The sequence below is a fragment of the Brassica napus genome, chromosome A5 (genome assembly GCF_020379485.1).
Source record: "Brassica napus cultivar Da-Ae chromosome A5, Da-Ae, whole genome shotgun sequence".
NCBI lineage: Eukaryota > Viridiplantae > Streptophyta > Magnoliopsida > Brassicales > Brassicaceae > Brassica > Brassica napus.
Window position 1 is genome coordinate 20223948 of NC_063438.1, and position 141513 is coordinate 20365460.

The window sequence follows — 141513 nt, forward strand, 5'->3', positions numbered from 1 at the left end:
ATTCCTTATATATTATATGTTATCCCTATTTAATCTCACTTAGTTATCATCAAAATAAATATTATTAATTGGATTTTGGACGTTAAACTTAAAAAAGATAATTTAACTGATACAACCCATTTAGAAAAGAAAGTTATAAATCCAATTAACTTTTGTTACCGAAAAAAAATTAACCAAATTAACTTTAAACCCATTTTTTTACAAAATCCCAAATTATAGACCATTTTATACATAAATACATATAAATGTAACATTATTTAAATTGTATGGATTTCTAATAATAAATATCTGTCACAAACTGATTTTTTTTTTAAAAAAATTGATAATTGTTTGATAGAAAATTAAAAAAGGAAAAAAAAATAATACTTTCACTATTTTGATAGATTGATAATTAATATATTTATAAATAAACTTAACAATATTTGTTAAAAGAAATTTCTTATACAAGTAAAATGTATATTAATATATCAAAAATTTATAAAACAAAAAACAAATTATATTTTTCTCAGTGGGTTAATAACGGTCTTTTTGATTTTCAGATACTTTTACTATATTCATTTTATTATATTCTATCCCACTATATATGAGTTACTAGATCTTACGGTTCGACCACAAGTCTGATTCGGATATGAAAATTCAATGAAAATATTGTACCGGACTGAAATAATAATAATAGAACAGCTTTTAAATATTTTAGATATCTAATAATAAATATAAATTCATTTAATATTTGAGTTTACGGTCACCAATATTTTAGATATGTAACGAATGTGTTGTGTTATATATATCAGAACGTTTCAATGTTTGTAACATAGTGATTTATATAAACAAGGAGAAACGAGTGATTGATTTAAACACATAATAGCAAATACGTACCAAAGATAATTGGGCAATAATATTAAACAAGAGAACATATTCATTGAGGTATTTCGTCGAACACCTTAAAGACTATCTTAACAAAGACTAAACCTTTAGAAAATTCACCATAGATCAAAAGTACACATTAACGAACTAGACAAAGCTAGATAAGTCTTCAAGCTCTTTCACCACGGATTCTCCTAGCGAGCTGGATATCCTTGGGCATGATCGTCACTCTTTTGGCGTGAATCGCGCAGAGATTGGTGTCTTCGAACAAACCAACAAGGTAAGCCTCAGCAGCCTCTTGCAAAGCCGCGACGGCGCTGCTCTGGAACCTCAGATCCGTCTTGAAGTCCTGAGCGATCTCACGGACCAGACGCTGGAAGGGAAGCTTGCGGATGAGAAGCTCGGTGCTCTTCTGGTACTTCCTGATCTCACGAAGGGCGACGGTTCCGGGACGGAATCTGTGCGGCTTCTTCACTCCTCCCGTGGCCGGAGCCGACTTCCTCGCCGCTTTCGTCGCCAGCTGCTTCCTCGGAGCCTTTCCTCCGGTGGATTTTCTAGCGGTTTGCTTGGTACGAGCCATTTGGGTTTATTACTCTTTTTGCTGTTTGGTTTCTGAGAGAATGTGAATTGATGTGCGTAAAGTGAGGATGGGATGTGTTTTTTTATACTGAAGCGAGAGATGATGTGTTTGTTTTTGATCCGTTGGATCTTTTGGGTTATTGACGGTTGAGATTGTTTGCATCTATCTATCCGCGTCAATTGTTATGTAACCAATCAGAATAACTTGTGTATCCTTTGATATCCGCGTCATTTATTAATTAACCAATCAGAATGACTTTTAGATTGTTCCGACCTTTTTCGACAAAAAAAAAAAACAGCATATATTTTTCCATGGTAAAGGCTGTCGCATGAGACTTTTAGCTTGTAGGCTGCAGTGTTGTTGGGCCTCTCAGACGAGTTAAGTTTTGATTTATAAAACTATTAATGTTATTTTAAATATTTTAAAATATCAGATTGGTATTAAAAAAAATATAAAACTGTGATTATATTTTTATATTATTGAAACTGCGATTCATGTTATGTTATTATTGTGTTATTTATCCAAATGCGAACCATGTTCATACACCCATCTTATTACTTGCCCATTTCAATAAACCAATCATGTAAGATTGAGTCATTGAAACGATAGGATAGATGTTCAAAAAAATATATATATATATGATAATATGTTTCACACGATCGACATGATCTAAATATTTGGAATGTGCACTTGTGTAATTTATATATATCTGATACAATCTTCAGTTTCTTGAGTTTGAGACAGACCATTTCTTAACGTGCACACTTGCTTTTTGTGCCTACAAATGACGAAACGATTGCACTAAAAGACATGCATGAAAACTAACCATATATGTGAACCAAAAGCAATAGTAGAAATTAGTGTACCTCTTTTTCCCAGTCACATCTCATAACAATAAAAATCAGTCTCAGTGTTTGAATCCCGGTTCCTCCGAATATCATACCAGCCCAAATGCCCTATCAACACAATAACAATATAAGCAAGATATAGAGAGCTTTAAGAGCACCATTAACCAAAGGTGCTTAAGGGGTGCTTAGATTGTTTTTAATTAAAAAGAAAAGGAAAGAGAAGAATAAGAAGAAAGAGGAGTGCTTAACTAGGCATCACAAGTATATGTTGCTTGCACTATTCGCAGTCCCCACTGACACGTGGCAGCATGCGATTGGTTCTTTTTTTTTAATCAGAGAAAAAACTAAAAAAAAAAAAAATTAGGGTTAATGATGCTATTACAGTAGCTCAATTACCGTAGTTTGTTGGAGGAGTTTTACGAAAAGATAAAATGATAAAAAAACATGAATGAGAAAATGTAAAAGTTCTTAAATCACAGATTTTTGGAACCTATCAAGAAACTAAAGAGCGGGTGTCACCTTGTTAATCTATCAACATATTCTAAAAAGCAAATAAATAGTTATAATTTTATAATATTAATATTTTTTTCTTTTAGAACTCATCACACATTTTACCGATAATGATGCTCTTAAGAGCATCCACAACCATTGGGACTTCATTAAGTATCTAAAAAATAAATTATTAATATTTGATTACAATTACTTTAAGCAATTAATTTTTATTTACCTTTTTAAATTTGAGCTAATATAAAAGTGACACATGAGTTTGTGGGATTTTTTAAGGTCCTTGAAACACATAAGTTTAGAACCTTTTCTGACACTTTTCCTAACTTTTTGCATTTTTAATTATTTTTAACTTTGGAAACTTGTGTTAAAAACCCTCCATTGGAGGTGTTCTTGCAATAATTTGCTAATTTCATATAAAAAAGGAAGATAATATGGGTTACCTTGACACCATACTTGAAAATCCAGCCCATGACAAATCCAAGTGGAAGTCCGATGAAATAATAGCATCCCAAATTTATATATGCCACGAATGATTGCCAACCCGAACCAACAGCAACACCTAATTAAAAGTCACCACACAAGTGTTGAGCGGTTTATTTTGTCATAGCAAAAGAAATTAGATTGTTTTTGTGACGTACCAGAAAGAACCGGTTGGATACTGTTGAGAAGAATAGTAAAGGCTAGAAGAATAGAAAGGTCATTAACTGCTTTTATGATAGTGTCACTTGAAGAGAAGATCCAGCCGATTTGATCATGAAGAAATACTACAAGCATCGAAAATACTATTCCGATGATTAACGACTCTGTCACTGATATGATCATTGCAAATCTTGCTCCTCTTCCATTGCCTGCTCCTAACTCATTCGCCACTCTCACGCTACAAAACCAAGTTAAGTATAAACTTACAAAGGAGTACTACTTATAAGCCATGAACTAGTCTGACTAGAGACATGAACATAACTAGAGTATCTATACGGTGATAGTAAATATAAGAGATTGATTACCCGGTCCCGGCAAAGAAAGCAAGTGGTATCATCATCTCCAAACCATTTATTGACATGCTGCCGATGAAAATTGAAGTTATCATAACTTGATCAGAAATTCACATATAATATATACCAGTCTTCAAAACATCTTTAAAAAAAATAAAAAAATTATTTTTCTTTAAAAATAATAAAAAAAATCTTCCAAAAATTTCATAAAATTAATTTTGAATTAAAATTAAATATTTGTTTTTCTTTAAAAAATCAAAAAAAAATCCAAAATTTTCATTTTTAAAAAAAAAAACCAAATTTTTAAAAATTATAATAAAATGCAAAAAATTAAAGTTAGAATTATCAACTTTTTATGTGTGTATAATTAATTTCAACTTTTAGCAAATGTATTAAAAAATTAAAAATTTTGGAAGATTTTTTATTTTTTTGAAAAGAAAAAATAAAATTTTATTTTCTATTTTAATTTCAAAATTAATTTTATAAAAAATTTCTTTATTTTATCAATTTTTTGGAATTTTAAAGATCTTTTTAAGTTTTTAGAAAATTTTGGAAGAGTTTTTATTTTTTAAAAAGAAAAATAAAATTTTATTTTAATTTTAATTTCTAAATTAATTTTACAAAAATCTTCTTTATTTTTTATTTTTTTGGAATTTTAAAGATCTTATTAAGTTTTTAGAGAATTTTTTATATTCAATATGTACCAAATAAAAGTTAACATGTTAGTAAATACATTGAAAGTGCCAGTAGCCCAGTGGTAAAATATCTTCCCATTTGACCAACCAGCCTGGGTTCAAATCCAGGTGTTTACATATTTTTAATTTCAAATCGTGTAAAACGACGTCGTTTCATCTCATTTGAAAACGACGTCGTTTCACTTAACGTCAACAATAAACGACGTCAAATATTTCTGTTAAATTTGTTGACGGCGTGCTAAATTGGCAAGTCAGCGAAAACATTGTTAATTAATTCTAAAGTCAATGAAAGTTTGGTATTTTTTTGGCCAGCCCCAAAGTTTAGGTTTGTTTTGGCAATTCGTGTAAAGTTGAGGTTTTTTTTGGCCGAATTCCCGTTAATAATTGTTGGTAGTTAATTATGCAGCTCATGTTCCACGTTTCAAATCCATGAAAAAGAACGACTACATTTTGGACTACTTCCATATACTAGAAAAGTTTACATAGAGCTTCCATAGAGCTGACAAACACACTGTCAAAATCTTAAAACATGGCATTAAGCCAATGGAAGAATATTATGAGAAATTTTGACGTTTAGGAAACGCTTGGAGTTCAATGGTCATGAAGAAGCATGCAATCATGATTCTAGCTAGGATTTGTTGGCTCAATCAGTCGTAGAATTCCTTCTCCCCCCTGCATAGCTAAGTGTATGACTCTATTGGTCATAGTTTCCTGCTGTTGCGGTGAAACCTCGGTAACTAGACGTAGTCTCGAGGCACCCCAAATGAGTTATTACCAACAACCAGATCCGTTGGAAGTCAGTCTGAAAAGGTACTTTAAATGGATTTCCAACGGATTTTACTGTCACTTCCATATGGTTGAAAATTGTTCTTCAGTCGAAAAGCATTAGAAATTTCTAACCTTTTCTAAAAGAATGAGTATGTCATAATTTCCAAGGATTTAAATTATCAGAAATTATAACTTTTTATCACCGCTAAATGTTATCAAAAGTTTCCTACGATTCAACCCATCAAAAAATTCCGAGACAGTTTTCATCAAAACATTTTAACAGATAACCCATCAAAAAATTTCGAAAGATTTAGTCATCAAAACATTATAACAGAATAAACCCGCACAATTTTAAAAAACATTTTAAAAAGCAAAAAATATTTTTTTGAAAAAATACATTTTATATTAGTATTATACATATAATACAAAATTACATTTTTTACAAATCGTATTTTCAAAATATTTTGGTTAAATGCATAATAGGTATCATTTAATAAAAATGGATTTTATATTATAAAAAAAAAGAATTTTAGGAAAATGTTTTAAGAAAATAATTTCAAGGGTACAATACTAAATACCGTTTAAAACAAATGTCATAAAATAACATATTAAAGACCATATTCTATTTTTTTTTTAAATATTAAATTTAAAATATTTTTATGATTTTCAAAAAAAAAAGTTTTTATCAAAACACATAATAAAAACATTTTAAAAATTGGTTTCTAAAAACAAATTGATGAGAAAGGCATTTACAATTTTGTTTATTATAAATTACATAATAAAAACAGATATTCAATAAGAAATCTAATCAATCTAACACAAAATATCTAGAACTATCCTCAATCAAACACAAAACTAACAAAGTTAACACAAAACATGTAGATCTGACCATAAAAGATATCACCAACCACAAATCCATAGTTTTAGTTATTCAAACCTAAAACTAAAAAAAATCTACAAAATAATGGATAATAAACCTTAGATTCACGTCAACTTACATATTTGGAAAATTATTTGGTGTATTTTTAGTCCTATTTGGAAATATGGAGGAGCTTGTGAAAAAGTGAAAAAGTGAAAATATGAATAGAAGATATGTTTGTCAAGTGAAGACGTATATATATATATATTTAACGGGAAAATGGTTGGATTTCGTTTTGCTGTGTAACTTTTTATGTTTGCGGATAAATATCTGGTTCAAAATGGTCGGATAACCTATTGAAATTTTCTGACGGTTTAGTCAATCTGAAGTTTCTAACGATTTTCTCATGGAATTTCTTTGGTTTAAGGATCAGGGATGTAAAAAAAATTGTGATACAATTAACCTAAAGTGGTATAATTTACTAATTCTATATGAAATTATGTAAAGTAAAAGTTTCTTAGATTACATAAATTTGACAGCATTATAACTATTTCGAAAATATATGTTACTAGGTTATCATACACTAATACTTACACTTATTCTAATTTTACATCATACATAAAACCTGATGATTTACTAGATTGATTTCTTAAACAATATTTCATCAGAATTTTTTAAATATTTCATCAGAATTTTTTAACATTTTTCTGAAAATTCTTTTTTTTTAAAAGGACTATTATACCCGCCAGAAATTTCTGACAGTTTTTCTCACAAACAAAAATATCCATCAAACATTTATACCAAATTTTGATAGATTTAGTTTTTTTTGGATAATCCTTTGAAAGCCGTCAAGAAATTTCCGACAATATTCTTACAAATAAATATCTGTCAAGAATTTTTGAGGAATTTTGACGGATTTAGTTTTTATATAATCTGTTGGAATTTCATAAAAAAGTGATTGATTTTTTACAAACAAATACTTGACGAAATGTCTGACATAATTCTGATGTCAGTTCTGTTTGCTATTTTTTTGGAAGCAAACAAATACGCGCAAAATTTTTTGATGAAATTCCGACGGATTTTTTCTTCCGGATAATTAATTAAAATTTTGTCAAGTTTTTTAACTTAAATTGGTTGGAAAGTGTATAAAAACTACTTGTTTTCTTGTAGTGATTACTGGTAAAATCTCAAATGCAATATGTTATATAAAAGACCTTAGAAAAGTTATGAGAGATAACCAAATGACTAAGCATATAATTTGAAGTAATCATTTTTTTTTGTAAAAATGAGAATACTGATTATGCTTATAACTTTTATCTATATACGAAAATACATAAATTAAATGTTGATATTTATTCATTAAATATTGCAAAAATAAAAGAGTTCTTTACTTCATATTTGGTTGCCAAAAAATTAATTAACTTATTTTTTTAATGAAAATAAAAATTAAAAGAAAAAGGCTAAAGATTATCTGCCCGAGTTTATTAATGGGGATGCTCTAATAGGGGTGGGCGTTCGGGTACCCGTTCGGGTTCGGATCGGGTATTTCGGATTTTCGGGTATTTCGGTATAGAGGTGTAGAACCCGTTCGGGTATTTCTGTACTTCGGGTCGGGTTCGGGTATTTTTAGTTCGGATTCGGTTTTTCCGGATCGGGTTCGGATATTTAGATTTTGAAAAAAAAATTAAAATTTTTATTTCTCAAGTTTCTTGTATTTAAAAATATAACTTTCAGTTAACTAATTTTTTATTTTTAATAGATTGAATGGTTAATAGATTTGGACATAAAATTTTAAAACTAAAAAGATATTAATTTAGTTATTTTTTTAAAAAAAATTGGATGTAACTTTTTGTTAATTTTTGAAATAAAAAACTTGACATGCATTGTAAGTGAGTAGCAAATCATTTTTTCGTAATTATATGTATATCATATGAACTTAAAGTATGTGTAGTATCAATATAAATATTTTATATAAAATAAGAGATGTAAACTAAAAATATAAGGTTAATTATACATATGTTCGGTTATCTTCGGATATCCATTCGGGTTCGGGTATTATCCGTTCGGGTTCGGGTATCCAATCTCTCCTTATTCAATATCCGTTCGGATATTTTGCTACTTCGGTTCGGATTTCGATTCGGATTTTTCGGATCGGGTTCGGGTGCCACTTCGGATATCGGGTAAAGTGCCCACCCCTATGCTCTAATATTATGTGAGATTTACCGGCGGCCTCGGCATCGGTGTTTTCCAGAGCAACCAGGAGTGTGTTTGTTGGCAGCACGGGGAGTGCCACCAGGGTTATAACATGCATAATTTGTAGGATTTTTTTGAAGGCATTTGTAAACAGGATTGTCTTCTATCGTCTGACCCTCTGATTGCTTCACAATAACAGCGGCACAAATCACCAACATTAATATCACGCATGCCTTCATTTTTTGTTCTTAAGGGAAATACGATGGATACTTCTTCTTTTTGCTTTTCTTTTTGCGTGAATTAGATGTAAAGTAGGTCTATATATAGAAAGAAAATTAGGGCTACACTAATTTTAGCTGATCCTTGTTTAGAGACTAGATGCTAAAATAGGATTCTTTGGGAGACTTTTCCAAGGTTATGTTGGGTTTTTATTTCGTTTTTTATATAAATAAGGTATTTACAATATCACAAACTTGAAAAAATGAGATTGGTCAAATTTCAAACCATCATATAAAAAATAGAGTATGTTAAACTCTCTGATTCGGTTTGATTTCAAATTAAAATTTTCATTATTATGTTTTGTAGCTCACCAAACTCTCTGATTGGATCAGATATTGACGATAATACCCTTTCACCAACCCCTCAAAACTGTCTTCTTCCCTTCTCCGGCGATTCTTTATAGTGGACAGCTGCGTCATACTCTGCCTCATTCTCACCCACCGGCTTGAAAAAACAAGAAAGCTAAAAAATTTACAAGATAATAGTTTTAAGAACTTGTGATCATGTCCACACGAGAAGAGACGGTCACTGATCAGAAACATAGCAGTGCTGACGTAATTTTCCGATCAAAGTTACCGGACATTCACATCTCTAACCATCTCTCTCTCCATGACTACATCTTCCAAAACATCTCCGAGTACGCCGCAAAGCCTTGCTTGATCAACGGTCCCACCGGCGAGGTTTACACATACGCCGACGTGCATGCCACGTCACGCAAACTCTCCGCCGGTCTTCGCAAGCTCGGCGTGGGCCAGCACGACGTCGTGATGATCCTCCTCCCGAACTCGCCGGAGTTCGTTTTCACCTTCCTCGCCGCCTCCTTTCTCGGCGCAGTCACCACCGCCGCCAACCCTTTCTTCACCCCGGCGGAGATCTCTAAACAGGCCAAAGCCTCCGCCGCGAAACTCATCGTCACGCAGTCCCGCTACGTCGACAAAGTCAGAGACCTCGGCCTCTTGATCATCTGCACAGACTCCTCCTCCCTCATCCCCGAAGGCTGCCTCAGCTTCTCCGAGTTGACTCACTCCGGAGAAGTAGACAACGGACCCCGAGTCAACTCGGTGGAGATTTCCCCTGAAGACGTCGTGGCGCTACCTTACTCCTCGGGCACGACGGGTCTCCCCAAAGGAGTGATGCTAAGTCACAAGGGCCTCGTCACGAGCGTGGCGCAGCAAGTGGACGGAGAGAATCCGAACCTCTACTTCAACAGAGAGGACGTGATACTCTGTGTCTTGCCCATGTTCCACATCTACGCCCTAAACTCCATCATGCTATGTAGTCTCAGAGTCGGTGCCACTATTTTGATCATGCCCAAATTCGAGATCACTCTCTTGCTAGAGCAGATCCAGAGGTGTAAAGTTACAGTGGCTATGGTCGTGCCACCGATCGTTTTGGCCATGGTGAAGTCTTCGGAGACGGAGAAGTATGATCTGAGCTCGGTGAGGATGATTAAGTCAGGTGCGGCTCCTCTTGGTAAGGAGCTTGAAGATGCCATCAGTGCTAAGTTTCCTAACGCAAGGCTTGGTCAGGTTTGTTCCATTCTTTTTGGCATTGCATGTTAATAAAAAAATTTCTTGTCAGATGATTACTTAGCTTTACTGGTATGTCTTACCATGATTGATAATATGTTTGGTTCGTACTGGTTATCACATGTAGCTATGTAGAAGCAACCACGTGATTCTACATATGTCGGCCCTTATGATGAGGTTGCGTGTGGTATTTGGACCCTTTTAATTCAATAATTACGATATTAAATTTTACATTTGGACCATCTGAAACTTTTTTTAAATACTACTCCCTCCATTTCAAAATAGATGATGTTTTAGTGAGTTTTTGATATTTTAAAATAGATGATGTTTTCATATATCAATCCACTTTTTCACTTTATCAAAAACTATATAACCAATGATATTTTGTAGTATATTTTGTGATTAGTTAAATAATTTTTAATTTATATTTTAATGATATTTTTAAGATAAAAGATAAGTTTTTTAATAGTTGTGTACAATCTTAAAACTTCATGTATTTTGAAATAGATAGAATAGTTTTCATCGTAGGATTCCCTATAAATAATTTTTTATTTTTTATTGGATCATAAACCCTCGTTTTTATGACCTTTTGCTCCTTCCCCTCCCCCTCCACTTTCTAATTCATAAAATTTTAATAGTTGTGCACAATCTTAAAACTTTATGTATTTTGAAATAGATGAAATAGTTTCATCGTAGGATTCCCTATAAATATTTTTTTTATTGGATCATGAACCCTCGTTTTTATGACCTTTTGCTCCTCCCCTCCCCCCTTTCTAATTCATAAAATTTTCTAAGCTTTAAAATATTGAATTTAAACTTTCGAAAAAGCTTTTCAAATTGACTTGAGATGATCTTTCGTATACGTTTATGAATGATTTTTTAAACACTTTTTTGTTGTTGGCGCGCGGTTTTAGAAATTTAGAAAGTAAAATCTTAACTTCTAAGGTTAATATTAAATACACCTCCTTAAAGAGTCAGCATTAGTGGAATAATTTAGCGGATAAAGTCGATATAATTCGCATGATGGTTACACGCAGGGCTATGGAATGACAGAGGCAGGTCCGGTGCTAGCAATGTCACTAGGGTTCGCGAAAGAGCCGTTTCCGGTGAAATCAGGAGCATGCGGTACAGTCGTCAGAAACGCCGAGTTGAAGATCGCTGATCCAGACACTGGAAGTTCCCTTCCTAGGAACAGTCCCGGAGAGATATGCATCCGCGGCCACCAAATCATGAAAGGCTACCTCAATGACCCGGTGGCCACAGCAGCAACGATAGACAAAGAAGGTTGGCTTCACACCGGAGATATTGGATTTGTCGACGATGACGACGAGCTTTTCATTGTCGATCGCTTGAAAGAGCTTATCAAGTACAAGGGATTCCAGGTGGCTCCGGCGGAGCTCGAGTCTCTCCTCATTTCTCACTCGGACATCAATGATGTTGCAGTGGTCGCGTATGTCGATTTTGAGTATAGTCTTTTACGTTATGATTATGTTTTTTCTACTTTGCTCAGTTTTTGAAAGTGTTATTGGATTTGCAGCATGAAAGAAGACGATGCTGGTGAGGTTCCTGTTGCTTTTGTGGTGAGATCCAAAGAGTCAAATTTATCGGAAGATGAAATTAAGCAATTTGTGTCAAAACAGGTAATGATTATTTGGTTATGTGAAGATAAATCCAGTTTTGATGATTTAGGGATCCCAACGTTAATTGTTTGTGTAATGCAGGTTGTGTTTTACAAGAGAATCAACAAAGTTTTCTTCACTGACTCCATTCCTAAAGCTCCATCCGGGAAGATATTGAGAAAAGATCTAAGAGCAAGACTAGCTAATGGATTGACGTAAAGTGCTAAATGATCAGAAACAAATAAATATGCATCTATATTATTAAAATTGAAATACCTTTTAGTATTGTTTTGATACATGAATAGTAGTATAAATGATAACTAGATTTTTCACCCGCACGTCCGTGCGGGTAGATTTTTATTTTATACCATCGCAAAACTTTCAAAGATACAGTTTACATTTTAGAGTTATATATTGTGTAAATCTATAATGTTATTGGTTATGTTTCTTATTTGATATTATTAATGTATAATGATTTGTTTTATACATTTTACTTTATTATTAATTTTTATTATATATTAATATATTTTCGAATTTGCTAAAATAAATTCATAGTATGAAATAAATAAATTTAGAATCTCATTTATTTTTTTTCTAATTTTTACCGACTGAATACAATACATTTTAAAAGTTTTATTTAGTTGTACTATAGAGCTGATATTTTTTTAGCATAATTTATTTTTCTATGTTATTTATTTTAGTATATTGTGAGATTTTATAAGTAAATAGATTATAATAATACTATATTATTAATTATGAAATGAATCGCTGCATTAATTTAAAAATATTTTAAAAGTTTTATGAGATTTTGTTAGATTTTTTCCAACATATTTTGTTATAAGTAAAAATAAAATTTAAATTTACAGTTAAAATTTATTTATTAATATCTATATAATTTATAAGATTTTTTTATAAATGTTATATATTAAATAGATTAACTTAAATAATCAAATAGATGTATAGACCTAGTATGAATTGTTTATGGTATTTATTTTAATAAATAAGATATAGAATATAATTATAAAATTTGAAAAATAGCATACATTTTTATTTTATTTTGTTTTATAATAAAATCTTATTTAAATTAATGTATAATAGTATATATTATTAATTACGAAATTAATCAATAGTATTAATTTAAATAAAATATTTTAAATTTTTAGAAAGATTTTATTAGATTTTTTCTCAATATTTTGTTATAACTAAAAATAAAATTTAAATTTACAGTTAAAATTGATTTATTATTAATATCTTTATATATTTAATAGATTAATGTAAATAATTAAATGAATATAATTAATGAGATGGACTTAATAAAGCTAGTATGACTTTCTTATGGTAGATAAAAATGGTACTTCTCTTTTAATAGAGAAGATTGTTTGGAAACATGTATAACAATATAAAAAGAAGTATTGTGTCATTTTAGTAATCTATATATCTAATCTATTAAAACATGAGTACAAATAATAAATCACTTTTAGACTTACAGTTTATTTACAATCTTATACCACTAAAGTAATTAAAAAATTTACCATTAATATTCTTTTCTTTTTGTGCATATCAATGCATTTTCTTAAATAGATAATCACCTAAAAACACAGCAACAACAATAATTTAAGAAAATCTAGGCAAGTATATAGTTTAAAAATTATATTCTAAGTGATAATGTCCCAACTTACTGCAAACTAATATAAGTTTAACTTTCATTAACATAAATAAATAGCTTGAAGATTATTCCATAGCCCATAGGATCCATTTATATGTTCTAATTGTACTTTTATAGAGGTGTAATTCATTATAAATTTTACTTCTATTAAAAAGACTAAATAAACTATACAAATTAAAGAAAATTTAACATAAAAATAAAATCATATTAGAACACAAAAATCGTATAGAATATTACCTATTAACTACAAATCTCAAACAATTGTGGTTAAAAACCAGCTATTTTCTCTTAATCAGGGTTGAAAACACTTCCAATAATCTAGCTAACTAATAAAATATTTTCTATAAATGAAATCATCTTCCATTAATTTATGAGATTAAATTATTTCCTTATTGATTGACATCCTTGATATTTCTATATAACTGGAATATAATATATATCTTCTCTCTCCAAAATATATGAAAATAAATCTATATAAAATATTTTCTTTGAATTTAATAATCGTGATCTGCCTTGTAAAGGTTGTTATATGGCTTCTCTATTCTGAAAATGTGATCGTAAATCTATAGAAAGTATACTTTTTGAATTCATTATATGTGATCTGCCTTACAAAGTTAGACTAAATATTTACTATACCCTAAGGTTTCATGTAACGTACATATATAGGAACATAAGTATTGGTAAATGAAAATAAAAACAACCCAATTTTTTATATAATTTAGTAAATAAAATATAAACTAGCCTATTAATATATCATTAGTAAAATATTATTATATAAATATAACTCTAGTCATTTTACCATTTAGGGATTTGCTTATATGATTCAATGTAGGTGATTCATTTGACAGTTTAAAATACAAAATACAACGAGTCAATGTAGAAAAAAAGTATTTGTGAACAATCATAATAACATAGAAATATATATTAAATTTTTTTAAAAATATATTATACCATTTAGCAACAACAAAAAATATATATAATAAAGTGGAAACAAATACCCGCACGATTGCGCATGTCAAATCTCTAGTTTTATTAAAACTAAAATAATTTTTGATACTGTTTGGAAACATGGATAGCAGTATAAATGAGAACTGTTTGGAAACATAGATAACAGTATAAAAAAAAATATAGCGTTTTTTAGTAATTTCATTAATATAATTACATTAATTGTTTTTCCATATTTCACTTAGTTTAATAATTCCTGTAATTATATTACCTTAACAATACATCACATCATGAATTATATTATCATAATAATAATATTGCAGATTTTTATTTATTAGTTAATCAACATTAACTTTGTGCCAATTATAAAATCAAAATTGTAAAATAACTGACTTTTGCATAAAACGTTCGGTTTAGTTTGTTTTACTAAAATTTATTTATTTTAGTTTCAAATGGTGAAAATTATGTAGCCAAAACATAATTCAAAGACATGTTTTATGAATAAAATAATAACTTAAATCAAAATAATAAAAATGTATTACATTTATTGTCCTATAATTATTTTACTAAAGAAAAAACTTTTCTATTTCACTTAATTTACCCAAACACATAGAAAAAAAATCCTTTTTATATAGTAGTTAATCAACAATAATTTTGTGCCAATTATAAAATCAAAAATGTAAATTACTGGTTTTTTATATGGTTAAATGTTTGGGATAGTTTGTAAAATACTCTATAAATAGTTTAGAATTTGAAAAATACACCTTCTTTTTTATTTTTTGAAAACTACACTTTGTTAAAAGTGAGAAGAAAATTTTATCCATATTAAATACTAGATAAGGTCCGTGCATTGCAATGGGTTTTGTTTGATGTTTTAGTAAAAACATAAAAAATAATAAATCATTTTATTATAGATTGAGGATTTTTTTTTGTTTGCATAAGCTGTGAGATATTTATTTTATAATTACAAACTCATTTTTACACAGAAATTCCTATTAGTATTTATATTTATAATCATGGTGCATAGGTAAATTGTTATCAACTTTGTATTCAAGTCTAGAGAAAACACCCATACCTACAAATTTAAACCAAACTCAACCAAAGTAAAAATTAAAATGAAAAAAATTGAAAGCTAAATAAGGTCAATCTAGTTAGTTACAATATTATACGGGAAATTACCATAAATACTACATTCTTAATACCACTTTTATTCTCACTTTAAAAAAGAAAAAAAAAACACTAACAATCCTAAGGTTAACTAATCTACACTAAGGGTTTAGAATTGAGAGGGTGGGGTAGGTTTTAGGAATATAGAATTTAATATTCTAATAAATATATAAATAAATAATTATTTTTAAAAATTTTTTTTTTTATGTAAACTAAAAATAGTTAACTCATATAAGTTAACATAAATATATACTCCATTTGTTTCAAAATACATGAAGTTTTAAGATTGTGCACAACTATTAAGAAATTTATTTTTTATCTTAAAAATATCATTAAAATATAAATTAATAGTTATTCAACCAATCACAAAACAGACTACAAATATCATTGGTTACACAGTTTTTGATAAAGTGAAAAAATGCATTGATATATGAAAACATCATCTATTTTGAAACATCAAAAACTCCCTAAAACATCATCTATTTTGAAACGAAGGGAGTATATGTTAACTAATATCGAGCTTCATAAACATCATTATTCATTTAAGGATTTTCAATCATATGGCCAAGATTAACCAAGCAACCATGATCATAGCTGAAACTAACAGAAATAATAAAAATTAGTATATTAAATTTTCTTCAACAAATAGAGTTAACTAATAAAATAAACATCCCATTTTTTTTATTGGAATTTAGTTTAGAAGATGCTGATTGAAAAATTACACCTTGATATCTCTTGATAAAAGACATTCATGATAATAACAATATTATCACATTTCACAGCACGATATATATATCTTCAAATAGTTCTACTTCTCCAGCTCATAATTTTGCGTGTATTTCAATTTCACTATATAGAATAGAGTTTTTGTAGAAAAAAAAACTGAAATTGCTTAATGGAATTGGACTAATAATAATTCATAGAGAAAAAGTGCTACAGTTATTTATAGAAAACAGTTAAGTTAGAGTAACTATTTGAACATCAGCTTTTTCATATCATTGATATACCAATTACACCTCTGTAACAAAAAAAGTTATATATATATATAAATATATATATATGCATGAATATTATCATCTAATTAATAGTTTCTTGTATCTTAAAGTTGAGCAAAATCTTTGTAGTTGAAAACAAATTTGTTTCATATAGTATTTGAGGTAATGATTGTTTCACATATATGCAGTTGTTGTTCTCTCAATCACTCTTATCTGAAATTTATGATCGGAGACTTTATAGTTCATACTGCAATCTTGCACATTATAAATAGAAGATGTCGATAATAATTCCTTCACATAGTTCATCTCCAAGCTTTTCAAGAAGATAATGATAGCAAATTAAATAAAAATTTCCGTTAGAAAATAGTAAATATTTTTTTTTTCAAACATAATCTTATTCTAAGAAGTGTCTAGTTAATCTTTTGCCTAAACCCTGATGGCAATCAAAATCATAACAATTGTTGTTGATTGTAAAATTATTATCTAACTTGCATAACCATAATAAACCGTTTATACTGCATGGATCAATCGTTGTTGACGTAACATAATAAATTGATGATGACATTGACTTACTATGATTGAATAACCAATTTTATATCGTCAATAGGAACTAACACACATAATTGTGCCAATAACTTACGCACAACAACATCATATTTTATGATAATTATAAAGTTATATAAAAAAAACAAACCTAATGTTTTTCTTGTATGAGAGAGTTTCTGATTTTAATCAATTATGTTTGGTGACAAAATATAGGAGAGTTTAATCTTATATATAGATGTGAATAATTGTAATCCTTTCAGTTACAAAAGAAAAAGAATAATTGTAATCATTTTTGGATTATGATTTTAAACATAAAATTTACTATTTAAATAAGAAAGTTTATTATTATATGGAAATATTTGAAATACTTGTTTTACATATTTTGTTTAGATTTGAAGAAAAAAAGAAAACTACAACTAAACAGTCTTTAACAATTTTATTTTGTAGAAGATTTTATAAAAGGACAATTACTATCAAACAATTTTTACAATTATATTTTCTGTATGATTTTATAAAACGAAAAATAGTATTAAGTAAATTATTATACATATTTTTTTAAGAATTGTAAAAAGGAAAAAAAAATAGAAAAAGGAAATTATGGTCAACTAAAAACTATCAAACAATCTTTTGCTATTATCTTTGTTTAGGATTTTAAAAAGGAAAATTATAATTAAATAGTTCTTGTGTTATTATCTTATTATACTTATATTATTAATTATGATATATTATGCAATTATGTTTGGTGACAAAATATAGGAGAGTTTAATCTTATATATAGATGTGAATAATTGTAATCCTTTCAGTTACAAAAAAAAAATTGTAATCCTTTTTGGATTATGATTTCTTAAACAGAAAATTTACTATTTAAATAATAGAGTCTATTATTATATGAAAATATTTGAAATACTTATTTTACTTTTTTTTTAGATTAAAAAAAAAAAGAAAACTACAATTAAACACTCTTTAACAATTTTCTTTTGTAGAATATTTTATAAACGGATAATTACTATCAAACAAATTTTAACAATTATATTTTTTAATTTATTATATATATTTTTAGGAATTATAAAAGGGAATTTTTTTATAAAAATGAATTATTGTCAATTAAAAAGACTATCAAATAATCTTTTGCTGTTATCTTTAATACGAAAATTAGTATTAAGTAAATTATTATACATATTTTTTGTTTAGGAATTGTAAAAAGGAAAACAATTAGAAAAAGGAAATTATTTTCAACTAAAAACCATCAAATAATCTTTTGCTATTATTATATTTGTTTAGTATTTAAAAAAAGAAAAATTACCATTAAATAATTCTTTTGAGTTATTATCTTATTATATTTATATTATTAATTGATAGATTTTAACACATGTCATCATCTTAAATTTTTAATTATCATGTGTTATCGTCATGTTAATTAGCAACTTTGAAGAAACAAGTTTTATATTATAAGATTTCAATAGTTACAATATAGAATAGAAATTAGTAATAATATTATTACTAAACTTCAAATAGTACATTGGCTCCTCTCTCTCTCTCTCTCTCTCTCTCTCCTCTCTCTCTCTCCTCTCTCTCTCTCCCCTCTCTCTCTCTCTCTCTCTCTCTCTCTCTCTCTCTCTCTCTCTCTCTCTCTCGTTCGCTCTCTCTCTCTCTCCTCTCTCTCTCTCTCTCCTCTCTCTCTCCTCTCTCTCTCTCTCTCTCGCCCTCTCTCTCACTCTCTCTCCCTCTCTCTCTCTCTCCTCTCTCTCTCCCTCTCTCTCTCTCCTCTTCCTCTCATCTCTCTCTCTCTCTCTCTCTCTCCTCTCCTGCCAGTGTTAGTCATGGGATATTAGAGTGTGTGCAATTCAAATAAAATAAAAAAATCACATGACTCTTGATTCTGTGTGTAGAATGATATTTTGTTGGTCTGCGATAATGAGCTTCAAACAATATCAGGTGTGAATAAAAATGTAGCTACAAAATGTCGCCTTTTTTATTTTTTTCTTCCAAAAATATAAAAACTTAAGATATTTATTATAAAGATTTTATTTAAAAAAACATATCTTATAATTTCTGAAGCTGTTAATTTAAATATTAAATAGATTATGATAATATTAAATATTCAGATTGGCTACTTTAGTAAATTCATATATACAAAAGTGTATTTTTCAATAAACATAATTAATGATGTAGTTTTCAAATTAAAATCTTATATAAGTGTATTTCTCCAAATTTTCCCTAAATGTTTGGTTTATTTGTTTTATTAAAACTTTTATTTTTATTTTAGTTTCAATCGGTGAAAAATTACGTAGCGAAAAATATAATTCAAACACATCTTTTGTGAATAAAATAATATCTTAAATCAAAATGATAATAATATATTGCATTTATTGTCACTTAATTGTTCACTACATGTAATTATTTTACTAAATAAAAAAAAACTCTTTTTATTTCATTTAATTTCGCCAAACACATAGAAATAGTCTTTTAATTACTTTGTAAAAGCAGTTAGGCATGAACATTGGATATCCATTTAGATATATATTGTTCTTTTCGTATATCGTTTTTATTTTGAAATTAGGCCCCGATTGAATATTATAAATTTATGTGTGAGATTTTGAGTTGGGTCCTTCTGGGTCTGGATGAGTTTTATGATGTATATAAACATAGAAATATCTAAGTAATAAATGTATTTGAAAAATGTTTAGATATTTGTACCAAAAATAACCATATTATCCGATTTGTTCTAGGTATTTTCAATACAATTAGTTATATTACGACTCATCTAAATATATAACACTAATTATAAAAAATAAATATCAATGTATAAAAATGTAAGAACCAATACCCGCGTATGTGCGCATGTCAATCTCTAGTGTAATGTTATAATGAACAGTTCGTTGGTAAAGGAATGAAAGAAACTCAGAGGACAATATCCCATCTAATCTATTAAAACAAGAGTACAAAATTAAACTTACCCTTAAACTTGCACAATATTTAAAATAACATGCCACTGAAGTATTAAATAACCATAAATTTAAGCTATTAATGTGTTTTCCTAATTTAATTACTCTTTACCTAAATAATCATTCTAATTATTAAAAACATCCCTCCACATATCTCTCTTACTAAAAGCAACGATTCTATTGTTACAAAAATATTCCTGTTTATTGAAAATCATAAACGTGTAATTTGAAGAAACAAACAAAATTATAAGCAAATTTGAATGAACCCTAAAATGATATCAATTGGTCAAATAAAATCTAAACTTAACTTATTAATGGAATATTCCTTCCCTATATACTATCACAAAAAACGAAACTAAGGAAATCTTGTAGTTAGTTCGAATTTCCATCAACAACAATATTCCATATTAGTATCTTAGGAACTAAGTCGTATATGGAAATAAAAATATATTATTTTTTATATAGTTTAAACGATTGTAAAGTATTGTGACAAAATCTAAATATCTAAGTTTAACTATGGGTCTAACCGGTTATTATTAGAGAAACATTAGGAATGAGTAGGGAAAAATGCTGAAGAATAAAATTATAGAAATGAAAAGAAAATTTATTCTTCATCAATGGGGAGGAACAAATGTGTTCTATATTCCTCTCGAATAAAATGAATAAGAAGGAATGAAAAGGAAAAAACTATTCCTTATAAATGATAAAATTAAAAAGGAATATCAAGGAATACATTATTCATTTTTATTATTTGGTCACCAGTTAGACCCTATGTACAATATGATATACTTTCGAAGCCAGTTATTTTGCCTGCTAATGCCGGCATAATCATTTTATTCTTATTCATAAACACATGCATTACAAATTCAAAGATAATTATGATAAAAATTGTTTATACTCTCAAAATTTTAAACTCAATATAAAATTATTAAATAACAAAATTATTTATCAAAAATATATGTTTGTTATTACAAATACTTATTAGTTTATGTCTTATTAATACAAAACAAATAGTATGATATGTTATTATTTATTCTCTTTAAAATTTCAAATTAAAAATCAATTTATTTATATAAAAAAGGTTTTTTTTATCTATAAAAAAATATGCTTATTATTGTGTTGAAATTTTAAAAACACTTATATATTAGAGATGTTATAGAAAATTCATAAATCTTTCAAAATACGTTTTTATATTAGTATACTCTTATTCCAAAGTCTTGAAAAACATGTTTTTGATATTATTATGTTTAAATTTTTATAGCCTTCGCACAAGCTAACAATATATATTTATTCTATTAAAACTGAAGTAATAACTAATACTTGCCTACTTTATAGTGATTTTTTACATTTCCTTCATTCTTTTAACTAATTTAACCCCTTATTTTATTGTATTTACCAAATAATCCGACTTCATTTATTACCCTATTATATTCCCTTTTTACTCTTCCTAATTACTTTATTAATTATATTTAGGATAATAATTTGACAATATTTATTTTACGTGCTAACCAAAATAATTTCACAAGTTTGAATGAAATTAATTAATTCATAACAAGAATTCAAAATGTTAATAACTTTTTTAATTTGTTTATAGAATCAGTTAGACATGGGCATCCAAGTACCCATATCGGATTTTTGGATTTAAAAGTAAACTTTGTTTGGATATTATAAATTTTCGGACGGGATTAGTACTCGGATCCTTCTGGATCCGGATAGGTTTGCATGAAACTAAAAATATCCAAACAACGTATGTGTTTAAAAATGTCATTAAACAAATTATAAAAAAAGTAAAAATTAACATCCGCACGGGCGTGCGGATCAAGCTCTAGTTATTATTAAAAGAGAAGCATTTAAAAAAAACCTTGATTTATGTATTATTAACAAGTTTGCTATTATGATTATGTGTCAATACCACAAGTCTTCTCACACCACATTTTAAACAACTTTTTATTTACTAGAAAAATTACAACATATGCCATCAACCTTTTATTCATTATATCATTTATCATTTATTATATCATTTATCAAAATATATTAGTTTAAATGTATTTCCATATCAGATTTTTAATTGGTAATACATATAGAAACTAACTAATATATCGTGTATAAAATTTTTCATTCTTTAAATGTCAATCACATACATGGTCATGTGTGTAAGTTTTGTTTCAAAAATACAATAATTTTGTATGTACAAAGTTACACAAATTATATAAGTTTTATTTTTTTTGCATTTTACTCACAGTTTTTCTATAAAAAGTTTTGTATATATATCTCATCCCGAGCATGGTTCAGGTCATTAGATTGCTCTATTTGCCTTATATGTATGATGAATAAATGATTTTTGTATATATATCTCATTTGATTGAAGTAGTTTTTTTTCTTTTCGTAAAATTGGTGGAAAAATGTTGCATTCCGATAGTATGATATGACTATATAGTAGCAACATCTGCCAAAAAAAAAAGAAACAAATAGCTTTCACCAAAAGAGAATCACATATTAAACTATTGAAAAAGGAAAAGACCCCAGGTTTCAATTTGTAGATAGATTTAACAGAAATCGGAATAATTTTGCGTAGAACAGAAAGGATAGAAACTACTACTGATCATGAGATTTTATATAGCTAAAAAATATTGAATAAAGAATTGCACAAAATAAGTCAAGGTAAAATTTATAGATCACTAGATTTAACTTGTGAATTTCTTACAAAACATTCACTTCAATCCTCAATTTTTTTAATTATTAGTTTGGGGGTATTCCCAGCCTGTGAATCCAGATTTATATTGAAAAGACTTCCACAAAGGAAAATGTAACCCACGTATAAATCTTTTTATTCAAATGGATCTTAAACAACTAGTTCATATCTGCGTGGCCAAATTTTAAATAGTTAATATACATAATATTATGGGCTCTAAATAGCAACGAGACATATTTATTCAAGATTTACCTTATGGTCCTATAAATTTCCCGATCAGCCGGGTTAATTGGGCATTGATGAACTTTAAAGTCGGATTATTATCTTTTGGCTAAAATTCAGTTTGAAAAAAGAAAAGGGTATAGACAACTGAAACTTGAATTACTGGTTTATTTAGTTAGTTTTTTTTTTGTCATCAACAACAGACTCATACTGACTCTGTGAACCACTCCGGTAGATGTTGATCCATATGAACGACAAACGACGGTTGTTTCCTCACACTGCGTGCTAGGCTATCCGCTCTTGAATTTTGCGTTTTTGGTACATAGATGATCTCCGAACGTGTGAAACCTTCTTTCAGGGATTTAATATCTTCCATATAACTTGCAAATGTTGGTCATTCCTCTGGTTCCGAAACCATCTTTACCAACTGACAACAATCCATGAGTGCATAAATAAATACATGATGAACTCTCTATTGATCCATAACACACACAATACACTAATACTTTATGAGATTTATAAAACAACTTTTTTTTATTGTTTTAAAAACTTCTCAACACTAAAGTTCTCAATGTTTTTTTTAGATCTCTTATGGAATAACTCTTCATGAGACTTCTATTTATATATATGAAAGTCGATTCTTTTTAACATGTGGAATATGGAAAGACAAACCTAATCTAAATAGAAAACTCCATTTTCATGTTCTAGATTTACTTATTGTGAACATCGCCAGCTTGGAATTATCCCACATGGAGATCTCGCCTGATGATGCATTGGCGATTCCTCACTCCTCCGGGACCACTAGACATCCAAAGGGAGTGATGGTAACTCATAAAGAATTAGTTGCAAGCATTGCTCAAAAAGTCATCATCTGTTTTCTCCCAATGTTTCACACTTACGCGTTCAACTCGTTGGTACTCTCAGCGATGAGGACTGGTGCGGCGATCTTGATCATGCCGAGAGATTCGAGTTGAAACTGGTTATGGAGCTGATTCGGAAGTACAAAGTCACGGTTGTTCCGGTGGCTCATCCGGTAGTTTTAGCGTTCGCTAAGTCTCCGGAAACTGAGAGATACGACCTAAGTTCCGTGAGGATAATAATTTCGAATGCCGTAATAGGTCAGGTAAGTTTAATTAGTTAGTTTCCTCACTTTCAAAATTATTTTGTCATATTCTTCAATTTTAGTGCAATTAAAAGACATAGAAGCGTATAGTTCGATGATGAGTAATTTACTAGAGAATGACTTGAGTAGATTACAAATGATTCACGTGGTACGTGCTTATGAGTTAGACTGTTTTTGTCGTCATATAATAATATCCAACGAAGCAAGAAATGCTAGTAGACAACTGTTAGAGATTGTCAATCAAGAGAATCACTGATAGTGTTGCAAAAAAAACGATAATCATTGATAAGATTAATAATGATCTTAACATTATTCTAAATCTATATATATATAAAAATGTTTGCATCCTTCCTGTTGCGCCACGTCACAAAGTCGTTGATTGTGAGTACGACACCTGTCCAACTTTTTTTTACTTTTCGTTTGGTTTTTTGGGTTTCACGAGTGGGCTTCTGCTGTTCGTTAAATGAGCCCAAGTCTTAAATCCCTGCTTTTTCTTCTACCAACTAAACCAGAGACGAGCCAGCACACACTCTATAACATCCTCACCTGTGATACGCATCACTTGATTAAATCTAGAAACTTTGTTTCTCGCAAAAACTCCAAAGGTTTACATCTAAGCCTGCGATGTTGGTTATTCTGGAAAAATTGGTTAAGTTGATACTGTTCTCTGTTTTATCAGACTGAGAAAAAGCTATAGAACTGATCCAAACAGAGAAAAAGCTGTCACTGTATGTTGATGAAATGTAAATAAAATCCCAATTTATCAAGTAAAACAAAGAAGAAGAAAGTGAAAGAAGCAAACTACATCTGTTAACGGGCATGAGAAAAAACGAAACGAGGGAGGAAAACGAAGTAGGAGAGCAAGACAAAGCAGAATTAAATGAAAAGGGAGATTAGGTGGTGAAGAAAAAGATGCGGTGAGGTGGTGAAACAAAGAAGAATAGGTTTTGTCGGCTGAGAGTGTAACATCGAAGATATATTTTTTCTTTTTCTCTTTAGGCCAGTTAAACATTCGTTTTTTTTTTTGGTCGACTTTCTTATCATTAAGAAGCCCAGATGGGCAAATATACAAGCTTACATACAAAGGTCCATTCCAGTACAACAACCCCAATATTAATTAAGCCCATAAACCCAAACTAGGGGTTAAACATTCGTTTTATGGTACAAAATCGAATTAAAGTCAATGAATAACCCAATAACTAAAATTCATTAACACAAAAAATATGGATATCAGACAAAGAAAACCCCTTACTATACGCCTAAAAATATGACCATCAGTTTAAAAATAATTACATCAAATGACCTATCATTTTCAAATAAAAAAACCTATAATACATTATATTTTATTTAAAATAACATAACTAATAAATTTAGTTATACAACTATAACTATAATAAATTTAATATGCAACCTAGATGTATAGTATAATAATATTTTAAACATATTATTATAAAAAGTCAACAATTTAAATACATTATATTTATAAAATAATAAATATTTCTATTTAGTCGTAAAAAATATTTCTACAAGATCTAGCTAATTGTTAATAGAAATACAATCAATCTATCTATAACAATTAAATACAATTTGGCCTCTTCTTAGAGCGTCAATTCAACATTGCCTATCGCTCATGTTGACACATAAGCATTTTAAACATTAATCATCTAACATTATTTTGTTTTTTAACATGGTTTAATAGTTTTTGATTTTACTGATTTAATAGATAAAATGAAATGAAGTGTGAAACCATTTGTAATTTGTTCTAGCGTCTGCTATGATTAATTGACGTTATATTAATTTGTTTGGTTTGGTATTAAAAACCGGATTTAGCTTTTAAATAACATTACAATTCAAATTCTTTCTGTATATAAACAAATGAGTTAATATATATTGTATTTGTATATCAATTTTGATAAATATATGTATATAAATTTAAATAAAAAAATATTTTAAATTATATCCGGTTTAGTATGGTTACATACACTATCAATAATTAAAAATAATTTTTTTGTTAGCCACTTTATAATGGGTTAATTTGTGAACTAGCCATATATGGCATGTAAATTAAGTAACTAGCTTTGATTTTGACGTAATGTAATGTCAGGTATTTGACACACAATTTATCCGGTTCTGCCCTTTCCCATAACAGGTTACCAGTTTATAAGTGACATATTACATGACGTCGTTGGTTTTGTGGTGTTATGAGAATCACATGTTATAAAATCAATGGTGTATACTTACTATTCTATATACGCAAAATGGAATAGAGGTGATTATACAAATTTTGTAATGTTTATATAGTAACATTGAATTACTTACTGTTTTGTCAGAGCGAACCTAAACAATCAATACTAAACCCAAACCATTAATCACTAAACCCAAAACCGTTGATCATTAAATCCATGATGAAAATATAAGCCCCAATCTAAATATCAAAACATGGAAATAATACAATATTTTATTTTATTCTACATAGTTCGTATTGAATAGACAAACTGTTAAAGTAGGTGAAAGTATGTGATGGAGACGACGTCACCAGGTGTGAGAAAGTACGACTTAATCAATGGAATAAATGACCAAGAATTATTAACAGATTTGGCATATGGAAGAATTCCAAGACGCCATGTAATAAAGTGTGCTTACTAAAGATAGTTTTACTCTATTAAGGAAAACGTATGGTGTAAAAGTTAAACTCATAGCAGTTCATGTTCCATGTTACATGGGGCATATAGAATAGAAATCTGAAAAAGTAGTTACCAATGTGCACGAATTAACGAGAGATGGCGTAATCTAAACAATCCATACTAAACCCAAAACCACTGATCACTAAACCCAAAACTACTAATCATTAAACCCAAAATAAAAATATAAACCCCAATCCAAATATTAAAACATGGAAATAATACAATATTTTATTCTATTCTACATGATTCAAATAGAATATACAAACTGTTAAAATATGTGAAGGTATGTGATGGAGACAACGTCACGAAGTGTGAGAGAGTACTACTTAATCGAATAAATGACCAAGACTTATTAACAGATTTGGCATATGAAAGAATTCTAAAAGGTCACGTAATGAGGTGTAATTAGTAAAGATAATTTTATTTGTTAAGGAAAACGAGTGTTGTCAAAGTAAAACCCGTAGCAGTTCATGTTCCATGCTACATGGAGTACATAGAATAGAAACTTAGAAAAGTAGTTACCAATATGTACGAATTAACGAGAGATGATGTCACTTTATAGGAAAGCAGATGACGTAGCTGATGGAATAAAAGGCCAAGAGTGTTTCACGTGTAACTTGATAGTAAATAATTAAAAAAAATCCGATAGGTTGCACCGGTTAACTTCAAGGGCATAAATGCATTATTACATAAAATATAATGTGTATATTGAAAAACTAGGGTATTTGGCTATAGATCTAATTATGCTTTTTTTCTTGGTCATACATTCCGATTTCCCCTTTATAATTGGGCTAGCATTCCATTTTTGGCGAACTGGTCTTTTGGTGGACTTCGAAGTGAAGAATCGTTCTAATAATTATTTCTTCGTTAAATCAGTGTTTGGTCATGAGATAGCCAACTAATAAATATCTTATGACATTTATTTTTGCTTAGAACAAATTCAAAATAGTTTATATCATCTTTAATAATTTTAATATATGTAAATAAGCTAAAAATATGAAAATTTATTATGTAAATTTAAAATTTTAAATACTTTTTTAAATATATTAGAAATATGCATCAATGTAAGAAAAATAAAATATAGTTTCATCTATACAATTTCAACAAACCTATTAGAAAAGTTAGTCAACAACAAAAAGAGGAAAGATGAATATTAACAAAAAAACTACGTAAATAATATTAATGATTAATATATAATATAAAGCTAACTATTTTAAATTTAAACAAATATTGAAAAAGTATAATGAAACTAAGCTTCCCGCGCGAAGCGCGGTACGATCCTAGTTATTTATATTAAATTTCAGAACTTTCAATCTTACTGTATGAATGTATGTTGTCTTCTTCATCATAAATCTTCTATGCAAAAGGGTTAGTAATATCATTTTCGGAAAAAATCAACCACTTTCTATACATTTATATAGCAAAACTGAGGGCTAGAAATTTATTTATTTATATAATTTCATAATTATTATGAATTTTAATATTATGGTGATTGTCATCATTGTTTTGATTGACAAATTTTGTTGAAGATTTGTGGCTATGTGCAATAGATAATTAATCAAATGGAGGTTTTTACTATACATAGATAGATACACTAACAATAATTGTGCTTGGTGAAGATTTTATTTTGATCTTTATAGTTGTTTGTTTTGATGTACAGTCTCTGTATAGAGATATTGATGAGCTGTGATTTGTTCAACGTCCTTTCCAAAACTGATTCATCTATAGAGACTTGATTTTTGTCTCCTTTTGTGTTTATTATTTTTGTTGGGTTCACCTAACAATAACACATCACATATCAGCTAGAAATGTTTTTAAACTACAGTCATCATTGGCTGTTCTGTCAATTCCTTTAAGTTTCTGCCTTCCGAACATACTCTTTCCGTAACCCAAAAACTTTGATTTTTCATAAGGTGTCAACGGAGTCCTAAAAGCAACATCCGCTGATTCGTGGTCGGCATCGTTTATGGTTGAGACTAGGACGATATCTGATCGTCTTCGAGTCCCCAAATTTTGTTCATGATTAATGAAAACATCTTTGGTAAATGCTTTCGTAGTTGTTCGTTTTTCATAAATCCAAGAAATTCACCTCTGACTATGAAATATGAATGTCCCCGGCTATCCCTGTTAATCATTACTCTGATCCCAAAGGCCAACACAATAGAATCAAAATCATATGGTATTATCCCATGCTAATGTATACAAAGCGTAAGATTGCTTTGAGCACTCTAGTTTCTTCAAAGTATCTGTGCCGGAGGCACGACCTGGCCAGTTAAGGCCATGAGTGTATCGCCGACAGAAGGGACAAGCCGACCGGTGCTCACCGAAGGCAGACCGGGCGACCCATCGCAATGTTCAACTATGAGCTTTTTAACTGCAACAACTTAAATATACGCTATTGGAGCTAGAATTACCGCGGCTGATGGCACCAGACTTGCCCTCCAATGAATCCTCGTTAAGGGATTTAGATTGTATTTATTCTAATTACCAGACTCGAACAGCCCGGTATTATTATTTATTGTCTCTATCTCTCCGTGTCAGGATTGGATAATTTGCATGCCTGCTGCCTTCATTGGATGTGGTAGCCGTTTCTCAAGCTTCCTCTCCGGAATCGAACCCTAATTCTCCGTCACCCGTTACCACCATGGTAGGCTACTATCCTACTATTGAAAGTTGATAGGGCAGAAGTTTGAATGATGCGTCGCCAACACTAAGGCCATGCGATCCGTCGAGTTATCATTAATCATCAGAGAAACGGGTAGAGCCCGCGTCGACCTTTTATCTATTAAATGCATCTTTGTCAGAACTTGGGGTTTGTTGCATGTATTAGTTATAGAATTACTACGGTTATCCGAGTAGTAGTTACCATCAAACAAACTATAACTGATTTAATGAGTCATTTGTAATTTCACAGTCTGAATTCGTTTATACTTACACATGCATGGTTTAATCTTTAAGACAAGCATATGACTACTGGAAGGATCAACCATTTAGCAGTCATAAATCACGGCAAGAACATGTTGTATTCCCGCAAACACAAGAAAAGTGGGAACAAACGAGGACTTGACCGTCATCTTTTGTCCGGAGACAAACGTGCTTAGCAAGACATAATTTCTTCAAGTCACCGCAATAACCTTTCTGCAGCTGAGATCTCAGTAAATAGGTTATTCACCTTTGCGGACGATGCATAATTTCTTATGTGTTCACGACTTCCCCCACTGAAGGATATGCCGCAAACAACATTTTAAGCAAAGCTTAACAATTCCTTCTAGATGGGTACACAACACATGCCCCTAATCAGTTCAACAAGCATAACTATGCTAGTGAAGAAACTTAGAAGGATAATTGGTCTGTAATTGGGTGCGGGAGCACAAAACATACAAACACTAGCTATCCAATCACCACTCATATGCTGCACGTTCAATTTCCCCACTAACATCAATCTTTCCAACCACTCTCGAGATGTAATCAAAAGAGCAGTTGGAAGAGGGATGAAACCAGGACATGTCCACATAAGCGCAAAATTTTGATGTTAGGAGCAAAATGATCCGCCAGAAAAGTCACCGGAGACAGTCCGGCCATCGGACCTCAACCCAACCATCGTGCTGCACCAAGCACTCGGACTACCCATTCCGACACCCACCCTCAGCGTAGGCACATAAGAATGCTTACCCCTCATTAGTATTGCTATCCATGTTTCCAAACAATACCAAAATGTACTTCAGTTTTAATAATATAGATAACATAACGGTAAAATATTAATCAATAATTGTCCAAGAAATTGGAGAAGCAAAACAACGTTTACCAAAAATATTCTAAGAAATTTATATAGATTTTCTAAGATTTTTATCTAATAAAATTTTGCTGTATATTTTCTCAAGAATATAAATATACGGTTTAAAAATTAAATAAATTAAAGATGCAGTTATAATTTCTATTAGATAACATTTTGTAAATAAAAATAATCATGTATCATGAAATCGCAGATCAAAATCTAGTTAATATATAAGAACAAGTTGTTTCTTGATTTCCAAATCTTCCATAGCAACCATAATTTATGGAGACGATCATTCAATGTAAATAATTCATTGCTGGATGCATTGATGAGGCTCCATAAGTTTGTTTCAAGCTGAAGGCTGAAATAGGGAGATGCTGGGCAGATTAATGGACAATCTCCATATGCATACCCCATGTGTTTAGTCTTGTAGTAGTTCCAATTGCATTTGAAACTATTCTACACAGAAAATGCTTGAGCTTTGGCTAAATTGGTAGTTTCCAACTTTTAGATTTCGAATGAGTGAGCAGGTCGAAGAAGTGTTGTTGGTATCCAATTTTCGTTGTAAACATCAGTGTGTTCCCCATCACGGATATTGTGATAGTTTCCCTTTTGAAGGAGTTCCACTCCCAAAGTATAGAAAACCAACCAAATCGATTGTTCTTATTGTTGCTATATTGCATCCAAGACTGAGCTATTTCTCTAGTACTTTGCCTTAAATATAATCTTGCAGATAAGGTATTAAGATGTTTCAAAAGTCTACAATCATTATTTACTTTACCATAAACTTAATGATTAATTTAGAGAAATTTTCTAAGATAGCATTAAAAAAAATCTTTTTATAAGCATTCAAGGATCAAAATAATCTAAATAAATTTTACTAAAGAAGTAAAAAAATTTATATTTCTAAGTTAACTAATCTAAACTCTCAGTTTAGATTTGAAAGATGGAGTTCTGGAGAGAAGAAGTTTAAAATTAAAAAAAAAAAATTAATACTTAAAATTTAAAATAATAATTTTAAAAATAGTTTCAAAAAGAATTTTTAGATTTCAAAAATAAAAGATTGAAAAAGGTTTTCAAAAAGGTAAAAAAAAATTCAAATTGTAAAACATATTTTTCGAAAATAAAAAATCATATTTCTTTATTTTATTATTTATTTATATATATTCATGTATTTATAACTACCAGAATAAAATAATCGTTTACATATTTAATAAAGTATATTATGATCATTTTTCTTTTTGGGTGCTCTATTGGTAAAAAAAAATCATATTTTATGGGTTTTTTGAGAAATTTGCTTTTTAATATATTTTGTAATACATTATGCATTATATGTTTTAAATTTTTAATTGATAATTGGTTTCTTCAGTAACTTTGGTAGTTAGTAACGCAGCTCATGTTCCACGTTTCGGATCCATGAAAAGACACGACGGTCATGGTTCACATTTTTTTTTTTTTGAAGAAGGGTTTTATGGTTCACATAATTGCAAAACCTTATCATTAGGAGTTTTCTAATCCGTAAAACTGGACTCAACCATTATAAAACCCAATCAAACGTAAAATAACAAAAGTTACAATTCAGGTTCGAGAGTAAAGTCCTTATCTTTGTTTTTGTTTAGAATCTCCACAAAAATGGCGCTCCTACAACAACAAGAAACACTTTCTCTAGCAAAGAATCAAGAACCATCTCAAGATTTCATTTTCCGATCCAAACTTCCTGATATCTCCATCCCTAACCACCTTCCTCTCACCGATTACCTCTTCCAGAAATTCTCCGGCGACGGAGGCGGCGATTCCACCGCCACATGTCTCATCGACGGTGGCACAGGACGTATCTTCACCTACGCCGACGTACAAATCACTTTAAGGAGTATCGCTGCAGGACTCTACCGGCTCGGGATCCGCCATGGTGACACTGTCATGCTCCTTCTCCCAAACTCGCCGGAGTTTGCTCACTCTTTCCTCGCTGCAGCTTACCTCGGGGCCATATCTACGCCCGCGAATCCGTTATTCACCCAACCGGAGATCGCAAAACAGGCACAAGCCTCCGGCGCGAAGATGATCATTACAAAGCCATGTTACGTCGATAAGCTAAAAAACCTTGAAAACGTTTTGATTGTTTGCGTACCCGACGACGTTCCGTTACCTGACGGTTGCGTAAGTTTCACGGAACTGACGCAAGCTGACGAGACAGAGCTTCCTAAACCGGAGATCTCACCGGAGGATACGGTGTTAATGCCGTACTCCTCCGGGACCACGGGACTTCCAAAGGGAGTCATGATTACTCACAAGGGAGTAGTTACGAGTACTGCTCAGAAAGTCGACGGAGAAAACCCTCATCTCAACTTCACCGGAGATGACGTCATCATATGTTTTCTCCCAATGTTCCACACTTACGCGCACAACTCACTGATGCTTTCGGCGATGAGGGCCGGTGCGGCGTTCTTGATTCTGCCTAGGTTCGAGTTGAATAAGGTGATGGAGATGATTCAGAAGTATAAGGTCACAGTGGTTCCGATGGCCCCACCGGTGGTTCTAGCGTTCGTTAAGTCTCCGGATACGGAGACGTACGACCTGAGCTCGGTGAGAATGATGTTTTCAGGCTCAGGTGCATTGGCGAAGGAGCTTGAAGATGCAGTGCGTCTCAAGCTTCCCAATGCCATATTTGGTCAGGTCAGTTTAATTAATGATGCTCTCACTTTTACAATTATTTTAAAATTTGGTCATTAATTTTAGTGCACGGACCCTACAAATTATCGAAGTTCGAGAAATTTGACTGAGTAATGAAATTAAGATTGAGTAATTGTTGAGATTCGAGAATTGAGATTTAGTAATGATTCTTGATTTGAATAGATTTCATATGATACGGGTCATGTGGTAGTTATGAGTAGGTGTGAAGATTTGTTTCCTCAGTCAAATGGATTTTTTTATGTATATACACAGCAACCATGCACATGGTATAAATAATTAAGAAACGATTTAGTAATTCACCAAATCAAGCTTTAGAATTGTCCAGATCATGGTGTCACCGAACTCTGAATATTCATACTTATATTAATTTCTTTTGAAATATAATAAAACTATGTGTACCGATTTTCTTACGAATATAATTACTTTATTTCTTATTAATTTAAAAACCAATATAGTAAATAATTTTTTTATTTTTTTTAAAAAGGTTAAATAAAACATGAATATATATATTGATGATAAATATTTTCATCTGAATATATATGTTTATTATTGTGATAAACTTTTAAAAGCACTTATATATCACAAATATTTTTGATTGATTAATATTTAATTAGAAATTGTTCTATATCTTAATATTTTATAATAAAATATTATTTTCAGATAACAATAATATATATATATATATTACATATATATATATATATATACAAATTATAATATTTTTTAAAACATATGTCATTATTTTGATGATTTTGATCATAGTAGATTATAATCAATTAGCTAATATAACTTATAATCTAATATTATTAATATACAATTCTTTTAATTATATAACAAGAAAAAGTACCTAAAATCACGGAAAACATGACACATAAACAAAATTAATTTTTGATTGATTAATATATATTTATAAATATTAATTTATCTTAAATATGTTTATTTTCAAGATAGCAACAAAATACATATATAAAAATTATCTAATTTTTTTTTAAAAAATATTCTTCTATTTTTATAATTTATAATATTAATTTATAATCAATTAGGTAATAGAAAATATAATCTAATATTATTAATATAAAATTCTTTTTAATTATATAATAAGTCAAATACCTAAAATCATGTTTATTGATGTGATAAAATTGTAAAGCACTTATATATTAGAAATATTTTATAAAATATTTTATACAAATAGTTTTGATTTATTTTTAACAATATAATATTTCCAGATAGCAACAATATATATATATATATATATATAACAATTACCTTTTTTTTAACAAAAATATGTTTTTATTTTTATGATTTTATCATATTAGTTTATAATCAATTAGCCAATATAACTTATCATCTAATATTATTAATATAAAATGTTTAATTATATAATAAGCAAAAATACCTAAAATCATGCAAAACATGACACATAAACAAAAATCACTTTTTGATTGATTAATATTTAATTATAAATTTTTCTATGTATCTTTTATAATAGAAATATTACTTTCCAGATAATAACAAAATATCTATATAAGAATTATCTTATTTAAAAATTTTAATTTTTTTTGATAATTTATCATATTAATTTATAACCAATTAGGTAACAATGTATTATAAAACATAATCAAATATTATTAATATAAATTTTATTTTAATTATATAATAAGTCAAATACTTAAAATAATAGAGAACATGACACATAAGCAAATTCATTTCTTAAATACGTAGATATTTATTTTAGATTATAAGTAGCATACATTTTTAAAAAAGTTAGCGATATATTTAAATATTTTTATAACTATTTCAAATACAATAATTTAATAATTTTATATTTTATACGTTGTAGTTAATCAATTGTTTAAAACCGTCATATGTATTTGTTGCTTCTTATTGTATTTGCTTAGTTATTAAACAAATTAATATATGCATGAAACAACATATTTGAAAGTTATTTTGTATTTAATTTATGTTAAACTCTGATATGTTTTTCAAAGCTTGATTTCCTTAACAATATTTTTTTTACTTTTATTCATTTTAGAAAATATATTATTATTGTATATAGAAAAATCTTAATTTTATACATGTATTATATAGTTTGTTAGGGTTTAGAGTTAATGTTTTGGGGTTTAGGGTTTAGAGTTGATGTTTCATGGTTTAGGGTTTAGAGTTAGGTTTTAAGTTTAGATTAGTTAACCATATTTTTTTTTTGTCAAAGTTAATCAAAAGGTTATAAATGTCTTTTCTCTTCATTAAAGGTGAGAATAAAAGTGGTTAGTGTAAACATGAAAAGTGGTACTTTGAAAATGGTATTTTATATATATATTTTTTATTTCTGAGAATTTATCTTTCTAAAGTAAATATATACATTTTTAAAAGAGTTCCCAAATTATTTTACATAAAATACTGTTATTTGGTATTAGTAGTTTTTTATGTTTTCAATAATGTTTTTTTGGTATTGGTGGAGCCCAATGATGGAGTCCAATGATGCAAAGTTGATTGAAGTTATTCCTCTGAGTAGAAATAAGATAGAAGATAGGAATGGTTGGCATTTCACTAATAATGGAAAATATTCGGTACAATCAGGGTATCAAGTAGAAAGGATTCATCCTGACAAGAAAAAACCACCAGAGTATTATGGTCCCAATGTGGATATACTTAAGACATTTTGTTGGAAAGTGAAGTGTCCTCTAAAGTTACGGCATTTTATATGGCAGTTGATAACATGTTGTATAGCAGTGACAAAGAATTTAAAATCCAGAGGGATACAAGGAGACACAATTTGTGCACGGTGTGGAAATCCAGAGGAAACAGTTAATCTTGTTTTCCTTGAATGTTCTCCGGCACGGCAAGTGTGGGCACTATCTAAGATTCCATCAAATCCAAATATTTTTCCAACTGGTTCTCTTTTTACTAATATGGATCATTTGTTTTGGAGAGTTAACCCAAAAATGGAGGATCATCAGTTTGCATGGATATTATGGTATATTTGTAAGGGCCGGAATAATAAGGTTTTCAGTAATATTGATGTTGAACCGAGAGAGACGCTAAAATTAGCAGAATTATAGTCAAGACTTTGGACTGAAGCTCAGCATATCAATAATCCAAGGGTCGCTCCTGAAGTTCAGTTCAGATTGCCCTTAGTGACCACATGCAGATGGTGTTTTACGGATGGTTCTTGGAAGGATAAATATGGTTTTTCAGGTCAAGGTTGGCTCAGTACCCTTCCAGGGTTTGATGGACTGTTAGGGGCAAGGAATGTAAGGGCAAGTTTATCACCTCTTCATGCGGACATAGAGGCACTGATTTGGGCAATGGAATGTATGAAAAATTTAAGACAGTATCAGGTTACGTTTGCAACGGATTGTTCTCAACTGGTGAAGATGGTTTCGGAACCAGAGGAATTGCCAGCATTTGGAAGTTACATGGAGGATATCAAGCTTTTGAGAAGAAGTTTTACCAATTCAGAAATTATTCATGTATCGAGGACGGACAATAAAATGGCGGATCGCTTGGCACGCAGTGATAGGATACAACCGTCGTTCGTCATACACATGGCTACAGGTTACCACCTTGGTTTACGAAGTCTTTATGAGTCTGTAAATTTTCTTGCTGTCAAAAAAAAAATGTTTTTTTAACGTTTTGTGTTATCTTACTGGGGAAATTACATGTTTACCATATTTATGGTACCACTTTTCATTTTTACCACCATTAAAAAGATATTTTCAAAAATATTTTCTTCATTAAGTGGCAAAAGACTCTTATGCCCTTGTTATTATATATATAATAAATCACTATTTAAATAAAAAAATAAAAAATAAAAAAAGAAAATAAAGTAAACTTTTTTTTTGTGTTTTCGAATTATACTTTTTCAAATTCGAACTTTTTTATAATTTTTTTGGAAAGTTTTTTTTTCAATTTTTTTTTATTTTTTTCAAATTTATTTTAAAAAAAACGAAAATTATGTTTGAAACTATTTTTTTAAAAAAATTTATATATTTTTTAAGTATTTATTTATATATTTATTAGAATCTTAAATTTCAAATTCCAAAAACCTTACCCCACCCCTCAACTCTAAACCCTAAGTCTATATTAGTTAACCCTAATGGTATAATTGTATTTTACCTTTCATTAAAAGTGATGATAAAAATTGTTAGTGTAAACATGAAAAGTAGTACTATGAATGTGTTATTCGTGGCAATTTTCCTATCTTACTTGATTTTTTGCTTCTGTGTTTCCATGATCTTTATTCATATAAAATAATTTTATTCAAAATCAATATAGGAATTTCTCATGATTATAGATTATATTATCTCGAATTGTTCTGGCACCAGTTTTTTATGACTGTTACTTTTATTTTCACTCTCTTTTTTTGAATAATATAACATTTTGTGTCTGTGTGTACTTTTTTGTTACATAGACTTTAAATTTTTATAAGTATAAATAGTATTTCTAAAGTTGAATCTAATGAGTAAAATTTTCTTTAACATTATATCTCTATAATAAGAGAATTCAATAGAATTGCAAAATCAGTGAAAACTAAAAAAAAAAAATTGAATAAGACATGATTTGGAATGAAATTCAAAAATCTTTAAATCAGTAACAAATACTTCTACTAATTAAGCTCTTAAAATCCATAATCCAATAAACAGAATTTCTAAATTTCAGAAATCTTTAAAATTCATCTACCAAGAGTAAATGCTTGGGGTAGAATATTACATTTCCATTGATTATTTATAGCTATCGTAATATTCACTACAATGTTATTCAACTATTTGTACATAAACACTAGTATATTAAAAAATTCTAGAACCATTTTAGTTTATTAAATTTTAAAATATTAGTTTACCAATAATAAATAATGGGGTGCTACAATGGTGGGGAAAGGAATTCAAATGTTTTCATTTCTTAAATTTTGGTAATGACAAAAACAAAAACACATTTCAGAGTTATGGAATGACTGAAATGGGAACAGTGGCTAAGTCGTTGGCATTTGCAAAGAACCCGTTTAAAATCAAGTCTGGTTCGTGTGGGACTGTGATCAGGAACGCCGAGATGAAAGTGGTCGATACCATTACTGGACTCTCCTTACCACACAACAAGCCAGGCGAAATCTGCATCCGAGGCGATCAACTTATGAAGGGTAAAACAAAGTTTAATGATTCCTGTTAGTATTCTTTTTTCTCCCTTGGAAGAATACTTTGATAGAAAATAAATGGTGTGGTCTTCTTAGGTTATTTGAATGATCCGCAAGCTACTGCACAAACCATAGATAAAGACGGGTGGCTACACACAGGAGATATTGGGTTTGTGGATGACGATGATGAGATCTTCATTGTTGATCGTTTGAAGGAACTAATCAAATTCAAAGGCTATCAAGTGGCTCCAGCTGAGCTTGAAGCATTGCTTATTTCTCATCCTTTTATTGAGGATGTTGCTGTTGTCGCGTGAGTTTAAATGCGTGTATCTTTTAATGATATTTCATTTTTCCAAATTGAAGCATACGGAACTCTAAATGTGTGTACCTTCTAATAATTTCATGTTCAGAATGAAGGATGAAATAGCTGGTGAGGTTCCGGTAGTGTTTGTGGTTAGATCAGAAGGGTCACAGCTAACTGAAGATGATGTCACGAGTTATATCAACAAACAGGTAACATTTTGAGATTTCACTTCCGGTCTTCAACATGGGAAACACAAACTGGTGAAAACTTAAGATGTCTTATTAAATATTGGTGTGATGATCTGTATAGGTGGTTCACTACAAGCGCATTAAGATGGTGTTCTTCACTGACTGCATTCCTAAAGCTCCATCCGGGAAAATATTGAGGAAAGATCTAAGGGCAAGATTAGCTAATGGATTGATGAACAAAAGTTAAATAATCTTATCTGATACAAAAACAAAGAATGTGTTCATGAACAAAGGAATAAATAAGGGTTCTTTCAAGTTTTATTTCTTTAAATTTAGTGGAAATATGACCGTTAGAACTATTGAACAAAGGAACAAAATATCATTTACCAAAAGGAACAAGCATCGTGAACAAAAGACTTGACTGTCAATGGCTAGTGTTGATACCAAAAAACATCTTAAACTATTGAATAAGTTATAAGTACATTGCTAGTTTCTTTGTTTATCCAATATTACTCGAGAAAAACAGTCGCATCTCAGTAAAACACATTGTGAATCAAACAAGATTTTAACATGGAAGGACAATCATTCGAACGGAACATGAATGAGATTTACTCACCGCTAATGTTTTTGCGAACTCAGATATAACATAGTGAAGAACAGTATCAGCATTCTTATATATATCCTTCAGTTTACACTATGATTCAACATAACTACATAAGAAAGGGAAACCTGATCAGGAACCGAAAAAAAAAGAGAATAGGATGGGGTTGTTAATCAACGAAATAATTGTCATTCTCATGATAACACTATAGTAACCGTAATTATATATATAGCAATTAAAAAAAATATATATATATATATATATAGAAAATTAGAAATATAGATTTACCAAACTTTATAGTACCCTATGTAGATTAAAACGATTAATAATGGGTGGAAAATCTATTCTTCCCTATGCTTATCACTAAGTAATAGTTAGAATTAGTTATGGCAGATAAATAAGAAAAAGTTAAACGTAGAGTTATTACTAGAAGTTGTAATCAATCTTTAGGTATACATACTATCAATATTTTGCCAGAATACAAACAACGAACTAAGCGAAGGTAGAATATATAAGAAATTTTTGTTTGCGGTTTATAACAAAGATAGATCAATATATATTATTTAGAATCCTATTTCTAAACTAAGCACATGGCTAGAATGAGTATTCTATGCTTAAGTAGGACATATAAAAAATATGATATCACTATTTAAAAAATAAAATTAAACATTTGGATAGTCATACTTATGTTTCTAATAATTTTAATATTTTTTTATTTTAAAATTTAGTTTACTATTTTTCCCATTATAAAAGGGTAAAACATGTCCAAAATGACAAAAAAAAACAGAAATCCTAAAAGGAAAACAAAAGTTCAAAGTATCTCTTTTTCTAATTTTCCCAAATAATTTTTCCATAGCTTTAACCTACATTCACAGGACTGGTCAAAAGAATGCGATAAATAAAATATTTTGATAACAACCCACACTTTTAACTAAGTCAAAAACTTCGCTAGGTTTTATAAACACAACACGTAAAGTAATTTACAAGATTCTCAATTCAGAATAAAAATGATTTACAGTATTTAGCCATAGTATAAGTTATTTTTAGAGTCTCTATTTAGAGTATTTTCAGATATAAATATGTTTTGGAGCAATGTGGAGATTATTGAGCATTTTAGAGCTTATAGATGAGGAAACTCGCAGCTGCTCAAGAAACTAGAAGACAGAGCTGACATTCAGAAAAGTGTCGATCGACACCTCTTCCTTGGTGTCGTTCTACATCCGCGCAAGTAGACGGCCCGACTTGTTTCAAGCCGACTCAAGCCCAAAATTTCCACATATTACAAGATTGCTCCTGGCGGATTGTATACCTAATATTTATAGTTTTTGGTTTTGTCTACCCAAAACACACATCTTACAAACCCCCTTACACATATTCACAGAGCTTTTAGTTTTATTAGTTTTTGGAGAGAAGATCAAAGACTTATTCAGAAATTTGTATTAGAACTCCGATATCTCTTACTTTATTCTATTTATGCAATTTCGTTCAGTTATTATTTATGTATTGTTTAATTATGTCGAAGTAATCATCATGTTGGATTTAGGGTTTTATTAAGGTTTCGATGAAATATTGATACATAGAACTGGTAGGATAATTTATGAGATCCTTCCTAGAATTGATTTAACTCCTTGTGTTCTACAATAGGTAACTAGAACCCTGAACATAGGATAATAGACAACCACACAAGTGAGTTCATTACGTGATAATAATCCTGCTGAGCTAGGTTGTTAGGCGCATGCGAGAGCTGGTTTAATCATCAGGTGAACAAATCGATTAGGCATTAATGCCTGTTTAAATAGGTATCGATCGAAACAATATAGTATCGATCGACAATCGCTCCTTATTCTTACGCGAGAGCTAGAATATTGGATTAAAGATCTGATTAGACTCGCAGCAAGAGCTGGATATTTTACTATTGCATTCGAGTTCTAGATCGGTTCATCACACACCCTTAGCATCTATAACTGATAATTATGATTGCCTGACATCCTAAGTCTAGCTTTCATCCCAATATCTTACAACCGAATATTTACTTACTTATTGCTATTTAAGGCTTTGATAATTACTTGCCTAGCTTAATCTTGATTTTTTATAGTTTGTTGTGTGATCACGCTCCATGTGGATTTGATCTCTTAGTACTACAATTCGATATCTTATTTGAGAGAAAAGATTGCTCTAGGTTAATTTGAGAAATATCAACTACTATGAAAAAATGTTCTCATACTTCACTTTCATCGAATGCTTTTAATATTCTCAAATCAAATAAAAAACCAAAAACACTTTTAAAATTCATCATTTGATCAAATATGTTCTTGACTCAAATTATTTCCATGTCAATTAAAAATAATTAACTCTAAAATCATCTTCACACTTTAGTAATTTTTTTTTCATGTAACTGAGTTTGTTCGAACTGTTTTTTTTTTCAAAGGATTTAACATTTATGTAAATACATGATCAACATCCATATCATGAGAAATACATTGAGTTATACTTAATCTAAAAGTAAACCCTTCATGTCTATACTTCCCCAAAAACAGAATTAAACTACACCTTCTAATTGTTTCAAAGCATTATCAATGCATATAGATTTAGCTTGTAAGTTCTTACTCACCGAATAAACGAAGCACTTCCTCTATGGGCATTGTAGAGAGTATAGAATTAATAGCAAACATAATTTCATACCAAAGAACCATGCCAAGTAACAATTCAAAATTTTCAAATGACATGATTAAAATAGTTCAAATAAAACTGACTTGTGGAGCTTGAAATCTAATTGCGTTGAGACTTTTGATTGAGACTCTTCCTAGGAGTACTGTATAAAGATTTCACTCTAAAAAGAACATTGTCAAATTAAATCTTCAATCTCTTTGTAGAACAAGAAATTAAACAAGTCATATACATATACACTGCAAATTTCCAAAGAATGAAATAGCTTTTACACATGAATAAGCCACATCACTAACAACAAGATTAAGACTATGACAATCACACAATATGTACAATGCTTTTAGATTTATATCAACAAATTATTTTCTGAACACCTTGATGTTTTCCTTTCCATATTGGAACCACCATTATAACATTGATCACCCACATTACCAACATTAATAGTAAGAGACTTTAGAGAATCTAATAATTTTCAAATATTCCTAGTCTGGATGTGTCATCTACTATATGAAAAACTCTAAGAAATACTCTTGTACTTTTTTATTTTATTTTACAGATTCACATATTACTACTAGAGTCATTTGTTCTTGGTGGCTCGCATCCGGTGTACAATCAAGAATGACAAAAAAAATAATTTCCTCTTTAATGACTTATACAAAGGAAATTTGAACATTATGAGCTAAAAGAAAAATAAGCTCATTCAGAATATTATTACCCAAATAATGATGACGAATTTCTAGACTTTGAATGTGTCTATTATGAGTTTGAATTACCAAGTCAAGTTCTGTAATCATCTCAATAGAGCTTAAGAAATTATCATTGTTATCTTGATAAAGTTTTTCATTTTTCCTCTAATTTCGAAATTCCGTTTAGCAAGAAAGTTCACTTCAACAATTATTCTAATTAAAATAAGCCTCCAACGCTCTTTTGCTTTTGTAATTTTTTTGTACTCCTTTATCACTCCTCAAATTTTCTCCATTCTAAATTTTAATACATTCCAAGTTTTCATGTTAGTCATATGATATACTTTTTTTTATCATGGTATTTAATTATCTCACTGAGATGCTTCCATTCTTTTGATTTATCATTAGCTAACGAACTTAAGAAAACATTAGATTTAAAAAAACTTGCCACAAAAACAGCAACATATGTCCTCATGTTTAGAGTAAACCAACCAATTTCTGTCACTAATTTCCCCATTACTCAACTTAGAATCATAAGCATATGAAAACCATCTAGAGCTCTTATATAAGGGAAACACAAGATTCATTTATTTTTTAAACCTCTTTTCAACTAACAAATCTTCCATGTTATTATCAAGATTATTCCAATGCCTAGGATCATATATATCAATGAATGAGCCTTTTTTTGTTCATGAACATTCAAGCCTTCAACATTAGATTCGTCTAACACATTATCATGCCCGCTCAAATGATCATTTGATTCAGTACTATTATCCTCTTACTAGCAGGTTCATGATTTTTATTAGCATTTTCTCATATTACAAATTTATCCATAGAACCTTTCTGAGATTTTATAAACAATTCTGCTAATTTGTTTTCTTTTTCTTTTTTGATATCCCGATAAGTAATTCTCAGTCATAATTTAAGCTAAATATCAAATAACCAGAAAATATTACCTTGTAATATGAATTTCCAAGGAAATGAGTGAACCTGAAATTAGAAAAACGTTTAAATTCAGTTAGACCATTCACTGTACACTAAATCATATACAGTACGTCAATGATTAAAACGAAATATAAGAACGTTTGATGTGGAGAAACACTTATAGAGACAAAATATAAATTGTATCATAACTAAAGTGATTTTTCGCAGTTTTTCAGAAGAAAATTGTGTGAACACAAAAATATAGAATAATAACAATATATAAAGATCATAGATCAATAATCTAAAAATGACATATTGGCTATGGTGAATTGCTAATTTAGAGAAAGGTTTTGTAAGAAACAAGTTTTAAAAAGACCATTAAACCTTACTCAAAAAAATTGTCGCTACTTCAACAAAACTAACTAAAACTCTTTTTATGGTAATTGGTGTCAGGATCTATATCAGTTAAGAAGAATCTGCGTGCAAGGGGAATAGAAGGGGACATATGTTGTGTACGTTGTGGAGCTTCAGACGAGTCGATAAATCATGTATTGTTCTTTGAATGCCCTCCAGCACTTCAGGTTTGGCGTTATCAAAGATCTCATCAAATCCAGCTATTTTTTCCAACTAGTATTTAGTAATTTGGACATGGATCTCAGGGAAACACTCAAATTGGCGGAAACCGAATCAACACTTTAGGCGGAGGCACATGTGATGAACACCCAGAGGGCAGTACAATCTGCAGAGGTTACGACCCTACCGTTAATCCCAGGACGCTGGTGTTTTACATATGGTTCTTGGAAAGAAAATGACATTTTCTCCGGACAATGTTGGTATAGTACTCTAGAAGGTTTTGATGGTTTTATGGGGGCAAGAAATATCAGGGCTAGTCTCTCTCCACTTCACACGGAGGTGGAAGCGCTAATATGGGAACTTACGTCAGCTTCAGGTTACATTTGCAACGGATTATTCTCAATTGGTGAAGATGATTTCGGAACCAGAAGAATGACCAGTTTTTGCAAGTTATTTAGAAGATATCAAGATCCTGAAAGAAAGCTTCCCCAGCTCAATGATCATTCATGTACCACAAACGCAAAATTCAAAGACGGATAGCCTAGCACGCTGTGTCGCTGTGTCAGGAGTCAACTGTCTTACGTCGTTCACATGGATGCGGAGTCACCCGTTTGGTTTACAGAGTCAATATGAGTCTGTTTATGTTGATGACAAAAAAAAATTTAAAACTCTTTTTATTGGCTCCTTTTTTCTTAGGCCCAAAGTGTCCACCCATTGACAAATTCTTGTTTTAGTGTCCACCCATATACTTTAATAAGTTTTAGTGTCTACCCATTGGCAAAACCAATTTCCAAAAAAAAATGAGGTTAGTTTAAAGTATAAGTAAAATATAGAGATACTTCAGTTGTAAATATAAAACAAACAAATAAAATTTTTTATTTGTAATTATATTGTTTGTATATATATTATTAATTTATGATTTAGTGAGATTATGTGTATGTATAGGATTTTATCTAAAAATTGTTATCTTATTATCTTAGCGATTTGTATCATTTCTGAACTGGTTCATTTCAGAAGCGATAAAATTTACTAATTTATTGAGTATTAATTTATAAAGTTTTTACTGTATATATTATCTTTTTACTAGTGCATTATTTTCTTATGGTAACTGTAAAATCAATACAATACTAAAAAGCAAATATAAACCATGGGAGGGTGTCCACGTAGGATAGCCAATTTTAACATCTGTAACGAAACTAAAAAATGACACTTCACTTTCTTATCAAAAGTTTAAAGTAGCGGAATTTAGTGATTATTTTTGTAGATGGGAATGTAAGTCATATTTAATAATTAATATATACCAAAGGTTTATAAATATTTAATGGTCTTAGAAGTATATGACAGATTAAAGATTTATAAATAATATAAATTTTAATATTATATTTAATGTTTTTTACTAAAACATAAATTAAAATAATGAACTGAATTAAAATATGAGACATTGAAGTAAATAAACTCTCAATTATAAACGTCAAACTAAAATATCAAATTTCAAATGTTTACTATATTTTTCATTTTATAAATAATTTTTTAAACGCAAAGTTATCCCGCGCTTTCAAAGCACGGGTCAAAATCTAGTAATACTATTATGTTTTCTATTTGCAAATAGAACAATTTATATAATAAAAGACAACAAATCAAACGAGGGAGAGGGAGAGGGAGAGGGAGAGGGAGAGGGATCGAGGGAGTTAGAGTGAGAAAGAGAGGGAGGGAAGGTGAGAGTGAGAGAGAGAGGGAGGGAAAGATATGTGTTGTAAAGTTATGGTTATATTAAGGGTTTTTAGTAATTAAACCCCTCAACTAAAGATGAATCGTAAAAAAAACTCTCAACTAAAAATCCTGTGAAATAAACCATTAACTTTAATTCCATTATAATATGTTACCCTCCGTTTAAAAAACCGTGATGGAGGGTGACATATCTTAACGGTTTATAAGTTGAGGGTTTATTTTACTCGATTTTTAGTTGAGGGTTTTTTTCACGATTCATCTTTAGTTGAGGGGTTTTATCACTAAAAGTCATTAAATGTTATTAAATTATTTATTATCATTTATACATTTTTTTAAGATTTATAAGCCTTTAAAACTAATTTATAAATTTTAATACATTAATATATTTGTATATTAATTTATACATCTTAAATTAATAATTTTTAACACTACTTACAACTTATTATAACTTTGAAATATTAAATTATTTGATATTTGGAAATAGTGATATAAAAAATTTGTGTGTTTATATCGTCATCGTCAAATATGAAATAATTGAAAGTTTCTAAGTTATATTAAGTCTTAAGTAATGTCGAGATAATTCATCCATGAAGTCAATCTTTCTATTTAGAGTATGACGCACTTTTTCCTATTTTCATGATTTCTGTCATCCGGCTCATACTTCTCCCCCCCTCCAAAATAATGCATGATTATTTTTATTCTCATTGATTTCTGAATAACTACATTATATTTTTATTTTCTTGATCAATAATATATTTGAAACATAAAGTAATACAATAAATCAAGAACAATATAGGAAAATAGGAAAGTATGAGCCCGATGACGAAAATCATGAAAATAAGAAAAAATACGTCATACTCCAAATAGAAATATTGACTTCATGGATGAATTATCCTCAACACTACTTAAGACTTAATATAACTTAGAAACTTTCAATTATTTGATATTTGAAAATGACGATATAAACACACAATTTTTTTTATATCACTATTGCCAAATATCAAATAATTTAATATTTTGAAGTTATAATAAGTTGTAAATCGTGTAGAAAATTATTAATTTAAGATGTATAAATTAATTTTATAATAGATTAATGTATTAAAAATATACATTAGTTTTAAAGGCTTACAAATCAATCTAAAACAATGTATAAATGGATAATAAATAACTTAAAAACCCTTTAATGACTTTTAGTGATAAAACCCCTCAACTATTTTTGAATCGTAAAAAAAACCCTCAACTAAGTTTTCAACATTATAAACCCTCAACTTATAAACCGTTAACATATGTCACCCTCTGTCACGGTTTTTTAGATGGAGGGTAATATATGTTAACGGAACTAAAGTTGAGGGTTTATTTCACATGATTTTTAGTTGAGGGTTTTTTTTACGATTCATCTTTAGTTGAGGGATTTAATTACTAAAAACCCTTATATTATATAGTGAAATTGCATCCTATATACACAAGTTTTTCTCTAATTAAGTCAATATCCTAAATTCCATACCATGGTGCCTTTTATTGATAGACACCAAACTTGTCAAATCATGTGTATTTATCTAATTTCAAATTTTTTATGGTTTTTTTAACTAATTGACTCTATTATATATTTCCTAAATAATATAGAACACAACAAAATTACAATATATGAATAAGAAATAGAACTATACTATATAAATGTAAAATATAGTATAGATTTAAAACTTAGTTTATGTAATATAGATTAAATTTATAGAAATATGTTTTTTAAATTTTCAAAACATATTATGTAGAAAAAATCTATGTTTTTATTATGTAAAATATAAAACTGAATATTTATATTAAACAAATCTAATAGCTATTAAAAATAGAAAGGGAAACGTGATTGTAACCAAAAAAAGAAAAAAAGTAATAAAAAAATAAGCCTAGACAATCCTAGATATAGGGATGAAATGACAATTAATATATAATGTATAAGTTATATTCTAACCATGACTTTCTAATGGTTACTTGGTGAATTAAAGTTTTTTCTTATGGCTATTGTGTGCAAATTCCCACTGGTCATAGGTGTAGATACTTTAGACAACAAATATTTAGTCTATTACTATATATGTTTACCAATTAATTTTTTCTTTAAAAAACTACAGTTTAAAATTCTCTAGATAATTAAAACTGATGTAGAGAATTTTATTTCTAGAGAAAAAAATAGTGTTTTACAAAGTTGCTGTGAAATATGTTTTTTTTTTTTGTAAGCTGGCTTTCATATTAATAAAACAGAAAAAAAAGAAAAAAACATACAAGCCCAAAAGCTTAAGTGTATTGTGGGCTTAACCCAGTGTTTAAAACTTAAAGAACACATATCATAGGAACTAATAGCCCAGTAGATGAGGAAGGCCCAAGTGATGTACTGATCTGATCACGGGGAAGTGGAAGGTCGTGACTTGTGTAGAATTTTGTTTCCTCCGCTCGAGATCATGATCGGAGAAACCATAGTTGTGTCATCGCTGAAGAAGCTCGGGGATTAGTTTGCCGGAAGCTCTGTAGTCGGTTGCGTATCTGCTTGTCAATGGTGGAGATGATCGTTTCCGGAGGCTTGAAGGTCTGTTGGTGAAGCCTTGTATTCCGCTCTGTCCAAATCCAATAGATAGTGGCTTGAATCGCTAGTAGGGTAAGGCGGAGAGAGTCTCGATTTGTAGAGAGAGCCTGGAGCTGAAGAACAATGGACTCCCAGTTGAAGAGGGGTTGAAACCGACATCGAGTAGCAATCTGTCTCCAGATGGTAGTGCTGTAAGGACACTCAAAAAAGAGATGATTCCTACTTTCATGACTAGTGTTGCAAAGCAAGCATATAGGATCAACATTTAACCCCCATCCATTTAACCTGTCTTTTGTAGGACAGCGGTCGAGTAGCACGAGCCACATGAGGAAGCTGTGGCGTGGGATTCCATAGGAAAACCAAACAATCTTTGCCCATGGGACCTGTGGATGATGACCTTTGAGGTGAGTATATATCTCTCCTGTGTTATACTTATGGCTGAGTCTCCCATCAACCTCCCACTCATAGCAATCCTCCATGTCTGATAGAGCCACTGTTGTTAGATGAATCTGCAAAGCTAGTTGATTCTCTGATCTCGCTGGAGGAAGACGCCACCGTCCCCTGCTGTATAGTGAAGCTACTGTTGCCGACTTGGGAATACCTAACCGTGAGGAGCTGGCGTTGAGGAAAGTATATAGATTTCCAAGTGGTGTCCAGTTGTCAAACCAGAAGCTGGTACTATGTCCATTACCGATTTGCCGCTTAAGCAATGGGTACAATAGATTTCTTGCCTTTATCATCTTGTTAACCATCCAAGAGTAGTTACTGCTTGTATTGATTGACCAATAATTGGATATGTCTCCATTTAAAATGACTTCCTTAAACCAACAGACCCAAACGGAGGATGGACGAAAGAAGAGGAGCCAGACAAGCTTCAAGATACAAGCGAGGTTCCAAGTATGAAGGTCTTTGACACCAAGACCTCCTTGCTCTTTGGTAAGTGTTACTGTTGCCCAACTGACTCTAGCGGCATGATGACCCTCACTGGTACCTTTCCACAAGAATAGTCCACAAAGCGAGTTGATCCTATTAATGCAAGATTTTGGCAGAATGAAGCTGGAGCACCAGAAGGTGGAGACACCTGCAACGACAGTTTTGATCAGAAGAAGTCGTCCTGCGAAAGAGAGAGCTTTTGCGGACCAAGAAGAGAAGCGTTGTTTGATCTGCTGTATGAGAGGTTCACAGTTCTGCAAGTTGAGTTTCTTAGTACACAATGGAACACCTAAGTAGCGCATAGGAAGACTTCCGTTAGGCATACCCGTAGATGCTTGGATTGCTGAGATTTCTTGTTCCGTAAGTCCCGAAGCAAAGAAACTTGATTTTTGCAGACTAACCGCCAAACCTGATCTCATCTCAAATTCATGTAATATTTGTAGGACTCGCTGCACAGATTCAATGGATCCATCAATGAATATCAAGAGGTCGTCTGCGAAGGAAAGATGCGTCAACTTCGTCTTATGGCATTGGTGATGGTAAGACAGATTCCCTGATCTCGCTTCCTTATCCAACATCAGTGATAGATAGTTCATAGCAATAACAAAGAGGTAGGGAGAAAGTGGATCTCCCTGCCTAAGCCCTCTTTTACCTTTAAAGAAACCACTGACGGTTCCGTTGTAACCAACCATGAACGATGTTGTGCAGATGCATGCTTTCAGGAGCCGGATAAAGGGGGTAGGGAGGTCTAAACTTTCTAGTGCTGAAAGGAGGAAGTCCCATGAAACAGTATCAAACGCTTTTGCAATGTCAACCTTGATGGTAATCTTCTTTGACCCTCTGTTCTTGTGATAACCATTCACTAGTTCACTTGCTAGAACCGTATTTTCCACTAACAATCTACCCTCTACAAAAGCAGTCTGATTTGGCAAGATTAGTTGATGCAGAATAGGCTTTAGGCGGCGCACCAGTAGCCTAGAGATGACCTTGTAGATAGTGTTTAATAGGGAGATGGGCCTATAGTCAGATATCTTAGAGGCCCCTGTGAATTTTGGCACGAGAGATAGAACTGTTGAGTTTGTCGTTTTTGGCAGGAAGCCACTGTTGAAGAACTCCTGAATCGAGATGACACACTCCCCTCCTAGCAATGACCATGAAGCTTTGAAGAAGCCCGAAGTGAGACCATCAGGCCCTGGCGCTTTGTTTGGGTTGAGAGAGAACATGAGCTTCGTGATTTCATCCGGTGTGGGCATCAGGAGAATGTTGTCCTTCTGCATCTGAGAGCATCTGAATGGTGTTAAGCCTTGAAACCAGTCTAGTGAAGAGAACCAAACACGTGGAAGTCGGTCAGGCCCTAGGACAGCTTTAAAATGTGAAATGGCATGAGCACTCATTTCCAACGGATCCGTGATGAGGGCACCAGATTGTAGTAGGAATGAACGGATAGCATTGTAACTAGCTCTCACTTGACAGACACGATGAAAGTAAGCAGTATTGAGATCGCCTTCCCTTAACCAAGTTATCCTAGATTTTTGTTGGAAAAAACACTCTTCGATCTGTCTGAGAAATTGCCATTTTTGATTCAGGTCATGTTCCTCAGCAAAAGATTGAGTTGTTGGATCCGTGAGAGCATGTACCTGCGCAAGTTGCAACAAACCGTAAGTCTCCTTAACTCTCTGTTGAATATTTGAGTAATTATCTTTATTAAGATTTTTTAAACTCCTTTTGATGTTTTTCAGCTTCCAACACAGAGACGCTAGGTTGACAGACACACTTCCAGCGAGAAACCAAGCATCAGTAACCACCTCCAGGAAGCTCGGGTGTTTGGTTAGGTAGTTCAGGAAACGAAACGGTTGGGTACCAGCTTTGGGAAGGTGGAAGGCTAGGTCAATAAGACAGGGTGAGTGGTCAGAAGGGACAGGGGAAAGGAAGGTTGCAGTTGCATTCGGAAAACTGGTAAGAATTTCACCATTTGTTAGACATCGATCCAATTTTTTAGCCACAGGAGTTGCATCACGATTGTTTGTCCATGTGTTAACAGGTCCATAGAACCGTAGGTCGTTGACACCTAACTGAAGCAAACAATCTCGAAATTGATACATTTGAGAGGAATGGCTGCTGTGGCAAAAGGAGGAGTGCTCGTAGCTATGCAGAATTTGATTAAAGTCACCTCCAATCATCCAGGGTCTTGTGTCTAAGGCCAGAGCAGTATGAACATTGAGGAGCTCAACCCAAAGGTCAGTTCTTTCTTCACTGAGATTTGAAGCATAGATCGCTGAATAGATGAGAGGAGGGCAATTAGGTAGCTCAACTTCACAGGTAATCATCTGTCTAGACTGAGAGATCAGACGAACTTTAGCCGGGTCCTTCCAGATGAGTATTATTCTCCCGTCATCATCAGATAGGTGGTTAGATAGGTAGTGCCAATCTCTACGTATAGTAGACATCAAACGGGGTAGGGAAAGTTCCTTGATATGTGTTTCCAAAAGAGCACCAAAAATAGGTCTATGGCTATAGAGCCAATCCGAAAAAGGCCGATGTTTGTCCGGATCATTTAAACCGCGGACGTTCCAAAAAAAAGAGTTTGACACTCATCAGGAAGAAAAAGAGGGTTCTCCAGAAGACTGGAGAGAAACATCATTAAGGAAATATGTTTCACAATAAATAAATCTACAACTTAAATTCTAAAACCAAAAACGTAAAATTAAAGCTCATTTTCACTAGTTAGGTTAGATAGCAGAAATAGAATCTCTAAACAAATGATCGATGCTCCAACAAACGCTACAAAAACATATAAACCGGTTATAAAAAAAAAAATTCTACAACCAAAAAGGTAAAAGGTAAAGTTAAAGGTCATTCCAATCACTAGTTAAATTAGGTACCAGAATTAGAATTTCAAAACAAATGATCGATGCTCCAACAACCGCTAACACGAAAAAAGATATAAACCGTTTACACAACTCCAAAAATTTAGGATCTCTCGATTAAAGTGACTTTGTTTAAATATTGACAATTGTGATGACAGTGATTTGGCCCAACGGCCAACTACATAGCAATAGACCAATATTCTATATATCGATAAAATCGCATGCAGTGGAAGCAAATCAACAATGGATTTAATCATAATAATACAAATGGTATCTTTCAATTTATTTGTTATTAGTTTACTAATCTGACGTACTATTATAAAAACGCAATCAAAGGAAAATGACAAAGCATAAGCTGCATTTCACTAAGTTTATTTTGGTATCCGAAGAATTAGAATCTCCACGCAAAAAAAAAATCCCCAAACACTTTGAAAACACCTTTTATTTTCTTTGTCAAAGCATCATTTTCTCCAAACGAATGGGTGCTACAACTCAAATGAATGAAAACATATTTAATAGTTTTATTTCAGAAAAAATCAAGTAAATATACATTTTTTTGTTTAACCTAGAGGTATCCTAGGTCCATGGAAAAATCTAGACTAATCTCCAAAAAAGTGGTACATAAGATAAACTCATATTCGCGTGGCTACGAGTTGAAGTGTTGTGGTTAGTAATTTCAAAATCTGTCTACCACTAACTACCACGTTATGGTTAAAAAATAAAGTAAATATTAGAATATAATGATTGCAAGATTACCATTAGAATAAAAATGAATAGGAAATTGAAGGAAAATAAAAAAATTGGTGGTTATCTTCGACGTTTTATGGAGGGATTGCCGTCAAATGCAAATAAGCAGAAATTAATGTTTCCAAAAATCGGAAAAACAAGGTATTTAAAAAGAAAAGAAATGAAAAACATTTTGAGAAAACAATTTAGATTTGGCAATTGATTTATAAAATTAAATAAAAAGCAATTTTAAATGTATATTAAATAAATAGTAAAAACTGAGCTGCTATTACTAGGAACTAGACACAAAATATGGAGAATATATATGTGCTATATTGTAAACTACTCATGCGTGAATATAGATAGTATAAAAATTACCTGAAAAGGAAACGCAAATAGCACTCACCCAAAATTAGTAAGCATCTTAAATTATTGAAATAAAGGCCAGAGGATCAGTAAATTCATAATAGATCTACTAGAATTTTAAGTAAATTTGCATAAAGTAGACACGATAACGACAACAGAGAAAATGTAAACCACTAACCAAGAGATTATATATATACAGTATATGTATATATATATTAAGAATTTGGAATAAATTCTTTTTTGACAAAAGGATTAATTTAAAATAAAATTACATAGAAATAGGCAAGGCGAAGGGTTGCATAGAAATAAGCCATAATAAAAAAAAAACGGCCAATTGGAATGATACCATGACTGGGCTACAGGGTAACACCTTCTCAGCTATGGACTATATTCTGTTCCGTCTAGCGTTCCAAGTGACAGTGCATCTAATCTGGAGGCAGAGAAATGCTCGCCGACATCAAACGAGTTGGATGAGAACAGAGCAGATGTGTCAACAGATTGACCGAACCATCCGTAACCGCATTCTTGCGTTCAAATATGGAGCCGCACACAAGTATGAGGGTCTCTTATGATGTTAGTTTGCCATCTATGATTGAGTTTGGACAGTGACCTTTGCTTTTTTAATGACATTTTACTCTTTTCTGCTATATAGCTTATCTTTTATACATATGTAAATGACCATATTCTTTCATTCTTATAATCAATTTGATATTTCATCAAAAAATAAAACAGCCGATTAGTATCCGAACTAGGGTCATATTGTCTAATCGATAATCTAAACTATTTGTCTGTGCGTCGATATGATACCTAAACTAACAGAAATTTTGAATTTAGTACATATATTTAAAACTATATATATAAAGAAACTATATATATTTAAAACTATATATTTATAAAGAGGTGTTGGGAGTGACATGTGTCCCATTTTATATTTAGGGCCAAAATAAATGAATGCAGTTAATGGTAATTGAACCCAACACCTCTAGCACTGGTAATTACTCTTAGAACCACTAGGCTAAAGTCACTTTTTATAAATATGTGGCCGCGAAAATACTTATTATCGTGTCAGCTGGAAGCCCATGCTTCTTCTGCTTGAAAATATGTGGCCGCGAAAATATGTGGCCGCGAAAATACTTTGTGCCAGTGAAGTAATGGTTAAAAAATTTCTATACATATGCCATTTTAAAATAACACCCAACTTCTATATATAGTCAATACATATGTCCATGTTATATTCTAGACTAAATATTTTCTCTTTTAAAAATATAGAAAACAATTTTTTTAGTCTACAAGCAAATGTTGTAGAGCAAGTATGCATTATACAAAATCCCCTATATATTATTTGAGAAGCATTCCAACATTTTTTTGTAGCCACATGTCATCACTAAAATGATTCTTAGAATCTTTAGAGAAATGGTTGGTCCATCTAAATATATAATAAGCTTTTTATTAAACCACAATAAATACATTATTAATGTGCTTCATTATTTCCTTAAATAAGATTACGGAATTGCCTAATATAGCTAAAATATATATGACAATTAATGATTTTGAATCATAAAGATTTGATAAAAATAAGTGTGTATTATAATTATATTTGTTTAGTTTTAAACTATTAAAATAAATTAAACAATCATAGTAACCATATAATAAAAATTAAAAATAATATTTATATATTATATTTTGAATTTTTTAAAACGAGTATAAATTACTAAAAACTGTTAAAAGTTTCACATTCAAATTTTGTGATTTATGATTTAAAACTTTTGTTATGACATGATACAAATAATTAAAAAATAATATAAGTTGAAAGTCTCATTTAATAAGTATCGAAAATAAAAGATATATATATATATGTATCTTTTTAAATTAAACTATATGCCATATAAAAATATATAAATATCTTAATTTTGAAATTTACTTTGAACTTTTTTTTGATAAAAAATTTAAAAAAATATTGACAACTTAATTTTTTAAAATATTATAAATTACTTAAACCATTAATCCTACAGTGAAAATTTGTTAGCACTAATTTAGACTTTTTGCTATAACAGATACAAATGATAAAAAAAATATGAGCAAAAAGCATCATCTAATAAATATTAATATTAAAATATACCTTATATATGTTACTATCATTTAAATTTAATTATATATCATATCAAATAGAAAAAAATATTTTTTGATTTATAAAATTTATTTATATATTCGCACCAATTTAATTACATAAGTAGTGAATAATGACTTTTTAATTATTCAATATATATTTATTATTTCATAATATGTTATAAACTTATAATATATAAAATAATTTATATATACAATGTTCATCCCGCGCAAGGCGCGGGTCTTAACCTAGTAATATATATTTAAAATCCATACACAAAAACATAAAAGTTGTTATAGGCCTCTTTCTAACACATGCACACTCCACAATGAATAAGAATTAAAAAAAAAAGAGTATTGTCATCAAACTTTATCACAAATCCACATTTGTACATCTATAATTATGAGTTAGACAATTAGTTAATTTGATACAATACCAAAGCAAGAATAATCGAAAGACAACTATACCACCGCATACTAATAAGTAAGACATAACAGATAACCAAATTCTTAATTTTTAAAACAAATTTCAACTCGAGCATTTAGTGAATATCAAATTAACTAATATCCCGCCCGTAGGGCGGGCCGACCCTAGTTTAGAATAAAAAGATTTTAAATACCCACTACCGACAGCATGTCAGTAACATGTTGATGTGGACGAATCCGTGGATGAGTCAGCTTATACTAACTTAAACGATGTCGTTTTGAGTCAGAAAATTAAGAGAATAAAACACACACTTACCACATTTCGAACCCGGGTTCAGCACACTGTGGTATACAAGCATTAACCACTTGTGCTATATATATATTTTGTGAAGCAACCACTTGTGCTATTAAAGAATCAAAGTTCACTTAAAAAACCAAAATAAAATAAACAATCAGACTTTGCTCTTCTTCTATAAGAGCATGATTATCTCTAGAAACCCATAAAGTTTCTTAAGTACACTTTAATGACTATTTGACTATTAAATTTTAGCTAAGGATCTTAGTTAAAAATCACATAATTTTTGTGCTACAATGGTAGTTTCTTAATTTAGGTTTCTTAAAAAAAAATTAACTTTTTTTTAACCATTCGAGTAAATGCTTGACATACAAACAAACACCACAAAACCATAGAACACTTGGAAGAAGTAGACGATCAATCATTATATAAAAAATAATCTGGAAGGTCAAACCACCTAACTATATTGACCCAACAGTTACGTATGTATCAATATCATGTGTGTCGTGTTTTAATCGATCAATGTAGATGGGGAGATTAGGAACCTGATAACTGTTGTTGAAGTTACCGTACACGAAGTGATGATGCTTGTTTTACCAACGCCTTGATCGCCAAGGAACACGAGTGTTAGACCTTCTCCTTCTTCTTCTTGTCCAGGTATGGATATTTCTGGTACAATGAGATACTACTAATCACGAGAGGAAGAGCCACGAGTCAATACGATGAAGGCGGTTTTCTTTCAAACGCAAACTGCAGCAGAGCGGTAACAATTCTTTAGCTCCTCATCTTGATTAAATAATAGTCAGTATGAGGGAGAATCGTTGAGTTGTGTACCAGTGATACGATTAGGCCCACCAATGCATCCATGTTATGAGTTTTGTGATCCCACAACGACATTCCAAAAATCTGTAAACACAATATAATTGAGATGGAATCCAAGGTAGAAGCAATTGTAAGCAATAGAAACTTACCGAAGAGAGAAGACTTTGATGGTGGAGGAGGCTGTTGCTGCTGAACTTTCAGTGAACACTTGATTCCTTTTCCAAAACCTCTCAATTGATTCCTCTTCCTCAAACTAAACCCACCTGTGACAACTCCAAACATGTAAACTTTCATACTCTGGGAACTTAACCCAAAACTATCCAACTTTTAGAGCTAAATCTCAAAACTAGAGTGGTTCAAATGCGAAGAATTTACAGATAATTGAGTCATATGTCACAAGTTTGAAGATACCCATATGGCAAAAGTCTCCAACTTTCTGAGGTAAATCGAATAATTAGAGTTTAAAATCGAAGAATTTACAGAGAATTGAGTCATATGTTACAGTTTGAAGATACTTGCTGAAAAGCCTAGGAAGAACTAATGAAAGATTGAAGCTTTTTTTTAATCCAAACCTGGGATTTTGGATGTTGGATTGAACCTAGAGGTATCCAAGAAAGAAGAAAGAGATTTGGAATCACCTGGAGGTTGGATCGAATCGAAGACCTGCTGCTGGTATTGGCCGAGCTATTGCCATCATCGTCCGGCAGAGACCACAAGAGAAGAGAGAGACGACAAAAAGAAAAAAAAAAGAGAAAGAAAAAAATAAATGCACTTTTAATGATAAGCTGACACGTGTGTTAAAAACCCTCTTAATAATCGGTCTCCACAATCCTATATTAAGGATCGGTAACAGATATTTTATTTCATTTTGATTTAATTAAATGCTTCATTAACTTTAAAAACTCTCTTAAGAAACCCGGATAATCATGGTCTAAATCAAAGTTCTCACTTGCCGACACCAACTTCCTTCTCTTTTCTTCAGATCGTGTTTTTTCTCTTGAAATTGTGTTACTTCTCTTTCCCCCATCAACTTTAAATTTAGTAATTTCATTAAAACACTTCATTTTAGGGCAAAATTATAAAATAAAATATTTATATATATATATATATATATATATATATAATATAGAAAAATTAAATATTTTGATTTATAAAATAAATTTTTATTTGAATACTAAAAATTTGATAAACATATTTTGCTTGATAAATACTTTAAAATATTATATATAATAACAAATATAATTAAGAAAAATATTATATATAAATTGTGTATTGACAGCTGACAAAAAGAGTGTATTGACAAAAATACAAATGATGCATTTTAAAAGGGAAAATCGCATAAAAAACCTTGAAAGTGTCACTTACTAGCACTTTAAACCTTGAAGTTTTTTCACTAACACTTTTAACCTTCAAAGTGACATTTTTATCATAAAAAACCTCAAAAGAAGAAAAATGACCTGCTGAACAGGTTAAAAACAGTTTTTTTTTCAAAAAATAATTATTTAATTAATAAATAAACAAAAAAATAATAAAATCGGAAAATTTAACAAAAAACTCATAAATTAAAAAAAGTGAGAAAAATAAATAAAGATTTAGAAAATTAAATAAAAAATAACTAAAAATTAAAAAATAAATAAGATCAAAATTAAAATACAGAAAAAATAAAATTAAGTCGGTTTAAAGAAGAAAGCCATAAAGAAACTGAGATATATTTTAACTGATAAATCTTTATTAGTTAGTAATTCAGCTCAAAACTGTGGTCATTAACCATTGTCAAGTGAGAGAAAGTTAGAGAGTATTTTTGGGTTCCGGCGGTCGGTCGGCGCGTGAGCGTCCGTGCCGCCGCCGGAGTCTTTTCTTCCTTCAGAATAAATCACCGGTCGTTGTTTCCTCTTCTTCTCCTCCGATTTCTGTCTGTCGGAGCTCTGGTCACCCAACAATCGCGTGGTTGTGGTTCTGGAGTCACGACGCGGTTTGCGGGAAGGAGGGGATAGTTAAGTTGAGTTTTTCGGTTTCCGGGAGACGGAGGCTCTCATAGATCCGTCATCGCCGGACTTTGCATCCGCGGCGGGGAAGCTTCCTTAGTTCCGTCGTCGTCGGCTCTAGTCCCCGGGGGGTGAAGGCTTTCACAGCTTCGCGTCGCCGGATCTCGTCCCCTAGTCCTTTAGGGTTTCGTCCTTTTAGTTTATTTTTTTCTCATCGCTTAGGTTTAGGTTTGTTTGTGTTATGGCCGGAGGGAGTGAGGCTCTCCGGTGGAATCGGTTCAAGTTGCATGCGTTTGTTTCTTTGGGTGGTTGCGGTGAACTGTGTTGGGGGAGCTCTTGCCATGGCGATCGATGCTCTCCGGTTTAAGAGGCCCAAAGATGTTTGAGGTGAGGTTTGGCGGAGCTGCGGTGCTCCGTTTTGGCCGAGAGATCCGAAGGCTGGATCTCCGGCGAAGATGAGAGGTGGTGGAGATGAGTCGTCCGTGTGACACGTGCCCCTCGTCGTCGAGGATGGCAACACGTGTCCTTGCTTTGGAAAAGCTGTTCATTCGACGCGGCTGCTCTCTCTCCTGGTGGAAGATTAGGGTTTCTCAAGTTGGGCCGGAAGGTTATGGGCCCAGTTGGTTTATCGGGTTTAGTTTTAGTATGGGCTTTTATTGTAATGTTTCTGGGCTTGGCCCATATCCTTTAATATATAAAATCATATTGACGGGAAAAAAAAAGTTAGTAATTCAGCTCAGTTTCCACGTTTCGAATCAAAACAAAAATAGAAGATGGCCTACATGTTGAATTATTGCGATTTGACTGGTGCATGCATTTATTGAGATGTCATAGTGGTTGCAAAACCTTATCATTTAGGAGAGTTTTTTTTTTTCTTTTTGAAACACGAGTTTTTAACACGTAAAACCGGACTCGTCCATTATAGTGACAAAAATAAAATTACATTTTGAATCTCCACACAAATGGCGTTCCGACAACAAGAAGCACTTTCTCTTACAAAAAAGACAGATCAAGATTTCATTTTCAGGTCCAAACTTCCCGATATCTCCATTCCAAACCACCTTCCTCTCACCCAGTACGTCTTCCAGAAGTTCTCCGGCGGCGGAGACGGCGACTCCACCACCACATGCCTCATAGACAGTGCCACCGGACGTACCTTCACCTACGCCGACGTGCAGATCACTTTACAGCGGATCGCTGCCGGACTCCACAGGCTAGGGATCCGCCACGGTGACACCGTGATGCTCCTTCTCCCAAACTCGCCGGAGTTTGCTCTATCTTTCCTCGCCGTGGTTCACCTCGGAGCCGTATCGACCTCCGCTAATCCGCTATTTACCCAAACGGAGATCGCAAAACAGGCAAAAGCCTCCGCCGCGAAGATGATCATCACAAAATCATGTTACGTCCATAAACTAACAAACCTTAGACAGCTTGGTGTTGTCATCGTTTGTGTAGACGACAGAAATGATGTCGTTTCGTTAGCTGACGGTTGCGTGAGGTTCACGGACCTGACTCAAGCGGACGAGGCAGAGCTTCCTAAGCCTGAGATCTCGCCGGAGGATACAGTGTCGATTCCGTACTACTCCGGGACCACAGGACTTCCAAAAGGTGTGATGATTAGTCACAAGGGATTAGTTACGAGCATTGCTCAAAAAGTAGACGGAGAAAACCCTAATCTCAACTTCACCAGAGATGACGTCATCATCTGTTTCCTCCCAATGTTTCACACTTTCACGCACAGCTCGTTGATGCTTTCGGCGATGAGGACCGGTGCCGCGTTCTTGATCTTGCCGAGGTTCGAGTTGAATCTGGTGATGAAGATGGTTCAAAAGTATAAGGTCACGGTGGTTCCGATGGCCCCACCGGTGGTTCTAGCGTTCGTTAAGTCTCCGGAGACAGAGAAGTACGACCTGAGCTCGGTGAGAATGATGCTTTCGGGCTCAGCTACGCTCAAGAAGGAGCTTGAAGACGCCGTGCGTCTTAAGCTTCCCAATGCCATATTTGGTCAGGTCAGTTTAGTGACGCTTACTTTCATAATTATTTTCTCATAAACTTTAAGTGCAAGGGACTCTACAAAATTGTTGAAATTCAAGAAATGTGAATATTGAGATTGACTATTGATTCTTGGATGACTAAAATTACTTGGAGACAGAGCTAATTGATTTGAATAGATTACATATGATACGAGTCATGAGGTAATCAAATGAAGTTTAATGTATATTCACAGCAATCTCGTGGTCTATATCATTAAAAAAAATGGTTTAATGATTCACCATATCAAGCTTTAAGACTATTTACGCCACTGTGTAGATCATCATGAGGGCACCGTTTCGAACTATAGAAAAATTTATTTACTAATTTTTAGCACATTTATATATTACTTTTAAACCTGCTGAAGTGTGAAATCTGACTTAATCTAGTAACTAATGCTTCAGGTTGGATTATTAGAATATGTTGTTTCAATTGATTATCTTTGTTATCATAATCTTGTCATCAAGCAATTGGATTTTACAGTAACGTACACTTCAGTAACTTCGCAATACTATTCGTGCCAAGGTTTATAGATGCCCGAAGCAACCAAAAATTAAATAACTAAAGCTTGTAAATTTAAGTTCAAAAAAAAAAACTAAAGCTTGTATATTAAATAAATAATATAAAGAAAATATATTCTTAAAATCTATTTTAGAAAATACATCCAAAACTATCACCGCCAACCACTCTAATTGTCATTAATATTTAATTACTTACATTTTTATTTTTTATTTTTGACTGAACTTACTTAAGAAATCAATGCTTTCATGGTAAATCCATGTGTGTTATTATTATCCTAATTACCCACAGCGCTTTCATGGTATAGTTTCATGTTTTTATAATTTTATTATGCTTTTTATCTTTACATAAAATGATGCCCTTGAATTTTTTTTAAAAATTGATGCCATAAGCGAATGTTTCTATTTTTATTACTGAGGCACGGGCCTGACTAAAACCATGATATTTTGATTAGTTTGTCAAATATAAATTTACTAATACATTACTAAATTTAATGGGGATGCTAATATATGTTAAACTCAAATGCTGTCATTTATTAAATTTTGGTAATACCTAAAAATAAAACACATTTCAGAGTTTGCTAATTCATTGTTTCAAAATGATCCATATTTTAGAGTTTTATAAATTTTCCATTTGTTTCAAAATGATCCATATTTTAGAGTTTTCACACATATTAAAATATATATATATATATAATTTTAATTATAAATGTATTATTTTGTGTGATAATTTTTCAAATAGCTTTTAGCTAATCAAAATTCAGTTATAACAATTATTTAAAAAAAACAATTATCATTATTACTTGATAAAAAATGGTTTGAGATGTAAAAAATATTTTTTTAAAAAATAATGATCATTTTGACGCTAGAATAATATTTTTAATAATATATTTATATTCCTTTTTAAGCCTGCTGAAGTGTGGAACTGACTTAATCTAGTAATTGATGCTTCAAGTTGTATTACTGCATATCATGTTTCCATTAATACTAGAACCATAATATTTTATTAAGCAACTAGTTTGTACAGTAACACTTCAGTAAATTAATAATACTAGAACCATATAATATTTTATTAAGTCTAGAAATATAAATTTACCAGTAAATTAATAAATTTATGGGGAAGTTATTATGGTGAAAGTTCGTTTATTGAATTTTGGTAATGACTAAAAAATAAAAATCTATTTTCAGAGTTATGGAATGACGGAAGCAGGAACAGTAGCTAATTCGTTGGCATTTGCAAAGCACCCGTTTAAAACCAAGTCTGGTTCGTGTGGGACTGTGATCAGAAACGCTGAGATGAAAGTGGTCGATACCATTACCGGAGCCTCCTTACCACGCAACAAATCTGGCGAAATCTGTATTAGAGGCCATCAACTCATGAAAGGTAAGGCTCGTGTTGCGCCGTTTTGGTTTGTTTTTTAGGAGAAATTAGTTTGATGGGGAAAAATGATGTGATCTTATAAGGTTATTTGAATGATCCGGAGGCTACTGCTCGAACCATTGATAAATACGGATGGTTACACACAGGAGATATTGGTTTTGTAGATGATGACGACGAAATTTTCATTGTTGATCGTTTGAAAGAACTCATCAAATTCAAAGGATATCAAGTGGCTCCAGCTGAGCTTGAAGCATTGCTTATTTTTCATCCTTATATCGAAGATGCTGCTGTTGTCCCGTAAGTTTCAAAAACAAATATGAAAACTTTCAACTCGAAATGACTCATTTCTATCGTTTGTAATAATATTTGATATTTCAGAATGAAGGATGAAGTAGCTGATGAGGTTCCGGTAGCGTTTGTGGTTAGATCGAAAGGATCTCAATTAACCGAAGATGATATCAAGAATTATGTCAACAAACAGGTACTACTGTTATGAGATTTCACTTTAATTTGATCTTCAACATGGGCAAACACACAAGGATAAAAACTTAAGATGTATTAATCGACCATGCGATGATCAATATAGGTGGTTCACTACAAGAGAATCAAGATGGTGTTTTTCGTAAAAGCTATACCCAAATCAGCATCTGGAAAGCTTTTGAGAAAGGTTCTCCGAGCTAAATTGTAAACTGAGTATCCTAAACTTATATAGATAAAAGAGAGTTTCAAAATGTGTGTGTGATCTCGAACATTGAAGTCTTAAGGACGTAAAGAGCAACTATTTATCATCTCATTTGGGTTTTGAGACATGCAATGATGTTTTTGTCCAAAAAAAAGAGAAGACATGCAATGACGTAAAGACGAGGGTTTTCTACACGCATCTTTTTTAATTCAAGATGAGCGTGGTTTTTTTTTTCTTTTAGTTTTTTTTTTCTTTCGTTAAAATATAATGTTCTTGTTCATTTACGAATTTTCCTTCTTGTTTGGAATTAATTTATCCAGAGGCGTGCTTACAGAGTATTGAAAAAGGCATTCGCCTCAGACCCCCGGTTAATATGACTATTTTTAGGGCCCCAAAATTTAAAATAATTTCTATTCTAGTGGTTTAGACTTATTTAAGAAAAAAACATTTCTACGAAAATTAATTAACTCATTTTCTGAATTCATGTATTTTTTTACTATATAACATAATATAACATATTTACGTTATAAATTTATGTTTTTTACAGTATTAGACTTGTGTATTTGGTGAAAATAATATATCATATTAAAAAATTGTTTTCATTACGGTTGTAAATAAGTTTATTTTTAGAATTTGCCTTAGGCCCCTAAAACTCTTCGCACGGCACTGAATTTATCGAGCCGTGGTGGACTCGATTTGGACTGATCCGGATCAACCAGACTCCATGATCCAAAAGGTATGGGCAATTGTCAATAATAGCACCTTTTGAAATTTATGTCTCAAAAATAGCACTAGAAAGAAAAGTCACAAAAATGACATTTATTAAAGGGTAAAATATCCCTAATACCTTTGGTTTAAAATTAAATAAACAAACAAAAATAAATTAAAATAAATAAAATAAAAACAAAAAAATAAAAAAAAAAAAAAAAAAATTTATAGCTTCAGATTATATGTTTTCAGATTCGAAATTTTTATAATTTTTTTCGAAACTTTTTTTTGAAATTTTTTTTATTTTTTTTTTCAAATTTTCTTTTTATAATTTAAAAATAACTTTTGAAACTGTTTTAAAATTTTTTATTTTTTTATTTCAGTATTTGTTTTTTATAAAAATTTTAACCCTAATTCCAAAAACCCACCCCCTTAACTCTAAACCCTAAGGTTTGGATTAATTAACCCAAGAGGTATAAGTGTATATTTACCTCTTTAATGAAACCTATTTTTGTGACTTTGAGCCTTGAGTGCTACTTTGGGAACAAAAACTTGGTTTGGTGCTATCCTAGTCTTTTTCTTAAAAGGTATTTGGTTCGCTGTCCTAATTAGATTTAAAAACATTTAGGTTTAGTTACTGTCATGTGACTGTGTTCTAGTTTGTTTATGCTTTCTATTTGTACAAATGTAGGGTTTAATTTTGTAGGGTTTAACTGATGACCAATGAATGAAAATGAATAATACATTTTTTGTTATTCCTTTTTTATTTTACCGTTTATAAGAAATGGTTTTTTTCTTTTTATTCATTTTCATTCTTTTTATTCTAGAAGAATATAAAGCAAATTTTTTCTTCCCTAAAATTGATGAGGAATAATTTTCCTTTTCATTCCTATAATTTTATTTCTCTGTATTTTTTCCATACTTATTCCTAATGTCTCTCTAATGGTCACCAGTTAGACCGGTATAATGTCTTGTAGTCTGATATGTGTTTCAACAAGGATGTAAACACTAAAAATATACTATATATCTATATTAATATTATTTAAATTTAGTTACATACCATACAAAATAGACAAAATAATTGTTTAAGTTTATTTACCACAAATTGATTGGAAATAAATAAAAGTGATTTCTTTAATTTACGTATTTGTGTCAATTTAATTATATGTGTAGCAGTTAATAGTTTTGCAATTATTCAATATATAATTATGAATATGTTTCATATTATTTAAAAACGCTAAGCATATAATAATACGTAAAAATAATTTGTATATAAAATTCATTCCGCACATGAAGCGAATCTTAAACTAGTGTTTGATAAAAAAGGTGGATTTAATAATAGTAAAAACCTATTTAATTGTTGTCAAGAAAAGGACTTGTTTAATTTACTAATCAAACGTACCATTATAAATCTCAATTAAAAGACACAAATGCAAAAGCAGATGTTTCATTTGAGTATTTCACAAAGAAGTTTTATTTTGAATCTGAACTCTGAATAGTCAATCTCCACGCAAATGGTGCTCCAACAACAACAACAAACACTTTCTCTCACAAAAAAAGACATATCAAGAACTTCTCGTGATTTCATCTTCCGGTCCAAACTTCCTGATATCTCCATCCCACATGTCTCATAGACGGTGTCACCGGACACATCTTTACCTATGCCGACGTACAAATCACTTTAAGGAGGATCGCTGCAGGACTCCACCGGCTCGGGATCCGCCACGGTGACGCTGTGATGCTCCTTTTCTTGTTGACAAAAGGAAAAAGCCTCCGCCGCTAAGATGATCATCACGAAGCCATGTTACGTCGACAAACTGAAAAGCCTCCAAAACGTTTTGATCGTCTGCGTAGACGACGACGTTCCGTTAGCTAACGGTTGCGTGAGTTTCACGGAACTGACCCAAGCGGACGAAATAGAGCTTTCTAAACCGGAGATCTCGCCGGAGGACACGTTGTCGATGCCCTACTCTTCCGGGACCACGGGGCTTCCGAAGGGTGTCATGATGATCACTCACAAGGGATTAGTTACCAGCATTGCTCAGAAAGTAGACGGAGAAAGCCCTAACGTCAACTTCACCGGAGATGACGTCATCCTCTGTTTTCTCCCAATGATTCACATTTACGCGCTCGACGCGTTGATGCTCTCGGCGATGAGGACCGGTGCGGCGATTTTGATCGTGCCGAGGTTCGAGTTGAATCTAGTGATGGAGCTGATTCAGGTACAAAAGTCACCGTAGTACCGGTGGCTCCTCCGGTGGTTCTAACGTTCGTTAAGTCCCCGGAGACGGAGAAGTACGACCTGAGCTCCGTGAGGATGATGCTTTCAGGTGCAGCTACGCTCAAGAAGACGCCGTGCGTCTCAAGTTTCCCAATGCCATATTTGGTCAGGTCTATCAATACCTAATTCGCTTGACGTGTCAAGGATTACTTTCTACGAGAGGATTTCTCGTATTTCAATCGTTTCCCCTGAGGAGGGTGTGGTGTGTTGCTAAATAAACCGCAATAAGTGGTTGTAAGCTGAAAGAACGGAAGAGGGGAGAAAGCGCAAGAGTGGGCCGTCGACAAAAGGCGGACGAGGACAAGATTATCCCAATCCCCGAGTTTGATTTCACAAATCTGATAGAGAAGCACAAATTCACGCTGGTGGGTAGTATGTTTCATATCGATGGAAGAAGTGTTGATGCTCTGATTAACCATATGCCAAAAATACATACTTGGGATCAGCACCTGCTCTAGGGGTGTGCAAGGAGTGCACATGCACAGGGTCCCACATTTTTGGTCAATATTTATTTATTTTTTAGGGTTCTAAATTTTTTAGTTTTTATATTTTGGTCAACATTTATTTACTTTTAAGGGCCCTAAATTTTTATTCTTTACATTTTGGTCAACATTTATTTACTCTTTAGGATCCTAAATTTTTTAGTCTTTACAAATTAAGTCAATACTTTTTTATTTTTATGGCTCTAAATTTTTAGCTTTTACATGGATTTAACTTTCAAATTCATGTTCACTAATTTAGAAAAAAAATGGTACAGGGCCCAACAAATTTTTGAGCCGGCCCTGTTTGGGATGACGTAGGAAAAGTTAAAGGAGTAAACTTGGGGAACAATAAGTTTCAATTTGATTTTGTCTCTGAAGATAAACTACAGAAAAATCTTCAGCGAAGACCATGTCACTTTAACAAATGGAGCTTCTCCTTGGAACGCTGGACCCCGACAATCCGAGAGAATTTCCCAAATACCATGTTGTTCTGGAGAGATGTCTCTGGAGTACCAAATCACTATAAGAAGGACGAAACGTATCACAATATTAGAAAAGCTTTGGGACAAGTGGATGTTGTGGATGTAGATGGTGGGAGAGTTCGAGTCTATGTTAATGCGGATGAACCTTTGCAATTCACGAGAAGAGCTGGCTTCGCGAATGGAGATGTCATAAGAGTCACATTAAAATATGAGGATTTGCACGGATACTGCTTCACGTCCAAGAGAATCTCCCATAAGGAAGGAACTTGTCATGAGCTTTCAGAAGGACAGAGGGAGAAAAACAGGTTAGATAGAATTGAACAAAAAGAGAAGGAGGAAAGAGCAATGAGGGAAGCCTTCTCTCTTACAACTCGACATGCACCAGAAAGAGCGCGGTCTCCGGGTTAGTATCAATTTATCATTTTTATCTCATGCCTTTCTTACTGATTTATTTTTATTTTTTGCAGGTTTTTCATTACATGGTTCTCATCTTCCACTACTTGAAAGGTATATCTATGAATCATATTTATTCATTGGGTAACCTCTTTGTTGTTTCAATTTCTTACTTTATTTTGAAGCTTTTCAAGGTTTTAAAGTCATTTGAATGTTTTAGATATGCATATTTTTCAGATATGAGACACACTTGGGAGACTAAAGTCTTCTAACATTTAATGCACTAGAAGACTTCCTGAAAGTTTACTGGTGGAGTTTTCTCATTTGTCCCTCTTTCATAACAGATCTGAGTATTTTGGTAAGTCTCCATATCTGATTTTTCTTTATTTTATAAACTTTTGTTGCCTAAAACTCTTACATTTTGAACTCTTTTTGTTGCTTAAAGCTTTTACCTTATCTTGAAGCTTTTCTATGTTTTAAATTCATTTGAATGTTTTTGAATATGCATATTTTTCAGATATGAACCAAGCTTTGGAAGACTCTGACGAAGTCTTCTCTCATGTCTACTTATTCATAATGGATCTAAGTGTTTTGGTAAGTTTCTATGTATGATTCTTGTTTCACTCGATAACCTCTGGTTGCTTAATTCTCTTACTTTTATCTCAACCTAAAACTCTCCAACCTCTCTCAAATCTCTTAGAACTTGAAAACACCAAACTTATATCAATTTATCATTTTTTTGTCTCAATGTGTTTCTCAATAATTCAACTTTTTTACATATTTTTTATTACATGATTCTCATCTTCTACTCCTTTAAAGGTAGATCTAATTTTTTTGGATATGTATTTTTGTATGTTCTTTAAAGGTAGATCTATCTCATTTTTCACTCATTTTCTATGTTTTAAAGCCATTTGAACATTTTTAGATTTGGTGGTTTTTAACATTTAATGAGCTGGAAAACTTCCTGGAAGTCTTATGACGGAGTCTTTTCTCATGATAAGTGGAGTCCACACTTGTCTTTGTGGAGGAATGATTTATAATAGTTTTTTTATGGTATGTTTGGTGGTTTATAGGTGTACTCTTTTAGTTGTGAATTCTTTTGTAAATTTGAAGAGATATTAATGATTTTTTTTTTGGTAAATATGTTCATGTTTCCAAAAGATCAAACATTACACAAGTTCAAACATTACATCCCAGAAGACTTCTCAAGAAAACTTAGTCAAATTCACAAAAGATCAAATATTACATAAGTTCAAACTTATAACAGTTTCACTAGAAGTCTCGGAAAACTTAAATTTAAAGCGGAAAATTTAAAGCAGAGAATTAAAATTTAAGCGGAAAACTCAAAATTTAAGTGAAAATTAAAATTTCAAATTTCAAGTAAGTTAAAAAGTAAATCTTATTATCTAAGAAAACACATTAAACCATATGACTTGATATTCTTGAAGTTACTTAACACTTTTGAAAGTTAAAAAACATATCTTAAATTTACTTTACAAGTTCACAAAAACTAACATAGAAGACTTTCATGGACGTCTTCACTTATTAGCTAAAAATTTTAATAAATATGAGTGTTGGTAACCTCATAAATATCACCAAATAAGTTATTAAAGTTTAAGGGAAAATGAAATTTTATTAAATATTGACGTAGAGGACTTTCACATAAGTCTTCTAGAAGAAATCGAGAAAGTCTTCTATTTAGGTCATTTTTGCAATTGAAAATTTACAAAGAAAGACTTCTAGGAAAGCCTACTCTACAACACACTTCTTTGGAAGTCTTCCTTTGTAAATATTGACTTATTTTTGTTTTTGAATTTTTTTCTAAAATACCAGAGAATACTTCTCTGTAAGTATTCTAGAATAAACAAGTTAGTTTTGCAATTATTCGAATTGTGTCAGAAATTTGATTTTTTCTAAAAGTCTTACAGGGAAGTCTTCCACCAGAAAAATAAAACTTAATATTTTATTTTTGCTAGAAGATGGAAGTCTTCTCAGGTTAATTTTTGCAATTGAAAAATAAAACACAAATATTTAACTTTAACTTGAATACTTCCATGTAAGTTTTCCAGCATAAGACTTCTGTGTTGACCAAATGTTTGACCAGAATCTCGGAATAAAACTCTGGAATACTTTCGTGTAAATCTTTTCTCGAAATACTTACATGGAAGTATTCTAAATAAAATTAAATATTTAAATTTTATTTTCAATTACAAAAGTAACCTGAGATGACTTACACTGACAGCTTAGAAGATTTCCCCGGAAAAATAAAGAGTGTCTAAACATTCCATGCATCATAAGAATATCACGTCATGAACACCGCATCTCTTTCAATTCTTCTCTTACTCCCGAAAAATTGATATGCGGAGTGTGTCACTGGAAGATAGACACAAATTATGGAAGATATTCTTGCGTAAAGGGTTGCAATTATGGTGTTCATTCTAAATGTGCAACACGAGAAGATGTATGGGATGGAGAAGAACTTGAGGGAAAACCAGAAGATCCATATGAAGACATTAGCTCCTTCATTGAGATAAGTGAGGGAATTATACAACATTTTAGTCATCAAGATCATCATATGAGACTCGATGAGAAGACCGATAGAGCTTTTGACGAGAACAATTATTGTCAAGCATGCACACTTCCCATATGTGATGATATTATTTACAGTTGCATACAATGTGATTTTATCCTCCATAAAGAATGTGCACAACTTCCTCGGAAGAAACACCAAGTGACTCATCCTCATTTCCTTAGTCTACAAGTGGGTCATCAAGGCTGTGCATTGTTCGAATGTAAAGCTTGTCTTCGTTCAAGCAATGGATTTGCGTACTTATGTGATGAAGAGGATTATGAGTATATGTTAGACGTACGTTGTGCTTCTATAGCTGAGCCATTGGATCATCGGTGTCATCAGCATTCCTTGTTTCTTACATTTGAGCCCCGATCTAAACAAATATGTTCGGTTTGCCACAAATCTCGAGGTCATCGTCTAAATTGTGGAGAATGTGGGTTTGTTGCATGTTTTGGATGTGCCACTTTACCCACTAAGTTGAGGTACAAGCATGATGAACATGTTCTTCTTTTTTCTTACGAAGAAGAGGTAAATGGTCAATACTTCTGCGAAGTTTGTGAAAAAGAAGCAAATCCGAAGAATGGAGTTTATATATGCCATGACTGCAACGTTATACTACATCTTAAATGTCTACTTGGAAAAGACGTAAATATTATGCATGGTGTAGTAATCGAGTATCCTGAAGTGGATGTGTCTATTCTTCTCAATGATCGCCTTAGTCGCAACATATGTAAAAGTTGCGATAAACTTTGTAAACACAAAATAGTATACGAAGTATCTGATTTTGAGATATGTTCTCTCAAGTGTCTTGAATTTTGTTGTTCTATATTTTACTATGTTTGCTTAATGTTTATTTTCTCGTTCTCTATGTTTTACTCATAACCAATGTTTAGTTGGGAGGCATATTATAAAAACTTTTGCATTTTATACACTTCTCCAATACTATGTAAGCAATCTAGTAAGCAATATTGAACCATTGTATATTGTCATATTGCACGAAGGGACTCCGAACATACCGATTAATATATATATATATATATATATATATAATAAAATCAGAATTATAAGGATGTCAAATCTCTAGATGGTACCAATTTTCTTACCATTCAGATTTATACAATATTGGCTAGTGTGTATCAAAACACCCATATCTTCCTAATCACTCATTCCAACTTTGTAATTATCGAGGTGATTATATATGCCTTTGTTGTTCAGACTTGGGGTTTCTATATAGTTGATCTATATGCATGCATTTGTACTATCTGTATAGCTTGCTCAAAAAAAACGTCACTCCATAAAAGACTATGTTGCATATATTGTATGAAGTTTACAAGACTAATGAATACTATTTTAAGGAAAATTAAAGCATTTGCTCAAAATAATTACCAAAATAGATGACAAATCTTACTTCAAGTTGTGGGTACAAGCACTATAACTCAGAATACACTATTCCAAGAGTTACAACAGAGCCAATGCCATATTTTGGCATCCACTAGTAAAGAATGTAAAGAAAAGAAAAAAAGAGAGTCAATAAAACGGCTATTGCCCTCGTCCCTTTTGTAATGATCCAACTACTGGTTTAAGTAGTTTAACCTTGTTGAAATCTGCAGGGCAATAACTTTTCTCTACTTCCCAAGCGAGCTGTGACATTCCATTAAACGATGATTTGGCTCCTTTTTCATCTGTTACTTCCATTGGAAATGGAATCCTGACATCGTATACACCTCGTGGAGACCACACTCGAAGGTCGAATCCAAGCCTATCGATCCATATCATCTTTGTCTCTGAAACCTGGCATTAGGCAGTGAAAGTATATAGTTCTGAACATTCCACAAGACAACTAATCTGAAGTGTGAATCTAGTAGTTATGCTCCAGAAACATCTAATCTAATCTAATCAGACGTTCTTTAAGTAGTACTTGCATAGCATGTTGAATAATACACTAACCACAAAGTCCAGATCAACGTATACGTTGCAGAAACGGAAAATGTCTTCCATGTTGTTAGCGTTAATCTGGTTGACAATGTCTTCTGCAACATCTCGAAGTGGATCAGGACTTGCATTTTTATAATCTGCTGACGCCACCCAAATCCCATCCTGGAAAAGTTATCGGAGTTTGGATCACAAGTTGTGATTCACAACAAGACTTTATTATTAATATAAGGGAACTGACTGTCACAAGAAACTAGAAGAGAGCTAGCGATTTCTACCTCCATGAAGTCTTCCATCTGGAGTACACGGTCAACAGCAACAACATATAAACAGTCTTCCTCAACTTCTTCGCCAAACTTTTTCCTCCATGTAGCACTAAGACGCTACACAAAAGTTTTGTGACAAAACACAGGGACAAGTAAAATCACATGCTTAACCAATTAAACCAAGGATTTTATTTTTTATGAGAAATAATATGTTCTCTACATTCATCTGCTAGAGGCTATTAATACTACACACGACTTAAAATCACCAACAGTTTTCTACAAACACCTGCTATAGACAAGGAGAACAAAGCTACACACTCAGTGAAGAGAGACAACAACTAATTAATTTGATTTCAACCAGCCAGAACGAAAGGAAACGAATAATATGTGCAAGTTGTATTGTTTTTAAGTGCAAAGGACAAAAGAGTCAATGAAGAAAGCTTGTGTTAGAAAGACACAACACAAAGGTAGTACCTTTAGAGCAAGATCGTCTCCAGGTCGAGCAATGCTACCTTGAATCGTACACTGAGGAGTCCTCAATCCACATTGCTCCAACTGATAAAAAAAATATCAAAAACAGGAAAAGATCACAAACAATCACTCTCTCTTTACAACCCTAAAAGGATCAAACTTTAAAGCAGAGTGAACCTGAACGTGAAGAGCAGACCTCTTGTCAGGAGACAACGCGCGATTGAGGCAGAGCACAGGAGTGCCGTCTCCGTCTACGGCGAAGCGAACGCCCACGCCGAGCGGCCACCCGTCGCGGGTCAAAGTGGAGAGAGTTCCGACCGAGGAAAGCTCCATGATGCTCCTCGAAACCTCCGCCGGAAAGGGCTTGTGGCTCGACGCGGAGAGCTGGTGATTGGTCGCCGTTAGCGGCGTGGAGACGGAGCATCGGAGGGAGGAGATTGGGTCTCGTTTGACGATGGGTTTACAGAATTTCGGAGATGGGAGAAGGTTGAGAGCGAAGGATTGGGTTTGGAGCTTCATCTCTCTCGATTTTGCTCAGAGATAGAGAAAGAATTGACTCTTGTGTGGAATAATGTTGTAAAGATAAAATCTTCCGAATAAAACAAACCGGAATTGTACCGATAAAAACCAAATCATTTCCAAATATTTATCCCGTCAGTGTGTTTCCAAACTTGGAAGAACCATCTTTTTTACGTTGGGGTTAAATTAAATTTTTTTTTTTGGGGTCAAAATTGGGGTAAAATTAAGGGATAATTTGCTCAAAAACAAAAGAAACTAGTGAAATTAATTAAGTGCCAAAAATAGTGAAAGTAGCAGAAAGCTTAGTGACGTGGTGCGATGAAATTGTCGAGATTATCCCTTTAGCATAGCGATATCTGTTTCAGAAAGTATAGGGCAAGTACAATTAGTATCTTCAGATATCTTGGTAGTACAATAAGATATAGAAAAGATTTTGGATTAGATTTCGAAATTTTCCTCGTTCAGAGAGAATGGATTGTGCTCTGCTGTGGTGAAACATTCTCCCCTCAGGAGTTCATAAGTATTTTTTCTTTTTTTTGCATTTTTTTAATGAATTAAACAACATCATAGAAGGTCAGTTCATAAGTTTCTCTACTTTTTTCTTCAAGAGTTCACGAGTTGTAAACAACCGAAGAAGGTCATGAATTTCTCTGTTTCTTTTTCCATTTTCTTCCTCTACATAATCACTTGAGTGCATCCAATCATTCATAATCACAGTCCTGAACAAGATTATGAGTTCTCTCTACAGGAGTTCATCATCTATCGTTCAAAGATTCCCCGAATCACTTTTCCAACGGTACCGTCTTGGAATTGGCTGACTGTCTGGTCGTGTATATGGTTGGTTATTCGTTTAGCCAGCTAATCAAAATATGGACGTTGTCTACTTCCCCATCCTCAACGTGATTCATTTCTACGTTAGAAGACCTTTGAGCTGTTACAACAAGTTAAAGACTTCTGATACGATATAATAAAGAGCTATACTATGATAATATGAATATTACACGGCTACAATATATCATGGATGTATGTACTAAATCTTAGCTTGTGCAAAGAGGAGTTTAGCCGGTTATAAATGATTCAAATATATTATTCTTGAAAATGATGGTTACTTACATTTTAGGTTAGCCATACACATTAAAAAGTCAAAAAATGGTCAGAATATTGATTTGCTTATCAGAGATGTAAACTAATGTAAAGATCATAGTTAGTTGTTTTATATTATTTTCAGTGACATGGAGTGAATTAGTCTTGTAAAACAGGTTCAATAAAATTGTTGGTTAGCTATCTAAAATAATTTATGGTTCGAAATCATAAAGCTTAACCCTAAACCAAAAATCGTAAACCCTAAACAAAATATACTAAGACCTAGACCCTAAAGTCTAAACCACAAATCCTAAATCAATACCATAAGCCTTAACCAAACAACAACACCTTAGACCATACACCATTGATCAAAAACCCTTGACACTGTAATACTATACACTAAACCGTATAGACAATTTCATTAAGTCTAAGGTCTGGTTGATAGAGAAGAAATATAAGTAAATTATCAGATGTCCAATTTTTTATGTGAACAGTTACCACATTTTTTGGATGGCTAACACAATTAATGAACATGTCAATAATAAGGTCAGCTATAGATTATCATACCCCTACACTATAGTTTTAACCATAAATTGAAATCCCTTAACCCCTACGTCTATGATATATGATTGCTTGTTAGTTTTGTACACGGCTGTGTAACTTGTTTGATAGCTTGTTAACACATTTTTTGGATGGCTAACACAATTAATTAACAAGTTAATAATAATATTAGCTATAAATTATCATATCCCTACACTCTATAGTTATAAACATAAATCAAAATCCCTAAACCCCCTACACCTATGATATAAGATTGCTGGTTAATTTTTAGACAGATGCGTAACTTGTTTGATAGCTTGTTAACACATTTTTTGGATGACTAAAACAATTAATTAACAGGTCAATAATAAGATTAGCTATAAATTATCATACCCCAACACTCTTATCATTTTAACCATAAATCGAAATCCCTAAACCCCTAATTATGCCTCTGATACAAGATTGCTTGTTAATTTTGTAGATGGATGTGTAATTTGTTTGATAGCTTGTTAACAGACAACTTTTTAATGGTTATGAAAAACCTAGCTTGTTATAGTACAATAATTTTTCAAGCTATCCATTAGATAAAGTTTTCGGTTAACAGTTTTACGAGCTGGTAATAAATTTAATTATCCAAACACTGCATATACAATAATTATTGCCTTTAATTACAACTAGAGAACTCACTCCTATTGTTGTTTTGATCAAGACTAACCTTTGTAGCGAGTTGAATGTTGTACGACATACATTAGGTACTTCATTTTCGGGCTAATTCATTTGAGATATTCATGAAACAATCAGAGATGTGGGCGTGTTGAATACGAGTATAAGTATAAGTACAAAAGCATCTTAGACTATAAACAAGCATAACAAAAAGTTATGTCAACCAAAGAATAACATGCGGTTTAAATAAGATTGTGGTCTAACATGTAGTTACCATGTATATACAACACACACACATATATCATACGGAGACGCAGTGACGGAGAGTTTCACCGGAGAAGCAGCAGCAGAGAGCTTCAGAGGCCGAGAGCTTTGCCGGAGACGCAGCGGCGAAGATATTCAGACCCAGCGGCAGAGAGCTTCAACCTCGAGACCAAATAAGCCTATCTCATGATCTTCCTTCTCTTGGTTGTGATGATCTATTTCAGCTTCCATAACTTCAATCTTGATAGCTTCGCCGGGGACACAACAGCTGAGAGATTCACCAGAGACGCAGATACGGAGGGATTGACCTGAAACGCAGAGTCCACGAGATTCACAGGAGACACATCGGCCGAGAGCTTCATAGAAGAAGGATCCATAAGGTTTATCTTGGAGCTGGGCACTGTCTCGAATTTTTTCTACTTATTCAGCTTGGAGGGTAGTATTTATCTAATAGCATAGGGTTTGTGATACAGTGGTACCCTCACCGCGACTCGTTCTTCACGGCCTGCGAAAATTCTCTCCGGAATGGGAAGTTGCGGAGCTTGGTGTTCGTCGTCTTTCATTTGGTGTCTCAAGTTAGAGAATCTAGGGTTTGTTACAGGGTTGAATGTGTTTTAGAGAGGAAAAAGGATGGAGGAGGAGAGATGTTGAGAGATCTTTTGGATTAGGGAAGATATGATGGAAGAAAGAAAAAAACTGTAAAATATCAAATTTTGAAATCGTAAATGGGACAAGGATTGTAATTTTGGACTGACAATCCTGTGAAAAATCCTGTGAAAATCCTCTGAAAAATCATGTCGTATGTTTTAGATAGCATTTGCCTAGGCACACTGGATATGAAGCTATAGGGATATTAATGTCCTCCGAAATTATCAACAGTATAGAAATAGTGGCTTTTTGGCAGTGTGCTAAATAGGACATAATTGGTTGGTAGACGTCCTAATTTCTCTAAAATTAATAAGAATACAAATCGGACCAGACATGATGCCATCTATGCATGGGCATGCTGGGTATCGGTTTGCTTCAGTTCGGGGAGAACATTATGCCAATGGAAGTATTGAAGAGGATGATAAGAAATAAACTAAGTTTGATGAGATCAAATAGAGTAAGAGGAATGGAGAGTAGTTTACAGTTTTGGTTTAGTACAAGATTGTGAAGTTCATCAAAATTCTTTAGAGTTTAGATGGGGGTTATTACAAATTTACAAAGTATGCATTTGATGTAAAAAGATTTTTTGATGAATAAAAATTAACATTCATTCAAAAAAGTAATAATAATAATATGGTTTTGACGTTTTGTTCATCATTATTTTTTTATTAGCATAGCTTTCTGTCAATTTATGTTGCGTAGATGTGTTAAGAAAATCATATGTAACGGTATATGAGTGCGTAGATACTATCGACTCTCTGTATATTATTCTTGAGTGGTGTAGTTGCTTCACACTGCCTTACGCTACCATTCAACAATCAATCAAGTGTTCATTTGTGATCCCCCCACAAACTTAGAAGACAAGGAAACCAAATTAAAATACACAGAGTCAGGCGTAAACTTGTAATCATTGAGCAACATGTGTATGTTTGTTTTCCCCAGGCTGATGTTCACTAGTTTTTCTTACGCAAACCGGTATTGGAGAGAAGAACATGTAATTATTGTGACATAACCAATATGATGTACTAATGGTGTGGTACGGGAAGTTGAACAATGTGTGATTAATAAAAATTGAGCATTTGGTCTTGTACGGGGCCTCTAACGAAAAGCTAAATGCATGCATCATCACAGTTTTGCTTTTATTAAGTAATATAATTACTAAATTAGTCACGTCAAATAAGTAACACGTCTATAATGTGTTCTAAACCTATCTGTAATCTCCTTTATCATTTGCTTATAATTTGTTTGCTAAATAATTACTCTTATGTTGTAGAAAGGGACTTTTAGTATATTCTTAGGATCTTATTTATCATCAACGATAGGGAGATAAACATTTATATCCATTGTATCAGTAACTTTCTTTTTTTGTATATTTTTTGGTATGAATAGTGATAAGGATGTGATTTCAAACTTCATATCAAAGATTTGAGAGTTAAATTTGTTACATTTACTAGTATTTTAGTTAAATTTCTTAATTTTTTGACTCGCATGTTTTTGTTTGGTTGTACCATGGTTTATTTGAACATTTACTTACTGGGTATCGTTAGGTAGTATTCTCTCAGATGTAGGCAAAGATTACTAAAAACAAAAGAGTAAGGAAAAAAAAATATTCCTTATCAAAATTGATATTTTTTAAAAAGTTACACAGTTTATGGAAAATTTTTGCTGTATTTGATTCTTTATCATTCTTTGAATTTAAAAAAAATTATAAAAGAAAAGTATTCCTTATCAAAATTGATATGGAACAAAATGAATAAATATTTATTTTTATTTTTTTATTTTGTTAATTTTCATCTCTTTCTTACTCATTCGTATTATTAAAAATGGTCACCGGATAGCGAGTCTAATGTTTAAAAACAAAACAATCATAATGTCTTGGTCTAATTGATTTAGTACCGGTTTTAAGAAACCACGGGTTAAAGATTATACCAACATTCACGGAAAAAGCGTCGGTGGCTGTGTTGTGTTTTGTTTGCGTAAAACATCGACTTCAACAATGAACAGTGACAATAACACTCTGAAAGGATCTTTTTTGGCAAGCTTTAATTACAAAGAAATCAAAAGGGGAACTGAGATATCATATTTGCGGAAGATACCTTGTCTCTACCTGCCCCCACAACACAACACCACTTTTTGTTGGTCTTTCTTTTTCTTTACTTCCTTCTCTATTTCAACTCATCATCTGATTCTTCTGTTTTCTCTGTTTCATAAGCAAGAGAGAAAGAAGAAATGGGTGTGGATTTGAGGCAAGTGGTTGCTGGTATCCTCACCATTACCATGTTCGTGATGCTCGGACAGATGCTTCATAGAGATTACTTTGATTCTCTTCAGGTACGTTCTTTGCCGACACTTTTTTCAAATCTTTTTGCTCTACTTGAGCTTACTTCAAGTGGGTTATGTTCGGTCTCTCTTCTTCATTGTCAGTTAGTATTTTGTCTCCTTCACTTTTTGTGTTGATAATGATACGTCTACCTAATGTCTTAGAAACAGATATAGTTCAAGGTGAACTGTTAGCTTGTTCATTGAGACTTTCTTGATTTGTGCGTTATAGGGGTTTCTTCCTACCAAAACTTTCCATTTTTAGCTAAAATGTGGATTTCATGGATCATAAAATTAGAGTCAGTAGTGAAGTTTTTTTTTTACATTGATCATTAGGACATGATTAGTTTCATCTCTTTTGGTGTAAACTAATAGTGCAAAAGGTCGAACCTTCTCTTCTGTAGCTAAACTCAAGATCCTTGTCTAATTTTTCTTTCATTGTGTTTACAGGAGAAAGCTCAGGGAGATGCACACGATATTGAATTTGAAGGATCTAGAGTATCTGTGAAAGATAGTCTTGTCGGAGGCGTAGAAGGCAGTAAAGGGCCTTGGATGGATGATACCAATGACCTTAACCCTTGTTGGCCAACTTTACTATCCGGTATGTGTTTGTTTTACTCAGACTCTTGTCGTCTTTCTCAGTTTCATGCTTTTGTATATATGCATTGTACATCTTGGACTTATAAGGGCCTCTAATTGTTGTAGAAGAAGCGGTATCATCAAAAGGGTATGTTACATTCTCACTAACGAATGGTCCTGAGTACCATATCTCTCAGGTATACTTTATAAAAGCTCTAAATTTGTATATTCTCTAGATGTGTTTGTTAATTTATTCCATTTGTTGTTTGTGTGGTTAAATTCTGATCTTCTGTTTAGATCACTGATGCTGTAATGGTGGCAAAGCATCTTGGAGCAACATTAGTGCTTCCTGATATAAGAGGAAGCAAACCTGGTGATGAAAGGTTAAGAGTTGTTTATTTCTATGTTTGTGGCATTTATGGTTTAATAATTAGTTTCTAAGATCAATGTATGGCTTATCAGGAACTTTGAAGACATTTATGATGCTGATAAACTGATCAAAAGCTTGAAAAACGTCATCAAAGTTGTCAAACAATTGCCTGAAGAAGTATCTCTAAGGGACATCGCCATTGTAAAAGTCCCTACCAGAGTTACAGAGGACTACATTAAGGAGAACATTGACCCAATCTTCAAATCAAAAGGAAACATCCGAGTTGCTACGTACTTCCCTTCTGTAAACTTGAGAAAATCCTCGCAAGACGGCGAAACCGATCCTGTGGCTTGTTTGGCAATGTTTGGTTCCTTGGAGTTGCAACCTGAGCTGAATGCAGTAGTTGAATCAATGATTGAGAGGTTAAGGACTCATAGCAGGAAATCAGCTGGCCGTTTCATAGCTGTAGACCTTAGAATCGACATACTTGAGAAGAAACATTGCCACTCAACTGGTGTAGTTGGGTCCAAGACATGTTACAACGCGCAAGAGATTGCTGTATTCTTGAGGAAGCTTGGATTTGCTGGTGACACAACTATCTATCTCACTCAGCCAAGGTGGGACAGTAGCCTCAATATCCTTAAGGATATCTTCCCAAAAACGTTCACAAAGGTGTGTATAGATCAAAACATTCTTTAGTCCAAGGAAAAGTTTTTTACCCTTTTGCTAAATCTTGATGCAGGAGGCAATAATGCCAGCAAGCAAGAAATCAAAGTACCTTGAATCAGAGAGTTCAGAGTATGAAAATGTTATTGACTTCTACATAAGCTCGAGAAGCGATGTGTTTGTTCCAGCCATATCTGGTTTGTTTTATGCAAACATAGTTGGGAAGAGGATAGCTTTAGGTAAGCCACAAGTGCTAGTTCCAGCAGAGATCTCAGAGACATCTGGCCTTGCTACAGATTTCATCTCTCCTTACATCTCAAAGAAGAACCACTTGGCTTACTCATGTTTTTGCTGAACTTCTCACATTTCCAAAGTGGTCTTTAAGCATGGCCCTTCTCAGTTTTCACCAAGTGTATGCAATTTAAAAAAAAATTCTTGTCTTATTTGTTATGTAAGGTTGTTTCAATATAAGTTGGGTTTTTTCAGGTGAGTTTATTTTTGTTTGCCATGTGTAGGAAAGAAAACTATTGAGGTTTACAATTTGATTCTGTTGGCTCTCGTAGCCTTTGCATTCTATAAAAAAAAATTATATAGTATGAAACACACTTACACATCAAAACTTGTTTGTAAGATTTATTTTAGGATGGAAGAAGAACCATGTGATCCTTACTGTGTCCTTTGTTTCCATGAAAGGTTTCAAGTCATGCTTCTCACAGACAGAGAGCAAAAAATATTTGGTTGGTATGAAATCAAAGACTGAGCCAAACTTCCATTAGTACAACCCCAAATCCAATTCAATTCACAGTACTTTTACATCAAGACAAGAAGAAGAAATATGAATAAGGGACAAAAGAATTGAATCTCGGAGTATACATTTGTAAAAATACTATTACCAATTAAAAGAGAGAAAGAAAAGTTAGAGGTTTAGGCCATTGTCACATGTTATTGCTTCTGTAGCATCTAGTAATGTGTTTATGCATTTCTTGAGGCTTTGAATTTCCGGAACGGTTTCTTGAAGTAGACACTCATTGGAGTCTTGGGTACAGGAATCAGTTTCCCAACAACTGCTAGTGGCCAGCTGACCAGTCCGATGGCAATAGAAGCAAGCCATAGTTGCCAACTCAGTGCAACGGTGTGGGCAAACTCCCCAAGGAAAGTCACAATGAGTATCTGCATTTTTCAACCACAAGAGTTTACTACCAGATGCTATCAAGTGTCCAAGACACAAAAGAGGTTTTGTGTTATTGTCTTACCTGAAGTACAAAAGTGACTCCAACAATTGCAATGAAGAGAGGGTTCTTAGATACTCCACTGAATACATTCATTTCATCAGGTTTCCTTGCGTTGAACTCGTTGAATATCTGCAAGACTTGCATGATTTAAACCAATACATATGATTTTAAGAATAAGAAGATTGAAAAGAGGAGATGATTTTGCCTACTTGACACATAACGAAGGCATTGAATATCATAGTGTTCTTCACTTCTACAGCATGTGCATGGTTGCTGTCTTGGCTCAAGCCAAGAATGCTCAAGCCTGCAAAGTTGAGAACTAGGAGGACAGCCACTTGGTAAAAAGACTGAAACATCCCACAAATTATAATGTCAGAGATATGCACTCTACAAAATGTTTTTAGTAATAAATCAACATAATTTTTTTTTGCTGAACAAGTCATCACCTGCACAAGCAAGTTCCTCCACATGATGTTTGTTATAAGAGGTTCCCTAGAAATCCAGAAACAAACCATCACGAACCATACATAGAAACCACAGTTTATCTAGTTATGATGTTATACCTTCTTCCAACAGGGGTTCTGTGCATAAGATGATCAGTTGGTGGCTCTGTAGCGAGTGCAAGTGCTCCAAGAGTATCCATAATAAGGTTGACCCAAAGCAGCTGTATCAAAAGAACACCATTATAGTTTAACGTGTCTTAAGAGTTCAACCATCTCATGCTAGAAAGACGGGGGAAGATTAATTAACCTGTACAGCCTTTAGAGGAACATCACCAGAAGACATTGCTGCTACAACATTGATTACAAGAGCTGCAACATTCACAGTAAGCTGGAACTGTATGAACTTCTGAATATTTGCATACACAGAACGGCCCCATCGAACAACCTAGAAAAGTAAACAGAGTTACACTATTAGAAAAGGCATAAAGAATAGCTGTGGAAGTATAAATTCACTGAGAGATGAAGAATAAGCTCAATGCTCTAAGACAAACCTTTACTACTGAAGCAAAATTGTCATCCAAAATGATGATGTCTGAACTCTCTTTAGCAACTTCAGTTCCTGATATACCCATAGAGAGACCTATGTCTGCCTATAATACAAAGGCATAAGTCAGATTTGGAAATGAAACACAAAACCTAATATAGCATGTACCATTATCACCAATGAATGTTACCTCGTGGAGAGCAGGAGCATCATTAGTACCATCACCAGTGACAGCAACAACATCTCCATTTTTCCTTAGTGCTTGAACAAGTAAAAGCTTGTCATTAGGAGAGGATCTACCCATCACCTGCATTATTTTTACCCCAAGTTAATATTTGAAATAGCGATGATCAGTAAGGTCACATCATACCGTTATTTTCTTGGCTACTTGTTCTCTCTCTTTCTCAGATAGCTCACGGAACACTTTTCCTTCAATGATAGTAGGCTCAACGGCTTCTGTATCTGAAGAAAGTATACCACACTCCAACGCAATTGCTTTTGCTGTCTGAAGATTGTCTCCAGTCACCATACGTACCTTAACACCAGCACTGGTGCAAATTCTCACTGCTTCTCTGACACCAGGACGACAAGGATCCTTTATACCAACGATAGCAAGCAGAGTCAATTCATCTTCTGGCAAAGACCATTTATCCAAGTCCTCCTGTTCCTTGGGAACTTGGCTCAGCTCTTGTGTTCTGCATGCAATAGCAACACAACGCAAGCTATTTTTCGCCATGGCATCAATAGCAAGTCTGAAAAACTCCTGTATAATAATTTCCAAACAGGAATATTATTGATGTTTGAGATGATAGCAAATTAATAAGCAAATGTTAAGTCCTCCTAGGTTATCAGAGTGTGTCTTAAAGTGAAATTTTAAAACAAATTTCATCTTTTTGATACCATCCTATCTCCTAATTTATTCTCTAGCCCAATAAGAATTTGGAGAGATTGTTGTTTACAAATTTTGAGTCTTCTCACCTTCTGGTCGTCAATGGGCTGAAGAGTACCATTTGAGTCCATGTATTGTGTACAGCAAGCCAGAACTATCTCTGCTGCTCCTTTCCAATGAATGAAAACTTCAGAATCACCCTGCAGTTAGTTTATATTCTCCTTCTGATCAGCTTCATATAATATAATTAGAGACTTTCCTCACTGAATAGTAATGAGAAGATGTTCATTTGTTTAGCAGAGAAACTACTTAGTCCAATGTCTCCACAACATTTTCATAATCTTAAAACTGGAGAGGGGTTCAAGAAATTACTCGAAGCACAGCAACACCACCACGCTTTTTCTCAGAATTGAAAGGGAAAGCATGGATGATAGCAGACTCAGACCTTATGGTATCAAACTTCATCCCCAACTGCAACAATAGCTTCTTTAAACATACTGTCCATGCAGGGAAAAAAAGATGTGAAAGATGGACCAGAGAAAGCAAACATTTGATACCTTATACGCCCATGACAGAATAGCCTTCTCTGTGGGAGATCCAGAGATCTCAACCTCTCCACCATCCTACAGTAAAAACAACATGAGCACTAACCATCCATCATTTGATAACCTCGGAGTAGAGAATACCAACCTTGGGGTGAAAAACGTTGCCTGTGGTGTTCTGTGCCACACCCTCACTTATTAAGGCAACAAGTTTAGGGTGGAGCCCAGAGGGGTTGTCTGCTACATCCATCTTTGATCCTCCAGCATAAGTCTCAACCACAGTCATCTTTAATTTTGATAAGGGATAAAATTAGCTATCTAGAAGGGTATATGATGAATTCATGTCAAGGAAGATACTGACCTGATTCAAAGTTAAAGTTCCAGTTTTGTCACTGCAGATTGTTGTTGCTGAGCCCATGGTTTCACAAGCTGAAAGTCTCCTAACCAAAGCTTTGTCTGCCATCATCTTTCGCATAGAGTATGCCAAACTACACAAATGGAGTCAAGAAAGGTTAGATCAAGAACTACAATGTAGTTAATATTTTTGATAGAGTTTGAACTCCGATACTCGAACAAACTCGATCGTAAATGATAAGAATCAAAGGAATGAACGTAACTGCACTTTGTATTAAGAATCAACTGAGAATCGCCGGCTTAACCCAGGCGAATTCCTCCTCAAGTCTCACGACTCAATCCAAAATACAAAGCTACCCAACAATGAAAACAAAGTCCTCTATTTAAAGCATCCAACGGAATCTAACAGAAAACCCTCTTTCCCGTCTAGAGTCTTTCTTTCTTCTTCTTTCTTCAAGACCCTCCCGACGACTCAGAGTCTTTCTTCAAATCTTCATTCTCCCCATTCTCCCGCGCTTCTCTCTCGACCAACTCTTTCTTCCTCCTCACGTAACGGTATTGTAGCTTATCAATACCCCCCTTTTCGAAACGAAGCTTGTCCTCAAGCTTAAAGGTAGGGTACTGATCACGGAGTTCCCCATATAAGACCCAAGTATTCTCCGAGGAAGGCAGAGAGCGCCACTGCACCAACAACTCCAAAGCTCCCTTTTCGTTGTAACGAGTATCTAATATTGCCTCTGGAAGAATCACCAAATCATCCAAGCCAGAAGAAAGTATCGGTAGAGGAAGAACGTGATGCTCAGCCCCCAAGACAGCCTTTAGCTGAGACACATGAAAAACAGGATGAATCTTTGTCTCTTGTGGTAAAGCTAAGCGATATGCTGCCTTTCCCACCCGTTCCAAAACTTCATAAGGACCAAAATACTTAGCCGAAAGCTTCTGACAGACACGGCGGGCAACAGATTGTTGGCGATACGGACGCAGCTTCAAGAAGACCATATCCCCCACTGAAAACTCGACATCCCGTCTATGTTTATCTGCGTTATTTTTCATCAACTGTTGCGCGTGAGTAAGATGCTGTTTAATGGCAACTAACATTGCGTCACGCTCCACCAACATAGTCTCCAGATCCGCATTGTTCGTTGACCCTGACTCAAACCGTAGCAGAGCAGGAGGCTCCCGACCATACACCACCTTGAATGGTGACGTTTTCAGAGAAGTATGGTATGACGTATTGTACCAAAGCTCTGCCCAACAGAGGTACTTGTGCCAAGTGCGCGGGTGTGACGAAGCAAAACAACGGAGGTATGTCTCCATACATCGGTTGAGCACCTCAGTCTGACCATCTGTTTGAGGATGGAAAGCTGTGCTAAACTTCAGCGACGTCTCTGACAAACGGAACAACTCCTTCCAAAAAGAACTGAGAAAGATCTTATCACGGTCAGACACAATCGACTTTGGAAACCCATGTAAACGAACGACTTCTCCAATAAACTTCTTCGCAACGTCAATTGCTTGAAATGGATGCTTGAGACCAATGAAATGTGAGTATTTGCTCAAGCGATCCACTACCACAAAAATGACATTGTAACCGAAAGAAGTGGGCAATCCTTCGACAAAATCCATAGAAAGGTCCTCCCAAACAGCTACTGGGATCGGAAGAGGCTGGAGCAGACCTGCCGGACTCAACGTAGAGTATTTGTGTGTTTGACATACGTGACAAGCCGCTACATACTGCTGAACTGTACGAAGTAACCCTGCCCAGTGAAACCAACGTTGTACCCGCTTCACTGTTTTCAAAACGCCAGAGTGACCCCCTTGTAAACCATCATGACATTCCTTTAGGATTGTAGTAATGAAGGTAGAAGAACTGGGAATAACCAGACGGTTTTTATACCAGAGCTTCTCATCTTTGATTGTATAGTGTTTCAAAGCGGCATCCCCTTCCTTAACTCTCTGTAACAGCAACTGTATTTCCTGTGAATCCGCAATGTCCTTATAAAGATCTTGCAGTTGGAGAGAAACTGGAATGGTAATGGCCAAGAGCGTGGCATTAGACACTTGCAAAGCAGAATGTTCAATGCGTGAGAGACCATCGGCGGCTTTATTTTGAATTCCAGGCTTATAAACAATATCGAACTCATATCCCAATAGTTTGATCAGCCACTTCTGATATTCCATACTGACTTCTCGCTGTTCCAACAGGTATTTGAGGCTTTTTTGATCTGTATGAACCACGAATCTTCGACCAAGTAGGTAATGTTTCCATTTACGAATCGCAAGAACCACTGCCATCAACTCACGTTCGTAAATAGGCTTCAACTGCTCCCTAGCAGACAGCGCGTAGCTGAAATAAGCAATAGGTCGACCCCCTTGCATAAGTACTGCCCCCACCCCAAAACCGGACGCGTCACACTCGACCACAAAAGTTTGTGTAAAATCAGGAAGTGCCAAAACTGGGGCAGAGACCATTGCAAGCTTCAAGTTGTCAAAGGCTGCCTGAGCAACTGGAGACCAACCAAACTTATCCGTCCGCAAAAGGTCCGTGAGAGGTCTGGCTATAGACCCATAACTCATCACAAAACGCCGGTAATAACCGGTTAAACCCAAGAACCCTCTGAGTTGCTTAATATTCTTGGGTGTCGGCCACACTCTCATTGCTTCTGTCTTCACCTTATCAGTAGCTACTCCCTCCGCTGAGATGACATGGCCCAAGTACTCCACCTGACTTTGCGCAAACAAACACTTCTTCTTATTAGCGAAAAGTTTATGTTTCTCAAACACCGCTAGCACTAGCTCCAAGTGTCGAACATGATCTTCCTCGTTCTTACTGTATATCAACACGTCATCAAAGAATACCAGCACGAACTTGCCCAAGAAGGGACGAAACAGATCATTCATCAGGGATTGAAAAGTTGAAGGAGCATTTGTGAGCCCAAATGGCATAACCAAGAACTCATAGTGGCCATCATGGGTTCGAAAAGCGGTTTTATGAATGTCCTTTTCCTCCATTCGTATTTGATGAAACCCTGCCGTAAGATCCATCTTTGAAAAGACACGAGCACCATGGAGCTGATCAAGGAGCTGGTCTATCATCGGAATAGGATACTTATCAGCTATTATTGCTTGGTTCAGAGCTCTATAGTCTACACAGAAACGCCACGTTTTATCCTGTTTCTTGACTAAGAGAACTGGACTGGAGAAAGGGCTTCGGCTCACACGTATCAAGCCTTTGTCCAGCATTTCAGCAACCATCGAAGACATTGCCTCCTGATGAGCTTGTGGATAACGATACGGTCGTACGTTGATAGCTGTTGTTCCTGCTTTCAACGTGATCGCATGTTCTCTACCCCTGACAGGAGGAAGCCCCTTAGGTTTGTCGAAAACGTGTGCGTACCGTTGCAGCACTTCCTCAACCTCCGCTGGTAGCACAGAAGGCGACAAACTTTCTTCCTGCAATATGCTGAACCAAGAGTCCCTGGGCATCTCCCACTGTCCATCATCCGCAGTGAGACTCTGGAAAGTCGGTTGTAGTTGGTGCAGGTCCAGTTCACCACTCAAATTGACTCGCTTCCCCTCGTAGATAAAACTCCATTCTTGAGTCATCCAATCAATCTCGCATTTACCCAATGTTCTCAACCATTGTATACCAAGAACCAAATCTACTTTTCCCAATTCCAGAGTAATGCAGTCAATATCAAAGTCAAGTCCCTGCATCTCCAACTTAACGTTGTTACAAACGCCTCCCGCATTAATTTTAACGCCATTTCCCAATATGACATGCATCTGAGAGTTGAAATGGGCAGATAAGCCTGCCTTCGTTGCTAGCTCAGGAGTAACAAAGTTATGTGTGGCTCCGCAATCAATCAATACCACAGCGTCAACTCCAGCTAACACCCCTCTCAGTTTTGTTGTAACAAGTGAGTCAATGCCAAGGTAAGCATTGAGAGAGATCTCCATCAACTGTGAGGCATCCCCCTCCTGGTCCTTTGTAACCTCCCTCTCAACTTCGTCCAAGTACGCATCTTGCAGCACCTCCACTTCTAAATCATCAATAAGCATCAGAACTTGTAACTCTGCATTCGCACACACATGACCCCGGAACCAACTCGTCTTGCACTTAAAACACAGCTTTAGCCTCTTCAACTCAGCTAACTCCTCTGGAGTTAAATGCAATCTTGGTCTCTGAGGTAAGTTTTTCGGCGTTTCCAGTTGCTTACTTTTGTCGTCGGCAAGTGGCTGCAGAGGACGGTGACCAAAATGATTTGATCGGTGTTGTTTATTTGGCGGATTATGGTATTCTGTCTGTCTTGGTTTCCCGCGTTCACCCATGACGTGACAGAAAGTGCTGCTCTCCATCTTGATCACTGCTGCAATGTGGTTGCGTAAACCTTTCGGTTCCTTTAGCTTGATGACCTCCTTCATTTCTTGTTTCAAGCCAGTGTAAAACTTGCTTATAAGGTTAGGCTCATCAATGCCTTTAACTTGTGTTATCAACTCCTCAAACTCCTTTACATACTGACGAACCGAGCCCGTCTGTTTCAAGGCGCATAAGCGGTTACGAGGTTCGTCATCGATTGACTCTGCAAACCTTTCCAGCATCCTTTGTTTAAAGTGGTACCAACTCTCAAACCTCTCCTCTTCAACTTCCCACAGGTACCAATTCAACACTTCTCCCGTTAAGCTTAGAGCCACCAGCTCGAGCTTCTCATTCTCTGAATAGTTTGCTGCTCTGAAATAACGTTCTACGTTCCGTATCCAACAATACGGCATCAAACCTTCAAACGTAGGCAACTCAATTTTCTTCAACAAACTCTGGCGACTAGCAAACATATCCGTATTCCTCTGGTAACCTAACGAAGGATTCTCCGATGCAGTTACAGAATCTTGTACCTGAGGATCCGATGTACCTGCGACGTCTTTACCGTGAGGTCTCGCCGAAGTCGTATTGGACTCGATCCTATCGATCGCCGCTGCGATCTTCTGTAACTGAAACTCAACGGAGCTCAAACGAGACTCCACCGCTACGACTCGTTCACCAGCTTGTGTGTTAGCCTCCGTCAGCTTCCTCCAACCTTCATAGATCACCTTGACCGTCTTCTCCGTCTCTATGGCCGATCGCTCCATATGATCGAGCCTTTCGTCAGAATCGCTCACCAAATCCATCGCGAACAGCTCACCGCACCAATGATAGAGTTTGAACTCCGATACTCGAACAAACTCGATCGTAAATGATAAGAATCAAAGGAATGAACGTAACTGCACTTTGTATTAAGAATCAACTGAGAATCGCCGGCTTAACCCAGGCGAATTCCTCCTCAAGTCTCACGACTCAATCCAAAATACAAAGCTACCCAACAATGAAAACAAAGTCCTCTATTTAAAGCATCCAACGGAATCTAACAGAAAACCCTCTTTCCCGTCTAGAGTCTTTCTTTCTTCTTCTTTCTTCAAGACCCTCCCGACGACTCAGAGTCTTTCTTCAAATCTTCATTCTCCCCATTCTCCCGCGCTTCTCTCTCGACCAACTCTTTCTTCCTCCTCACGTAACGGTATTGTAGCTTATCAATTTTCTTAGTGGATTATATGAAATAAGACTTACGTGAGGGTAACTGCTAGGGGAAGTCCCTCAGGAACTGCCACAACCACAATAGTAACCTAAACAAAAGCCAATAATTAATTGATATGTCTATTGAGCAACATAATCATAAATGTGGAATAAATACTTACGGCGATTGTAAATATCTTTACACAGTCATCTACAATGTCACTGATACTAGTCTTCCCTTTGACAAACTGGGTTGCTCCATTAGAATCTTGAGTAGTTCCAGTAAAGTATCTGGAAAAAAAAATAACTCAAGATTATAGCCCTTAACATGCATGAATTTGTAATCCAAAAGTTTTATTGACCAAGGTGTATCAGATTTTACCTCACAAGAAGAGCTACCAGGACAACAACAGCCACCGTGAGCCCCACTATACCAATGAAGGTTGCAAGACCATTTAACCGCACCTGTTAAATAAGATTACCAAAAGGCACTGTCAAACTTCTTTCAAGACATTGTGGAGACGTCCATCAAGATGATATACCTGCAAGGGAGTTTCTTCACCAGTATCCTCTGAGATACTTGCCATCAACAATCCCCATTCAGTGTTGATTCCAACACCAGTTACCAGCATACTACCGACTCCGTCAGCTACTTTACAACCAGACATTAGAAAAGGAGATTTTTGATCCTTGTTAACCTGCAACCAAAGTCCTGTGTTAACAAGTAATAGAAGAAACAAGAAGAGTCATGATGAACTCACAATCTTGCTTTCACCGGTCATGCTAGATTCATCAATAGCAAGAGAATGACCACTAATTAGCACTCCATCCGCAGGGACCTAGATTGGTACAATACGTTAGGCTTCTAAAGCCACAGATGAAATATATTGAGAAAATAAACCTACCTGGTCTCCTATTCTAAGAGGTATAACATCTCCAACAACAACGTCATAGATTGAAATTTTCAATGTTCTCCCTCCTCTCATGACCTGTAACGTTTTCATTAAACTGTCAGCTCTAAAAAACCATAGAAGTTGCAAATAATATAAGATGTTAAAGCAAGAACCTCTAGTTGTATATTTCTTTTTTCATCATTGAGGTTTTGAAACTGAAGAGATTGGCGATAGTCACTAACAGCTGAAAGAATCAAACGATTGAGAGCAGTCAGTATTAGGAAAGAATTTGACATAAACACACAAGCACAAAATAAAGGCAAATAGACGAAAAAACATGTTCATACCTGTAACAATAATGACAAGAAAGACTGCAAACGCAATGCTTCCACCATCAAGCCAACCTTCTTTCAATCCCTGTTGAAAGTAGTAAAACCCAAAAAGATTAAAGCAGGCATAAAATAAGTGAGTTCCTAGTTTGGATCATTAAGAAGGAAACTATATGAAAAGAAAAGAAAAATACCTCAGTCTTTATACCCAATGCCAATGATGTTACAGCCGCAATGATCAAGATGATAAGAGTTAAATCCTGCCATGCTTCCCAGAGGAACATCTTTTGGACAACAAAAAATGAGTTATAATCCACATAAGTTAGGAAAGACTGTTGAAGAAACCACCACAACTACTTACATAAAAGCTCTTTCCCTTCTTCTTTGGATAAGTGTTCGATCCAAAAGCATTCTTCCTATCTGTGACCTCTTTCTCATCCTCCTGGATTCCTTGCTCCATATTTGTCTTTAACTTCTCTGCAACACCTTTGACCTAAAAACGGTAGTAAATATATTTTCAGTATCATGAAATCTTATTGCCATTTATAGCATACAAATGAATACAATACGATCGAGTCTAACCCCTCCATGTTGCTGCAAACTGGACATGTTTTGGTTCCTGGTCATTGACACAAGCTTCTCAAGGTCGATGTCAAAGTTACCAGGTGAAATTGCTGGCGTTGATGATGCTGATCCAAACCCTGAAACCACAAAAATAAATCAAGATTGATTGATAATAAGAAAACTAAAACATAATTTGATCTGACTTATATTAAAAAGAAAAAGTCACATACCAGTTTGTTGTTCTCCAGCCAACTTGAAAAGCAATGCTGCCTGATTCAATAAAGCAATAAATGATTGTGATAAATCAAGAAACAAACAAGAAGCAATCAAGAAGAGGATAAAAGAAGAATATATACCCTAATGACTTGAGCATGAGCTCTGATCATCCTCCTCCGATTCTCATAGTGTTCTTCTTTGTTTAGATCCAAAGTGTATCGAAACCGACGTGATGCGTTCAATACAAGTGACGCTTGCTGCAAAATTATCACCATTTCAAATCCATGTTAAGATCTAAGAAACTGACGCAATGATCAAAGAAGAGAAGAGAGATGACATACTCTCCAGCGACGGAGAGAATCTGCGGAGGCGTTCTTGGTGTTATCAAGGTCGAAAGGATCATCAGGATCGTGTTCAAGCTGTTCATGGTGATCAGAAGGATGCTGCACATCTTCAGGTAATTTAGACGATCCACCAGCTTCCATGTTGTCGTGTCGTCCTGACATTGACGTGAGGAGCAATCCATTGCTGGACGAAGCGCTCATTCTTTACCTCTTCTATATTTCTCCTCTAAACTTTCTTGAGAAAACCACAAAATAAAACAAAAATAAAAGAAAGAAATAGAAAAGACCTATTCTGATTAAGTAAGGTTGTTCGTTACTAATTTGGCGAGAGAGATGGCCAAACTCGTAAGAATGAGAAAGGCAACAAAAAAAAAACGAAATCACTATCTCTCTCTTAAGATTTCTCTCTGTCAATCACAGAGAAGAAGAAAATAATAAGAGAAACTAATTTAGAGCGAACCTAATATTTGATTCCAATAAAGAAAAACTAAAACAAAAGACAGAGAGAGAGAGAGACAGAACACAAATGATTGGTCTGTTTGCTATATTTGGTATGTTTCTTTCCAACATTTGCGGAAAGTTTGTTTGTTTTCTTTCTCCTTTTTTTATGGGGAAGGGAAGAAAATGAAGAAGGAAGGAAGAAAGAGATTTTCCCGGGAATTAACATGGGCATATGATAGATATTAGATAACATGGTATTTCTATATAATCCAACATTTAAATTAGTATCACTGTTTAATAATTCCTTATACTACAAAATCTAACTACATTTTTTCTTAATTTATTTCTTGGCTCAATTCAATGACAAATAAATTAATTTACTAAATTATACTCAATTAAGAGAACTTGTCAATTATTTCAAGAAAATGTATAAATGATCAGGAAAGATAGTGACGTTGCAGAGAAAGTTGGTACTAAACATGGTGAACGTGCGTACGACGTTAACCTCACCTGGGTGCACCATCACCAATCATTGTCTGTAATGCTAGTTATTATCTCTACCAAGTAGGCGTTTAATCAAATATTTTAAGTGGCTTTAATAAAGATACAAGTAAATGTTCACTGTTTCTACTTGAGGAAGAAAAAAAATACAGATGAGAGAGACTGAGCAAATGTGTCTTTTCTCTCTCTCTCTCTCTTCTGATGAGTGATCTAAATAAGTAAAAGAACAGCTTATGAGTGTCCCAAGGAACCCTGAACCCAGCTCACATCTTTTCTTGCCTGCAATGCTTTTCCCAGTTCGAGTTGCTATTGTCACCAGCTACTACCATCATTTGATCAGCCTCAAGATTTGACTCCTGCAACAATGTCATCGATAAATATATTGAATGAAATGTTTTATCTTTTAAGAAACTTCTCTCCTTTTAAGCACAAGAGGTAACAAAAAAACCGATGTTTACTCACATCATTCTTATTTGCAGGCAGATTCCTGGTTATTTGAGGAGGAGGGCCTTTGGATAAGTCTCTAAGAGCTCCCTGAAATTATCGAAGACAAATGTTGTTAGTGTTAGGTCTATATACAGTTGGAATCAGACTGATCAATGAGTGATAATAAACGAGGTGATCGATGTCAATAAAGAAAGTAATTATCTTAGCTTACCTTGTTTGCCCACATCAGTCCACATGCATTACAAAGTGTCCTTGGCCCTTCAGGTCCACGTCGCATCATTGGTGTTGAATTCTCACTCGTTCCACAGTGCCGACATCTTCACATGTCCACAAACGTTTCAAGATAAAAAAAAAAAGGTCAGAGAAAAGCCTTACTCTCAACTAAGTACACACCAAGCAATAAATAACTTCACCAACTTACAAAGCCTCTGGCTTCTGAGTTTCACACCCTTCTAAGGCCCAGCTCTGGCCTGACCCCCAATCCGGTCCTGTTAATGCAGATTCCTCATTGCTTGATTTGGCAGATGTGAACTGACCTTTCTTACGCTGCATCCTGCATTCGGAAAACGAAACCTTTTAATCACAAAACATCTTATCTTTAAAAAAAATGGATAGATATAAACAAAACCTAGTAATGATTTGGTGCGTACCTCAATGCTACCTCCTTCCTGACTGTGTAGCGAATGGTCTTATCAAAATTCCTCCCTTTTCTTTTCTCCCTGAATCTGAGCAACGAGGCTTGCCTCTGCGGGGCACTAAACCTTTGAGGAGTACCAGATAGACCCTGCTTTATTCATGCATTACTCAGCAACAAACTCAGGGAATAAAACTTATTATACCCTGCCCATATATGGTATTATAAACAAGTCTTTTATTACCAGTACCCTATTGTTCTGATGAGGTGATCCTACGGTTGTCGGGAGTGTCTGTGGTACTTCCCTTCCACCAAGTAACAAAAGCACAGCTTGAACCTGCAGTAAGAGCTTTAATAACGCAGACATCAAAGAAGAGAAGTTACTAGAAGAAGTTAAAGTCACCTTCTCAGGCAAGACATGGTCAAAAACATAAACTTGTCCCTGATAGGACAACGTCAACTGGTCTCCGTTTTCACCGCCACGGTCCACAACTTCGCCGCGATGATCAGATGAGTTTGCAAGGTGAGAAGGAATGTCTGTCTCAAGTCCACCATTCATCCCATCATCGGCGTGTTCATCCATCATGCCGTGATGCTCATACTGCACATGCATTGGAAGTTCATCTCCGCCATTGTGCATTCCACCGTTGTTTCCATGAAGTGATCCATCATCATCCATGGTCTTTAATTCATCAAGTTGTCACCAATGATAAACACGTTCAAAGAGACAGTCATATTAAAGGAACACCATTAATAGTTACTGGTTTGGTGCATCAATCTTTTATAGATGACGACAAGGGAAGCTTCTTTTATAAACAATATTATTAGATTAAACTTGACAAACTAAAACCCTAAGAATATTATAAAAAAAAAGATTCATATAATCACACATTAAACTAGCAGCATAGAATCAATCAGATCCGAATTGGAATAAATCTACACGCTATAGACAATTCCACATAAAATCTAGAGCCCAGATTAACATATAATAATAATATATACATATCATCGTCTCTTGAGAATGATTTCGTCAGAGTTCAGAGAAGCTCGATATTAAAAAAGCTCTAAAATTGAGGTCAATAAGGGTACCTGTTGTTTCAAGGCAAAGACAAGGGAGGAGCGAGAGAGCCTAAGAGAATGACGACAATGGAGAGAGAGAGACGGTGGTAGTTTGCGATAAACACAGGATTTTGATTTGATTTGATTTGATTTTATTTTATTTACCCAAACAGCAAAACCAGAAAAAGGGCAAACGAGCGAAAAAGGAAGCTCTTTGATTTTTTATTTTTGTTTCCTGGTCTAATGATTTGATTTTTATTATTTTTTACTTTTTGAGGAGAATCTCATTCATTCCCCTTTGATAGAAAACAGAGGAGGATCTAAGGGTTTTTGAACCCAAATGGCGTTCTTATGTGGGCTAAAGGCCCTTTAAGATAGAAAACCAGCGGCTCTAAAATGGGCTTAAGGCCTTTCCCATTCATCCTTATCCATTTGAGTGTTCATAATCCCTTTATTATTAACAGAGAAACATTTTAAAGGAGTAACCTTTAAAATGTAACATATTTACAGGCATGCCATGCTGAGGTGGCAGCCTTACAATCCTTCTCAGCCTCACAAAATAATTATCCTTGCTTTACTAGATTATTTACACTGAATGTCACTCTCATAAAAGCTGGACCATCGTATTATAATATTTCTTTTCTATAATACTTTCTAAGCTGATTATAAGCGTACCCATCTTGACTCACATTTATTGCTGGCCCATCTTACCATCTTGACTCAATAAGTTATTGACCCACATCAATGTACTATATAAAAATAAGCTGGTTATTATAATATTATTTTTTATGGTTTGGTTTGCAACGTGATTCAAAATAACAGGCTCTTATAAACATTTTCCTGGTCCTGAAACGAAAAAAATCATAAAATTGTGGTCAATTTAACAATCCACAACAGCTGTGTGTCTCACATATATGTTTTGGTCAATAGAACAATCCACAACAGCTATGTGTCTCACATATATGATGAATTACGAAGTGTTATTCTGAAATATGAATTACGATGACTTGGTAATTGGTAATGATACATTAATTATGAAATATTGATAAGATATTTACTATATAATTATGAATTATTTATTATTAACTCACTGTAATAAAAAGAGGATGTATACTATGCGTCCAAGTATTATTTGAATTTTCTTCCCATCTTTAGATTTAAGAAAGTTATATAGGGAAACATATATGTGAGACTCAAAATTTACGTAATGATTAGGCAATATGTATATACACTATAAACAGACTTTGTGCGCAAGGTTGGATACTTTAAATTTTAATTGCCATTTTTATATTTTTGGAAAGTTATAATAACATGACGTAATGATATACAATTATGCGTTAAGCCGAGAGATTCAAAATTGGCAATTTATTATACGGTCTTACCTATTTTTAAGTCAATCGTATATATATTAAGCCAAGACATAAATACGAGACGCCTAAATTAGTGTTTCAATTCAATATGTGATTGACAAGTAAAATCGTGCAAAATATTCTGTAATGAATGCCTCCAACCCCTATATAATAGAACGTTATGTCGACCATTTAGTCACACACTCAACACTATAACTGCTCATTTATTTACTATGGCTGCGATGAACTTTGTCTCTGAGTTGAAGCCTTTCAAGAACATGTGGAAGATCCAAGTCAAAATCATCCGTCTTTGGAAACAGTATTCGGCTGCGGGGGGTGAGACTATCGAAATGGTCTTTGTCGATGCTAGAGTAAGTTCAATACAACATTTTTATGAACTTTAATCTCTACTCCATATAACATTCAGAGTTACTTATTGCTGTTTATTTCCAAATATAGGGAGACAAGATTGCTGGAACCGTGAAAAGAGAACTGGTTGGGCAATTCAATCGTGTGCTGCAGGAAGGTGATACGAAAGTAATCATCAATTTCACGGTTACCAATTCTGGTGGTTCCTATCGACCAAGCAAGCATCCATTCAAGATTGTGTTCCTTCCAACGACACGTGTGAGGATCTGTGAGGATTTACCCAACAATTTAACTGGATTGAATCCTGTTAAATTTGGGGATGTTCTCAATGGTGTCCTCGATGATGATTACTTGGTTGGTAAGTAACGTTTTTAATCATAGTTAATTGTTCTTAAGTTATAGTGGGATCTAAAAATAATGTGATTTGTGATCCGTTTTTTTTTTTTTGTAGATGTAATCGGACAGATTGTTGAAGTTACCCAGATGGAAATTGTTTCTGTGAAAGGGAAAGACACACAGAAGATATCTGTCGAACTACGCAATGAGGAGTAAGTTTACACAATCTTTTATGTAACAAAACTGTTTCAATTATTTTTATGATAACTCAAATTTAATGTTGTTATCCTTTTTTGTACAGTGATGAACGCCTCCCTCTGGTGTTGTGGGGGAAGTTCGCGGAGGATGTTAGCAATGCGATTCAATTGCGTAGTGAGCAGTCCATTGTTTGTGTTTTGCGATTTGGGAAGATTAAAGTGTGGAAAGGTAATTATTATACTATCTGCTTTTTCTATACATATGTTAAGTGTATAATTGAGTCAATAATATTTTCTCCACTGTTTTTTCAGAGGATCGTAGCATCTCCAACGCCTACAATGTCTCTAATGTATCGCTGAATCCACAGATGGATGAGGTCCAAGCCTTCATGAGTCTGTGAGTTTATGATTTATATTATGTTCGACACATATAATACGTATTTGGTTAACGTCGCAGAGTATAATCTGACCTGACCCGACTTTTTTGGATTAACAGGTTACCAAGTGATGATTTGGCAATGGCCATTGTTGACCCCAAGTCAAATGCAGTGGTTCCTACTGTTAAGGAAAGGGATGAGTTTTTTCGTCACACCCCTAGGAAAACTATTTCCATGGTCCTGGAATCCAAACAGGTATGGAGGATCTCCTGATATATTCCAATCATTTTACAATTACAATATGGTTAATATAAGGAAAATACTAATATTCATATCACAGGTGGAGAAGTGTATTGTAATGGCTTCAATTGGGGCCATTGATTCTGACATGGGTTGGTACTACCTAAGTTGTAAGGTGTGTGCAAAGAAGGTGTTGACAGTGCCTAATGATATTGAAGACGGAGACGAGTTCAATGTTAGTGGTCATAATTACTATTGTATCAAGTGCAAAGACAAAAATCCACAACTGTTGCCAAGGTATATAGTTCAATAAAATATATCATATATTAATGAAAAAGCTCATTATATTTTAAAAATTAATATGGTCATTTTTTTTATTTTAACTTAGGTACAAGTTGCATCTGGTTGTACTGGACAATACAAATGACACCAAGTTCTTGCTGTTTGATAATCTTGCCATGCAACTGCTACACAAACCATGTCTTGAGCTGACTGGTCCGGTTACTGATGAGGTATTATTATTTTCTTTAATTTATATATTGGTTTGTTTTATCAATTGAAAGATATATTGAAACTTATTATGATTTACGTGATTGTATAAAAGATACAGGATCCTGACATGTTGCCACCGATTCTTCAAGATTTGGTTGGGAAGACTCTTCTTTTCAAGATTGGAATTGAAAGGGAGAACTATTTATATAAGCATCCCACTTACAAAGTTCTCAAGATCATGTCAGTCATTGGGATGATTAACGAGTTCGACGTTATTGGATCACCAACGGTATGTGTTTCAATGGATTCAGTTGTTCTAAAATGGTATACCATTTTCGTTTTTGTTCTGATATACAATTCTATTTTCTATATCCTAGGAGAGTCAGAACACTTTTGGAGGGACATATTCCGCTTTGTCTGATGCACCTGAGGTCGTATCATTAACATTATATATTTTATAAACTACTCTGGAGATATGCACATAGTTAGTTATTGAAAGCTGATAGTATTTTTTTTTTATTATGAAGGGGTCCCTGATGTTGCATGGCGGATCGTCTCAGTCGGATAAAACCAGTGATCTGACACCGGCTAAGCGGATGCGATCACCAATCATTAACTTGGAGGATGCTTTTGATCAGAATTCTGTTACAAGGTCTGTGGGCACCAGAAAAATCAAGCAAGAGAAGAATGAAAAAAGTGGCTGAAAAGTTGGTGGATCGAGTTGATGAGTAGAGGCTTCGCTCTGAATTTTATTATTATTGCTTTCAAGTTTGGCATTATTTCTTGAATTTCTTACTTATTAGTTTCTGGATTTCTCTTTGATTCATGTTTTTGCATTTTGAATTTTCCTTTGGTAATATGAAGCCTATACATTTTTATACCTTTTATCCCTTTATTATTTAAATTCTACACATTTAATCCTATAACCAGTTTGAAATACAAATCCAATACTACAACGGTTTCAATAGAAACATTTTCATTCACGGAAAAATATAAAATTGTTTATATGGAAAAGAACAAATCACTAACTTAAATATGTGTAAAAGTAGTAGAGTACATACGTGGTCAAGAAAAAGTCCTAATTAATCATTCAACTAAAAGATAATAAAACAGTTCTCTTGCTATCTAAACGATGGCTACCTAATATTCAATACTGTTTTGCTCATATTAGTGAAACTATATGTGAAATATAATTAGAGATCTGTGCCTTCATATATATATATTTATAAGACATTTGAGAGTGACTGAATAGTATTCTCCATTTACTCAAGAATATCTTTTATTGTATCTAAATTATAACTATTAATTATAAGCATCCTTTCCATTTTTTATACTATAAAATAAAACACAATGCATTGTAAGCATTGTATTGACTAAGGTGCGGAGTTTCCTGAGCATATCTACTAATTGATTGGACTTTCCATTGCAGACCCGCGCCAATTAGTTAAAAATCCATAAAAAAATATTATTGAGTACGATGCAGCATATACAAGCTCTATTGTTACCCTTGCCTAATACTGAAACCCTTAACTACAGGAGAACCTTTGAGCTCTGGAAGAACAGAAAGCAATTCACTCGATATGAACAAAACTACTAAGAAGAAAAGGGGCGAAAACACAGAAGTGGCTACACATGCGAAGAGAAGAAAGCAAGGTACACTGTTACTTAATATAATTGCCAGTTGAATGGATGTATTTTGCACTATAATATCTGAAATTCTATAATACTGCAGAGACAAACATAAGTGGAGACCGTCTTCCTGATGCTCTACGTGACATAACAAATTCGAGTAACAACATCACAAAAGATGCAAGAACAGAAAGGCGTCTCAAATTACTTCAAAAACGAAAAAATGCGGAATTTGGAAGCCGGTCGGTGACTCAATCAGAGATTGTGAACGTCCAATCTGTAGGATCAACACTACCAGGTTCAGCCAGATCAATTGACGGAGGTACAATTGTTACAACCCCCCAACCTTCTCTTAATGTGTTGTTCGACTGATGATCAAACAGTCGGTTGGACAGAGCATCCATCATTATTTGACAATCTTTATTTCTGGGACAATAAACTGATTTGTATCTTTTACTCTTTGGTTATCTATAGCAACCAACAGTGATTTTCAAGTCACGTTTCAGCCTACTGTCCAAGAAAGCAATACTGCCAAAAACAAGAGGAGACGATTGGAGAAGGCTGAGTTGGAAAGGATGCTTTGCGCGGGTCAAAAATTCCAATTGCCAAATTGCACCGCTGGAAACTCTAAAAAGATTTCAAACCCATCAAATAACATTTCTCAAGCAACCAACGGTGATTCTCAAGTCACGTTTCAGCCTACTGTCCAAGAAAGCAATACTGGTCCTATATCCTCAACACCTACTAATCTCTTAATTTCAGAGAATACATCAACAGCCATTTTTTTGTGGACTCTGATTCATCAGGTCACTTTCTTATTTGATTATTTGAATAAGAACCGTAATGTTACTTTTTTACTCACTGAAGCATAGAGAGCATTGTAAAACAAAATAATCTGATTGGAATATCTGTTACTCTAATTCGCAAGTTTCAGATAGTGGTGATGATTTATGGGATTGTTCGAGTAATGAAGGTGGCGAGATTCTGTCTGATTCAGATACAAGTGATGACATCAACTCAGAAGTTGATAAACGCAATGCACAGAAGAAATTTGATCTGGTTTCAAAAGCGGAAAAAGCTTTTGCAGAGATGCTAAGTCGTTTCAATAAGCAAATTCCACCAAAAACATCAACAACACCAGTAGTCTGCAGTAAGAAAAGTAAAGCACAAGGTACGTGTATTGTTATATTTGTTAGAACACTATCCAACCAATAATATAAATACCATACGTCTGTGTCATTATAATTAAGAACTAATATCCAATGTTTATTGGTAACCACCTATTTTATTTTTGTTATACTGATTTTTGTCCTCTCAATATTACATGGGTTCGACTCACAGGTATTTTAGGTGTTGCAAAGGAAAAACCAACAACGACCTCGCTAAAGTTGAGACCTGTTGTCTCAAGTAAGGATAAAAGAGAGACGGGTACGTTTAATATTTTATAAAAAGCAAAACATTTCTTAATGCGAGTTAAGAAGGACACCATATTATTTTAAGCTTCAGTGTGGTCCAACTTTAAGTGGAGACCTGTTTTTTTTTTGGTAGATTATAAAGATGATGGTGATCTAACTTATAAATGTGGAAAATGCGGAGCTCTTTTTTGGTATAATGAATGGGTTGGTAAGAGCAGGCATGCAAGTATTCCTGTTTTTACTATGTGTTGTATGCGAGGAAAAATCAAGCTTCCTCTTCTACAAGAACCACCAGAATTCTTGCAGAGTCTGCTTACAAAGGATGATGCTATCAGTAGACATTACCAACAAAATATTAGAGCTCTAAATATGATGTTTTCCTTTACATCTCTAGGAGGTAAGATTGACAATTCAGTCAATCTCGGGAAAGGTCCTAAGGTATTCAAACTGCATGGGGAGAATTGCCACTTGATTGGTAGTATGAAGCCTAAACCCACTGAATCTGCTAAGTTCTCCCAGTTATATATTCATGATACCCAAAACGAAGTTCAAAACCGGATAGCTGCTTTGAGGTACGTTACACAGATACGGTGTTCTATAAAATATTGTGCTAATTACCAATGCCTACTGAAATATTCACTTCCGTATTGTATCTATATTGTTGTTGATTTATGTCCAGTGGGAGTTCAGAGAAAAGCAAGATTAGAGAAGACTTGGTTGAGGCGCTAATGAACATGCTACGGGACTTTAATGTTCATGTCAAGACATTCAGGAGTGCTAAGGACAGATTTAATGATGAAGAAGAACGTCAGGAGTTAGCTCTGGTTCTAATCAACAGTCGACTCAAAGATGGTCGTGTATACAATCTACCTACTTCTTCTGAAGTTGCTGCATTAGTGGTTGGTGATTTTCAGGAGAATATGGACAAACGTGATATTATTCTAGAAAAGAATTCTGGAAAGCTTAAAAGGATCTGTGAGCTGCATCCGTGCTATCTTCCACTTCAATATCCACTCATATATCCCTACGGAGAAGATGGCTTTCGGTTAGGTATCCAAAATGGGTACACGGGTGTCAACAAAAAAAAAACCAAATATAAGTATGAGGGAGTTTTTTGCTTATCGAATTATGGTTCGTGAAGTTGGTTCTCAGGTTCTGCTACTTTCACGTCGTTTGCTCCAGCAGTTTTTGGTGGATGCTTATACTATGATTGAAAGCCATCGTCTTAGGTATATACGGAAAAATCAGTCAAACTTAAGGACGTTGAAGTTTAGCAAGTTTGTGGCTGCTAGACAGGCTGGTAATTCCACTGTGTCCATTGAAGGGAATCGTATCATCATTCCTTCGTCATTCACGGGTGGTCCAAGGTATATGCATAAAATGTATCTTGATGCAATGTCTATATGCAAATATTTTGGCTTTCCAGATCTCTTTATAACCTTCACATGTAATCCTAAATGGCCCGAGCTGACGAGGTATTTTGAGAAGTACAACCTTAAATCTGAGGACAGACCAGAGTTGTGTTGTAGACTTTTTAAAGTTAAGCTGGATAACATGATGGATGATCTGACAAAGAAAAAATTGCTTGGAAAGACAGTTTCTGGTACGTAAAAACACTTAGACTGTCGGTCATAAATTTACATTTTTGTTTATAGGAGTTAAATATTTGTAGTTTTTATTTGAATACATAGATTCTAATAATAAAGAGATTCTGGGCATCTGATTACTTGCTACTTTTCTTTTGTGTGTGCAGGAATTTATACTATTGAGTTTCAGAAAAGAGGACTTCCACATGCTCATATTTTATTGTTCATGGACTCCAAGCACAAACTTCCAGATGCTGATGATATTGATCGGCTCATATCTGCTGAAATTCCTGATAAATCTGAAGAACCTAGATTATATGACATTGTGAAGGACATGATGATTCACGGTCCATGTGGAAAGGTTAACAGAGATTCTCCTTGTATGCAAGATGGGAAGTGTACCAAGTTTTTTCCTAGGAAACACGTCGAAAAGACAACTGTGGATTCCCAAGGATACCCTGTGTATAGGAGACGAGATAATGGTGCCTATGTTGAGAAGAAAGGCATTCAATGTGATAATCGTTTCGTGGTTCCATACAACAAAGAGTTGTTACTTGCATATAATGCACATATTAATGTGGAATGGTGTAATCAGTCAAGATCTATTAAGTACTTATTTAAGTACATTAACAAGGGCCAAGACCGAATCACAGGAACCATTACTCAGAAGGCTAATGTTGAGGCTACTGTAACAGCAGAGTCTACTAATAGTACGGGTGCAGAAGGACACACATCAGCCGTAGAAGGCGATACAGCAGCTGCAGAGGGAGTGGAACCAACTATTGACGAAATTAAGAAGTACTTTGATGCGCGGTATGTTTATCATCATTAGATGTTTAATCTTTTAATGTTTTGGAACACTAATTGTGAGCCTTGACTATTCTTTATTTTTATTTACTATTTAGGTATCTATCAGCTTGCGAATCAACATGGAGGATTCTTGGCTATCCAACACAATACCGTTCTACCCCAGTTGAGTACCTTACTTTTCATCTCGAGGGAGAACAACCGGTAGTTTACAAAGAGGGTGATATTGTGGAAAGTGTATTGGCGCGAGCTCATCTTTCAAAGACAATGTTCTTGGCTTGGTTTGATTGTTGTGAAAGGTACCCAGAAGCTAGAGAGTTGACATATGCGGAATTGCCAACCAAGTTTGTATATGATAGTAAAGAAAAGGTTTGGAATCCAAGGAAGAAAGGTTTTGCAATTGGAAGGTTGGCTCATGTTTCTTCAAGTTCTGGTGAACTATATTTTCTCAGAGTGTTGCTTAACAAGGTAAAAGGTCCAAGGTCCTACGATGATATCAAGACAGTCAACGGCGTCGTTTTACCAAGCTATGAGGATGCATGTTACGCACTTAGTTTGTTAGACGATGATAAAGAGTATATTGAAGGTCTAAAGGAATGTGCTTTTTGGGCATCCAGCGGGTATGTGCGCCACTTATTTGTAAAGATGTTATTATCTGGATCTCTTTCTACGCCAAAATTAGTGTGGGATTCTACAAAGGATTTATTATCAGAGGACATCCTATATTCTGAGCGCAAGAAGCGTCGAAATCCTGGTTAGCCTTTGTAACCCACGTTAAATAGTCATCCCTTACTTTGTAATTTTGGCTTTAATCAAATTTTTTTTTGTACCAGGTCTTATATTGAGCGAGGAAGAAATTCTGAATGCAACGTTAGTTTTAATTGAAAAGATTTTACGTTCGAAGAATAGTTCACTGGATAAATGGAAGACAATGCCAAAACCAGTATTTATCGAAGACTCTGTAGCAGACAACATGCTTTTACAAGAAGAGCTCAACTACCCAAGAGAAGAACTACGAGCTAATCATGACAAGTGGATAAGACAGTTAACAGATGAGCAAAGGTCTGTTTATGATGATATTTTAGGATCTGTCCAGAGTGGTGAAGGTGGGGTTTTTTTGTCTACGGGTTTGGAGGAACAGGCAAAACATTTTTATGGAATATTCTTTCTGCTGCAATCCGATCAAAGGGTGATGTGGTTCTCAATGTTGCATCTAGCGGTATTGCCTCATTATTGCTGCCAGGTGGGAGGACCGCCCATTCTCGGTTTGGGATTCCAATTAATCCAGATGAGTTCTCTACTTGCAATATAGATCCTGGAAGCCATCAGGCTGAATTAGTTGCAAGGGCTTCTCTGATTATTTGGGACGAGGCACCTATGATGAGCAAGCATTGCTTTGAAGCCCTTGATCGTACTTTATGTGACATTATGAAGAGTACTGATGAAAAACCATTTGGTGGCAAAGTGGTTGTTTTTGGTGGAGATTTTCGACAGATATTACCAGTCATTCCACAAGGGAACAGGGCTGATATTGTTATGGCGTCTATCAATTCATCATATTTATGGAAGCATTGCAAAGTGTTACAGCTAACAAAGAACATGAGGCTTTTTTCAGAACCTGATTGTCAAGAAGCTGAGGAGATTAAAGAATTTTCAGAGTGGATTTTGGCTTTAGGTGATGGAAAGATTAATGACCCTAACAGTGGAGAAACTGTGATTGATATTCCCAAAGATCTTCTGGTCAACAACTGCGAAGATCCTATCGAGGGCATCGTATCAGCAGTTTATGGCAATACTTTCAAAGATACGAAGGATCCATTATTCTTCCAGGAGAGAGCTATACTGAGTCCTACCAACGAAGATGTTGACGTTATTAACAACTACATGCTTGATCGTCTAACAGGTACTTATATTTATGTTTTTTGGAACTTTTTTTGTGTAGCAAGTTTGTTATTTTCTTCCATTATCTTCATGTATGGTAATGTCTTATTCTTGCTTTTTCATTTTAGGTGAAGAGAGAATTTATTTGAGCTCAGATAGTATTGATCCAACTGATAATAACTCTAAAGATGACTCTGTCTTCTCTCCAGAGTTTTTGAATAGTATCAAAACTTCAGGTTTACCTAATCATGCGCTAAGGCTTAGGGTTGGTACACCGGTTATGATATTAAGAAATCTAGATCCGACAGAAGGTTTATGTAATGGTACAAGACTACAGATAACTCAATTGGCAGATCATCTGATTGGAGCCAAAGTAATTACTGGAAAGCGAGTTGGTGAGAAGGTGTTTTTACACCGCATTCTGATCACGCCCACAGACTCGAAGCTCCCTTTCAAGATGAGGCGTCGGCAGTTTCCATTGAAAGTAGCGTTTGCTATGACCATCAATAAGAGCCAGGGTCAAACACTTGCTAATGTTGGGCTGTATCTACCTAGACCTGTTTTTTCACATGGGCAATTGTATGTGGCTGTGTCTAGGGTAAAGTCAAGGAATGGATTGAAGATTCTGATTACTGACAAAGATGGAAAATCTCAAGTTTCAACCATGAATGTAGTATTCAAGGAGGTTTTCCAGAATCTGTTTGTAAATCGCCATGAAGTATAGGTGTATGTGTGTGGACCGTAATCGTTATTCTGAAAAAGGTATGAATACTCTCTTTTGTTTGTTTGTTCTTCAATTTTTAAGTTAATATTCACTACTTATAACTGTTGTTCTACGACCACATAATAGGAAGAATACTATTTTGCTGATGGACAATGCCGAGAATGAGCATGAAGCAGCACAACGGAAAAGCTACACAGTCAAACACATACCGTCTGTCAATTTTCTATTAAGTCTATCTACTTGACCAGTTTATCTTTGACATTGATCTTAAGACTGTTCTAAATATTGTTATGTTTTCAGAAATTCGTGATATTTAGACTTTCATCGATTTATTTTAAAACAGAGATGTTCTGTTTTTCACATGCACCATATCCGTAAGAATTAATCAAAATTCCTTGCCTTACAAGTAACCAAAACGTAGCCGTCTTGATTTAGCAAGTATTTGTACTTATAGTAGAGTATTTATTTACATGTTAATAAATGTAATAGTTAACACTAACAAAATTTAATAATCTCAAATTTTACGATGTTAAGTCCTTTGTACGTATTTTATTATTTTGATATAGCTGGAAATCAGATGCATGACCTAGAATCATACTGTTAAAACTTCAGTATTATACTCTATTTTAGAAAAAATTATAATTTCAAACGAATCATAAACATCTCTTATTGCGCCACATATGGAAGTATATTGATCCACATACGTTCAATTATTTATTGTTTCCTTTAAACTTTGTAGGATTTTTGGCAACTTACATGTTTGGTAGTTCGACCTTATTTTTTTCTTATATATCTCCCAATTTGATATATTTACTAGAATCTTATAAGCGTTGTTCCTTCTTAATTTAAGGTGGTCACCACCTCTTTTGAAAAGAAAATATATTACAATTTAAATCATGTCCATGTTACATGAAAAACAGTAAGAATTAAACTCCACATAGAAAAAATGAATAACATTTTTAAATGCTTCTTCTAAATTTCTTGCTAAGGGAAGTTTTTGATACTTATCTTAGCAGAAATTATTGACCGAATATTTTGGTTTATAAGTTAACCTAAATTTATTATTGAAGATTTGTAATTGATTGATATTCCCTGAAATGAGCAAGTAATTTACATTGCAAATGATTACCAAGATCCTTAGAAATCCACATTTTGTTCATTTGTATACATACATGACACCGAGATTGGAAAAAATAAGAGCAAACATATTCTTTGAAATATACTGATTAAGTAACAATATATATTTTGATTTATTCTATAAACAAGATATGTAAACCGTGGGAGAGAAACTAGGTTAACTACATTGATTATGATCTGTATATATAAGAAAGAGATGCAACCTAAAATATTCTACAAGAAATAATAAACACTTTTGCTTATATCTTTGTAGTGTTGTCTTCGATGGCTGTTCTTTCGTTTTTGGGAGACTTGCATTACTCCACAAATAAGCTAGCAGTCCGTGTTACTGTGCTAACCAAGTGGTCTACAATAACTGCGACAATGTTCAGAAAAACAGCCATGGTTCTTGGTGATCAGAAAGTAAGATATTGTGAACAGTATATTTTACAATTCTATATATTAAGTTATTGTGTTCAATGTATTGTTATATCGTTTTGGTATTAACTTTATATATTATGTTAAAACAGGGATCCACAATAGAAGCAACTTTGTATGAAGAGTTGGATAATAATGCGATTACGATGGATGAAGGTGATTATTTTGAAATCCAGAATTTCAAAGTAACTCATGCTTCAGGTTTGACAAGGCTTACCAAGAACCGATTCCATATTAAATTGACAAGCTCTTCGTTGATTACAAGAATTCAACCACTTCCCTATTGCAACTATTATTGTTTTGCAAATTTTCTCAACGTCAATCGTGGTCTCGCCCATCCAAAGTACTCTATAGGTATTGTATGTCTTATTTATATATAATTTTTTTCTATATTTTGAGACCCCCCATATTAGAGGAATTTAGTTAACTAATTTGTTAATTTGGTTTAACAATTTTTAGATCTGTATGGAGCTCTGGTCGGTGTAGGTGATTTGGAGATATACGCAGAAGAAGGGGTTGATGGGATTCCATACGGGCTAAACCATAGAATGCAATTCACTTTGATCAACATCGAGTTAGTACTTTATACTATATAGAACTTATTATGATTTTTTATTATATGTAGTTAAGCATCCTATAATCTAATTTCAAACTAATGATAGGTTTGTTCAAGTAAGGTGTGTTGCTTATGGAAGTATAGCTCTTCAGTTAAATCATTACTGGAACTCTACTGTTGCTACTGTTGTACTATGTGTTTTGAACTTTTGGCGTATTGAATGGGGAGAAGGTAACTTACAGCATATTTTTAAAATTATTTTTCATATGTAGTGTTATCTCATAGTTGTATTATATGTATTTTATGTGCAGGACATTTAAATCACGTGAGTAGCTACGAAGGCTTATCGAAACTGTTGTTTGAACCTGAAATTCCAGAAATTCAAGCATTCAGAATGAGGTATAATTTATTCATACATGCTTTCTTCCTAACTGATGTCTGTTATTAGCCATTTATCCGGCCGTTTTTTCAAACTCTTATCCATGTATTTTATTATTGTATTCAGGATTCCAAATTGAGGAGCTTGAAGACTTTGGAAAAGATAAGAATAATCTTAAGACTGGAAGTGGCTGAAAGTGTTACAGATTCTGTTATTTTCTATTTTGTTTTACATTTCAGGGTTTTTTATTTTGGATTTTTAATGTTTTTCCTTTAAGTTTATTTTAATTATAATGTTAAACTAATAAATGGCTAATTTGAAGCCTTTTTTATTTCCATGCAATGGTTACCGAATTATTTTTTCTCTAATATTGTTTTCTAAGAAAAGAATGTTATTACATAACAAATCCACAAACTGTATTTCACAAATAATATATATATACTAAAACTATATCTTAATTACAAGAATAATTACATCCCGCGCAAGGCGCGGGTCTCAACCTAGTACAAAACTATAGTGAACAACATAATGTAGGTTGCCCAAACAAAAAGGATAACATAATGTAGTTTTCTTTTTTCTTTTCTACAACAATTTATCATTTTATTTTATTAACTTGAAAGTTATAAGTCAGAATATAATGATGGTCTTAACCATATAAGAGGATCGATACATACAATCATTATAAAATAATCCATTAGAAAGACCATATTTTGCTAGTACATGTGCTACATCTCTTCTATATTAATCATGTAACATTACAATATATTTTCGTAACTACGTATCATTGAAATAACTATTGCAGGGAAACTATGTTTTCTCTGCAAATCCTAGTTGGTCACATGGTGGCTTTTAAACGCAGTCACTATGCATTTTGTTTGTTTTTATTCTCTCATCAATATGACAGTTTAAAAATCCACATTGTGTTAAAAGAAATTCTGAATTTGGCTCTCAGGCAAATCTAGACGTGGTGGTTTTTCGTTTGTGGTTTTTAACTGTGTTTGCGGTAGTTTAGTGTTCACTATATTAGATCTACTTAGGAATTTTATTCACTGAAAGGTACAGTGATGGAAGTGAAGAGTCAAAACTCGTCATTTGGTCGATAAGTGGATCTAATGCACCAACTGCAACAATTATAAAAAAAATTCGTATTTAGTTACCGGATTTTTATTTTTTTAGTCCTAGATCCAGTTTTTTTTTATTTTTTTGTGTTTATATTTCTAAATCTAATAATCCTTTTAAATAACTACAGTGTTCTGTTTTAATAATTTAAAAATATTGTAAGATTTTTGTACATTTGTTTGTACAAAGAAATACTATCTTCCAATATATTTTGAGTTGGAAATATTTTTATTTTTGAAAAAAACAATTGGTCAAAATAAATATTCTACAAAAGGAATATTTATTTAAGATGCTATAAAATTTTGGTCTGCAAATATAAAAGATTACAATCATAAAGTTGTATTCCATATATTAGAGATAAAGTAATTATGGAGATATATTATTTTCAAAAGTTTATTGATATATGATATTTTTGAATGCTAGGGTATTAATTTCTGATTTTTTTTGTTATTAAATTAATATTAAAAATATTACACTACTAACTATTGAGTTTTACAACATAATTTGTTTTCCGTGTTGTATTTCAAAAAATTATAGCTTCTATAGTTTTATCTTTTGTAAAATTTAGAATATTATCATTTTGAGTTTGAAATAATTACTGATATCATTCAAATTATTCTAATGAGTGAATTACTTCTAAAATAAGAGGTTCAGATATAGTATTTAGGGATCGAATCCATAGATACTCTAAGATTACACAATAGATTTATAGTCTTTGAATTAAAACTAGATTAACGGGTTATTAGGTTTTAAAGCAGTAAATGAACTGGTGAGCAATGTAATTGCTCGATTGGTTTGATTTGAGGTTGTTAACAATTGGGTGAATAACTAGATTCAGGTATATTCTCAGGTGTGATAAGTAAATAACTTAATTTGGGGTTTTTAGGAGTTTATTGATATTCATTGTTCTTGAATTCAAACTTAGATATAATCAATTTGATTATCTAATCTGGATCTCGGATTTCAACTATTGTATGTTAATCGCGAGAAAGTGTCGATCGATATTCGTTAAGAATATCAATCGATACACCTTTTAAAATATCGATCGACAGAACTATTGTTGCGTCAATCGATGTTTCTTCCATAAAGCTTTACGGACATATTTGATTTATATTCTCTAACTTACTATATCAACTCTCATTTGCATCTAGACAGTTAGATCATACTAGTTTATTTTCAAGTTTTGAGTCAAGCAATGGCTTGATCTCAATTAATCCTAAGATCTAAGTTTAAAGGGTGATCAATCCTAAACTTAGCTTTAAGAACAATTAGATGAAGAACTATATTTCTAAACACCCTAGCAACAGTTTAAGTTAGCATTACATGTATCAACTTATTGAGAAACCTAAATCTAACGGTAAGGACTACTTAGACATATTCATAAGAAACATGGTTAGGTCGGTCTGGATAATGCTTAAATAAATGAATAGCAAGAGAAACAATAAATAGAGTAATGAAAGCAAGGGAGTTCAAGATATTCCCTCTCTCAAAGTGTACAGATCTCTCTCAAGGTTCATAGATCTCTCTCTCTCCAATCCTAAGCTTTCTCTTTAGAATAGTATGAAGCATAGCCGTCGATCGACAGTCCTTCATCTCCTCGACAGCTTCCTCTCGCGAGGCAGACTGACCACTCTTCAGTAAAATGAGCATAACTTCTGCTATAGGATGTTGATTGACCTTAAACCGTTTGCATTGGATAGCTAACTCAATGCTATATCATGTGTCAAAAGATGGGCTTAATCTAACAGTGGGAAGGTCTCCATACATAGCTAGACATCTGACGCGTATGTGCAGTTATGCATTCAAAAGGCTCTAAAAGACACCAAAATCAACATTTTCCTCCAAATCGTCCACGAACCTGTAAACACTCTAGTATAATCTATACTAGTGGTTTGTCCGCGCTACGCGCGGAATGTGGTTTGATGATTGCCGCCCGTGTTGTGTGAAGTTGTTATTTAAATATTTGGATAGGTAGTGGAAGTAGTAGGTTGTTAGGTCTGCAAATTTTTACTGCCTGCAGCGGGTGCCAAACTTTCATGGCAAATGTGTCCTAATGTTTGGCCAAGTTGAATGAAACTTTTCAATATTATTTATCAAATGATGTGTTGGTTTGTGGGAGCATTCGTAGAATTTGTATTCATTTGGTTTAATGGTTGGTTTTGGTGTTGTCATAACTCGTGAGTGAGAATCAGAGTCCCACTTAATTTGAAGGAAGTAGAACCAGAGAATCTTGGATTTACTGTTATGCCACAGGGTTTTCTTTGTACTCTTGAATGGGTTGAGATTAAAGGATTGACCATGGTTTGAGAAAGTTGGGAAGAAAAGAGCGGGAAACATCGAGATAACCAAAGTATTAAATCTTTTACTAAAAAAAAAAGAAGATTTGGATTGAAGTAGTGAATTATATAATTTATATTCTTGAAAACTCATTAGTCCTCAAGAAACTCATTTTGTGTTTCTTATGCGACCAACAACGACGTCTTAGATATCTCAGAGACGCTTCTTACATTCACAAAATGTTGTGAAATCTTCAATTATTTGACATCTATTTAAAGATCAATGTAGGAATAATATCTTTTATTGTGAAAAGTGGAGTTAGGCCTGGCATTTTACGAATCTATGGTCTCATTTCAGAGATCAATGTGGGTTAATGAATCTATGATCTCATTTCAGAGATTCAATCTTATAGAGTATGGCAAAGGATCTGAGTTCCTTGTTCATGATAGACATTGATACCAAATTCAATGTTGTTCTTGGCACTGTTTCACAAATCATGAGAGATATTATCTGTGACTTTCTAAGCTGTAGTAATGTTAGAAAAATGATAGGCCTTGGAACCTTTCTTCTTTTTATAACTGTGTGTAATCTTGAAGATTTATATATATAATATGGTAAACAAATAAAGTCTCGAAATATCATTATAGTCAATCTCTGATCTGGTTGCATCTTGCTTTCAAATTGTTATCATAATACTCACTCGTGTTATTTATTGATTCTTAATCAGCTTCTTAACTTTGCTATCAGAAAGTACGTTTTTTGAGTGATCTCTCTTGTATATTTTTTTGCAGATTTTTTGTGGCTAATGTCTGGTTTCACAATGTAGTTTTACAATGCACTCAATGTTCTGAACCTTGTGTTCTTTTTTCTTCAGTGTATAGCAGCTAAATTATAGTATTTTGCTATACTTACCTCAAGTTTTGTATATAGTTCCACTTTTCGATTGACATATCAAAATCAAGAATTAAACAAAGAACATGAAATGTTTTCATTGTGTACAACATCAAATCCAACACAACTGGCCTCAAATCTAACTCTGATTCCTACCTAAAGAAAGTTTGGTGATTTCCTCATCAAATGCGACAAAAAGAGCTGCATTGGTGACGTCTTCTACCGCCATCTGCACTCGGAACCTGCACATTGGAACTTGAAGAATGTGTAAGCTTCATCACCGATTTTTAAACTCAGTGTATGTAGTCTACGCAATAAAATAAATTCTAGTGACGACAACATCACCTGACCACACCTACTGCTTTCTTATCACTGCATCCGGAGCACCTGAAAGATGTGACTCCACAAAGCAGCTTGCGCGAGCACATAGAACATGAGATGTAGCACTATCCATTGGTTGTGTCAATATCAGCCACCTCACCTTTGCAAATGAACTCCACAGCCTATGGGTAACATAAGTGAAATACATTAGTTAGATACTATAAGCTGAGAACAATGAAACAAAATTCAATGGAGAGTCTTGACAATTTAAAATCTTATTCAAACTGCATCATTTATCAGATAATCATATGCAAAAGGAAAGACTTAGAAAAAATATTTTCAAGGTTTGAAGGTGGAGCAGTTGTACGCTACATAAGATTTCTAAAATATAGTCAATTACTAAATATGTTATGTAAGCGCAGGTGACAAAGCTCAGCTTGATGGAGTCTTAGAAGTATACCTTATTAAGTGGACGTACATGTGGGGTTGAATTGAGAACATAGCTATTAAGCTCCTGGAGCGTGACTGACTCAAGTTTCTTAAGACCACCAAACTTGGAACCAGCCTCACCTCCACAAAAACCTGCATCACGTTTGGTTAATGTGAGATTTGAGTGCTGAATAAGCTGAAAAGGTTGAAATAACAATTATATTTAGAAGTAATTTACTCTTTTAAAGTCCATGCGTGGCTAGGCTTTCATTGTAGAATAAACAACCTGCATTAAGACAATAGGCTAGCATGAAAATTGGTACTTACTATAAAATAGTCACATAAACAAAGTAGAAGTGTTACCACCAACAAATTTGGGATTTATGTTTGTTGCAACCATTGGATAGGCTTCACACCCAAGAGTTCTAACTTGTCATGGAGGAGATTTACGACCTTATCAAACACAGTAACACAAACAGTGGTTGACCTGCAGAGCTATTTGAGGGTTTTCCGAAACAAACAGAGTTCAAGGCAACCCCAAACATAAATAACTTCAGACAAAATAGTAACGTACATTTAAATTGTCAACATAACACGCTTAATGGTCTGATTTCGTCACCGTAAATGGTGCTGATATCTGAGATATTACTTTTGTTACATTAAGTGGGATACACAATTGATAGGTATCTGTTATAAGAAGATTTATAGGGAGAATGATTAGCTGAAATACATACCTGGCAAGTAGACGTTGCTGTCAGCCAGAGTCATCTGTTCATACTTGCGAGACCAGAGCATCTCAGTTGGAATGCAAGTCGTGTGATTCCTCAACTCGACAAATTTGGTATGCTCGGTGAATCGAACACAGACCGTTGAAATGGTTGTTACTTCTAGCAACATCAAAAACACTGAGCTCATACACTCCTCCTTCCCTCAGTAGATTCTCGAAACTGTTAAGCCGGTGTGGGGCAATGGAGCCTTGAATCAAGGTTGACTGCAAGCGAAAACAGTGTAGCTATTATGAAAGTCGAAGTAGGTTATCCTAAATAAGCAAGTAGAAATACAGAGCAAGGTTTTAGTAGCTTCTGGTCCAACAACATCATGTCAACTCCAATAAGCTTGCCCCTTTCTTCAGATTCGAGCTTCCCAGAATCGAAGCAGACAAGCTTGCCTCCTTTCTTCAGATTCGGGCTTCCCAGAACTGAAGCAAAGGGACACCCAAACCTCCTTACAACGGCCAACCTTCAGATCAGAAAGTCTGACTTTGGTAAATCTCCATTACAGCTTGACTTTGGCAAGGTATAGTGTGAGAGAGAAAAAAAAAACAAAAACCATGAGTCTCAGTAAAGCAAAGGACGATATATATACAATATCTAAGCTTAACGGAGAACCCGAAGAATCACCATTCCATAACACGTAGTGGGGTTAATTGATTTGGAGGCATTATAGAGTTTAGTAAAGCCGTTAAGAAAAAAAAGGAGGAAGCAGAAGAGGCGACGGATTGCAAATCTACTGATCTCCACCTTCACTTCTAGGCCAAACCGTATCAGCGAAACATAATAAATTGGAGATGCCACGTGTCGGCGATTGCCCTCTCCTTACTGCTGAGGTGGACGCAGGAATAAGAGAGACTCAACTCAACTTTATTATATAAGATAATCGTAAATATATCTTAAAACACCTATATATCATGGCTAATAATGGGTAAATATCAAGCGCTTTTATGGTCGGTGGAATCCTTTCATTTCCACCATCTTAACAAAATCATAATAGCCTTAGATGATTCGACCTTCCCGAGCATTGTCTTAAGACCAAAGGCTTGGCCAAGCTTCAGATGCCAATATATTGAGATTATGAAGAGGTTGGAAAAATTTGAGTGGTGGAGGTTGCAAAAAGAAGAAAAATCTTCCAATAGAGGAGCCTTCCTCATTGCTCAAAGTGTGATCAAAGGTGGCTATGCTCAGTCTTATGTAGCTGCTGGTGCTCTTTTTTGGCTTCTCCATCTCTTTCAGTATGAGGAATGCCTTTCCTCTATGGGTTTGGCCTCGTAGTGATGATATGCAAGGTGATTTTTTGGTAAGATCAAGACTGGTTTTATTTGATCTTTAGTTGGAGTTTTTTGGGGTTTACTATAGCCAGTTTGTTGAAATAGTTGTATATGATGTTTTAATAGGTGGTTTGTTGTTCCTGTTGTAAATTTAACTTCCTTGCTCGTTTGAGCATAAAATGAAATCAATAGACGAAAAAAAAAAATGGGTAAAATTCATAGTATATCAATTATTTTCAAATTGTATATTTGGTTAACATAAATTTTGGAAAATTTCACATTCAGTTTAGAAGATTATATGACTTTTGATATTTTTTTGTTATTAAATTGATGCATTGTGTTATAAAGATAAGAATTTTATGATAAGATTTTCTATATTATTCTCAACAGATTTTTATAATTAAAAAAAATATAGATAAATTTTATTTGTCATTAATATCCTTAATTACTTATTAAAATTTTAAAACAAAATTAATAGCATATTTTGTAAATAACACATGGACTAAAAGTTAGTTCTATAATACTATATTTTGTAAATAATACATGAACTAAAAGATAGTTCTATAATACTATATTTTGTACATTTTGAAATAAAATTTAATAGCATATTTTATAATACTATATTTTGTAAAAAAGAAATTTAGAGTCATCTTAGAGAATTTCTCTATGATTAATTATAGCATTATATGATAGCTATTGATAAATAATACTAAACTTTACAATATGGATGTATCGATTAATTTTTTTAACATAAGACTATATAGATCATATGCAACGGGACATGGTTAATTTTGACATGAATAGGTGAAAGAAGAATTGAGGCATAAATTCTGTAAAATTAAGGGATTATTTACAAAATTGACTCAAAACTCAAAATCAACTACAAAACTAACCTATGTTTGTTTGTTGGCATTTTCTTTGCCTTATTTTCACTCTACAAGTTTAGATTATTCACGAAAATGCCATTAATTTTTTTTCTGAAAATAGAATTTTTACTCTCTCAACCTCATCATTTTCAAATATTTACAAGATTATCATTGTCATCAATACACCAACCACCATGAACAACCAATTTGAAGCTCTTAATGCACCTCCAATCGATTTACACTTCTTCTTTCTCAATTGTTATGAACTAAAAACAACATATCTTTCACGTTCTCTCCATATTCATCAGAAAAAACAAGATTTTGATTCTAAATTTTTTATGGTTCATAGAGCCATTGAAGCTTACGATTCTTGGTGGGTCACTTTTGTTTGAGATTATGGATGCTTGGAGAAGATTTATGTGTGCTAAACAAGTTATCTCACTGGTTAAAACTATGAAATCAGTTTTTTTTTTCAGATATGTTTGGCCAGACGACTTTCGATAAGTCTTCTGGCTGTAGACGACTTACATGGAAGTCTTCTGATCAATGCAGATGTTAGTTTTGCAATTGACTTTTAAATGTGTATTTAGAGACGACTTACATTGTAGTCGTCCATCTTTGTTTGTTAAAAAGAAAATTCGAGAGAACTTCCACGTAAGTCGTCTAGGGTAAACGAGTTAATTTTGCATTTGACCGAATTGTGTCAAAATTTTGACTTTTCCTGGACGACTTACCCATAAGTCATCCAGTAGAAAATTAAAAAATCATTATTTTGTAATATCTAGACGACTTCTATGTAAGTCGTGTCAGACTAGTTTAGCAATTGAAAAATAAAACATAAAATTTTATTTTTCTCTAGACAACTTAAACAAAAGTCGTCCGTTAGAAGACTTACACGAAAGTCGTCAATGATTTTATTTCGAGATTCTGGTCAAACCTTGCTTATCTCTGACGACTTCCATGTAAGTCGTCAGACGGACGACTTCCGTGTAAGTTGTGTAAAAAAGAATAACTTTTTTGTTTTATTTTTCAATTGCAAAACTAACATGGAAGTCGTCTAGATATAACAAAATACTGATTTTTTAATTTTTTACTGGACGACTTATGTGTAAGTCGTCCAAGAAAAGTCAAATTTCTGACACAATCCGGTCAAATGCAAAACTAACCCGTTTACCCTAGACGACTTACATGGAAGTCGTCCCGAAATTTTTTTATAACAAACAAAGATGGATGACTTCCATGTAAGTTGTCAAGGTTAAAAAGCAATTGCAAAACTAACCCAAATGGACGATTTCCTAGAAGTCTACCAAACGACATCCGTGGAAGTCGTCTGCGTCAATGTTTAATAAATTTTCATTTTTTCACTTCTCTTCCCTGATTTTTTTTCTGAATTTTTCAACCAATTTTCTCACAGATTTTTCACTCTTCTTTCTCTCTTTCTCTCTGAACTTTTCTCTGGTTTTCTATTTGTTTTCAGGACGTCCAGAGGAAAGAGGAGGGTATTTTATATCATAAGGAGTTGTTTCAGATGAGGGTTTTCTCCCAAAAAGATAAAGCTGAGGTTAGACAGCTGGTGACATGCTTCAGCACACCAAGCAGCACAAGAAGCTGAACATTTTCCTTCCATGAAGAAAGATACAAGCAGCTGAAGCAAACAACTTGTGACCAGCATGTGACTTTTAATGAACAAGCAGGTAACCAAGTAGGTGCATGTCATGTAACCTAATTACTGAGGAAACAAGTAGGCTAGAAAGTGCAATGGCATGTGACTGTTCAGAAATAATTTTAAGAGTTGTGTCGATATTTTTTGGACAGTTTCGACTAACTATTTTTCATCCTTCGAATCTCGTATTGCTCTGGGTAAACTCGCTCAGCATGAATAAAAATCAACAATAATAATTAACACTCGACCAGAACCATCAAGAGATGGTCTTTCGACCAAAAAGACAGCTCCGTCGAGAGATTAATTCACCATGTCGATTTTTATTTAAATTCGGATCGACCAATCTTTACACCGATCTTAAAGCATTTTCTCGACCAAAATTACATCTGCTCGTCAAAATTATTACACCCCCTCCCAGCACGGAGCTCATTTGGATTTTTGCTGCACTCTCACTACTTGATGATCAAGGCATTGTAGTGCCGCCACACTGATTTGCCTACCAAAGCCCATATCACATCAAGGGTTGGGAATGTCAAAAGCGTATGTAAGTAATATATTAACTTATTCTGTCTGACTCGTCTTGGATTGTTGTCCGACTTTCTTAATTTATAATTTCAGGATGTATCGTATGTCTTGGTACCAACCACTATGATCTTCTTTATGTGTAATATTCTCTAAGGGTTTATCAATTTGATTCCATCTTTTTCCACTAATAAAGAGAGTAATGAACCATCAACATTTTATGAAACCGAGCAACACAAACACATTCTCTACATGTAACTAAACGAAACAAAATTAACTTCAAGACACGAGGGAAAGACCAAAGAGGAACATAAGCAAGTGATTTTAAGATTTCCTTGTCAATGTGGAAAACAAATTACCTCAAAAATAAAGCAGTGGCCCCTTAAAGTGTAGGGCAAAAAAATGGCGGTAAAACGCGTGTTTGCGTTTATGGCTGGAAAATTCGTTTTTGCGGGAGAATGCATTTTTGCGACTTTGGCGGAAAAGTGTGGTTTTGGTGGAGGAAATGTATTTTTGCGTAAAATGTGTTTTTTGTTGTTTTGGCGAAAAATAAGTTTTTACGATTTTGGTGGGAAAATACAGTTTTGTCATTTTTGTGAGTAACAAAAATGATATTAGGTTTATGTCTGTAATTTGTAAATTATATTAGAGGCATAATAAACATTATATCATTTTGACAGATCCATCTCCATCTCCATCCAAATGGTCTAAAATTGTTTAGCTGGATAGACTTTAAAATTAGGGGTTTTTGCAAAATTGACCTACAGCTTAAAGTCAAACACAAAACTAATCTCATTTTTTTTTGAAAATTGGTTTTGCCCTATTCACCCCACAAGTTCATATAATTTACGAAAATGCCATCAATTTTTTTTTTCTTTCGAAAATGACATTTTTACTCTCTCACCCTCATCATCTTCAAGTAATTACAAGATTGCCATTGTCATCAATACCACAACCACCATGAACAACCAATTTGAAGCTCTTAATGCTCCCAAAATCGATTTACCTTCTTCTTTTTCCATTCTTGTGAACTAAACACAACATATCTCTCACTTTCTCTCCACAATGAGCTAAAAAAATCCAAGATTTTGATTCTAAAATTTGTATGGTTCATAGAGTCATAGAAGCTAACGATTATGGGTGGGTGACTTTCGTTTGTGATTTTGTGTGCTTGGAGAAGCCTTATGTATGTTAAGGAACTTATCTCACCAATTTAAGGTATGACATCGAGTTTTTTTCCAGATCTGTTCGTCAGACGACTTACTTGGGAAGTCGTCTGGCTGTAGACGACTTACCTGGAAGTCGTCTGGCTGTAGACGACTTACCTGGAAGTCGTCTGGTCAACGCAGAGGTTATTTTTGTAATTGACTTTGAAGTCTGTAACCTGAGACGACTGAAAGTTAAGTCGTCTACTATTGTTTGGTTTCAAAAAAAATTCCAAAGAACCTTGACGACTTACATTTCAGTCGTCATAGGTTAGTTTTGCATTTGACTGGATAATTTCAGAAGTTTGACTTCCCCAGACGACTTACATTTCAGTCGTCTGGCGAAAATTAAAATAATAATATTTTTTTTAAAGTAAACGACTTACAATTAAGTTGTCATAGGTTAGTTTTGCAATTGAAAAAAAAAACTTCAAGATTTAATTATACACAGACGACTTATAATTCAGTCGTCCACCAGACGACTTAATTGTAAGTCGTCCAGGATTTTTTTCCGAGATTCTGGTCAAACCTCGTAAATCCTGGACGACTTACATTTCAGTCGTCTCATGGACGACTGAATTATAAGTCGTCTGTATATAATTAAATCTTGAAGTTTTTTTTTTCAATTGCAAAACTAACCTATGACGACTTAACTGTAAGTCGTCTACTTTAAAAAAAATATTATTATTTTAATTTTCACTAGACGACTGAAATGTAAGTCGTCCAAAAAGTCAAACTTCTGAAATAATCCAGTCAAATGCAAAACTAACCTCTGACGACTGAAATGTAAGTCGTCTAGCTTTTTGGAGTTTTTTTTTAACCAAACAATAGTAGACGACTTAACTTTCAGTCGTCCGAAATAACAGATTTCAAAGTCAATTGCAAAAATAACCTCTGCATTGACCAGACGACATATAGTTTAGTCGTCTAGACAACTTAGATTGAAGTCGTCCGCGTCTTCTCCACTAGTTTTTAAGTCTTCTACGTTAGTTTTTGAATAACTTGTATTTTTAAGAGTGATAAGTAACTTCAAGATATGTAAAACTCATATTTATAAAATATGTTCTCTCCCTTAGTTTTACTAAATTTGACTAAGTTTTTCAATGCAAACTTATAAAAAATATGATATGCTTTGACTAGTTACTATTGTTTGTTTCCATCTCTTAAGTATTATTGTTATAGACAATAATGATGACTATTGTTATGAGTTGGAAGAAGGGTTAAAATGCTTCTTAAAATGTTGTATCAGGACCGTGCCTGACATTTGCAAGACTAGAAGCGAGGAAAAAAAATTGGCCCCTGTAACTTTATATAAAAATAACTTAAAATAATAATGTCAAACAATATCAAAAGATAAACATAATAAAAAAACATAATATTACATTATTTTTGAAATATAGCTCTTTTTGCAGTTTTATTTGCAAACTCATCTATCAAGTATGTAGAATCAAGTTCTTTAACCATAGCTCTTTCAATCGACAATATCGATAATCCATTCAGTCTTTCTTGAGACATACTCGACCGCAGATATGACTTTATAAGTTTCAACTTTGAAAAACTTCTTTCTGCTGTAGCAACTGAAACTGGAATGGTCATCATTCTACGGTATGTAGTCCATGTGTTTGGATAACATCTTTCCATCTTCTTCAAAAAATCTAAAACCTCAACCTGTTTCTTTATTTCTTTTGGTAGAACATTTCTTAGAAGCTTCAACTCCATAAACAGATCATTTCCATCAATGTCAGAATGCACACCATGCTTTAGATAAGCTTCTAGGTTGGCACAAGAAGTCATCAGACTGTCATCTTTTGCAGATTTGAGTTTCTGCAAGTCAAACAAAAATCCAAAAGTCTTCTCATAGTTTTGAAGTTGATCAAACCGTGTCTCAAGGGAAACCAAACTTTGATCCACAATTTTGATGAAGTAATCAACCCTGAAATTTTCTTCTGCTGTTAGCGTTACGCTTTCTTCATCATTTTCAGGTTCTTCATCGTAATGTCGCTTTTTTCTACTAGCACGTTTTGGTTTCACTGAAAAGCCAGGATTAATCTTCATATCTATAGCAATCCGTTCAGCTTCTATTTTTGCTTCTTGAAAGCCGGTTTCTCTGTAGCTTTTCATAAAAGAAACAAGTCCTTGTACATGAGAAATAGCAATCCCAATATCCATATCTTCTGACTGCAAAATTTTGCTTACTTTATTCACAGCAAATAGAAGCTCATACCAAATGACTATTCCCAATAAGAACTCGAAATTTCCAATTCCATGAGTGTCACTCATTGCAAGAGACTCAGCTTCACTTCTTGTTCTTGGATTATCACTGTTATCTGCCAAATAAAATAAAGCTTCTCGAATCTGAGGTGCTTGATATCGTATTGCTTTCACACTGTTGACGCGACTCTCCCAGCGAGTTTGTGATAATGGTTTCACTGTAATACCATTCACGATATCTCTGAAAACTTCAGCATTATTTGTTGAAGAAGAAAACAAGCAATAAATGCGCTGAAGAATTCCAAAAAACGAAACTGCTGTCTCTGATGAGGAAGCTATATCAGAAAGCACTAGATTCAAACTATGACAACCACATGGTGTGTAAGCTGCTCTTGGATTAATTTCCAGCAACCTTTTTTGCACTCCTTTATGCTTTCCTTTCATGTTTGACCCATTGTCATAACCTTGCCCTCTAATGTCATCAATACTCAAATCAAGATTAACCAATACATCTTGAAGGGTGTTGAAAAGCCCTTCTCCAGTTTTGTCTTTAACCACCAAAAATGTCAAAAAAAATTCTTCTATCTTTGGTGAGATCTCTGAAATATCCACGCATCGAATAACTAGGGACATCTGTTCTCTGTGACTGATATCAGGAGTACAATCAAGAATCACTGAAAAATACTTTGCCCGTTGAATCTTCTGTATGATTATCTTTTTGATCTCATTCCCAAGCATTTCTATCAACTCATTCTGGATTTTGTTGCTGAGGTAATGATAATGGGTCTCACCTTTCTCAATTCTTCTAACATGCTCTATCATTACCAAATCAAAATCAGCAATCACCTCAATCATTCCCAAAAAGTTGCCATTGCCATCTTGACCAATCTTGTCTTTTACTCCACGAAATGCTATATTATTCTTAGCAAGCCCTTTTACCACAGCAATGATCCTCAACAAAACATCTCTCCAATGTCTTTTCTCTTTGTTGATTTCTTCTTGGACAAACTTATCAATAGTCAAATTCTTTTGCAGCCTCACTTCTAGCTCCATCCAACTAGTCATGCAGATGATATGCTTATGACTCTTTTCACGTTTTCTAAGCATCTCTGAAACATTTCTCCAATCACTGTAACCAGTAGTTGCCAACTGATTACTATTTTTATCTCGTGTGAATAATTTACAGCAAAAACAAAAGATTTGATCTTTTATTTTAGAGTAAATTAACCAATGTCTATCTTGCATCTCTCCATTAACTATTTCTCTTGTGTATGATGAATGAGAAAAGCATCGTCCAATTTTATCTCTAGGAAAATGATAATCAGCTGGCAATCTTTTTGATGGACCTTTTTCAACCAGAAAATCTCTTGTGTTGTTGTCAATATTTTTCCAGTTTGCAGGATCACTGATATCCTCACATGAATGATACTCTTGTTCCTCTTCTTTATCATCTACATCCTCATTCTCTTTCTCTTTTTCATTCTCATTCCCATCCTTATTCTCATTCTCACATCCAGTCTTGCCTTCCATCTCTATCTCGATCTCATCTTGAATCACATCCTCCTTCTGATCATCCTTCTTCTTATTGTCATTCTCATCATGGTCTTCACACACAATCTCAATACCAGTCTCAGCGTCATCCTCAATTTCATTTTCATTCTCAATAACATTCCCATCATCTCTTAAAACATCAACTGTATTAGGAGATTTAGTATTGGAGAGAAGATCCCACATCGAATATATGAAAGGGACTTGAGTAATATATAAGGGACTTGGGCCAATCCACTAATTGCCAATTGGTTTTAAGTTGGAAGCCTATAATAAACCCGAAACTTATCATGGTATCAGAGCGGGCCCAATACCCTGACCCATTAATCCGGCCCGGACAGTGGCCCGATCATCCCATTAGCTGATGGCCCATAGAAGGCTCAGTTCCACCGAGATCGCTAGAAAATAAAAAGCATAATTTCGGAGGGGGTATGATGGATTCTGCGAGATTAATGGTTATACGCACCATTATCTCGAGGGAGGGTATTGGAGAGAAGATCCCACATCGAATATATGAAAGGGACTTGAGTAATTGGTGCAGCCCTGGAATGGCTGTCTCTCCCTGGATCACTTGAAGGGGGCGTGGGTGGATGAAAGGTGATGGATATGGTCTTCTCCTTAGAGCTATGGGATGCTATAAAGATGTTTTTTTCTGCTCCACAGACACAGGATCACCCTGCTTAGTGTCTAGGATGGATCACAGAGATAATCCTTGCAAACAGAGAATCAAAGACTCGATCTGTATCAAGGTTTGTTGATTGATGTGGGACACAAGAGAGATGGCTCGCCTCCTGATACTCCAAGGCTTCTGATCTGGATATGACACACCAAATCAGAGAACCCAAGCTGGATATTACACACCAGCAGAATTGAGAGAAAACTCAAAACAAAGAAGTTGAAAAAAATGTCGATTCATTGATTTTTCATGCCAAAACGTGGCTACATATGTTAAAAGAATAAAACTGAAAACCCTAAATTTAAACCAAGATGGTTTAATCTCCTAATCCAATTCGAAATTGGTTAATTTTAAATACTAATCTACCCAAATCTGGTTTACTCTAATTCCTAATTGTCTTTGGTTTAAATTAAATGAAAGCCCAATAAACTAAACCCATTACATTGCAATTAAATCAAACCAACAAGCTGGTTCTTCTTTGGTTTATGATGGGCCACGACTTGAACTTGATTTGGAGTGTCTCCTAATGAGCTTTAGATCCTCCACGTCCTGTTAGGCCAGCTAGAAAGCAAGTGGATCAAGATTCTGGCTGCAACTCTCTTTTTGGACCGAAAAAGCCTTATTTCGCCTAGATCCAAATATAGCCCAATCCAGAAACTTCCTGACATGTTTTCCTTGTTCTCCATACATATTTGGACGAGGTGAATGGTCTCCATAGCTCCTGTTAAGCTCAGTTGGTTGAATCCTCTTTGTTCAAGCTGTTTCAAGGCAGTACCAACAGTTCTTCTCTTCTCTCTATCCAGAACCTCATAGATCATGCCAATAAGAGTATGATACTGTCCATTAAACTGCACCATGATCAGTGGTATAGCTGACCCATACATTGGCTTCAATCCATTGATTCCAATCCTGATCAGGATCACACCATCCCCTCCTCCTTTAAAAGGATTTGTCCTCAAATCCAAGCTCTGTAGGATGATAGAACCTTGATAATTTAACTCCAAAGTTCCTGACCTGGCCATGAGATATATCATCACCTCTCTAGTCTCTCCAGGATGAAACACAAAGCTCTGCAGTCCTTCTTCATGTCTCAGCAACATCTTGGAACTTTCCTCACTGCATGTGGCTTCCAAGGCAGATGATTTCTCCACTTTGTTGAGTTTGCAGTTGAATGCTTCTCTCCAGGATGATCCTATCCACGTCCTGCTCATGAACATGAGACCATGTACTCTCAGTTTAACATCCTTCTGGTCAGGTGGTCGTGTGGTTTGGTCCCCATACTCATCCTCCAGTTCTGGCTTCTCTTTAACCACCACCAGTTCCTGTTTATCTCTTCTCAGCTTGTTCTGGTCAGTTATGAACCTGATAAAGGACGTGTTACCTCCTGACTTTTCTTCATTCTCTCTGCAAATAGTTTTTATCATACCATTCTCTCTCCCTTTAAAAAGATTTGACCACAAATCTTGTTTTTCAAGAGTGAATGAACCTTGCAAATTGAGCTTGTATGCAGTTGCTTTCTGATCCAGAATTGTTTGTTTCTTCTAACCACACACAAGCTTCCTCCTGGTTCAAAAACAACTTGTTGCAGGCCCTTAACAACTCTCAGATGTTCCACTAAGCTGAGCTGAAGACATACCAAAGGTCTGATTAGTAACTCACAAGCTAAAGACTTAAAGTTATCACCTTGCTCAACAGTAGGAAGCACCAATTCAAGAGCTTTAGATGACCCTCCAGGAACCTTTTCTTCTTGTTTTATTTGATCAGGTACGTGGCCACACTCAGCTTCTGCAACTTCTGCCTCCTCCTCTAGTTTTAAACAAAGAGTTGTTGGTTCTGGTTCAGTTTTATGACTCTCCTCAATCTGTTTTATTGGAGAAGCTAATATAGAAGCTTGCAGCTTTTCCTCCTCTTGTTTCAATGATAGAACAGGAACCACAGATCTTCTCTCAGCCGGTTTTAATGGCAATTCAGACCAATAGGCAGGCTGATCTAAAGTAGTAAGCTTTGTTGCTGCTTCTGGTTTTAGTTTTGGAAGTTTCCACTGCGAGACAAACCTCTTCTTCATCAAGGTCTTCATCTCCACCCATGAAATAATTTGAGGTTTTTTTTCAAATCTCCTAGTCTGAGAAACTCTCTGCCACCATGAGAATGCACTTCCACAGAGTCCATTGACTGCTAGACATACCTTTTTCTTTTCAGTGTAGTATAGGAGTCCAAAGAGAAACTCCATCTTCTTTTCCCAATCAAGGTATGCCTTTGTATCAATCTTCCCATAGAAGAATGGAATTGTAAGCTCTTCTTCATATCCAGACATAGAATACAGTTTGTTAACTGATAGATTTCGTGCTCCCTTGTTAAAACTTCAAACCCTAACCCTCAAGAGGCTCTGATACCACTTGGTGCAGCTCTGGAATGGCTGTCTCTCCCTGGATCACTTGAAGGGGGCGTGGGTGGATGAAAGGTGATGGATATGGTCTTCTCCTTAGAGCTATGGGATGCTATAAAGATGTTTTTTTCTGCTCCACAGACACAGGATCACCCTGCTTAGTGTCTAGGATGGATCACAGAGATAATCCTTGCAAACAGAGAATCAAAGACTCGATCTGTATCAAGGTTTGTGGATTGATGTGGGACACAAGAGAGATGGCTCGCCTCCTGATACTCCAAGGCTTCTGATCTGGATATGACACACCAAATCAGAGAACCCAAGCTGGATATTACACACCAGCAGAATTGAGAGAAAACTCAAAACAAAGAAGTTGAAAAAAATGTCGATTCATTGATTTTTCATGCCAAAACGTGGCTACATATGTTAAAAGAATAAAACTGAAAACCCTAAATTTAAACCAAGATGGTTTAATCTCCTAATCCAATTCGAAATTGGTTAATTTTAAATACTAATCTACCCAAATCTGGTTTACTCTAATTCCTAATTGTCTTTGGTTTAAATTAAATGAAAGCCCAATAAACTAAACCCATTACATTGCAATTAAATCAAACCAACAAGCTGGTTCTTCTTTGGTTTATGATGGGCCACGACTTGAACTTGATTTGGAGTGTCTCCTAATGAGCTTTAGATCCTCCACGTCCTGTTAGGCCAGCTAGAAAGCAAGTGGATCAAGATTCTGGCTGCAACTCTCTTTTTGGACCGAAAAAGCCTTATTTCGCCTAGATCCAAATATAGCCCAATCCAGAAACTTCCTGACATGTTTTCCTTGTTCTCCATACATATTTGGACGAGGTGAATGGTCTCCATAGCTCCTGTTAAGCTCAGTTGGTTGAATCCTCTTTGTTCAAGCTGTTTCAAGGCAGTACCAACAGTTCTTCTCTTCTCTCTATCCAGAACCTCATAGATCATGCCAATAAGAGTATGATACTGTCTATTAAACTGCACCATGATCAGTGGTATAGCTGACCCATACATTGGCTTCAATCCATTGATTCCAATCCTGATCAGGATCACACCAGTAATATATAAGGGACTTGGATCAATCCACTAATTGCCAATTGGTTTTAAGTTGGAAGTCCAAGAAACTTATCATTTAGTTATTTTGACAAACCTCAACATTGAATTTTCTTGAGTTTTGATGAATGCATCTTGATCTCTTCTTCTTTTCCGCTTTGATGCACCAGTTTCTTCACCTTTTAATGGTTTTGGAGGCATCTTTTAGTTCTGCAGCTAAATTAAAAAAAAAATCTTATCACTGACATTAAAACTGATGATCAAAAGACTAGATAAAAAAAGAGATGACTCCATATTGGATTTTTAACATTCTAATAATTAAACAAAACTTTACCAATGGACAGTGGTTCGTAGATGATGTATTGATGTAGCCTGTAGGAGAAGCAAAAGACTTCGTGACTTTGTTAATTGAGAATTAAGAGAATAGTTAGAAAACAATCGATTAGGTTTTGATAACTTATTTTTCTTTTTAGGAATTTATATGATTAATGCTGATCATTATCTTATTTCCTTTTAATTTTGTTGTTACTATATTTCCTTTTTTTATAAGTAAAGTTCGTTTTATTTTTGACAAAAAAAAAGTTAGTTTTATTTTCGTTTTAAAATATGATACAAAAAGGTAGTAGATGGCACTCGAACCCGGGATGCCTAATAGCTTGACTCAAATAACAATTACTTCACCATCTGTGCTACCTAAGATCTTGAAATATTGGCCCCAAATTTTTTTTATCCTTACCGGCCCTCAAGCAAATGCTTGATGGGCTTGTATCCAGGCCCGGCCCTGTGTTGTATCAATATGAAGCTACCAACATTCTTGTTTATTAAGATGAGAAAAATACCATTGGAGTTTATTATTGCATATGAGAGATCCAAAGATAAGAAAAAGGCTACTGAAGTCTATTATTTCATTGATTTGTAAATGTGTAAACACATTGTTAGCACATTTAATACATCTTGGAAAACATTATTACTGATTTTACAAAAAATTCACAACTAAAAGAGTATACATGCAATTCACAAAACAGACCACAAACAAAACTATTATAGATCATTCATCTACAAAGACAAGCTTGGATTCCACTTGAGTAGACAAGACCAGACGACTTTTAAGAAGTCCAGACGACTTCTAAAAAGTCCAGACGACTTCCAGGAAGTTCAGACGACTTTGTCAGAAGACTTTTAGGAAGTTCAGACGACTTTACAGGAAGTCCAGACGACTTTTAGGAAGTCCAGACGACTTCCAGACGACTAACAAGTAAGTCGTCCCAGAAGTCTTCCAGATCTGAAAAACCTGCATATTAAATCCAGATCTGAAAAACCTGCATATTCAAAAACGTTCAAATGGCTTAAAAACAGAAAAAAATGAGTGGAAGATTAGATAAATCTACCTTTACAGAACACACAAAAATACATATCTAAAAATAATAGATCTACCTTTAAATTAGTGGAAGATGAGTACCATCTAATTAAAAACCTGCAAAAAAAAATAGATTAGTAAGAAAGACATGAGACAAAATTGAAAAATTTCATATAAAGTTTGGTGTTTTCAAGTCAAAGAGATTATAGTGGGTTTGGAGAGTTTTAGTTTGGGAAAAAGGTAAGAACTTTATACAACAAAAAGTTACCAAATGAAGAAAAATCAGACATAAGAACTTACCAAAACGCTCAGAAAAATCCAGACGACTTCCTAGAAGTCCAGACGACTTCCTGGAAGTCCAGACGACTTCCTGGAAGTCCAGACGACTTTGTCAGAAGACTTCCAAGAAGTCCCGACGACTTCCAGACGACTTCCAGACGACTAACAGGTAAGTCGTCCCAGAAGTCTTCCAGATCAGAAAAACCTGCACATCAAATCCAGATCTGAAAAACCTGCATATCCAAAAACGTTCAAATGACTTAAAAACAGAGAAAATGAGTGGAAGATTAGATAAATCTACATTTATAGAACACACAAAAATACATATCTAAAATTAATAGATCTACCTCTAAATTAGTGGAAGATGAGTACCATTTGATTAAAAACCTGCAAAATAGATAGATTAGTAAGAAATATATGAGACAAAACTGAAAAATTCATATAAAGTTTGGTGTTTTCAAGTCAAAGAGATTAGAGAGAGGTTGGAGAGTTTTAGAATGATGAACATTACATTTTTGTTGCAGCCATTTGAGAGGAGGAGAGAGAATGTGTAAATTTTTCTTTATATAGGGAGACAAAAAATCCAATTAGGTTAAATATTTTTGACTCAGACGACTTCCTGGACGACTTACATTTCAGTCGTCTGGTGAAAAAATTAAAACAGACGACTTACATGTAAGTCGTCCAGAAGAGTTTAATATTTTTAGTGGGAAATTAAATATTTTTAGCGGGAAACTAAAATAGAAGACTTTCCAGACGACTTACAAGTAAGTCGGCTGGTTTAAATTATTTAAGCGGGAAAATAATTTTTTTAAAAAAATTTTAGGCGGGAATATTTGGACGACTTACATGTAAGTCGTCTGTTTTAATTTCTTCACCAGACGACTGAAATGTAAGTCGTCCGAGTAAAATGATCCGGTTAGGTTAAAACGTACATTGGTAAAATATAAGGTTCGGTACGATGTGCACGACTGAAATATACGTCGTCCGGGTAAATTATTCAACAGACGACTGAAATATAAGTCGTCCACACCCTAAACATAACCCCTAAACTTAATTATCTAATTAAACACTTCATAAAACCAAATCAAACTTGAAAAGTGTTTACTATACACAGAAATAAACACATATAGGTGAAAACTAATTTTTGAAAAAAAACATTTTAGTTTTCCAAAATCTAACCCTAACAATACATACAATACTACAACATATGTTTGCCAAACTCCTAAACCAAAGTATTTCATGATTCACTACTTCCACTCATCTATCTTCAAAACAAATCAATTTTATCATATCTTAATTTATATCAGTTAAAACTGTTTATAATTACTTGATTTTTATTTTTTACGCATCAAAATATTTTTTTTTAAGATTTATAAATTATTTTTAAAATAAACTGGTACCAGACGACTTACACTTCAGTCGTCCAGACGACTTCCAACATCTCAGACGACTCAGACGATTTACTGGAGCTATATTCGTAAAAATGGCTTCTGTTTTTTTGTTTGGTCACAAGGGGCTGAGCTGTAATTTCACTAGGCTTTTAGGTTAGTTTTGCATTTGATTCAAGTTTGGGTATAGGTTTGGGATTAAAATCAAGTTGTGGGTTAGTTTTGGCAAAAACCCCTTAAAATTAAATCTAAATTTCTGAAACTCATCCTGATGAACCATTTAGATGAGTTGCAACTTTAAATCTAAACAAATAAAACTCTCATCTCCATTCAGATGATTCATCCGGATGGTGAAACAAACAGACCCGTAGTGAAGTCACAAGACGCATCTGCCCGCAGCTGACTTGTTTATTATTGTAATCAGGATATGCCATCCAAACCCCCTGATCTACTCTCGTCCGTACGGCAAACAAAGTCCAGTATTTAGCTGGTTTAGATTTTATTAAACAAAATTAACAAAACCGGTAAATCATTGAGAACCAATCGCAAAGCGTCCACCTCAGAAATTCACGAGAATAACGAATTTTCACACATGTAAATCAGCGGTTAGCGTTGTCGAATCAATTCTCTTCTCTTTGCCCCCACATTGTTGAATTGTCGTGTGCTTTAGAATAAAAAGACATCACATTCTCCTTTCCAAACACTCTTCTTCTCTTTTACCCGTCGGATCTCCGACATTAAGTCTTTCCCCTATCTTTCCTCTGATCCCGATCTGTTCCTCATTTTTCTTCATTCTCATCCTTCTTTTTCGAAATTTTTTTAATCACCAGTCTTGTAGAGGAGTCACGAGATCTGATCTACCGTAATGGCGAGGAGTAAGGCGGTGGTGAGTGGTAGTCATGCTCATGGGATATGGAAATACTTCAACCCAGCTTATTATCTCAGAAGGCCTAGGCGTCTTGCTCTTCTCTTCTTCCTCTTCCTCTCCGTTTCCATGGTCCTTTGGGATCGTCATTCTCTCTCCCGTGATTACCAGGTGTTTTACCTTTTCTCTATATGCTCCTCTGGATCTCAGTTTTTTTTTAAATCTTGTGTTAGGGAGAGATAGCTCTGCTTTGAATTGCCACCAAGAGACCATACTAGTTTATTGAAAAGAAGAGTGAAGTGAATTTATTTATTTTTATTTTATGCAGCTTGAAGTTTCCAAGTTAAATGAAGAAGTTATGCGGTTGCAGCTGTTGGTAAGAGCTTATCCGATGTTGAATACCTTTAGGATTTTTTTTTTGATAAAAAAGCTGCTCTCACATTCATTATATTTCTGATAGTTAGAAGATGTAAAAAGCGTCGTCGCGGAGGATGTATCTGTGAATAGTAGTACATTGAAGGATGATGTCCAGGAAGATCCGCTTGATGCCCAGAGAATGCTGAGAGTAAAAGAAGCAATGATTCATGCTTGGAGCTCATACGAAAAGTATGCCTGGGGACAAGATGAGCTTCAGGTACAGCTTTATGTTTGTTTGTTTGATTGACAACGAGTTCTACAAATTAGATTTTTTGGTTCCTTCTTTTGATATAGTATGGTTAATAGAGTATGTCAAGTTTCAACACTTTTCAGAGGCTTGCATGTATTGTGTTGTTTACCTAGTTAAAAAAAATAATCAGAACACTTGCAATGGTATGCAATAGATATATGTCACTGAAGCTATCTTGTTTCTTTCTCCATTTTTTTTTTGGTTTTTGAATTATCAGCCCCAGACAAAAGATGGCGTTGACAGCTTTGGTGGCCTGGGAGCAACTATGATAGATGCATTAGATACACTCTACATAATGGGTCTAGATGAGCAGTTTCAGAAAGCCAGGGAGTAAGTCTATCTCTTCTCTCCTCTCGCCATTTTCTAGGATGATCTCTCTCTAGCATGATATGAAAAAAAATTGTGACTTTTTTCTAGCTGTAACTGCTAACCCCTATAAAGAATCATGTTTCTGCACTATCCAATTGCTTTCTTTTCCATTATTTAAGCTTCAAACTCCCAAACTTTGCCTGTTCATCTTTTCCAGCCTTCATTTGCTTATTCTCATTCTTTTTGCAGGTGGGTTGCAACCTCATTAGATTTCGACAAGGATTATGACGCCAGTATGTTCGAAACAACTATAAGGTTGCATTGAACAGGTTTACCATGTTGTTTTTCGGACCTGTAGTAATAAGAGTCATCTTGTTTAGGTTATATGTTGTGGTTGCGCTTAACAGAACATGTGGTAATGGATGTCTTGCTTCTGCCCTAACATCTTTTCTCTTTCTCTGGCTTTCAGAGTGGTGGGAGGGCTTCTCAGCGCGTATGATCTTTCTGAGGATAAACTTTTCCTTGATAAGGCTAAGGATATAGCAGACAGATTATTGCCAGCATGGGACACTCCATCGGGTATACCATACAATATTATCAACTTGAGACATGGAAATGCTCACAATCCTACATGGGCAGGGGTAAGTCCTACTACATGTGGTACTAGCAAGCTAATGTGGCCTATAAGTTTTAGTTGATCTTTTGCTTCTTTCTTGTACTAGGGAGACAGTATTCTTGCAGATTCTGGTACTGAACAGCTCGAGTTTATTGCCCTTTCCCAGAGGACAGGGGACCCAAAATATCAACAAAAGGTGCGTTTCCTCTGTTAACTTGTAGCATGGTTGACTTACCACATATCCATCTGCCTATAAGATTAGTGATACATATTATTATAACTATTGATTAGTTATAGATAACTTATTCTATGTATTTGTATTATAAACTGATCAGGTTTTGGATTTGGCAATAGTTCAGGATATATAATTTGCAACTCAATGGTTAACCTGTTTGTAACTCTGTGTATCAGGTAGAAAAGGTTATTTCAGTACTAAACAAGGACTTCCCTGCGGATGGTCTACTTCCGATTTATATAAGTGCCGAGACAGCTAATCCATCGCACTCTACCATTACATTTGGTGCCATGGGAGACAGGTTTTTTTTCCCCAACTTGATTGCATTTTATATTGCTGCTTGTCTTATTCCTTCTGGTTTGATATGTGACGGTTAATATTTTTGAATACAGCTTTTACGAATATTTGCTCAAAGTTTGGGTGTTTGGGAGCAAAACTTCATCAGTGAAACACTATAGGTAAGTTTTTACTCTTTTCTACTTTGTCTATATACGTATGTTTCGTCTTATAAGTCAAAGACAAGAAGAAGATTGTTGATTGTCCTCACATGATGATATCTATGTTCTTTCCTTTGCTTGGTATTGTAGTTTTGGTATTTTGTACTGATATGTGTTGAAATCTTGGCATCAGAGATATGTGGGAGAAATCAATGAATGGTCTGGTAAGCTTGGTTAAGAAATCAACACCTTCGTCGTTTACATATATCTGTGAGAAGAGTGGAACCTCTTTGTCCGACAAGGTATACCCGTCTGTGATAAGTGAAAATCTCTGTTGCCTAGCGTGTTCCAGTTCTCATGTTTCTTTCTCATCATCTATGTTCAGATGGATGAGTTGGCATGCTTTGCTCCTGGAATGTTGGCTTTAGGAGCATCTGGGTATAATGATCCCGCTGAAGCAAAGAAGTTTCTCACCCTTGCTGAAGAGGTAAAGCTATGGCTTGACATCAATAGGATTTTCAAACAATTTATTCTGTTGGAACTTTCGCCTTTATTTCTATTTTTTCCACTAATCTGCAGCTTGCATGGACATGTTATAACTTTTACGAATCAACACCAACAAAACTGGCTGGGGAGAATTACTTCTTCAACTCTGGGAGTGTATGTCCTTTCCTTGTTTGGTTTATGTTTACATTTGCTGTTTAGTATACAATCTTTAAACATGATTATGATGATGATTCAGGACATGAGTGTTGGAACATCGTGGAACATTTTGAGACCAGAAACTGTGGAATCACTGTTTTACCTCTGGCGGTTGACAGGTAACAAGACATATCAAGACTGGGGATGGAATATATTTGAAGCGTTTGAGAAGAACTCTCGCATAGAGTCTGGATATGTCGGTTTAAAGGATGTAAGTAGTTCTCCTTAGGCTCCAAATTAGACCCCACATTATAAAGTATAATCTGATAGTAGATTCTTTTTCCAGGTTAATACAGGAGTTAAGGACAACAAGATGCAAAGTTTCTTCCTTGCTGAGACGCTCAAGTATCTCTATCTCCTCTTCTCCCCCACAACGGTGATTCCCTTGGACGAGTGGGTATTCAACACAGAAGCTCATCCACTTAAGATTGTGCCCTGGAATGATCAGGTGAGTCTCGGACAATCCACGGCCGTGCAGCAACGCAAACCAACAATTAGATTACGCCAGAGGCGGATTGGTCGGATGACAAACAAGTAAGCACGCTCGCTCGCTTGAGAGATCACAGTGTAAATTCTTGCTTTGTGATTTCACTGGAGTGTGGATCAGTGGAAATTTCTTAACTGACCAATGAGGATTTTGGCTTTGGCTATTCGAAGACCCCTGTAATATGTGGTCTCTGTTGCTTTATTCAAGGAACCATTTTTTTAAAAAAGATTTCAAGATAGACACTATGTTATATTAGTGGGGTAAAATAAGTAATAACTCAACAGGTTTGTCTTGTGTTTTGTACCCTTTTAGAATATGAAAATTAAAGAGTACTGTTTTTCATGCTTTTTATCAGAGGAAACAACTAAAAGAATTTTTCAGCTTAATTTTTTTTTATTATTGTCCTGTCTTTTAGTCAAGCTAGGCATGGGCATTTCGGATATCGGTTCGGATATTTCAGGTTTCGGATAGGAGGCTAGAGGATCCATTTACTACTTAACCTATTTTCGGTTCGGTTAGGTTCGAATAATAAAATTAGGAATCGGGAATACCCGAAAATATTATGTTTTCATTTGGTTTTGGTTTGGTTCGGATTGCTCGGGTAGTTCGGTTAATTCAGATAAAATATTAGTTATTTAGGGTAAAATATCAAATAATTATGATGATTTAGATAAGAATTTTGGATTACTTTGGATATTTTGAATAAAACTATCCAGATAGTTTCAGATTCTTTTGGATAGTTTGGATACTTTATAATAATTTAGTTATCCTCAACTATTTTCATATACTTTTAACAAATCTTTAAATTAAAAATATATATTTAGTTATATTATTATATGTATATATAGTTAATATTTTTATATATTCGGGTACCTGTTCGGTTTTCGGTTCGGTTCCGATTCGGTTCGGTTATTTCAGATATAAAAATATAGAAACTGTTTGGGTATTCGAGGATCCGGTTTCAGTTCCAGATATTTTAGTTCGGTTTTGATTCCAGTTTTTTTTGTCTACGCCTAGTCAAAGCCTTAGTATTAGGAAACTCCACATGAGTCCGAAAGAAACAAAAACTAGAAGAGAGAAATAACGCAGAAGAAATGAAATGGAAACAAAACAGAGTGCAATGACCAAAGACTTTGGTGTGTTGACTAAATCTCCACGTCACGCCAGAAGAAGAGGAAGAATGACACGGGGGCTAGTGCAACGGTTTAAAAGTAATAACCACAGATATCACCAGCCTCAAAACCTCTCCACACGTCAATTCTCCAAACCACATTTTCATATCTCCATCAAAAAAAGAAATATATGATTTTTGGTGAGAATTGTGAAAGAGGGAAAATAATAGCCACCCACTAGTATATATATCATCAAAACAATGAACCATAGTCCACCGTTTTTCTCTCCCTCAAGTCAAATCATAACTAAACATCCATCATTCTCCTCCCATCATCGATCATTACATACGAGAAGATGGTGAAATCCTGTGAGCTGTGTGGTGCAGAAGCCGATCTCCACTGCGCCGCGGACTCCGCTTTCCTCTGCCGCTCCTGCGACGCCAAGTTCCACGCCTCTAACATCTTGTTTTCCCGCCATGTCCGCCGCATCATCTGCCCTGCCTGCAAATCCCTCACCGGAGATTCCTTCTCTGGTCCTCTTTCCCCTTCGCCTCGGACTACAGCCTGCTGCTCTGGATCGTCTTCGGAGTCTTCTTGCTGCTCGTCGCTGGATCGTGTCTCCAGCTCCGAGCTATCGTCTACGACGAGGGAGAAGACGAAAACGTCGCGTGCCGTCGTGAACAAAGCGCGAGGGAGGGAAAAGGGTGTTTTGGTAAAATGGTGCGATGAGTTAGAACTAGACGGAGATTCTAGAAACGCCGTCGTTTCGTTGGCGTCTCTCGCTTTGGCCGTGGAGAAGCCGACGAAGGTGATTTTAGCGGCGGCGTTTTGGTTCGGCGTTAGGAACTCGCCGAAGAAGGTGATGCGGCCGAGTCTAAAGAAGGTGGCTGATGTGAGCGGGGTTGCAGCTGGAATGATACGAGCCGTCGAAAGCAAGCTGGCGCGTGCAGTGACGTTGCAGCTTAAACGGTGGCGCGTGGACTCGGAGGAAGGATGGGGTGAAAACGAGAATGTTATGTGACGTGGGTCCCGTATTGCACCTAGGCCTTTTTAGTGATACAAGTTATATGTATAATCGACGTGTTGATTTTTCTTTCCAAACGTTTAAAATGGTTCTGGAGCCTCGTGAGATGGTAGAAAATTCTTTATAGTAGTGTCGAGAATCTGGAGATTGAAATTCCAAATTGGTCTTCAAGTTCAGTTGCTGTAATGATTAAGTCCAATATTCAAACGAGTTGAAGAAAAGGATATATTGGATCGAAATTATTGGTGTTATGTAACCTAATCTAAATTAAGATATTCTAAAAACTAAATATATATACCTGTAAAATGTAAATATTTATAAGAACTCTACGACTAAGCATGGTTTAAGCTTAAACTCTTTAGTTTTTGATAACACAAAATTTTAACTTTTAATCACACTGCAAATGCATACTAAATCACAATAGTATATAAAGATTGAATCCACAAATATCAAGATTATACTACAAATAACAAAAAAAAGAAGAAGATAATAGATTGTTTCTCTAAAGCTAAGTAGAAAAGTAAATATGCAGATATAATAATGAAATAAAAAAATGCTAGGCATCAAAGAAATCACATAAAATCATTATAAATATAAACAATTTATAAGAGAATCAATTAAACATCATTCTAAAATTCAAAACACGAATGTATAATAGTTCAACCCATGTGTCTCTAATCAATATATCCAGCAAGTCAGCAACCTTGAAAATTAACTCCTGTTAAATCTAAGAGATTTTTTTCTTTTTTTAACGCTGATTTATTATGATCTTACAATTATGATGTAGGAAATATTACATAGACGATTCGACAACCGACAATACTACCTGCTTTATGAATACCTACGCCTAACTGCATCACTTGAGCCGTCCTATAAAGATCCGCGTCTGGCCAGATTTACTTGCACTGTGTAGATTTACTTGCACTGTGTTGAAGATCCCTTGCAAGCCTTTCCTCTGTAGTCTGCATAATTGTTTAATAAACCGCTCTTTCCGGGACTTGAAACCTGGATTTTCTGTAATCTGTAATAAATTGCATAGTCTGAAATTTGAACCCTAGACATGGGTGTAAAAGCCTTTAAACTTTAACCAATAGGCTACGGTGCTTCCACAAATCTAAGAGATTAGACATGTTTTAAGTTTGAGTTTCAAAACATAATAACATTCAGCTCTCAATGGCTAAAAATACCATGCTCACATGGATTATATTCAAGCAATCAAATCAACTAATCAATTAACCTAAGATTATGAACTAAGTGATCAATCAATTCTAAGCACTAAGAACCCTCAAAGTCTCTAATGAAAGTTCTCTAAATCAAACAATCCTTATCATTCATTCTTTTTAATCTTTTGAAACCGTAAAACCTAACTATCAATCTACTCAAACATAACCAAAAAATACAAAATTAATGATAAAATCTGCATAATTAGATTAAAGAGATATAACCAGTGGTAGAAGCAGAATTTTTTTTTTGGAGGATCAATTAATAATATATATATATATATATTATGTGGGTCAATTAGCAACATTTTGCAATATTAAGTTTTTAAAGAAATATATACATGTTAATTTTTTAAAATCAGAAGTCCACCAGGACCAATTGACCTCTTTGCCAACATGCTGGCTCCGCTACTGATTTTTATGTAAAGCCAAACAAAAATTAAAGAAAACTGATTTTTTTTCTTTTACTCGTATTGAAGCGTCGTTATAAAGATTACATTAACTTTTGACTTAATTTATGGGTCTACTTCGAACTTGCGGAAATTGAGAAGCTAATCAATATTTTATCTTGTGGTAAAATTTTAGCTCAATCGGATCGTGAAAAGTTTTTCATCTGTTGATAAACTTCTGATGCATCTGCATAATTTATCATCTTTAATTTTTATTTTTCTGTATTCAATGCGATCTATTTTGTTTCAACTAGACTTAAACCTTTGAAAACATCACAATAACACTAAAAGACACCAAAATATACACTTTGACTCGATAAAATACTTAAAACATTGGTTAAAAATTAATAAAAACACCGACATATCAGCTTATCAGATATACTGTCTAGTTTAGTAGAGGTAATACTAGTATATATATTGGTGATGCTGTCGAGTCTTAACCTGAATTTGAAGCTGACGTATGTATTCATGAGTTAAACCGGTTTTCAAAACTAATAAATTGTGAGGCAGAGACAACGTAATTAGTGATGCAAAAAAAAAATGGACAACTTAATTAGTGATGCAACAAAAATACAACTTAATTAGTGATGCAAAAAAAAAAAGACTACTTAATTAGCTAGCTAGCATGCGTGTAACTCATATCTCTTGTCTGAGGTAGTGAAATAATTTCCACGTGAGTTGCAGATGATACAAAAAGTAAACTAAATCATGATTTACATAAAGAAATTCCAAATTCATTTATTACAGTTTCCTATCGAGAGAAATTAAAAATCTATTTCCAATAACTGTTGTTGTTATCAATAATAGTAAATTTTATACTACTGATTTTATGTAGTCACCTTTGTGTGAAACGAGATATGCGCTAAAGTTAGATCATCTTTCGTATTTATCCTAACAAAAGAAAAACTAATAATCGATTTGAAAAGAAATAGGGGGGAATTTCATGTTAACCTGAAAATAAATAATTTTAACAACCTGAAATAATAATTTTTGTTTGTTTGTTTAAGGTTATCAAATAAATTTCCTTCAATCCCAATCTTTTACAGCAACAAAAAGATTAAAAAAAAAAACTTTATTTATTTGTATATAATCAAACCCTACTCTGGAAAAGTCCTAGTTCCTCTAAGCTTTACTTACTCTCAATAAAGGCGCCTGACGAATCTCTACCTACTGCCACACTGAAAGATCGCAAAAAGTAAATCTTCACCTAACAACCATGGAAGCGCTCTCTACTTCGTCATCATACATCTCTAATCCTCTCCCGAAAACAAAGCATCTCTTCAAACCTTCCCTCCTGCCACTCGTAGCTTCATCCCAGTCTTCCTGTTG

The 141513-nt window shown here is 33.9% G+C and overlaps 15 protein-coding genes, 3 long non-coding RNA genes and 2 pseudogenes across 31 annotated transcripts in view; 12 read left to right on the plus strand and 8 right to left on the minus strand.

Annotated features, from left to right (window-relative positions):
• Positions 1 to 898: 898 nt before the first annotated feature.
• Positions 899 to 1510, minus strand: LOC106421938 (histone H3.2). The gene has a single exon (XM_013862764.3). It carries the CDS (start codon positions 1442 to 1444, stop codon positions 1034 to 1036), a length of 411 nt encoding a protein of 136 aa, XP_013718218.1. The 5' UTR covers positions 1445 to 1510; the 3' UTR covers positions 899 to 1033.
• Positions 1511 to 2057: 547 nt separating this feature from the next.
• LOC106421937 (protein DETOXIFICATION 28-like) lies at positions 2058 to 3929 on the minus strand. Its single transcript, XM_048779299.1, has 5 exons — positions 3804 to 3929; positions 3438 to 3676; positions 3240 to 3358; positions 2311 to 2400; positions 2058 to 2222 (listed from the first exon to the last, which is right to left on the minus strand). The coding sequence occupies exons 1-5, from the start codon at positions 3884 to 3886 to the stop codon at positions 2166 to 2168; spliced, it is 588 nt and encodes a 195-aa protein (XP_048635256.1). The 5' UTR covers positions 3887 to 3929; the 3' UTR covers positions 2058 to 2165.
• Positions 3930 to 8841: 4912 nt separating this feature from the next.
• Positions 8842 to 12221, plus strand: LOC125608796 (4-coumarate--CoA ligase 2-like). The gene is made up of 4 exons (XM_048779300.1): positions 8842 to 10114; positions 11152 to 11564; positions 11652 to 11754; positions 11836 to 12221. Exons 1-4 carry the CDS (start codon positions 9089 to 9091, stop codon positions 11950 to 11952), a joined length of 1659 nt encoding a protein of 552 aa, XP_048635257.1. The 5' UTR covers positions 8842 to 9088; the 3' UTR covers positions 11953 to 12221.
• A 19764-nt stretch (positions 12222 to 31985) lies between these two features.
• Positions 31986 to 39125, plus strand: LOC125608797 (4-coumarate--CoA ligase 4-like). The gene is made up of 5 exons (XM_048779301.1): positions 31986 to 33166; positions 38123 to 38318; positions 38409 to 38622; positions 38723 to 38825; positions 38926 to 39125. The coding sequence occupies exons 1-5, from the start codon at positions 32126 to 32128 to the stop codon at positions 39049 to 39051; spliced, it is 1680 nt and encodes a 559-aa protein (XP_048635258.1). The 5' UTR covers positions 31986 to 32125; the 3' UTR covers positions 39052 to 39125.
• Positions 39126 to 56910: 17785 nt separating this feature from the next.
• Positions 56911 to 58050, minus strand: LOC106394768. Its single transcript, XR_007339438.1, has 4 exons — positions 57732 to 58050; positions 57243 to 57356; positions 57106 to 57177; positions 56911 to 57021 (listed from the first exon to the last, which is right to left on the minus strand). It is a non-coding gene; the product is annotated as an uncharacterized LOC106394768 (long non-coding RNA).
• A 1886-nt stretch (positions 58051 to 59936) lies between these two features.
• On the plus strand, positions 59937 to 63908 carry LOC106421965 (4-coumarate--CoA ligase 4). 2 transcript variants are annotated; one of them, XM_013862803.3, is made up of 5 exons: positions 59937 to 61087; positions 62816 to 63011; positions 63173 to 63305; positions 63387 to 63489; positions 63595 to 63908. In XM_013862803.3, the coding sequence occupies exons 1-5, from the start codon at positions 60041 to 60043 to the stop codon at positions 63694 to 63696; spliced, it is 1581 nt and encodes a 526-aa protein (XP_013718257.2). In that variant the 5' UTR covers positions 59937 to 60040; the 3' UTR covers positions 63697 to 63908. The 2 variants fall into 2 exon arrangements, with proteins under 2 accessions (XP_013718257.2, XP_013718256.2); XM_013862802.3 differs by having other exon boundaries at positions 59939 to 61087; positions 63092 to 63305.
• Positions 63909 to 65876: 1968 nt separating this feature from the next.
• Positions 65877 to 67357, plus strand: LOC125608798 (annotated as a pseudogene).
• A 752-nt stretch (positions 67358 to 68109) lies between these two features.
• On the plus strand, positions 68110 to 69825 carry LOC125608799. The gene is made up of 3 exons (XR_007339439.1): positions 68110 to 68150; positions 68274 to 68394; positions 68554 to 69825. It is a non-coding gene; the product is annotated as an uncharacterized LOC125608799 (long non-coding RNA).
• Positions 69826 to 70197: 372 nt separating this feature from the next.
• LOC125608659 lies at positions 70198 to 72220 on the plus strand. The gene is made up of 2 exons (XM_048779096.1): positions 70198 to 70203; positions 70279 to 72220. The coding sequence occupies exons 1-2, from the start codon at positions 70198 to 70200 to the stop codon at positions 71488 to 71490; spliced, it is 1218 nt and encodes a 405-aa protein (XP_048635053.1). The 3' UTR covers positions 71491 to 72220.
• LOC106421962 (glutamyl-tRNA reductase-binding protein, chloroplastic-like) lies at positions 71977 to 73866 on the minus strand. Its single transcript, XM_013862798.3, has 5 exons — positions 73455 to 73866; positions 73281 to 73361; positions 72819 to 72923; positions 72556 to 72705; positions 71977 to 72399 (listed from the first exon to the last, which is right to left on the minus strand). The coding sequence occupies exons 1-5, from the start codon at positions 73794 to 73796 to the stop codon at positions 72148 to 72150; spliced, it is 930 nt and encodes a 309-aa protein (XP_013718252.2). The 5' UTR covers positions 73797 to 73866; the 3' UTR covers positions 71977 to 72147.
• A 5085-nt stretch (positions 73867 to 78951) lies between these two features.
• On the plus strand, positions 78952 to 81524 carry LOC125608800 (protein MANNAN SYNTHESIS-RELATED 1). Of its 3 annotated transcripts, none has more exons than XM_048779304.1 (7): positions 78952 to 79129; positions 79207 to 79325; positions 79764 to 79914; positions 80022 to 80089; positions 80190 to 80275; positions 80355 to 80934; positions 81005 to 81524. In XM_048779304.1, the coding sequence occupies exons 1-7, from the start codon at positions 78991 to 78993 to the stop codon at positions 81281 to 81283; spliced, it is 1422 nt and encodes a 473-aa protein (XP_048635261.1). In that variant the 5' UTR covers positions 78952 to 78990; the 3' UTR covers positions 81284 to 81524. The 3 variants fall into 3 exon arrangements, with proteins under 3 accessions (XP_048635261.1, XP_048635260.1, XP_048635262.1); XM_048779303.1 differs by having other exon boundaries at positions 78953 to 79129; positions 80019 to 80089; XM_048779305.1 differs by having other exon boundaries at positions 79092 to 79325; positions 80019 to 80089.
• LOC106421834 (calcium-transporting ATPase 9, plasma membrane-type-like) lies at positions 81280 to 93229 on the minus strand. The gene is made up of 28 exons (XM_048779302.1): positions 92824 to 93229; positions 92623 to 92739; positions 92497 to 92536; positions 92285 to 92403; positions 92064 to 92195; positions 91897 to 91986; positions 91721 to 91790; positions 91547 to 91617; positions 91386 to 91469; positions 91242 to 91319; positions 91023 to 91178; positions 90863 to 90945; positions 90663 to 90771; positions 90535 to 90590; positions 84940 to 85066; positions 84727 to 84864; positions 84594 to 84659; positions 84409 to 84507; positions 84126 to 84236; positions 83518 to 83910; positions 83338 to 83454; positions 83155 to 83253; positions 82911 to 83048; positions 82724 to 82824; positions 82607 to 82652; positions 82370 to 82507; positions 82182 to 82289; positions 81280 to 82098 (listed from the first exon to the last, which is right to left on the minus strand). Exons 1-28 carry the CDS (start codon positions 93025 to 93027, stop codon positions 81901 to 81903), a joined length of 3288 nt encoding a protein of 1095 aa, XP_048635259.1. The 5' UTR covers positions 93028 to 93229; the 3' UTR covers positions 81280 to 81900.
• A 603-nt stretch (positions 93230 to 93832) lies between these two features.
• LOC125608801 (GATA transcription factor 24-like) lies at positions 93833 to 96184 on the minus strand. 3 transcript variants are annotated; one of them, XM_048779308.1, is made up of 8 exons: positions 95939 to 96184; positions 95253 to 95531; positions 95100 to 95186; positions 94866 to 94999; positions 94637 to 94768; positions 94427 to 94532; positions 94231 to 94302; positions 93833 to 94124 (listed from the first exon to the last, which is right to left on the minus strand). In XM_048779308.1, exons 2-8 carry the CDS (start codon positions 95526 to 95528, stop codon positions 94032 to 94034), a joined length of 900 nt encoding a protein of 299 aa, XP_048635265.1. In that variant the 5' UTR covers positions 95529 to 95531; positions 95939 to 96184; the 3' UTR covers positions 93833 to 94031. The 3 variants fall into 3 exon arrangements, with proteins under 3 accessions (XP_048635265.1, XP_048635264.1, XP_048635263.1); XM_048779307.1 differs by having other exon boundaries at positions 94866 to 95002; XM_048779306.1 differs by having other exon boundaries at positions 95094 to 95186.
• Positions 96185 to 96554: 370 nt separating this feature from the next.
• Positions 96555 to 100150, plus strand: LOC106409216 (replication protein A 70 kDa DNA-binding subunit C-like). Its single transcript, XM_022695420.2, has 11 exons — positions 96555 to 97628; positions 97717 to 97984; positions 98078 to 98174; positions 98264 to 98388; positions 98472 to 98556; positions 98656 to 98791; positions 98877 to 99073; positions 99165 to 99288; positions 99381 to 99557; positions 99646 to 99699; positions 99796 to 100150. Exons 1-11 carry the CDS (start codon positions 97491 to 97493, stop codon positions 99970 to 99972), a joined length of 1578 nt encoding a protein of 525 aa, XP_022551141.2. The 5' UTR covers positions 96555 to 97490; the 3' UTR covers positions 99973 to 100150.
• A 698-nt stretch (positions 100151 to 100848) lies between these two features.
• Positions 100849 to 108839, plus strand: LOC111205749. The gene is made up of 13 exons (XM_048779097.1): positions 100849 to 100921; positions 101001 to 101219; positions 101372 to 101620; positions 101832 to 102068; positions 102239 to 102325; positions 102707 to 102884; positions 102992 to 103287; positions 103454 to 103915; positions 104066 to 104711; positions 104804 to 105459; positions 105539 to 105767; positions 105812 to 106608; positions 106715 to 108839. The coding sequence occupies exons 1-13, from the start codon at positions 100849 to 100851 to the stop codon at positions 107308 to 107310; spliced, it is 4725 nt and encodes a 1574-aa protein (XP_048635054.1). The 3' UTR covers positions 107311 to 108839.
• Positions 108840 to 114138: 5299 nt separating this feature from the next.
• On the minus strand, positions 114139 to 116456 carry LOC111202926. Of its 8 annotated transcripts, XR_007339444.1 has the most exons (8): positions 116237 to 116456; positions 115571 to 116122; positions 115411 to 115473; positions 115200 to 115331; positions 115075 to 115122; positions 114868 to 114989; positions 114432 to 114589; positions 114139 to 114328 (listed from the first exon to the last, which is right to left on the minus strand). It is a non-coding gene; the product is annotated as an uncharacterized LOC111202926 (long non-coding RNA). The 8 variants fall into 8 exon arrangements; XR_007339446.1 differs by lacking the exon at positions 115411 to 115473 and having other exon boundaries at positions 115200 to 115289; XR_007339440.1 differs by lacking the exon at positions 115411 to 115473.
• A 5836-nt stretch (positions 116457 to 122292) lies between these two features.
• LOC125608802 lies at positions 122293 to 125646 on the minus strand (annotated as a pseudogene).
• A 7067-nt stretch (positions 125647 to 132713) lies between these two features.
• On the plus strand, positions 132714 to 136726 carry LOC106421961 (mannosyl-oligosaccharide 1,2-alpha-mannosidase MNS2). The gene is made up of 14 exons (XM_048779309.1): positions 132714 to 133097; positions 133255 to 133302; positions 133387 to 133560; positions 133811 to 133923; positions 134152 to 134217; positions 134372 to 134543; positions 134625 to 134714; positions 134930 to 135054; positions 135146 to 135211; positions 135384 to 135492; positions 135576 to 135677; positions 135770 to 135850; positions 135933 to 136103; positions 136179 to 136726. Exons 1-14 carry the CDS (start codon positions 132927 to 132929, stop codon positions 136428 to 136430), a joined length of 1740 nt encoding a protein of 579 aa, XP_048635266.1. The 5' UTR covers positions 132714 to 132926; the 3' UTR covers positions 136431 to 136726.
• A 921-nt stretch (positions 136727 to 137647) lies between these two features.
• LOC125608803 (B-box zinc finger protein 32-like) lies at positions 137648 to 138754 on the plus strand. Its single transcript, XM_048779310.1, has one exon. The coding sequence runs from the start codon at positions 137847 to 137849 to the stop codon at positions 138510 to 138512; it is 666 nt and encodes a 221-aa protein (XP_048635267.1). The 5' UTR covers positions 137648 to 137846; the 3' UTR covers positions 138513 to 138754.
• A 2539-nt stretch (positions 138755 to 141293) lies between these two features.
• Positions 141294 to 141513, plus strand: part of LOC106421835 — a 2728-nt gene continuing 2508 nt past the window's right edge. Inside the window, exon 1 of one of the 2 annotated variants that reach the window (XM_022719551.2) lies at positions 141294 to 141513. This exon is cut by the window's right edge and continues 172 nt beyond it. In XM_022719551.2, the coding sequence (XP_022575272.2) occupies positions 141401 to 141513 (113 nt within the window). In that variant the 5' untranslated portion in view covers positions 141294 to 141400. The other variant, XM_013862666.3, reaches the window with a different exon arrangement.

Excerpts from the sequence above, each read along its gene's own strand:
- LOC106409216 (XM_022695420.2), top strand. The coding sequence starts at position 97,491 with ATGGCTGCGATGAACTTTGTCTCTGAGTTGAAGCCTTTCAAGAACATG. Across the intron at positions 98,389-98,471 it reads GAAGATTAAAGTGTGGAAAG|AGGATCGTAGCATCTCCAAC; the intron begins GTAATTATTATA and ends CTGTTTTTTCAG. Across the intron at positions 98,557-98,655 it reads GTCCAAGCCTTCATGAGTCT|GTTACCAAGTGATGATTTGG; the intron begins GTGAGTTTATGA and ends TTGGATTAACAG.
- LOC125608797 (XM_048779301.1), top strand. The coding sequence starts at position 32,126 with ATGGCGCTCCTACAACAACAAGAAACACTTTCTCTAGCAAAGAATCAA. Across the intron at positions 33,167-38,122 it reads CCAATGCCATATTTGGTCAG|AGTTATGGAATGACTGAAAT; the intron begins GTCAGTTTAATT and ends AACACATTTCAG. Across the intron at positions 38,826-38,925 it reads CGAGTTATATCAACAAACAG|GTGGTTCACTACAAGCGCAT; the intron begins GTAACATTTTGA and ends TGATCTGTATAG.
- LOC125608803 (XM_048779310.1), top strand. The coding sequence starts at position 137,847 with ATGGTGAAATCCTGTGAGCTGTGTGGTGCAGAAGCCGATCTCCACTGC.
- LOC125608796 (XM_048779300.1), top strand. The coding sequence starts at position 9,089 with ATGTCCACACGAGAAGAGACGGTCACTGATCAGAAACATAGCAGTGCT. Across the intron at positions 10,115-11,151 it reads CTAACGCAAGGCTTGGTCAG|GGCTATGGAATGACAGAGGC; the intron begins GTTTGTTCCATT and ends GGTTACACGCAG. Across the intron at positions 11,755-11,835 it reads AGCAATTTGTGTCAAAACAG|GTTGTGTTTTACAAGAGAAT; the intron begins GTAATGATTATT and ends TGTGTAATGCAG.
- LOC106421965 (XM_013862802.3), top strand. The coding sequence starts at position 60,041 with ATGGCGTTCCGACAACAAGAAGCACTTTCTCTTACAAAAAAGACAGAT. Across the intron at positions 63,012-63,091 it reads AGGCCATCAACTCATGAAAG|GTTATTTGAATGATCCGGAG; the intron begins GTAAGGCTCGTG and ends TGATCTTATAAG. Across the intron at positions 63,306-63,386 it reads GAAGATGCTGCTGTTGTCCC|AATGAAGGATGAAGTAGCTG; the intron begins GTAAGTTTCAAA and ends TTGATATTTCAG.
- LOC111205749 (XM_048779097.1), top strand. The coding sequence starts at position 100,849 with ATGAACAAAACTACTAAGAAGAAAAGGGGCGAAAACACAGAAGTGGCT. Across the intron at positions 100,922-101,000 it reads TGCGAAGAGAAGAAAGCAAG|AGACAAACATAAGTGGAGAC; the intron begins GTACACTGTTAC and ends ATAATACTGCAG. Across the intron at positions 102,326-102,706 it reads TAAGGATAAAAGAGAGACGG|GAGGTAAGATTGACAATTCA; the intron begins GTACGTTTAATA and ends TTACATCTCTAG.
- LOC106421938 (XM_013862764.3), bottom strand. The coding sequence starts at position 1,444 with ATGGCTCGTACCAAGCAAACCGCTAGAAAATCCACCGGAGGAAAGGCT.
- LOC106421961 (XM_048779309.1), top strand. The coding sequence starts at position 132,927 with ATGGCGAGGAGTAAGGCGGTGGTGAGTGGTAGTCATGCTCATGGGATA. Across the intron at positions 133,924-134,151 it reads CAGTTTCAGAAAGCCAGGGA|GTGGGTTGCAACCTCATTAG; the intron begins GTAAGTCTATCT and ends TTCTTTTTGCAG. Across the intron at positions 135,212-135,383 it reads TCATCAGTGAAACACTATAG|AGATATGTGGGAGAAATCAA; the intron begins GTAAGTTTTTAC and ends TCTTGGCATCAG.
- LOC106421834 (XM_048779302.1), bottom strand. The coding sequence starts at position 93,027 with ATGAGCGCTTCGTCCAGCAATGGATTGCTCCTCACGTCAATGTCAGGA. Across the intron at positions 90,591-90,662 it reads TAAAGATATTTACAATCGCC|GTTACTATTGTGGTTGTGGC; the intron begins GTAAGTATTTAT and ends GCTTTTGTTTAG. Across the intron at positions 85,067-90,534 it reads CCCCTAGCAGTTACCCTCAC|TTTGGCATACTCTATGCGAA; the intron begins GTAAGTCTTATT and ends CCATTTGTGTAG.
- LOC125608801 (XM_048779306.1), bottom strand. The coding sequence starts at position 95,528 with ATGGATGATGATGGATCACTTCATGGAAACAACGGTGGAATGCACAAT. Across the intron at positions 95,000-95,093 it reads ATCAGAACAATAGGGTACTG|GGTCTATCTGGTACTCCTCA; the intron begins GTAATAAAAGAC and ends TGAATAAAGCAG. Across the intron at positions 94,303-94,426 it reads GACTGATGTGGGCAAACAAG|GGAGCTCTTAGAGACTTATC; the intron begins GTAAGCTAAGAT and ends CGATAATTTCAG.
- LOC125608800 (XM_048779303.1), top strand. The coding sequence starts at position 78,991 with ATGAACAGTGACAATAACACTCTGAAAGGATCTTTTTTGGCAAGCTTT. Across the intron at positions 79,130-79,206 it reads ACAACACAACACCACTTTTT|CAAGAGAGAAAGAAGAAATG; the intron begins GTTGGTCTTTCT and ends CTGTTTCATAAG. Across the intron at positions 80,090-80,189 it reads CTGAGTACCATATCTCTCAG|ATCACTGATGCTGTAATGGT; the intron begins GTATACTTTATA and ends TCTTCTGTTTAG.
- LOC106421937 (XM_048779299.1), bottom strand. The coding sequence starts at position 3,886 with ATGATAACTTCAATTTTCATCGGCAGCATGTCAATAAATGGTTTGGAG. Across the intron at positions 2,401-3,239 it reads TTTTCAAGTATGGTGTCAAG|GGCATTTGGGCTGGTATGAT; the intron begins GTAACCCATATT and ends TTGTGTTGATAG. Across the intron at positions 2,223-2,310 it reads GATGTGACTGGGAAAAAGAG|GCACAAAAAGCAAGTGTGCA; the intron begins GTACACTAATTT and ends CGTCATTTGTAG.
- LOC106421962 (XM_013862798.3), bottom strand. The coding sequence starts at position 73,796 with ATGAAGCTCCAAACCCAATCCTTCGCTCTCAACCTTCTCCCATCTCCG. Across the intron at positions 73,362-73,454 it reads GGTCTGCTCTTCACGTTCAG|TTGGAGCAATGTGGATTGAG; the intron begins GTTCACTCTGCT and ends TTTTTTTATCAG. Across the intron at positions 72,400-72,555 it reads ACGTTGATCTGGACTTTGTG|GTTTCAGAGACAAAGATGAT; the intron begins GTTAGTGTATTA and ends GCCTAATGCCAG.